This window comes from Thunnus maccoyii, chromosome 4, assembly GCF_910596095.1.
Source record: "Thunnus maccoyii chromosome 4, fThuMac1.1, whole genome shotgun sequence".
Classification (NCBI taxonomy): Eukaryota; Metazoa; Chordata; class Actinopteri; order Scombriformes; family Scombridae; genus Thunnus; species Thunnus maccoyii.
The window spans coordinates 16,191,344-16,335,522 of record NC_056536.1 but is presented as its reverse complement, the minus strand read 5'-3'; the positions used below and the strand labels follow the sequence as shown (position 1 = coordinate 16,335,522).

The window sequence follows — 144,179 nt, the reverse complement described above, 5'->3', positions numbered from 1 at the left end:
ACCTGACCAGATGGTGTGAAAAGATTTATTGTAGAGACAAGAAAACCTTTCGATTCTGCTCTTCTAACACTCACTGAAAGTTTGAGAAATTGAGTTGATGTATGCGGCTGTCAAAGTGGGGCACGGCAGAATTTTCATCTACATATGAGGGTTTTGAACAAATTTGATGTATGTCCAAACTCCTTACCCTCAGCGCTGACATTTCTGTGGAAAGTCTGAGTGGCACTAAAGCAGAAAATGGCATTTAGGGCAGTTGTGTGACAGAGGAGCAGTGGTGGGAAGCTGTGGGCATACTTGCAGGCGTTCATGCTTTCTCTGGTGGTGGGGGGAAGGAGTGCATTTGGGACCGCTAGGCTTCCTGTGTGGGGTCAATTAAATACTGCATGAGACAGAGCACTAAAAGCCTGTCCCGTGAGGAGTGAAGTGCTTTGTGTGTTTATGTGTGTGTGTGCATGCATATGTGTGTGTTTGCGCATCAGTGTGCATTGCCTTGATTAAATTTGATGAACCAGCAATGTTGAGAGGGCCAAAGATTCCAGTTCCAGCCTCCCTGCGAGTTCCTGTTGAGAAATCCTGCCTTATGTTTTTTTAACTTATTATTTGTGCAAGAAAAATAACGTCAGAATGCTCTCTAATTTTTGTATAGCACATCTGTATGTTAGGCAGGTCTTATCTAGGACACCTCTCTATTCTGTGTTTTAAACATCTAAAATGTATTCATCTGCTCAACAATCTGTACACACAAATTACTTTTATTTTGATTAACCAAGCTGATGTAGTCACCGAAAAGGTTTAAGAATCAAACTTGAAAGAAACCGCACTGTTTTAGATGTAAAGCTGGAATGTGCGGATATGTAGGGCACCATTACATATTGATAAGTCCGACATTCCCTCAGTTAGCTCAGCCCACTAGTCAAGACGCACCAATTAGGCCTCAAACTCAAACCTAGAGCCTAAATCAGGTCAGCTACTAACAAACACGTCGGATTTAATGAAGGATGCCGCACTGTGCCATTCTGTGCTGCACTGTAGGTACACAGCTTTATGTGGGTTAGCTCCAGCCTCTTCGCACTTTGAAGCAGTTTGGTGAAGTCAGGTTGAGGGATCCCTGGAGGGATGAAAGCCTAAGTATGCACAGCGTAGCCGGCAAGGCCAAGTCGACAGCGTGGATGAAAGATAGAGATTCCTGGCTGGGCTCACTGAACCCTGCTCCTCTTCCTCCACTGCCAGCTTCACTGTCGAACCATCCTCTATGATTCACATCATTACATTGTCCTCATTGCATCAGTAGCATTTCTCTTCACGGTTGGTTAATACAAGATGTCTCCTATTCTTGAACCTCCATTCAGACTGGCATTACTGTGAGGGCTTGGCGTCTTTGGTGAGAAAGCAGTTGTGTAGTGTGCGTTGAAATGACTTGGAAGTGCTTATTTATAGGCAGCAGGGTCTGCCAAGGGCTCATTACAGGCAGGGGGAAAGTATCCTGAGGTAACATTAGAGCAGGAGGAGGGTGGAGCTGCTCAGGACAGGATGGAGTATCAATCTGGGTGGCTCTCCTATTGATCCACTCTGCTCTACTCTGGTTACACTGTCAGGAGACCTTCTCTCTGGCTCTGAATGATCCACCTCTGCCTGTAATGCTGCCTTAGCTCCCACTGCACACAGATAGTAAAGGTGCCTCCTCACTGGTCAAAAGGTTGGTGTGCTGTAAAGGTTCTGTGCTTAAATCTCTAGATTTGTTGGGGAAAATCTGGAACTGAAGTGCCCTTTTCACAAACCACTTGATTCCAAGTTGGTGCAGAGATTCTGAGTTTCTTACAGCACAAAATAAATACTGGATAAATAAAGGTATATCACACCTTACTACATTTTTGGTCTAACTATAACGTGTCTGAAGCAGCAAGTATTGAAAACTGTCAAGTGTTGAAAATTGACATTGAATGTCAGATTCATAGTCTTCTTCAGCCGTTCATTAATCAGATATTTACTCATTTCAAACACAATTTTGCCAATTTTAGCCTGTATTTTATGTAGCCAAAATTCTTGTGCGACTTCTTGTGTTTAGAGAATATTTATCATTTGAGAACTACGACGTCTTTTGTTAAATGAGAAAAACATGCTTATAGTCCTCAAAGCAAGGTACTGAGAAAGTCAGGTATCATTTGCCGAGCTCTAGTCATGCTGTGATGAAAATTGGCATGTGATCCAAATATAGGATGGTTGTGAAACTATACCAAGTTTTAAATTACTTTGTACAACCTGTTTCCACATTTCTTATTGTCCATATTCACCTTTGACAGTTAAGTTCTTGTCTTTGTGTAAGCATAAACTTTGAAGAAAAGTGCTAAAAAAACCTGTAATATACCTGCATCAAATTACCAAGAGGATTGAACAACACTGGATGTAATATTATACTTTTGTAATGAAGGGGGGAAAAAAAAGAAAAGCACCGTCGCTGCAGAATACAGAACACACGATGTAGACTGAAAAGAGACAAGCCTCAGTGGTTGTCTGTTCTTGTTCTCCATATAGGCACTTAGTTCACATTCAGATGGGCTATCTGGCATCAGTGAATATAGCTGAGCCAGTCTCAAATCTGCTTTGCTTTTTCTTGAGGGAATTCATCAAAACTCAGTGAACTTTGACAATCCTCTGCTATCCTCTCCCCACTGCTAACTCTCAGTCTGAGATGGGAGAGGAGAGGAGAGGAGAGGAGAGGAGAGAAGAGGAGAGGAGAGGAGAGGAGAGGAGAGGAGGGGATAGGAGGGGAGGGGAGAGCTATATTTAGACCGACTGAACAGCAAAAAATAACAAAAAAGAAAAGATTCTGCTGTTAATCTCTGGTCCTATTGTTCTAATGTTCTGCCTCCCCTCCCCCTCTTTCTTTTTTGTCTCCTTTTTTTCTCACTCTTTCACCTTTTCCCTTTGTCTTTACTATTTTGTCTCTCTCACTTCAATTCAAGTTCAAAACTAACACTTGTAAAGCAGACAGAACACATAATCCACTTCTCATGATTTTTATTATTTTTCATAATTTCTTGTTCTGTTAATCTAATTTGCTGTACAGGTTTACACTTATCTTTTCATTTCTCCTGTTTTTCATTCCTTCTCCATCTCTGCATTCCTCTCCCACTGTTTTAAAGGCTGATCCTCAATGGCTGCTTACTGCACAGCACTAATGATGAAAATAGTCACTCTATCTTCTGTTCCAGAGGCATCTGAGGGAGCTAGTTGCTCTAACTACAATAATATGTATGTGTGTGTGTGTGTGTGTGTGTGTGTGTGTGTGTGTGTGTGTGTGTGTGTGTGTGTGCTTGCTTCCCTTTAATTTTAAAAAAGCCTTGCAGAAATATAGATAGCCCTTAGACATTTTTTGCTAAAAGCTCTGGTGGACTGCACTTAATTCTTAAGCAGCCAAACTTGAATGAGGGTAAGAGAGTGCATGCTGCCAGCATAATGGACGCCAAAGTAGGGTCCTCGGTGCCTGGGGCGACCTGGAGAGCAGGCATGCAGCCCTGGCTTGCCAGGAACAACGAGGCTGTCTCTTACAATAGAGACCTTTCCACTGGCTTATTAAGACATCTGATGGACTCTAGATGGCTGCTTGCTGACTCACCGCTGCATTTCTGTTCTGTAGGCTCATGCATCACCTTCCTGTCAGGAGGATGGTGCAGGGCAGGCGGGCACAGCCCTGCCCTCCTCTTTTCCTCTCCTCTCCCTCTTTCCATCTCTTCATTCATGTTTTTTCCTCTCTTTCTGTATTCCTGTCCTTTGCTTCTCCTCACACCCTTTGTGTTAGTTTTGGCCATTTTACAGTTGAAGCAGTCACCTGTTCAGCAAAGAGAGCTTCTACTGCACATCGCTAATTAGCAGAGGAATGACGATTACACACTCAGTTGTCTCCCAGCTTTTCCTTACTTGGTTATTGTTATTATCACTTAGCATGGCTTACATAACCGCTCAGTCGTTGTTCTGTCTTATTTATAGAAGTTCTGTCTGTACCCAGTGAAAAATGATGCTCCGCAGTGTGAGGGTAAACATAACCTGCTTGTGGAACTGGTTTTACATCACTTTTTTAGGATCTTTTAAAGACAGAATTGATAGAAGAGAAACGTATGGAGAAACTTGCAGGGGGTTGTGATGCTGGAGAGGGATACATGAGATTTTGAGGCATGTGGGTGGTTGGGTGGGGGGACACTACTCAGGGGAGGAGAGGAGAGGAGTAGAAGCTGGTTTATAGGTGAAGAAACCCGATGTACCAGTATGCAGGCGTGTACACACCAGTGCTGCAGTCAGGGCATCAATTTTGTATAGGAAATGGCTGTTGAGGCAGCGCAGCAACGTCAGCTGTGAAGCACTTAGACTGAGCGCGCCTCCCTCTCTCTCTCTACCCCCCCCCCCCCCCCCCCCTCGTAACCACGGGCTGAGGGGAGGAGGGTTCCGCCTTTTCTGTGCAATGGGGGGGAAGAGAGCGCTGGTAGCAGAATCATGTCTGCCTCCGACTCGAGCGCTACAGGACTCATCTGTAACAAGGTACGCTGTTGATGTTCCCCTTTTTGTGTAATCACTCTGCATGCAAGCCTCAGCCTCCTCATCATGGGTCCCCTGTCTGTCTGCTGTGAGACATCTCTTCTGTTTTTCTCTTCTTCCCCTTCCCTCTCAGTCTTGTCTCAGCAGAAGTCTATTCTGGTTCACTCACTTTGCCAGCATCTCCCCACTTCTTCTCTCTTCCCCCCCCCTCCCTCCTTCTTCCTCATCCTCTTTGGACATACTGTACACATGCAGATTGTCTGTCTATCTCAGGTCTGTATACTTTGCAGCTCTGCTTTGAACTTGTACATCACCGGGAGCCCCATCTGTTGAATGTCATGGGTTTTGTTATTTAGTTCAACAGCCATATCCCCTGTCGTCTTTGAGTCATTTCTACCTTTAAGTATTCTAGTTGAGCTCAGTTTTGTTTATTAGTTGATTTGTGATGTCATTTAGGGTGCACAACAGCTATTTAGAGTCCAAATTCCAAAAATGAATAGACTATCTGAAAGTAAAGCTCATTTTTATTTCTCATTTTCTATGGAATGCATATTTTATATATCTAAATACATAAAACAACAAACAAACAACAGGTTCACTGCAGGCATTGAGGAAAGTATCATGTACAGTTGGTTCTTCAATGAAGGCATGTTGTTTGCAATGTGCCTGCTTCCCTCTGCTGGTGAGAATCTACAACTGCTGCATTGTCATTATCTCATGTTTCAACCTCTAATAGGACTTCCAGTATGTGAGGGGTTTCTCGTTATCTTCCCCGTCTCTTGTTTCTTCGCTTTTACGAAGACAACTGCATTGTGAGAGTGTGCGATTGTTTTACTGTTGTTTTAAAAAGTCAACACAGTCAGAAAACACAGTGAGCTGCGAATTCTTCCAGATACATTAAAGCTGTTCCAACACTGACACGTGCATGCCTGTGATTAGATTAGATTTCACTATTGATCCCAGTGTTGTGTGGTGAGCAGCAGGGTTTTTAAGAGTTAAAGCTCTTCAATGAGGCAGAATGAGTTTGTCTGAATCTATGCCGAGTGCACCATGGATAAATATACTTGTTTACTTTTAATGATATGGCTGACCATGTTCCAATGTTTTCTCTACAGTTTTTAATAACTATGGATTCTGGAGGCTTGTGAGTGCTGCCACACAATATATCAGATGACTTTATAGCACTTTCATATTGTTTTTGATGCTTGAAGTGGTAAAGATTTTGAAACGGTAGCGCCCCTTTATAGCTTGCAATATGCATAATATTTTTGATGTTGCTGATGAGGAGTTTCAGTAAACATTCAGTAAACATTTTGGCTTATTTCAAATCTTTTCTGTTTCTTAATTTGGTTAAACAGCAAGGTGGATTTATACATTTGGCTTCTTCATTCATGCACATGGAGAGAAATACAGAACAGGCATGACTCTGAAATTTCTCTGTCTGGGAATGGTTTTGAATAACACAGCACCATGGGATTTGTCAGTTACCAATGAGGTAATGTTATTCAAATCTGCACTATCATATGTGAATATCAGGCCCTCATCATACAGCTGAAAGTCACTGAGGAAGAAGATAGAGAATGAGAGATAGAGGGAGACACCAAGAGCACATCCGTTTACTAGAGGTTATTTAAAACTTCCCACACAATTGAAAGAATATTTTTACAAATTAGAACCCCAAAACATTGAGACTTTGGAGTCCATTAAATCTTTGCAGTCAAAAAACCCCACTGATCTGCAACTTTGCTGTCACACCTTGTATTAAAAGCTTAAAAGACAGCAAATCTTTAAAAAAAATTAAACATCTGGATTGTAATGCCAGTAGTTTGGCTATGGGGAGCACCACACTGCAAGTGGTGACAGAACATACTGCATATATCAAGTGATTACATGGATTGAATTTGTTGTTATCATCTTACAGTACAATACATTTGTCTGTCAATGCCTCTTCTCAGCAGTGCAGGCCAATAAATGTGGGAGAATATATGATTCTCTGCAAACCGAGTATCATAGTTTTACATTACTTAAAAGCCCCAAACAAAATAGCAGAGAAGATCTGAATATTTAGCACTCTTTAAGCTCCCTGGGAATCCATGCAGTTTTAAGCAGAGTGTTGTGATGATTTGGACTTTTGGACAGTGATGTAGAAAAAGAGACTGGTGGTCCTGTGCTTCATGTTTTCTCTTATTTGTATTTTCTTTTTTATTTACAAAGGAATTTTTGCTATAATCTTTCTTTATCAAGTCAAAACCATATAAAATTGCAAGAATATAAAAGTACAATCGGTATCGGTGCAGACAATGTACTGATATTTTAAGCAGACTATACTTGAGAACATCAGGCGGGGCTATGTACTCTATGTGCTTTAATTAGGTTTTGTTTCTTCTGCTGGTAGACTCTTCAGACTCAGCTGCACCTCTGGCAGGCTTTGATATTCAAATGATATCCACAAACTCTGTGCTGGATTCAGCTAAAACTGTTTTTTGGTGGGGGGATGGAGCTGGTGAAGAGGAGGGAAGAGAAGAGGGAGGAGTAGACGGGTGGAGGAAAAAAGGTAAAAGAAGGATGACGTTATGGAGCTATTTTTGGCTTATGTCTTATGTGGGTGCTCCTGTCTGGTATACCAGGAGTCTTTCAGTCCTGTATCCAGCTGGGACTGCAGCCACCAGAGGAGCTGCTGATGGAGTGAGAGGACAAATATAGGATCTGGTGGGGTGAGCCTTGTGAGAGTTTAATCAGTTTGGAAGTTTATGTGTCTGTCTGTGTGCTCCAATGGGTTTATATTATGTCTATTGCTGTATTTCATGGAAAAAAAGTACATTTTTTGGTTTGTTTTAATGTTCAGTTGACATGTAACTGACTCATATTAAATGTTACAATTTTGAATTTTAAGCTGTGATTTGTATCTGAATTAAAAATTGAAAATTTGTTCCGTCTGTCAAGTTTAATTTCATTGTCATGGCCACTGACTGAAAGGAAGTTTGATTATGTCTGCGATCAACTGCTGGACTCGTTCTTAAACGCCTGTCTGTTGCCTGTGGTGTGCTAGATACGTGTTTTACATCGCATATGACAATTTTGAAACACTTTTTGAAAGTGTGTGTCTGATATAAATTATAGCATCTAGTATCACGGATGCTCAAACATATAATCAAAATCCATTTGTCTAGTACACATCTCTGCAGCGCAACCTTGAGTCAATCAAATAAATCAAAATCTAGAATCGCATTAGTTTTTATTTTCAGTATTCTTGGAAGAGTTGTGTCTTTGTTTTTTTTCCTGGTAAAAAAAACTCTTTTTTCAACATCTTGTGTGCCTGGCTGAGTGGATTAAACAGACAACAAGGCTGTGCTGGTTGTTGGTGTTGTTGCAGTACTCACGCACATGTTCCCCTGAGAGGGCTGCTTTGGAAAGCTGCAGGAACTTACCGGTAGTGGATCACACGGCTTCAGGAGAGGACAGGCAAGTTCAGAGACAGGTTGAATAAGGAGAAAGATATGGGAGACACAGAGGGAGATGTAGGTGATATTTTTTGGAGCTGCATCAAAGCTATTTGCTATAGATCAGCGCTTGTACTGTGAACTCACTTAATGACTCATTCTGAGTGAAGAGCAACAGCTGCCTCGAAGTGTTAGGTACTGTGTCGTGGTGGATTTATCTCCTCTCTGTCTGGGCTGTAACGGTTGCTCCTCTCCTCTCCTCTCCTCTCCTCTCCTCTCCTCTCCTCTCCTCTCCTCTCCTCCATTCCTTTTCTTTAGGGTTCAGCCGATTCCTACACTAGTCGACCCTCGGATTCCGACCTGTCCCTGGAGGAGGACCAGGAGGCGTCTCGGCGTGAAGCCGAGCGCCAGGCTCAGCTGCAGCTAGAGAGAGCCAAGGTGAGAGCCCGAGTGTCATAGGTCGATGCATGTCCTTAAGTTCGCCTTCAATTACTGTGGAGCAGTGTGTAAAACATCATGAATCATGTTAATACCTAAAGGTTGTTTTCCAGTAAACTTATTTTATGTTTTAGATTCGTTAAGGTCTATAGAACCAAAATTCATCCTTAGAAATTTTGGTGATTTTAATGTTATATTGCCACATGTCTCATTTACATTTCTTACTTTCTTTGTCTTTCAACAGTCTAAACCAGTAGCATTTGCAGTGAAAACTAATGTGAGTTACTGCGGGGCCCTTGATGAAGACTGTCCAGTCCAAGGTGCCGCTATCAACTTTGAAACCAAAGACTTTCTGCACATAAAAGAGGTGAGAAGCATTACTGTGAGATCATTACTACTGTCTCTGCCACTTGCACATGAAAGGTTTTTATTATTAAATTTGATGTCAACATATTTTGTGGCTCAGAGACATCAAGACATAAAAGGTGTGCTTCTCTGTAATGCAGAAATACAACAATGACTGGTGGATTGGTCGGCTGGTGAAAGAAGGGGCAGACATCACGTTCATCCCGAGCCCAGTCAAACTAGACGCCATGAGGATAAAACAAGAGCAGAAAGCAGCAGCAAGGTCAGAGGTCACACAACTCTTACAGATTGGTGTTTATAAGTGTTAGCACGCCTCTACTTGTCGCTGTATCTCTGTCTTAATGTCTCTCTCTGTTCCCGTAATTTACCAGTTTCCTGTCTAGCGCACTCTTTGAAAACTTTTTTTTTTTCCTTGACACAACTAGTTCTTGCTTATGTGTTGCTCTGTTTTGGAAGTCCTTCTCTCTAAATTGCCTCCTGAGGGGATTCAACGCATAATGAAGTTTTGCATTATGTTGCTCTGCAGGAAAGGAGGGAACGCTTCATCCGGAGGCAGGTGGTCCACCCCACCATCTGCAGGTAAGTGAGGCTGGAGGAGTCCTGCTGCTGTGTCTGTCTGCTGGGACCACATGCTCTCACAGGGTCACAAACAGGGACTATTCCTGGGCAACAGTGTTCCCATCAGAAGTAATGTCTGCCGGGAAATATTTTATCAACATACTTCACCTTTTACATCAGACTAAGCTTAATGATTTTGTGAGCCCTCCTATATTTACACACAAATGAAAAGCTACAATCCTGAAGGGCTGCAGTATAAATGCACTTTTCTTCAGCATATTTTCTTTGTTAATACACACTTATGGAGCCTCAAAGTTAAGCATTTTCTACTGAAGCAATTATGTATTACAACAGCCTTCTTGTTAGCTTTTCTCCTCCTTGATTAATGTTCGCTCTGTTTATTCTGAAAGCCAAACAGAAGCAGAAACAGGTATGTTCACAATTGTACCTCTTCCTCTGTGTATCACTTTCCTGTTTTACAATTTATTTAAGGACACTCTCAAGTATACATCCTCACATGTACGTTGGTAATGACATGCAATAACGTTCCTTTAAGTGTGTTAGCTAAATACACTTCAATATGCTGTACATTTTCTGCTTCCGAACCTGTCTGTGCTTGTGGCCCATGCAGACTGAACATGTACCTCCATATGATGTGGTTCCTTCTATGCGGCCAGTGGTGCTGGTGGGCCCCTCTCTGAAAGGCTATGAGGTGAGACGACCATCGGTATTTTAAGTCTCACCATTGGTTTGGAGTAATGATCTGGATGTGGTCAGATATGGAGCTTGTGCTGAAATATTCAAACCAAAGAATTGTGATATAAAATGAACCTACTGTAGGACAGTTTTGATTATGATAATTAAGTGTCTAAAGCCACAAAAGTTTTTGTTTGTAGAAAATGAAACGGTGAAAATTTGTGCCAATTTGTGTATTTCTTTCATCTCAGTTGGAGTATCAGCGTGTATTGCTATGTGTATAGTGCCTATAGCGTCTGAGATATGAGTATTTGCTTACTGTTAATCACAGAATTTATCATGATTTTAGACATTTTATACACTTAGAAATAATTAATCAAAAATAACTGTTAATTGCAGCCTGTTAATTGTGACATATTTGAGTGTTTGAGCTCAGTCTCGTGTGCTCTTTTCTTCTCTGAATTCCTGTTGCTTGTTCCAGCTTAATCTTGACTCTATTTTCTGGTCCAGTATGGACTTGCCTGGTTTGATCTAAAGGGAATCACTCTCGTCTCCATTATCCCATTAACACTGATACTAAACACCACATTCACATCCTGATGAAATTATAGAGCAAAACAACCGGAATCTTAAATCCGTTCTGAGTGACATAATGCTTTATATACACAGCCCTTAAATATATCCCCCCTTCTAAACTATACTTCTGTAACCTGTATCCCTACATATAGTATAAGATGAACTTATATTACAGTTAAACTTGATTAATCTGAAAATGTGTCAGTTGTGATTGACTCTGCGGATGAATATGCTGAAATATAAGGCATGTAATTGAACAGAATGTCTCTGTGCTTCAACATTTTCTCTCTGCTTCGCTCCCTCCACTGTGACTGCAAAGGCTGTGCGCCAAGCCGTTTGTTTTGTGTGTGTGTGTGTGTGTGTGTGAAATATTTATGCATCGCTCTGGTGATGTGCTTTGGGGATGCTCCAGTGGTGAAACGCCAGCCTGCCTCCTTCTCTCTCTTTCCCTCTGTTCTTCTTCTTCTCTCTGCTTTGTCTCTCTTGTACATATTTTCTGTTGCTCCGCCATTGTTCTTCAAAATTTGCCTCCTTGTTTTCCTCTCTTTTCCTCTCGCTGTTTCTCCATCTCTCTCTCTCTCTCTCTCTCTCTCTCTCTCTGTTAGACTGTGGAGCAGCAACACCGCTGTTCCCTTCACCCCCCGTTCCACACGCCATCTATTTTTCAGGACTGTTTGAAAATAGACTGCTTCACTGCATTCTCACAGTGCACATGCAGACATATATAAGCAAACACACACTATTTCTATCCATGTCATCCTTCATGATGCTCATATCTCTCTGCGCTGCACTATCTTCCTTCGTGATGGACTGTTTTAAACATGAAGGATACAGTATACAGTCTTTTTGGTCCTTTTTTATCATGTTAAATGTGAACATATGTAACTGTTTTATGCTGCAAATCTCACAATCATTAGCTCTGTTTGACACTCAAAAATCAAAAGTGAGATATTTCATAACACTAGTCACTCCTAACGTCTCTCCACTCTTTCTTCCCCTCATCTGTCTCCTAGGTAACAGACATGATGCAGAAAGCCTTGTTTGACTTCCTAAAGCACAGATTTGATGGCAGGTGGGTACGGCTGTCTGGGCTGCTCTCTGCAGCTGCAGCTCAGTGTACAGTAACACTGTGACCGAGCTGCAGAGCTCTTGGTGGGATTCTGCCTATCACGTTTCATGGTCGATAGGACACATGATGATGACGATTTATTTTTAGCTGCGAGAGAGTGCAAGTTCGTCTCATCCTTTGAAATGGAACAGTTGTGGATGTGATGTGATAAGACGCTTCTTCTGTAGGATCTCTATTACACGGGTGACTGCTGATCTGTCACTGGCGAAGCGCTCGGTGCTGAACAAGAAGCCCATAATGAACGCACGCCCCTGTCTAGGTGAGTGATGAGAAAGTTGTCTTTGATCTGTCTCTTTTGCTAAATAAATATTAATACCTGCTAAGAATAGATGACGCATCTTTTTAAAACAAAAAAAGTCAAGTCAAGAACTAAACTTAACCTGATTGAAGTGTCTCGTACAACTCGTTCTTCTTTCTTTTGTGTGTTCACAGCTGAGGTCCAGAGTGAGATAGAAAGGATCTTTGAGCTGGCCAAGTCTCTTCAGCTGGTCGTCCTGGATGCAGACACTATCAATCACCCAGCACAGCTCCTCAAAACCTCTCTGGCTCCCATCATCGTCTACGTCAAAGTCTCCTCGCCTAAAGTAGAGCACAACCCACTTAAACTTCACAAAGACATTAATTCAAGACCCATATAGTTGTTGATTATTAAAAGAACTATTTTGATAATTGATTACTCTTCCTGCAAAAATAATCTTGTTCCAGCTTCTCCAATGTGAAGATTTGCTGCTTTTCTCTGTTTTATATCAGCGTCAACTGAATATCTTTGGGTTTTGGCCTTCTGGTCAGACAAAACAAGAACTACTCTCAGAACTCTTTATAGACTTATGATTAAACCATTAATAGAACAAAAATAATCTGCAGATTAATCAATAGTGCAAATAATTGTTGTTGCGCTCATGATTATAATGATTGATTGATGACTCATAATAATTTAGTTTTGCACTTTGAACCTCTTTACAAGCTTTAATCATCATAAAATCTTCTTCACATTACATTATGTTAGGATTTCAAATGATTTGCCACAATGCTCTCACTTTATATGACTAAATAAAAGAGGAAAATGATGAATGAAATTAAACTGGAACCTGTAACTGCTTTGTTTCATCTCACAGGTTCTTCAGAGGTTGATCAAATCTCGAGGGAAGTCACAGAGCAAACACCTCAACGTCCAGATGATGGCGGGGGACAAGCTAGCTCAGTGTCCTCCTGTATGTCACTCCGCCTTGATAATGCTCAGCTGTTATCTTTGTTGCTATCCCTTTTAAACTGAGTACAAACTTTTCGTAGACATTGAGTGGTGTAACTTTCTTTTCTCTCATCCCTTGGTATTATCTTTGACTCATTAGGAGATGTTTGATGTCATCCTGGATGAGAACCAGCTGGAAGATGCATGTGAACACCTTGCAGAGTACCTTGACATTTACTGGCGCGCCACTCACCTCCCCTGTTCTGCCCCTGTCAACCCCCTACTGGACCAAAGCGTGATCACCCCACCCTCAGCTAACTCCAGCCAACAGGTAAGAAAAACACACAACTGATGCTTGATTTATTAACATTTTGCCTGCATTATCAATAACATCTTATCTGCCTCCTGTGTCTGTCCACTAGTTTTCTGAAACTCAAGAGTTGATAGAATGATCACTACCACAGACATAGGTGAGAAGGAATTAGTTTCTCTTTCTATTTCTAACTTTGACACACTGCAGTTTCTTTTGCCTCTGGTTTTGCCTCTTGAAATGTGTCTCCTGCTCTCCTGCAGGAGCAGCCTGTGCTGTCGGCTGGGGTCAGACTCAGAGGTCATAGAGCACAGGGATCAGGGCGCCACCAGGGGGCAGCAGCAGCCGCCCTCACCTCTCCACAGCCAGCCACCACCAGTACCAGTGCTGATCTATAGTGAGAGGAAGAGGAGGTTGGTGAGCTGGAGGACGAGGAGCAACAAAAACAAGGAGAGGAGCAGGAGGAGGAGGAAGATATGACCAGCACCACAACAGACAGAGGAGCCTCCACCTCACTGCTGCCCCCTCGGAAAGAGCTCCCTGCTCCCACCGCCACGCGACAACTCAGGGCCGCTTTCTACAGCTGCACGCCTACTGGTAACAAAAACCAGTATAACAGTGCAGCCACTGCACGCCACCTTCCCTCACCCTGCTTCCCCCCCCGACCTTGTTCCCAACTCGGTGCTCTCACACTGAAAGTCACGTCCCCCACCTGGCAAAGCTGAGCCAGCCCATGTGTGTTCAGACACCCAGAGGTGGACGTCCTAGACACAGATAGGCTGATTCAGCTCTCATCATAGACAAATGATTCACACCTGTGAAATCAGGTAATATGATAGCGTACAGTACTGTAGCAAAGCTGTCAGTATAACACAAAACATGAATATGAGAAGCTTCCCAGGGTTTCCTTTCTCTGCCCCTCTCCAAAGAGTTCAGAGAGTGACAGAAAACCAATTCTGTATGTCTTCCATCTCTGTAGCTCTCTGTGAGCTGTGATTCCAATTTAACCAAATGTTTTCTGAAAGGCACAATAGTTTCTAACAGAGTCAACGTGGTGTCACCGGAGTTGGGACACACATGGAAAATGAAAACTTTTCTCTTCCTTTATCACGTGCTTTCTTTCCTTGTTTATGCAGTAGCCTTTTTTTAAATTATTCTTTCCATTTATTTTTTTTACAGTAACTATCTATATTAATATCTATAATTCATATCTCAGCTCTCAGTAAAGCTGATCACATATCTGTCTGCAACAGTAATGCAAAACCCATGCATGACAAGCACAGAGTTGCACATCTACAGTCTATATGCATCTTTGTCACAGCTGTGAATGTATAAATGCTGGTGTGTTGGCTTTGGGAGACGGTGGCAAATCTCATAACTAAAATGAAAATGCAATTCAATAGTAACCAGAGAAAACAATGTGCTTCTTGAAATCACTGATAGTTTCCCAAGACAAGCAGGTATAAATTATACATAAAACAAATCACCAAGTCACATTTAGACTAAAATATGATTATAATGAATCATATTTCATCAATTCCACTACAGTAATCATGTACAGTATGTCAATTGCTGAACTGTAGGGTTGAATTTTATATCCCAAAGAAATTAATTAAAATTCTTCTCTCTGACACAATGTGATCCACTCAGAAATATAACTTGTAGCATAACAACATAAAAACAAAAATATACAACATCTGGTGATATGAGTAAGGTTACTCCAAAAAGGGACAAAATTAAGGCATTTTTTCTGTCTCAAGCTTTCAGATTTGGTACATCTGGTATTTATTAGTTATTGTTTCCTGACACCAAACTGTAAGACTTCAGCAAGGCCTCCGTCCTTTTCTGGAGTAACCAGATGTTGTACATTATGTTTTTTAAACAATAATTGCTATCAGCACCAAACACATCACTGTATAATTTCCAAAGATAATAGATGTACAGATTAATAATGCAACTAAATGTTGCTTCAACATGTGTGCTTTATAGGATTCTTGGTGATATTAGCACTTAACTAAAATAAACACATCACTGTAACCCAGATAGTCGGGAACATAACTGCATTTTATTTATTTTTTTTACTATATCATATTTACATTTTAAACATTATTACTACTCAGTGTTGTAGTGGTAACTGGAGAAGTGGGTAGACTAAAGACTCCCAGTTTCAGTTTTGAGTTTAAGAACGCTGCACACTGTCTGTACACTCAATTTTAGCTCCTAAAAAATTATTTGACTCAAAAAGGCAACATTTCAACCCTACGGGGTGTTCATCAGGGTGACTTTAGGTATCAACTGAGCTTCAGGAGTTTGTTGCTCTGTGAAAAAGAAGTAGCCATTTGTATAAACCCTCTACTACACACTGTGCTAATCCTAATAAGCCCGATATATTGTTTTGTTATGTTTTGGCATAAACAGTTAACAGCTAAAAAATCAGTACATGTAGGCTTGTAAGTACATGGAGGGCGACCTCTGGTGGTATATTTATGTTACTGATGGTCTTGTATCCACTGCTTATTTATCTGATCAATGCAAACAAACTGCCAGATATACATTAAATATACATCCACATGATTTTAGAAAATGCACAACTTTCAGTCATAAGATTTGTTAAATATCTTGGCTGCAAATATCAAAAGCTTCCATCCAAACTTTCCACAGCCACCAATCATCTCTCTTATTTTTATTTAATAATCAATTTGCCTCCATTTCACATTGTAGGCCCACAATGCAATGAATGCATCTCAGATTCTCACTTTAATGCTTTTATCATGAAACTATACAATTCAGCTAACATACAGTACCACATTTGTAAATAATCTAATGTACGTGCATGACATATTGTATTCCTGTTTCATCAGAAGGGCTTTTTAGGACCATCCTCACATGAGCCGTTCACTCTTCAGAGTAAATGACCTACATAACCAATCACATATATGCATTATCAAGGCTTAATTGTACATACTGTATATTCAATATGCAGATATTATTGCACAGAAATGACAAATGCTGACAGAAAGTAGAAGGGTTTTAGTCACAGCACATAATTCTACAGCACCAGTCAGAAATTTGGACACACTTTCTCATTCACTTGAATGGGAAAGTGTGTCCAAACTTTTGACTGGTGCTGTGTATTCAACGCCTCAGAAAGCATGTGTTTATATGTATTTTCCTCTCTTTTTAGAATGATGCACTGCAGTTATTTAGGACCACCGTAAAGATTGCTTCCACTGACACCCACATTCATTTCTGAAGGACCAGGTTTGAGATGTATAACTTCTACTTAATGAAACACAGAGAACAATTTACCTTCTTTCGATTAAAAAATAAATAAAAAAAAATCAGCTCCTCCTATTTGCTTAATTTTTATTGCAGGAAATTTATACAAAAATTCTTTGGACACCCAAAGCACAATTTTTTATAATTATCATTTCTGATTGCGTTTCACTTGCCTAAATTCTGTATGCAATACAAAGTCTAGCATTGACGAGACACTAGCTGAGACTATCAAGATACCTCCTCAGTTATGATGGGGTATAGTTGCACTACTATCATTTATATGTCTGCTTTACGATGCAATAAATGCACTAAACGTTTTGCTGTACCCACCTCCAATACTGAACAAGCTGTCTGGTCTAATGATGATGTCAACATGTCCCGTGGTTTCTGAGAAGTCGACAAGATGAACGATGTCCAACAGTGTCTGATGATGACGTGTACAGGGTGCATCTTTGTCAATAGCACATTTGAAAAAGGGGGTGAATAAAACAAGATTTAAGTAATATTTGTGTGTCTGGTGATTTTATTTTTACCTCAAAGATTCATAATATCACCAACAGAGGGCAGAATAGCATCAGGTTATACTGATGCTGTAGAATAATCAGTCCCATGTAAAACAGAGTAGATTATGGCTTTTATCTTGCTTCAAAATTCATATTTTAAGGATCAGTTCACCCAAATTCCTTAAGAAAACACATTTTCTCACTTATCTCTTGTAATATAAATCCATGGGCCAGTTCTGGTTTTATCTGGACTGTTTTTGAGATATATGGCTCTTAGATTTCTGCCTCCACAGACGTCTCTGTTCTCAATGGAAGAAATAGTCCCCGTAAAAACTGTGCAGTGAGGTATGCCAAGTGACTGGGACACTATTTCTAGAAAAAAAAACACATTCCTGTTGAATTTTGTATTTAAATGTAAGTTTTCAGTTCGGGTAATACCACAAAAAACACTCATTACTTTGGTTGGAAGCAGAAATTTTACACAAATCTCCAGACCTGGGAAAATTAAATCCAAAACTACAGATGAATGAAAAGTTATATTTTTGTAATTTGGGTTAAATTACCCTTTAATTGTGTCCTGGTAGTATCTGGCTAAAGGTACAGTATGTACTTTTGTGTACTTTTGGTCTGAGGAAGTATTTCTTGGTTTGGGTTTGGCCCCTCAGTTCCAATTTAAGGAAATATCAAAGGATAGGCTCACAATTTTTTCAAGTCTGCCTTAAAACAATAGACAGGTGCCCACATGAACACTGACACATGTTTTTCTTCCTGTAATCATTAAAAGATCCCCTCCAAAAGTGCTTACAATGTAAGTGATGAGGGACAAAATCAACAGCCCTTCTTTTGAATAACAATGTACTAAATAAACTAAAGTTTAGCTAATAATTTTAGGATGGACTTGAAAAATTGTGAACCTGTCCTTTAATGCATCAGCATACAATCATATTTCAGACAACAGTGTGCTTTCAACTTCATGGCAACAGTCTGTTGAAGGCTCTTTCCTGTTGCAACAGTGCCCTTGTGCATAAAGTGGGGTCCATAAAGAAAATTGTTCTCCCAGTTTCAAGTAGAAGAACTTAATTGGAAGAGGTGCATTGACTGTGAACCAGGCCTTATTGCCCAACATCATTTCCTGACCTCACTAATGTTCTCTTGGCTGAGTGAGAGCAAATCCCCGCAGCCGGGATCCAAAATCTTGTGAGAAGCTTTCCCAGAAGAGTGGAGGCTGTTATAGCAGCATAATTAAGCCCATTGAATTGGAATCAGATATTCAACAATCACATAGAGGTGAAGGTTTGGGTGCCTTCACAACTATATTTTAAACAGACTTCCCTTCAACCAAGTTTTGTATGATAAGGAAGGTTGAGAGGTGTCATATCCCAATACATGTGAAACACACAAAGACTCCTTCATCAGTCCGTATATGCTGTTGTTGATTAATTACATTCAAATCCTATGTAACTGCACCCATATGACACACATTCAGATTCAGACTGTGCTCTATTTCTTATCTGGACATGATCATTATGCACCATCTGCCGTGTTTCAAAATCACTTCCCTCTTTGGTTACTGTACGTCGAACACGTTCCTCCCAGACACACTCGTGAAAAAGTGCAAACTGCTGCCTCATGTGTAAGTCTAGCCTATCACGTGTGTGTGAAATTGGTGCTAGAAATCCCGGGTTACAACACCATCTGCTGATGAGTTTGTGGCAGTAAAAATGAGGATGTCTCCAAGTTAACATTTTCAAACGTCTGAGAATCTTGTGAGAAAGCCAGTGACTCAGCTTTTGTCTATTTTCCTGAGATGCTGTGTGTAGACTGCTGCCACTCTCTTTCATTGTGTTGATGTTAATTACCAACGTCTAATATATCAAGGTGTGATATCCTGGCAGTATCCTCCCCAGCCTCCTCCTCCCCCCTCCTTCTCATCCTCTAGTATCAGCCATATTGGAAGGTGTCACTTTTATGTCTGATGATTATTCACAGCCACCTGTCTCTCTCCCTCTGTCCCGTAAGAGTAACAGTATATACAGTAAGCATCTATATGTATGCACTGCAGTTAGTTTAGAAGGGTTAGAGAGAGTTCAGTTTGCAACTTTTCATCCAAGCTTTAATTTAGAGTACATTTAAAAACAACCAATGTTGACTGAGAATTACAGTCAACTAAAAACACAGACATGATTATGAGAATCAATGGGAAAATTAATAAAAGTGTAGGATAAAATTAATAAAATTTGGATAAAATCCAGAAAACATCACAAGATTGCACAGAGAAGAAGTAAATAACAGATAAAAAAACAAAAAAAAAGACAATTAAAAGGCCAAAGATAGGACTTAAGATGAGTTTTAAAAATATCTGGAGGGGGAATATTATGTATAATTTTCTTGCTTTTCATTTGATTCAGAGATTTCATATATTATTTGAATGTATTTTAAAATACCCTAAATCTGAGGGAAATCTCAAAACTATTGTTTTATTTACAACATTTTTAAAATGATAAAATTACCTTGCAACCACTTTTTTTCCACCACTGATTAAGATGTGTTATTTTATAACAAGACTGGTGTAAAATCACAGCTTGCTCTAATCACAGAGAAGCTTTCTACTAATAAAGACTCAAAGCACACTTGGTCTGATGTTGTTTTTGTTGTTGACGGTAATGAAATGCAAAGAACAATACAAAAGACATTTTCTCCACAGTGTGCAGACACAATAACCTCCACAATCAGAGCTGTGTATGATGACAACAAGACATAGTGGGCTGTAAAACGCAGACAGGTCCCAGCATGAGGGGTGAATGCTACGGGCTGTTTGTGAACAAAAGCAAATTGCTTTGACCCGCTGGGGCAAAAACTGCAAGGGCTCTGATTGGCAACAGTAAGTAAATTAGCCAGTAGACTGCCAGACACAGGGGAGGATGGTTAATTGACTTTTATCTTTTAATTCTCCTCCTCCTAACAATGAGATGCTGTTTCCATACAGTAATAACCTTCAGGGTGTGAAAGTCAGTGTGTGTCTCCAGGGATTTGACCAGCGCAAGTGAGAGGAAAGACCTCTGACTTGACCCTGTAGCCGGCCGATAGCTGGTCACCTATCAGGGGGCCTCACACCAACCCGCCACATGTCAACATGGTGGTATTACACTTGAACACCACACTGACACAGATCAGACTGCCCTTTGATCAGAAAACATTCACTCAAACACTCTTTAAATCTTATCTGTCTGTGGATGTGGGTGGCTTTGATTAACTGTAACCAGTAAGAAATGTTGGATTTAAGTGGAATAAATAACCTTCTATGAGAAATCAGACAAGTTTCAGTGCTAATTTGTCTCATTCCGGTGATATATTACCCTCCACATACTTTGTTTAACCATCTAAATCTGAGACAAGGAGTTCATGAGCAGTTGTAGAAGATGGTGGATCATTTTCAAACAGAGGAAGCTGAGTTGTTTGGATAAAATTGACTTAACTCTGTAGTGCAGATTAAAGTAAACTCATTAGTCCACCTTGGATTGGTCTATCAGTCCCATTGTCTTCAGCCAGTGGTATGCCATTGATCCAGGGAGTCAAGTCAATCTAATCAATTAATTTGCAGCAGGCCAAGTGACAAGACCCACAGGTGACAAAACAGAAGTCTGCGGTCTAACTGCTCTGTTTCATGAACCCTGAATTAATTTTATGTTAAGACAGTTTGACATTTAATTCTTGGAGAAGGAGCTGGAATTATTTGTCCATGATATTGGGGTTTGGTTTATCTTACAAGAAAACATAAATAAATATATATATCTATTAAACTTGCAGCCATCTGAACAAAATATGTGTTCAAATCCTGTTTTTTTTTAACGCAGCACAACGTTGTATCATCGTGTACAAAATAAGTTGTTTTTGCTCTCTGAGAGCATCAGTGAGTGCAGTAAAGGGATGTTAGAGAGCCTGTGGAATGGTGAGCTCCTATTGGCTGCTGCGCGCCTGTATAAAGAGCCGCAGTGGCAAATTCAATCAGATCAACTGCGGGCATCCTCCGAAAGCGAAACACCGGGACGCTCGACCATACAGGGACATTTTCTGGGTTGTTCTGCTGCTTGTTTTTTCTTCTTTTTTTTTCTTTTTGACATTTTTCTGCTAAAGCGCTGGAGTTTTACTAACACCATGAAGGAAAGGAGAAATACACAGCCGCTGGTGGTGAGATGTAAACTGGTTCTTGTGGGAGACGTTCAATGCGGAAAAACGGCGATGTTGCAAGTCCTGGCGAAGGACTGTTATCCAGAGGTATGCTTTAATGTGGCTCATGTGTTTGAAAAATGAAATCAACATCTATGCACATAATGCAGTTTTGTATTTTGTTGATAATAAGTGATAAGTTCTCATTAAATGAGTGTGGAAGAAAAAAAAATCGGTGCGTCTGTTGCAGACAGTTTTCATGCGCATTTTCATAAAATTTCGTCCTCTTGGTTTATATTGTATGCATTTACGGTATTTTTTTTTTAAAAAATTGCATCTCTTTTTCATAGGATGATCATTATAAATGTGTTACCGTTTCATTTTAAGTGCTTACTGGCCTGCACTGAATATTTCCTGCAGCTGCAGTGATTCAAGTGATTGATTGATCCGAATTTCCCTCAAATTTAACATATTTTTAATTTGCTTATTATTTGATTGAGTCTTCAGTGCAGGTTTTTGTATTGCACTAATTATCTAGATAAATCCCATTACCTGTAGCTGACTGACTGACACCTCCCCACTAATGGCACCATGTTGCTAATTGCTCCCCAGACCTACGTGCCCACGGTGTTTGAAAACTACACAGCCTGTCTGGAGCTGGAGGAGCAGCGAGTGGAGCTCAGTCTGTGGGACACTTCAGGTAACTGATCACCTTTCCTCTGTCTGGCCTATTATGGCTTTCCATTCTGCCTGCAGCAATGAAGGAGATTGGGATATTAGGCAATGTGCTGTGAATGTAAAGAGCATCTGCTGAAAGGAGAGCTGCGCCTTTGAATTTGTTCTCCAGATTTTCCTTTTTTTGGGAGCATTTTCATGACCCTGTTCTTATTGGAATAAAGGAGATATCATTGGAAGTGGTGTTTAATGACATAAAGCCTTATGGTCTCTTTGTGTGCACTTGTTGAACTGCAGAGTCTCTTTTGAATCATTAAATGGCTGCTGACTAGATTTCCTCTTATATCACCTGATGCATCTTTGCATGTGTCGGGGACTGACAGATCTACAAGTGCATCCAGCCCAGCATTCCTGTGCCTAATATGTTTCACTGGCAGAGAGACAGTGATTATTCCGCTTCACTTGCTGTTTTTGCTGACTTTGTGCTACATATGTTAATTTACACTAAGCGTGAAAAACAGGGTCAATGTGTCAGAGTGGATCTCCCCGGGGATCTGCTGTTTAGTGTGTTGACCTGGATACTGTGAGCACGAGTCTGCGGCACCTGTTTGATTCCCCTTCATGCTCGCTGCACAATGGTTTCTCTATGTGGCCCACATCCCCGTCCATCCACACTCGTGCTCGGATGTAGCTTCACACCACTAGGTCACCATGGCTGAGAAACCTGCATGTCTGTACAACAAATCCTTTACATAACAGACCCACTTGTATGAGAGGATGCAGTATTTACTCTGCTCTCATATTTTTTTTCACCCCCTTTTATCCAAAAGCGGTAATAGGAAAGTAGTGACTGTAATTCCCTCCCCAGACCAAATCCTGCTTTTTAATCCCAGACTGTGGACCTTTGGTCTGGCCAGCAGGAGTGGGCCTGGTGCCGGGGGATGATGGCAGCACAGAGAGACATCCTGTTGGGCAGGAAGGTTTTCTGGAGCAGACAGACATGAGGCAGCTCAGAAACTCTGGTGACCTGCATTCTCCTCCATATGCTGCCCCGGGTCACCCACTCGAACAGCATGATGTAGGGGATTAAGACTCTGAATAGGACCACTGGGCCACCCCTTCTGACCGACCCAATGAGCTTGAGATGCTTTCTTTCTTTCTTCCTTCCTTTCTTCTTTTTTTTTTTGTGCTTTCACTTTAACAACATGCAGCTTTACTGTTTGGCTTCCATTCCCATTTTCACTTTCTTCCTGCTCATATTTTGTTGTTTTTAACTCTCTCTTTCTCTCTATTGACCCCTTTCTTTGTCGCTCCCTTGTTAACAGTGCACCCTTTAGTTTCTGGCTAATTTGCATCTGTTACCCCTTAACAAACACATAGAATAATACACTACAAAATATAATACAGTATAAAATATGCCTATAGGATTTATTTTAATACTTTTCAGTATCTTTTTCCTCTGAGAGGAGAGCTTATATCACCCCATCCTCCCCCTCATTTCTCATATAGATGACTCAGGCTCCTGAGCTATTTGTTGGTCGCACAATACAGTTTCCTCTTCTTACTGTAATTTGCTCTAATTGCGTGGAGTTGTGCCGCTGCAGCTCCACCGCACCGGCAGGGTCTCCTCATTATCCCGACTCCCCTTCATTGATCCAACTGACCTCATCACCGGCTCCACATGGCAGGCAGCTCCTTCTCCCAGCCCTGCCATGGATTTACAGACCAAAATCAATCCACCAGCTTTAATCAGCCTGCATGGCCCAATCGGACATGCAAGGGAAGGGAGACAGAGGGGAAGGCGAACATCGTCCAGTGGCTGTAACTCATGAATAGTGAATAATGAATCTCGTTATTGTGTTAGTGAGTAATTTATTTCAGGTTGAACAGTCTTGCTGATAAAGCCTTTGAATTTGAGACGATACCGTGTACATTATCGTTTATTGTATGATATATAAGTGAGATTGATTTGGAATGAACCCCGAAATCCATTTAAGCTGATGAAACAATCTGTATAATTGTAAAAGAGAGGGATAGTTAATAGACAATAACCCTGTTAATGGCCATATATCAGTCATTTCTATTGGCCACTCAGCTTTTAGTCATTTTAGTCCTCTTTACGGCCCCGGTGATTATTTTCATTTTGATTATTCATTCAGTTATTTTTATGATGATAACACTTTACGCCTATTTAGCATGTCTAAGCAGTATATAAACATTTAACAAATGGTTTATAACACACTATAACGTAGTTATAAGCAGATATCAGGGCATCTTAAATGGTTATTCATGTAGAGTATTTATCAACAATTATAACTTTCCTGTGAAGACATATTTTATATTATTGCAACTGTGTTTTACTATATTATCATTATTATCTGTTTATATAACAGCATCCAATTTTGAACCACTGTTTTGATAATAGAATAAATGTTTTAGTCATTTTTTAAGGAAAAGATTTTATAGGCTAAATGATGAATCAGTTTATCGAGAACATAATCAGCAGATTAATGGATCATGAAAATAATCGTTAGTTGCAGCCCTTATCCAGTTATGAATGTATGGAGTTACAGTTGTTGACAAATACATTGATAAATATACATATCTGTTTACAACTGCATTATAGTGTGTTATAAAGCATTTATTACATTTTTGTGTACTGCTTATAAATGCTAAAAAAGTGTGACCTAAAATAAAGTGTTTAAGTTTTCACTTTACAATGAAACAGAGAAAAGCAGCTGGAACCAGGAAACGTTTGGCATTTTTATTTGATAAATGACTATAAAAGAAAATGGTATTGACTAATTTTCTCTTGATTAAATAATCACTTAATCGACTAATTGTTTCAACACTAGTCTAGGATAAGGCATTAAAATGCATTCATTAATTTAAAGTACTAGTCTTGATTAATTTAATCCAGCAGGCCCAGTGATCTACAAGCCTTCAACATGTATTGTAGATTTTTACCTTTGACTCTGACTCTCTGCACATAAAAAGTTTAAAATTTTTAAACCATCTGCTGTTTGACTCAACTTTAAAATCCAGAGTGCAATCAGCTTTGACAGTGTTAAGTTACAAAGTAAAGCTTGTCAACAGTTCAGTTGTGGTGATGCTCAGGAACAAAGAACCGTCCTCTCTCTCCCTGCAGGGGGCTTCAGCAGTGATTCTGACTGGCTTTGGCATGTGAAACCAGGGAACAACTGTCTGAAGCAATGTAGTGTGTTTTGTGGCCGGGGCTGTGAAGTCCGTAGTTATCAGCTGCAGCAGCAGCAGCAGCACCACCACCACCACAGCTCCCAGCCAGCTGAGTGTGGGTGGAGGGGCAGGGCTGCTCTCATCCCCAAATCTGTGAGTCATCCCATCACTGGATCATTAATCTGTCTGACCCCTGCATTCTCACTGTCGGAGAGGAGTGTGCTAATGATGGAGACTAGCTATGTCACTCAGTTGATTTAATACACATGCACAAAAATACACTCACTCATACACACACACACACAGAAGAAGAATCTCCCCTCCCCCACCTGCTCCAACACAAGGCCCTCCGTCTCGGCCTGTGAAGCCTACTTCCACTCTGGCCCAATTTCCACCTCGACACTTAGCTCTGGGCACCGCACCATCAAGACGGATGGAGTTTAGCTCAGCCGCAGGAATTTGGTTATGCTCTTTTCTTTTCCTTCCATTCCCCAGTTAGTCAGGCTCACTCTCCATGTTTCATGCCTCAGAAACTCTCCATCTGTTGTAGAGGCTTGCTGTTGAGAACAAGGAAGAAAGGAAACATTTGGGCCATGCTTAACTGCGCTGCATGTGCATTGATCTGTCTATCCAAGCCATTCTCTGGGTTGTTGCAATGGAGAGAAGGAGGGAAGAGAGGGGAAAGTGACAGAGACCGGTACTCTGTGATATCAGACTGCAGGGGGTGAAGGATTAATGGCATAGGAGGGCTCTTTGTGATCTGCCTCAGTAGGATACACTCCTGCTTTCCCTCCTCTCTTCCTCTTGGCTTTTTCTTGCTACAATAGAAACAGCTATTTCTTCCAGGATTAAAAACTGGGTCCTGGAGTGTCAGTAGAGCGCTGCAAAGGCTGCTACTGTACCCAAACAGCATGCTGTGGAGCTTCAAATCCTAATATTTACTCATTTCATTTTTTAAATTTATTTCCTGAAAAGATGGGATACAAAGGCCTTCTGAATCATGCATCCTTTGTCCAAAATGAAAGATAAAATCAATTTCTGTGGAGGGTTTGAGTAACAAAAGAAACATCCAAGATGTCCCCCTGCATCTCCCATCCCTCTTGGCAGGGTAACTAATTTGTCAGCTTTAATTGCAAAGGCTCTTGGGCCCCCTGTGCAGCTTTCCATTGATTGCTGTATTTAGATCAGTGGCCATTTAATGCAGAATCACACCCAGGTTCCCAGCTGTGTGATAACCCTTTGCAGGAGATTGAGGAGATTTATAGAGCGCCCTGCCTCTGACTCTCCTATGAGATACCTCAGAGTCGCAAACACACACAAGACTCATCATCCCAGTGGTGCTAATTGTTTTGATTTCAATGTGTGTCAATTTTCACGGTGAGCGAAGTTGTCTCGCAGATGAGCGTGGCTTTTCTACCCTAGTCCTAGGTGTAAAATGGTGTTAAGGCAATAATGTAATTTGCATTCTTAAGACGGCGGTGTCTGTCCTCTTTGTAAAAATACAGTCACAGTAAATCATTTAATCAGGATGTTTCCGTTAATTTTACTAATTAAGAGCAGAACAGTCATTTTTCTATCCAAAGGCGCGGAAACAGAGTTATCATATAACATACAGTGTGTCCCTTTGTTCCTGTGCAGCGATGTTTACTTTCTTCAGGACACTGAGCCCTGAGGAATTTCATCACAGCTTGTCATTATTCTCCTCACAGCGCCCGGCATCTGGCAAATTCAGTTTTACCCTTTGATAATGTGGAAAATCATTAAGTATTCATGAAACTGATCTATATGCACACATCCATGTTGTGTGTGCTTTTTCATATGTTTTCTTCTCATGCATTGTTTTCTACACTGTAAATCAATTAGGGCGGTTGTGTAATATCTAATGAGTGATTACACAGACTGCTTTTGTTATCTGTAGCTATAAGGGGAAGACTGAATCCCTTTTGGGATTCACATGGAGCCTAAAGTAAACATTTTAATCCCATTGAGCTGCTCCTCTTCTGTTTTCATCTTATTGTAGATTGGGTTTACCGCTGGCTACTGCCAAATTTAAATAGTGAGTGTATGTGTGTCATTAGGTGTGGTGTTGGCATGTGTTTGTGTGTGTGTGTGTGTGTTTTTTTGTGTGATGGGTGTGTGTCTGTGGTCCCCAACTCTGCTGCAGAACAGAGGAATGTCCCCGACAGTGGGTGGGTGGGCAGTTTGTGGTGTAAAATGATTGATTGGCAGTTAAGGCGAGCCTTTATGGAGAGGTGGGAGGAATGCCTGATGTCGATGGTGGATTCCAAGGCTGTTGCTGTGGTAACAGAGGGACTGGAGGTATTGCGCGCCGAGCAGAGGATTTTTGGGGGGGTGGGTGGCTTACTTAAGGATTCTGAGCATGAGTGGGAGCGTCTGCCTGCCCCGAGCCCTACCGTTCCACTTGCGTAATCTACTGCAAGAGAAGATCAATGAGGATTTAGAGCTCGATTGTCATCTTCTCTCCCTCTGAAATGCCAGCAGAGGATATAGGAGCAGGGAAAGGAGCAGTTTCAGGGACAGCAAAGTGAGGCTCAACAGGAGAAGTGATACCGATTTCATATAATCCCCACAGCTGTATTCTCCCGCTCTGCCTCTGCCGCTCTGCTGCTCTATCACCCTTTTTGCTCTGACCAAATGCCTGTTGTTACAGCAATCGATTCCTGAAACAATCTTCACTTCAAATAAATTCATCTTTGGCTCAAATCACAAACTCTCAGCCCGTGGAATTAGATGCCACACAGGACACAATTACTTCAGTGGTTCTTGTAGCTTTAATTTTATTGTTGACCACATTTGCAACAGGTTATTTTAACAGAGCGTGTAAGCTACTGAGTCCTTTTAGAGAGCAGCTCATGTGCTTTCACAGTTTGTTGCAGTTTTCAACACAAAAATGATTTAAAAGGAAAACCACAAAAACAAAATATGGTAGTGAGCTATGACTATCGACAGAAAACATAAAATAAAAGCAGACAAATACACATAACACACATAATTGTAAAGGACACTTACATTTCAAAAAGTTTCACCAAACCCACCTTGAACTTCCTGGAGATTGCACAACTCAACACCTTCTTTTACCTTCAAAAAGAGTTAAAGTTAATGTAAAACCTGTGCCATTTCTCTAGTAACGAAGTACAATAGCACAGTGTGGCTTGATGTATGCTAACATTACCTTGCAATTGAGAAACACAGTGGTCAACGGCTGGTGGCAAAATTCCAGGATATGAATTCCAGTAGTGTCAAAATAAACCATCCTGTTAAAATATTATCAGATGACGTCGTTTAAGTATTTGTGCAGGAATATTTTACGAGATATGTTTGTGTTTACCTACCTCTTTACACAACTGAGTCACAGCATCATCCACTCAAAATCAGCAATAGCAAGTGAGACTGTAACAGCCCACTTACAATCTGCCTCACATTTTACTTAGACTTAAACAATGTCACACTCAAAAGAAAACAACAAAGAACACATGGATTAACATCTGAATCAACAACTCTGAGAGCTATACATAGACTGTATAAAAATAATTGACAAAGCCACCGTCATGTCACCCACTGGTTTGCGGACTCCAGTTTCAAAGCCTCAAGTTTGGCATTTTGACCATCGCCATCTTGTGTTTTTGGAGCCAGAAATGATGAGAAGTAGCATATTTGGACGAGAGTGTGGAGCTGGGGAGAAGCTCCAACTACAGCACCTCACACACCGCCGTGGTAGCAACTTGTCAGTCACAAGATAGCCACGCCCTAAAGCATACGCTGCTTTATCGCCTATTTTACTCTAAATGGGACCATATTTTACAAAATGAACATCATGCTATGTTGAAGAAGACTGAGATCATAAACTCATTAGGAAAATGTTTACTGAGGTAAAAATCAAATGAGAAGTAGAGTCATTTTCTCATAGACTCCTATACAATTGGACTTCTTTTTGGAGCCAGTGGAGTCGCCCCCTGCTGGCCATTAGAAAGAATGCTGGTTTAAGGCACTTCCGCATTGGCTTCACTTTTCTTGTCTTGTCTTTTATCCACGTTAATGATTCTCTTGTTTCTGTCCTCCAAGGTTCTCCATACTATGATAATGTGAGGCCCCTGTGCTACAGTGATTCAGATGCGGTCTTGCTGTGTTTTGACATCAGCCGCCCAGACACTGTGGACAGCAGTCTGAAGAAGGTAATGGCTTCAGTACTTAACTTTACAGTCATAATTCTCTTTTCTAACCCATTGTCACACACCTAATACCAGTAATTTCTTCAAGTGTAGCTTGTTGTTGTGAAAGCATACTGCAGGACAGTGCCTGCAGTTATTATTTACTGTCTTTTTTTGTCAACAGTGGAAAACTGAGATCCTGGACTTCTGTCCAAGCACACGCATCCTGCTCATTGGCTGTAAGACCGACCTGCGCACAGATGTCTGCACGCTGATGGAGCTGTCCAATCAGAAACAGACTCCAATCACCTATGAACAGGTGAGAGAACACTTTGTAGTTTTTCCAGGAATATAGTCAATGAAGGATTTAAAAAAGGAACAAAAACATGTATGAAAAACACATTTTATATCCAACGAGAATCCTGCAATGTGATTACAGTGGTAAACTATAAATATCAGTCATTTGCTCATCCCCATTTGATCTTTTTCATGATGACAATGGGGTCAAGAACATAATTAGTCACCTGTTACAATGGCATTTCCTCCCTAACCTCACAACAACTCACACAAATAGAATACAATGACATTTTATTAAAGGATGTCATGAACGGCACCATTCATCACTTCATTTATTCCAGGGTTCTGCGATGGCCAAGCAGCTGGGTGCAGAGGCTTACCTGGAGTGCTCAGCGTTCACTTCGGAGAAAAGCATCCACAGCGTGTTCCGCACTGCAGCGATGGCCTGCATCAACAAGTTGCAGCCTCTGCCGAAGCCCAGCCCCACCCGCCGTCTCTCTAAAAGACTTCTCCACCTGCCCAGCAAGTCGGATTTGCTCTCCACCACCTTCAAGAAGGAGAAGACCAAGAGCTGCTCGGTCATGTGAGTGGAGACCTCTTGGGTTACAGTCTTCACATGCGACCCCCAGCCCCTGCCTCTTTGGTCTCGGGGAAGGGGGGGTGGGCACGATGGTTTTATCAGGGCTTCCTGCTGAATCCTTCCCTCACCCCCCCAGAAACCAAACATCCCTCAGAAGAGGTGGACACCTCGCTGTCCACTTGCTCCTGAACCTTTTAGCGCACATCCATCTTTTTCCACTACTGTTTATCTTGCTTTCCAACAAACAATATCAGTCAAGGTTTGATCATCGAGCTATCATTTTTTCACCTGTAAACAGTATGCAACTACAATGGTGTTACATCTGTCTGATTTTACTATCTCTAGGCACATGTTGATTTTGTCCAAATTGGAAATGTGCAACGTGTGACGTTTAATCTTGTGATGTAAATGCCTCTCAGACAAACTCAATGGATATTTTTCTAAGTACAAAAATAAATCCAGCATGAAACCGTCAGGAATTAGCAAAATCCTGTACATCCCTCTTAGTAAGGTGTGTGAGGTGTGAAATAGCTTGTCGTTGGTGTCCCCATTTAGGCCTGTGAAAGCACAGAGATGTAGAGTAAGCAGTGGGACAAACCGCAGTAAGAGCTATTACATAGAGAGGTGTTCTCATTGTCTCAGTGGTGATGAGAGCAGGGATATGAGCTGTTGTGCAGACAGCAGTCTAGACTGTATCAACCTGCATGGATTGTTGATGCATGGTTGTGTAGCTCTGGACAGCCCTGCTCCACAGGCTTTCAGTGGACTAAGTGCAGGAGGCAGAAGAGGCTCTGTGTGTGCAAAATGACCGTGAAAATGAGGACACACACACATAAAAAAATAAATAAATAAAGGGAAGTTTAGTTGGGCTTCCGCTGTCGCTGCTGTCACAGTCTGTTTTAATGTACTATTTCGGTGATGGGGCAGACACATTTTAATAGATGAGAAAAGATGCTTTTATTGTGACCAGGAGCATAAACAATAACGCAGAGCCGCTGAGTATTATTTATGAGACTGTGGCTGGTTATTGATGCCAGTCATAGTGTTATGAGGCATATTTAAAAGCATAGGATAACGTCTACCTAAGGCAGGCCGACTTCTAATGGGGAACTCTGGTTTGAAGTTTCAAATATTCCTTGGAAAAGATTTGTAGCATTGCAATGTTGACAGTTTTTCAACAATTCTCAAATGGTATTATGCAGTTTTGAAAAATGCCTTTCATATCATGTTCCCAGTCGTCATGGAGATTTTTTGACTACTGTAATATGCCTGTGGATTTCTCTCATTTGCATCAATCCAATGTAGCACTACCGACCTGACTCTACTCTTCCAAGATTTTGTGTTGCACACTCTTGTTAATCTATCGACCTCCAATAAGCAGCACTTAACTGTAGGTTACAATGACTACGGAGCAAAAATTTGACCGTTTTTCTGAGCTTAAATCTTTGGCTTCATGGTTATGTGTGTGTGCAGCATCGATCTCTGTGCTTCTAACCATAAAGCAATAATGATTTAAGTGCTTGTGATGCAAGGTAACCTGTGTGGCAATAAAGACGCAGCTTTGTGATTACTGTTGTGCTGTAGCGCTCCATGGACATCCAAGTTATGGACTGAAACCATCTCTGCTGTACAAAGAGGCTGCTGATCTGTGTTTGCCCCTCCTCCACCGGTATATAAAATAACCAATGATGATGTCGAGCTATGAAATAGATCAGAAAATGCGAATAAGAGGGAAGGATGCTCTTTGAGCTGAACTTTGCTGTCAATTTCACATAATCTTAATAAAAAGTATTGAGGCAGTAGACTTGAATAATAAATTGCTTGAGTGAGCCGTGTATACTTTTAACATTGGGAATCTGCTTGGAAACCTTCAAAAGTCTAACAATCATCTTGTAAAAAGGGCTAGTGTGTGGAAAAAAGGGAAATAATGTGGGACTAAGGAGAACAAGTAATCAAAATGCACAGGCTGGCCCTGTCCAAAGAAAGATATTTTTCCATTGTTTTTCTTTTTTGGTTGATGTGTATTAAGTTTTTGTCTAGTTTTTTGGTATTTAATAGCATGATGTGAGTCCCAGTGTCGTTTTGGAAATATCTCTCTGAGATGGTTAATGTGGACTGCCCCTGGTAGTCGGAGGAACTTAAAGTGTTGATTTGCACAAAGGCTTCCAGTTCATGGTCACACACCAAATTCCTCAGTATTGCCTAGCAACAATTCAGCGTAGGAAACAGAGACTGGCTCTTGGGTTGGTTGTGCGGACAGAGAGGGTTGGCTCACGAGCAGACATCCCCACATCCATTATTACAGCGTCAGTTACGCATTTATTGCCAGGCTTGTTCAGAAAAATACTTTGTGATATTGTTTTTTTTTTTCGGGTTAGGGAGCTAATGCCAGGCCTTCTGAAGATGGGATAGATGGGCGGCTCACGGACCATGTCAGTTAATATGCAGCCTTTGTGTTGTAGTCAGTGTGTGGTACAATGGTGCAGTCAATCTCCTAAGCATGTCCTATTAAAGTTGTATGATTGTACATACCGTCTCTTGTTTTATAATTATTGTTAGGCATCTTGAAGGATGCCACATGAAAATATTGTTGATGTGAATATTTATTTAGTAGCTATTTTTGCCTTTTTTTGTACATTTACATTTGTTTAAAATCTATTTTGGGAATTGATTTTTTTTTTTTCTCTTTTTGTTTTTTGTTTTTTGCTGTGTTAAATAAAGCTTGCCCTGTCTGGCACCCTTGAATTGTTGTTCTCTTGTCATTTAAAACATATTACGCACTAAATATAAATATATAAACTAAATTAGAAACCATTCATCCATTCTGCGTGAGGATATTCTTTAATATATACTGTACCTGGTTTTACAGTGTTGTCACAAATTATCTCAAGAATTCAAATATTTGCTCAAGAATCCAAATAACATAGCTGCTGGTGCGATTAATTATGTATTTGCATATAAAGGTACATACTGTATATTAAGATATATAATAGATCTAATTACACCAACTTTATGCATCATTATGATATACTCATCATTACGAGTTCATCAAACAATCACATAAGGTTGTTGAAAAGCTTTACACATTTTTAAAAAAAAAACTTATGAAAATGTGGCTCATATATTTCATACCCTTCTATCATGTGCTGATCACAGTCTTGTGAAAGTGTTATAATGGAAGTGAACAGATTTCTCCAGTAGTGTATCACTTCAATCATCTCTGTAGTAAGTGAGCTGCTTATCTTTGCCGCTCTGTCAGTGCTAATAATTTCTTTAACAGGCTCCATGTCACTGCATGCATGCAGAGCATGTCTCATTAAGGATAGAGCTAATTTAAACCAGGATGGGTGTGGGATTACTGTCATTTTCTATTACCTCAACCCTGAGATCATAGTCAGTGATGATCAGGAAGTATGACAGACAGACTAATGACAGACTGGGGAAAGAAAACCGTGTCAGACTCAAATGTGTAAATGACAATAATTAACAGCATAGTAAGAATGATATAAAGGGTTCTAATTTTAGATAGATAGATAGATAGATAGATAGATAGATAGATAGATAGATAGATAGATAGATATATAGATAGATAGATAGATAGATAGATAGATAGATAGATAGATAGATAGATAGACAGATAGATACATAGATAGACAGAGAGAGAGAGAGATAAAGCTAGCTAGCTAGCTAACACTTGGCACACATTCATCCTTACAGGTTGTTGGAAATCTTTACGGTTTCACTGTCTCCTCTGAAGATGCTTCTCTCATCTGTCTTCAAACGCACCACATCTGGTCCCTGCCAGCTGCAGAAGAGTCTGAAACTGGCCTGGTGCCACAGCATGTGCCAAAGGTGCCGGCAGACCAACCAGCCCATGTGCCCTCACATTGCCTCCTTTTTCAATGCTACAGACTCTAACTAGTGCCAATCAGCTCTACGCAGTGAGTGGCATCTGCAAGGTAGTGTTGACTTGTAAGATTGCTGCAAGCTGCAGGCAACCGTGATGTTTTTCTGCCTTTATTTAAGTGAACTGGTTGCAAAGGAAGCAGCCATGTTTGTTGTGTGCTGTATAGGTGCACATGTTAACTTGTACAAGGACATGTTGCTCCTGTTACTAGTCAAATGTACAAACATGTCAGCTCTATCCCAAAGACTGAACAATGAGAAAACAAGACTAAAAGGTTTTGATGTCAGAGTCTGGACTTCATCAGTGGTGAATTCAAAACTTAAAAGACATGGCTGGTGTCTGCCTTACACTGCTCTCTGAAGAATGAAAATGTGATACGGCATAGAGGAATAAGATATATTAGGCTTTGAATACACACACAATACTTGTAAGTAGGATGAGTTCATCGTTTGTTTGGCCCTGCACATGTGATTTCTTGACAATAAGAAAAATATAGAACATTGCCTGCCTTATCCTTTAGTGTACATATACATCTTGACCAAAAAAGATTTATGTCATGGTGATATAAATAAGCTGGGATCAGACAGGGGACCAATATTCCAGCAAATTTAGGATCAGGATATAGGGCATTGTTAGGAACTGTTACAGGTTAAATAAATCACCTAAAATGTGTTTTCCACCTTCCTTACAACACTCTTCTCATTAAAATAGACTGAAAAACTGGTGTTGGATGTTGAACCTGACCTGTCCTCAGATCAGAACTTATACAACAAACCTCTTCCTGCTTTTTGCTACAAATACTCTGCTGCCAAAAAACAAGATGATTCATGGGACATCACCGGGGTGAATGCTGGAACACCTGAGGTAGAGACTGACATTGTGCACATGCAGGCACACACACTGGGTGTGAGGACATGTAAATGGGCCACATACGCTGCTAGTCGTAGTAAATTAGGCCAACATCTGGACAGGCACAGAGAGTTCAATTGCCCACTCAGCTGTGGCTTGTACCTCGAGGGCTCGGTTGAGGAGAAGTGGCATCATGGCACAGTCCAGTGAGCTTTTAGGATCGACCCTGCCATTTTGGTAAGTCTTTGCCATACACAGCCACCTTAGAAAAGTTCTTTGTCTCCAGCACAAACAGCGGGTCACTTTGACCAAGGATTACTGTGTTGCCATGGACAAAAGCTGGAGAGGGAGGGCATTTACCCACACAAAGCCAATTTAATGGGCTGTAAAGCTCAGTGGATTAATTCTGATTCACACACATTTTCAACTAATCAGAATATCAATTCACATCACAAAATTAAATTCATATGAGTGGTAACATCATTATCTTGGTGCTGACATTTAAATCAATTAATTAGAATCTAGATTGATGTTGGAGGATGCACCAGTATTTTCCTATCACTTGTAGTTATAGTGACTATATTCTAGTTCAAAGATATGTGCAACCAGGAAAAGAAAAAAAAGATTTAGACCTGACAGCTTAGTACAATGAGTCAGTGTTCAGGACTGGACAGTGTTTCTTCGGGTCTGGATGGTGGAGTACAAAGGGTGATCTGAGGGGAGTTATGCAGCACTGAGTGGACAGCCCTCAGTGCTGTTGTGTAATATTAACATCATGTTCTGGGTCCACAGATAACTCTCTGCAAGGACACAACAGAATAACAGCACATTGCAGAAGTAAGCTGTCACTTTATGTTTCCTGTGTGTGTGCGAGCAAATTCAAATCTGCCATATTGTCAACTTAGAAAAAAAAAAAAAACTGTGCTCATGAAGCGAAAATTGTGTGTATCCATCTACACGCATCTGTTCAGATATGTGCTAATCTTTGATTACTGATGAGGTGTGATGAGGTGTCGAGTCCTGCGGTGTGCTCTCTCTCTCTCTCTCTCTCTCTCTTTCTCTCTCTCTCTCTCACACAGACACCAGATTCTCTGCCTCTGCCGCAGTGCAGGGCAGGGCCAGAATATCCAAACCCATCAATTTCCAATTCAGCCAGTATTGCTCACAAAAAGAGGTAGTATATCAGCATTTAACGGGATGTGATCACAACATTTCTACATTGTGTTGTTTATCCTTTTTATCCTTACAAGCTCTTTACAAGCCGCTGCAAAGGCTGGCGGTAAAATCAAGATTTTTTATTTTCAGATGCAGTCTCAAAGGTTTTAGAGTTGAGTGTCTAGAGATTCATGACAAACTCAAAATATTCTTTATACACATTATTTACCTTTTGATGACTTTCAATAAAATCCTCTACAAACATCCTCTGAATCATCTTTTTAGTAACTGTCCATCTAAACAGATCTTCCCTCCGTGTCTTTGTGCTCACTGAGGACTAAACATTACGTTGCAGCCCCCACCTCTCTGCATGACCTCTGACCTTAAACTCCCTCCTGTGGCTAAACCTACGGCTCCCCTAGAGCTCTCTCTTGACCTTGTGTTTCCCTGGCAGCACCACCAATGAGCTCAGTCAAATGTGAGCAATTGTTTAATGTTCCCAGCGGCCACAGTGGTGAAGCACAAGTTGTTCCTTTGAAACTGAACTGTTTTTTTTTTTTGTTTTTTGTTTTTAAAGGAACCAAGAAATCACTGTGTTGTTTTGAGGACACATCCTTATGTTTTATCAGCCAGAAACATGTCTGTGGCACAAAGTCATGCAAAATGAGGAGATGTGGGCCGGATGAGTAAACATCGGTTTATTATAATCCTTATATGCTATGTGTGTGTGTTAGCATCGTCTCTGATGTGTGTTTACCTGATCTTATTTGCTGGAAGAGAAAATTTTCTCAATCTTCACCAAATGAAATGACAAGTATTTGATGGTGGAAAATACTACTGTTATTGTTATTATTTATATGGTACTGCCAAGGGGCAGCAGATGACAATTAGCTGTTAGATGTTGATGCAAATTAGCTGTTAGTTAACTCTAGTTAATTACATCAAATGGCAATGTACGTGTTTAAAGTATAATTCTAGTTTATGGTTTCTTAATAACATTGTAATCACCAAGTCACAAGCTGTCAGACGATCATACAGATTCAAACTCTTTTGGAAGAAAGTTTTATGAACTGGATTTATCCTTTAACATTATAGATGGTCCTTTAGAAATAGATAAAATACATTTATGTATTTATGTATATTTATGTGTGTGTTTGTGTTGGGGACTCTATTTGCATGTTTCAAAGCACTAATCCAAACCTCACATCCAAAATATTAATGCCATAGGCAAACACACAAACAACATGCACATGCTCTGTGTCTTTTTCTTTGTGATCACTGGGCAACCGTACACAAAGGCCGAGGCGTGCTCTGCTGTGCACAATGTGACACTGTCTGAGCTCAAGAGGGTGAGGAGGAGCACTGGGCTGTACCCTAAAGACACAAACACACACACACACACACACACACACACACACACACACACACACACACACACACACACACACACAGAGTGGATTTGGCAATGGGCCACATCCTGCGTGTGTCTGCACAAGCCAAAATAACATGTCGAGATCCAGTACAGCGCCCATAAGCACCGTCCCCTCAGCTGCACCAGTGGAAAAATAAGCAGGGCGAGATGCTTTGTCCTTCATGCTCCCTGTGCTGATTAAAATGCTAGATTAGGTCAGCTGCAGCAGACTGAGTGCACAGCAGTGATAATTACTCCATAATTACACCATATTGTGTCCCTGCCGTGTTTCACCACCACCATGTTACTTTTTACATAGTGGTCATGTGTATAAGCACTAATTGCACACATCAAAGCAGTGAATCCATATCCGGCACCCTAAATTGATAGTGAGTCCGCTCTGTAACTCAAGATGAAAACATCAGCAGCCATTAAAAGGACCAGTGCATTCCTCTAAAGAGAGCATGTCTCCATCAGGGATAAGCATGCATGTATGTGCGTGCATGTGTACAACTGTTATCCTTAAGGTCCCTGCAGCTATGAGAGAAGTATTAGCAGTGGGGGGAAGGATGGGAGACAGACAAAAGGGAGGCCGAGGCTACTGCAGGCAGCACTCTGCTCATTTTTATCTCCGCCACTCCTCTTTAGGGAACCATGGCTACAGGCAGGAGCATGTGCCTTTAGTGGTTTGAGGGAGTGTGAGGTGTGTGTTCAGCTTAGTCCAGGATGCACGCAGGACCAGAGGGCCCTCCCGCTGAGCAATAACTCTCCTGCTCTTGCCTGGGGGGGTTGGGCGGAAAGAAATGAGGAGATGGGGAGTGAGCAAAGGCCGTGGGGGAGGGTGTGAGAGGAGATGGTGGGATATCTTCACTAGCTCAATACATTTTAGTATAAACTTCATCCCTATTTTACTTCAAAATGACATAGACATGAGAGAGAGGAATGCTATATGTTTCCTTTGCTTCAAAAGAGACGGACACTGGAGTGTTAAAAACAGAGAGAGAAAAACTGAAGCCAGGCAATGACATTGATCCTTAGTGACAAGGGAGCTGTAAAAGCACTGAGAATACACACACTAGAGGGATGTTCTTGCATGTACATACTCAAAGGGGGAACTGAAGCATAGAGCCAATGCAGATTACATAAGCACTGCATTGGGAAGGGGTCTTTGCTGCCTGGCAGCATCCACAGGAAACTAAAACAAGCCAAGTTACAGTGCAGATCAAACAGACAACTTATGAGGACACATAAGAGAAGCTAATATGGTCACTATTTCTTATGAGGCAAGCAAACTAACAAGACTCTGTTATCAATGTAATGATTAAATTGATTAAATTCACATATGACGTGCTGATCTACAACAATGCCATTGCAGGGATTTGTTGTCATGACAACAACAGGTAGCACATCTGTGATAAAAGCATGTTTTCATAGTCTTTTTTTTTTTTTTTTACATGAATAGAAGAGGAAGATGCATACAATGCATAGATTTTTGAAGGAAGCAGTGAAGCTACACAGATGACTGCAGTGTGCATCTTCTAGACTTACAGTATAACAAAGGTGTCAAGAGTCGGGTGTAGATTTACAGTATGAGTCTCAGTACTGACTTACAGCAGTATGTTACCCCTGCACTGAATACTGAAGCAACAGTATGATACATGTGAGACAGTCACTGAACTCGGTAAACATGAGTCCTGCGTGCCAGAGTCTGGGTGAGTATGGCCTAAAGTCTTCTGTCAACCTGAGCCATCCATGGCTGTGCCAGTTCCACTGTGTTCAAGGAGCAGGAACACAATTAGTCGACAATCTTGCTCACTGTTAGACTGGAGTTTAGAAGGTCATGACATTTCTGTCTGTAGACCTGTCATACTTGTGCCAACTAAAAATTTATGCAAATGACAAATTCAAGATTGTGTTACTCAACCACAGAAATGAGCAAATTCACAGGTCAGAGTTCACATTTGTCAAAACAGCAGACTACAAGACACAATAAATGCCAAGCAGCTTGGTTCAGCATGGAAAAAAGATCAAATCACACACAAAATGCTTCAACATGTTTGGCTTATAGGGTGTTAGTATAATTGCCATCACTCATCAGTTTGGGTCCATGAATACATCACATCCTGTAGCAAGATGAAAATTTACTGGACTATTGATGCCTCGGTTGCTAAAGAGGAGGTTTGTGGGATTATTGTTGTTTGATATTCCTGTCTAACAGGGAAGAATATCTTATTACCTCCTCTACTTCCTCACGTTGTTTTCACCTATATTTTCCTCCATTCTCTCTCCTCATTACACAATAACACAAGCCCCGATGCCCATCATAAATAACGAAAGGTTCTCTGCGTGAGTATACATTTAAAAGGTAGGAAAGAAAGTACTTTGAGATAAAAGAGAAGTTTTTAATCAATGCACGGTCTAGATCCTGGAATACAGTCTGTTACTATGCAACACAGCAGCTCCAGAGATATTCCCGTGGAGGATTTTCATCCGCCCTCTGTCTGTGTGCTCCCTCCCAAAGCTGTTTCTTCTTTTTCTTCTTCTTCTTCTCTTTGACTCACATATTCCTGGGTTTTTGATTCACAGCTGCTTGGGGTGGCGTCTTTGGTGAGTAAATATGCATTTTCTTCCAGTAGCTATCCTTTCTTCCTCGACTCTGACTGTAGAAGGCAGGAATACTACACCATGGCAATATGTTAATGTCTTCTCCATCTCTCCATTAATTATATAATTACTGAGATGGCTTTTGATGTTCAAAAGAGCTTTTAAGTGGAGACAAAATATTAATACTTGTGTGTAACTAATATTTTATATCATATTATAATACTCACATTTGTTTGGTGATATTTGGTTTGAATAAAAAAATATTTTAAATCTTGGAAATCATGAAATTAAGTAAGCAATCTGAGGCTTAAACTGGGTTTTAGACATGACTGTCTGCCAGGAAATTAATTCAATTTTAAATATGAAAATGATTTTCCACAAAGTGAAGCTCTACTACCCTCGAGATTTCGTTATTCTATTGGGGTCATGAAAGATTACTTAAATTTTGTTAATGTACCGGCCTGTAAGTATAACCTGATTTTTAACTTTACCCTGTATCTTATTCAGGCTAAAATCGGGATACCAGTTGGCCCGTGACTATGAAAGTGTACCTTATGACTCACACTGATTTATATATCATACGAGGACACACACTGGCGGGAATGGTTACACACACAACATTCTCAACTCTTGCTATAATTATCTGACATGATTAATCTTTCTGTTTACTCTTATGATTCAACATCTAAAACTGCTGAGTGAGCTGTTTGTTGCCATAAGCTGCAGCTGTTCCATTTGCTAATTGTACGAACTCCTGCTGGGCCCCCCGGAAGTGTGACGTCTCTACATCAACAAACCACAGGTGATGAAGGTGCCCACTTCATAACCACAGAGGACTTTTCTGCTCTCACACAGTTAACCTTAAGATCCAGCGGTTAGAGACTGGTATTATTTGTCGTGATAGTTCTGGCTGATCTTCTTTGGATCTGTATCAGGACTCTGCCTGGGTGCTTGCTGTGGATTATAGTAGAAGAAACAGTTACATCACATAATGGTAAATAAACTCTTTGTGTGGCCCACAGTCTCTGCCAGCACTGATGTAAGTGCACTCAGCTGCAGCAGAGAATACTTCTTCTTTCACTATCAGCTTATTACAGTTTAAGACAGCAACATGAAATCTACAGTTAAGGGAGCATAAAGTTTTTCTTCAGCTGGTCGGTATTTATATCTACACTGTGTATTCCATTTGTGAAACCTAAAAGGTTGTGTACAGGATTGTGCTTAATCCCAATTTTTATAATCAAGATGCTTTCTATGTGACAGCTCTGTGGAAAACAACAGGTTAATACTAATTAAGGGTCCAAGCACCAAAGGTGTAGTTTAGTCTGGATATGAAATGTTGTAAAAGGTTTTGTACAAATTATTATTATTATTATTATTATTATTATTATTATTATTATTATTATTATTATTATTATTATTATTGTTATCATGCACTGAAAATGTCTGGATCTCAGAAACCATAAGACATACAGAGCCCAAACTTAGCATATAAATCACATCATCTGCCCACATGATGGCGCTATAATTAATATTTTCACATTTTTACATGTAACTTCCAAACCACATGACCTACAAGCAAAATTTCTTTTCCTGTCCATTCTGTGGATGATTTTGCATCATTTGGGAATAGGAACCTACCCTCTCAGATCACGTGATTTTCTGCCATTTTGAATTATGTCCGAGCCATTTAAAAACTTTCGCAGCTTTCAAATTTGATTCAATTTTTACTAAATTTCACACATCAAAAGTCAATCAAGCCACACAAAAGGTATTCATTTTTGTTTTGATACTCTGTTCTGTTTTGAAATTATACATTTTTAAACCTATGTCTTTAAGGTCAATTTTACATAAATGTTCATAAATCAAAATCGACTCAAGCTATTGCAACCAAATTTAGTGCATGTGTTCGGATGCTAGCTCCGAGCTTTGCTGCACAGTCTTGGTATATTCTGTCACTAGGGGGCACCAAAACCTTAAATCTTTAAATATCATAAATGAAGACGTGATCCATGGCCTTGTCCTTGTCGGCAGGTCAAATAGTTTTTGACTGATCAAAGAATGTGGGGTTTATAAGCAAGTCCCAATTGTAGCAGTACAGCGCTCAAAACTTCAAAAAATCACCAGAAGGTTGTACTTCATTCTTTTTGCAACGCATCTTGCAAAATGTGAAGAAACTTTGCTTCACTGCAACTAATGCTTAATTATGAACTCACTCACTCTATTTTTTTTTCAGAATCTGCATAATCAATTAACTTTCAAATCCTCAAAAGTATTTCAACAGATTGTTTAGTCTGGATATGAAATGTTGTAAGAAGTTTTGAAATACATTTAAATGTACAATGGTTAAATTTTACACATCAAGTTACTCATTCTCATTGACTTCAATGCAGTACTTTTCTGTTTGTATGCAGAACTCAGCTAATGTTAAGTATCCATTGCGGTCAGTGACAGTTGTCCTCCTGTTTCTCTCCATCTGTTGTGAACTCTTGTGGTTTAAAAGTTGTACAATACATGTATGTCAAATTATGTGCTTGAGCTCCACTTTTTGCTGCTTGCAGCTATATTTACTTTAATCATTCTACTATGGTGTGTGAATAAATGGGACTGAAATTCAAACAGAGGAGATCCATCAGATATTTATCTCATGTGTTAGTTAGTTATTGTGTCATGGACACATAAGTGTCCAGCCCACATGGACTTACAGGACACAAAACACAGTTTCATTGGTGAAACATTTGTAAAACATAGACAAGAACAAAACTTCTTACATTACGTTGCAAACAAAAAACTTTAACTTCTGTACCTGCTCTATAAATAAAGTCAGCCTAACGAAAGGTTCCCTTCCTGAAACGCAGCTCAAGTTTTTTATAATCATTCATCTAGAAAAAAAAAAGTGTAGCCCTTAAATCATCATATAATGACAAATAAAACATAAGATGGACTTTGTCTTCAGTCTTACATAACAAACAGATTATTTTCTCTTAAGGGAGAGCAGTAAACCTGCCTGTTTCTAATGGTAATGTATCTGAACATAACTCTGCACACAGAGACATTTGACTTTTGGATAAATTCTGATTCACATAAGTCTCCACAATGTAGTTGTTTTTAATCAGACAATATATTCGTAATTTAGGTTTATAACCAAACATCAACAGACCTTTCTTTGTACATCAGGAATAGTTTGCAGTGGGAATCATGAAGATTACACTGTAATCTGTGTAATTTCTATCCCTAATTTAAGCTTTATAGCAAAACTGTACTTTCCATGCACTTGAACTTGTGTTATGTCAAATTGATCTATATGAATATAGAGATAAAAGGGCTCATTGCTATTCAAGCAGTCCCATGTAGAATACGCAACGCTGCATTTAAATTCAATGAAATTCACTGTCACCAAACTGCAAGATTCTTTTAATACCTGTGGAAACATGATGCACCAGTGTCTTAACCAAGACAAATTTCAGCCGGCCTCAGTCAGCTATAAAAATAAAAAGAAACTATTTTTCCACTTCCACTCCACTACTCCTGTTGCAGTTGCTCAGAAGAACGACAGGCCTTGGTTGAGATTCTCGTTTGTAAAATGATAGAAAGGTCATGCTAGTTGCCATGACAGCCAGGGCTAATTGCTCTTACATGAGGCAGTCTGAGAGTAGATGGCCAAGGCTGAGGATGCAGACAGGAAGGACAACAAAGGAGTTTGGCATTCCTCTGTGGACCCAGATAATATTTCCTAGACTGTATTTTCAGGGTTTTTCTGTCCAGCTTTAGTTGAATATTCTTATGTTGCTGCACAGCCATTTACTGCAGTTTCAAGGCTCTTTATTATGTGTGATATAAAGAAAAACAAGCATATACGCATGATGGCAAAGCTGTTTGATTAAAGTTTGGAAAGGTAATCACTGGACATTGTTTTAATCTCTCTCACAGGGGGCAGATAATGGAACTGCTATCTTCATATCACGAAGAAACTCGGCTGTTGCTAATGAAGAACAGCTTGAAGCAGAGCCTTCAATCTGTGACGCTGACAACCCAGCCAAAGACCCCAATAGTTGCCAGCTCTGCTGTTGTGTCCTGTCGCTGAAGTAAGTCAGTAAATCTGTCAGCATTACTAAGAAAAGCAGAGGGTCTGTTCTGCTAAATCAGGCGGACAAAAAGCCATGTAGCCCCGGCAATGAATCAGAGAACAGAATGTGAGAAACTGCCTCGACAAACACACGCACATGCTCGTGTATTCGCTTGTGTGTATCTGCACATACTGTATGCACAGATGCAGTCAAGGGCACACAGACAAAAGCCACAGAAGCACAAGCACCCACACACCCACCTTCACTTTGCTGTTCTTAAGCAAACAGCCTTAGGCACAGTGAATGAGCATGTCAGCGTTGTGGGCTGACATTCTGTCACACAAAGAGTGTGTATGGAGACAGATGCCTCCTCAGCCTCCTCCTGTCCATAAACCTAACACACAAATACAGCCTGAAATGCCCTCGTTTGTCCTTAATGACTTGGATACAGATATTTTTAATTCCAGGAAAGCCAGAGAATCTTTATCCCTGTCAACTTTGGCATTAAAAGAGGAAACTGGGTGAAGATATAAAAAAACATGCCTTCAAAGGTATGCAAAAGTAGGCTATGTCTGGAGGAGTTCATTTCAGTGAAAGGAGAAGAAGAGTAGCGTGCTCTGCACCCAGATAGACAGGTATATCTGTGATTGGGTGGTTTCGGCAGCAGAGGATGAGAAGATGAGGAGGCAGGCAGGCAGGCAGGCAGGCAATGTGCCAGGGTTCTCCCTACAGCCAGAGACACTCTAATTAAGGAGCACAGTGGGGAGAGGGGGCGAGAACAACAGCTCTGCATTGTCACATAATGATTTTCTTATCATCTCTAGTACAGGAAACACTGCACATCTCTCGCGTATCTGTGCGTCTCTCAGGAGCCCCTCCTGAGCGGCCGTCTAGTCACACCCAGAGACATGAAACCAACAAAGTCTTGGTGCTATTTTCAGCGCCTGACGGGAGAATATTCAAGTCCTCCTGTCACAACAGCGTACAACCACATTTGATGGAAATAAATGAAAGCAGCAACAGATTAGAGTTAATCCATACGCCGAGTTTATTTTCACTCTGCCATCAATCCATTTCATAGGGAGCTTGTCATTGGCCACTTACAGTGATGCATGTTTAATCCACCCACAATATTGCTTTGCATAATCATTAATACATATTTTATCTGGTTTCTGTAAATCTTTGCCCCTGTCCCCAGATGTCCAGATGGACACTGACAGGAAAGGGAAATACCTGCAGCGCAGGGCAAAGAGTCATTCAATATTAATATAAAATCTGGCTCCAAAGCTTTACTTTATAAGTGAGAGTGCAAACACAGTACAGTAACAGCTACAAGCCATTTTATTGCAGTGCATTAAAGAAAATGATTTGTATTTAAACAATAATGCCTGAGGAAATGCAGTCAGAAGGGAGAATGTCCTCTTAGTCTTTCACATGGGATATTTCATGTTCCGAGGTTGGTTATATCCACTGAACTGTAAGTGAATTTTTAATTAGGAGACATGCTGATTGAATTTCAACAGCACTTCTCTGTATATTATGTACTTTTGGTGCTCCATTTTTCTTCCTCTCTCTCAAAATTTCTTCCACTATTTAGCAAGACAATTTCTCAGTTCTGTTAAAATGGCAAATACAGTGCATAGTAATAAAATGACAAAAAAACCTATGCAAATATATAATGATACATTCATGAAGATACACCGTGTGATGCTGTATGTGCTTTTAATTTACACAAAACCACAGAAATGAAAGGATTGTCAGATAAAACCCTATACAGGAAACAGAGTTAATAGGAAACTGATGAAGGGACAAGAGAGAAACAGGGATGATTATGAGTGATGGATGAACTGGACTGATGAATTATGGGAGAAAACACGAAACGGGGGAGGTGGGGGGGGGGGATGCATTTGACCAGATGGGTCCTGGTCTGCTTTGTGAGAGAGCAGCAGATGCCCTGAGATCCTAGGCCACAGAAATGCCCCTAGCCGCTCAACACAGAAGCGCTAAAGAGGCCGAGGCCTCATAGCTCCGCCTTATCACATGTGCACTCTTTCTGATAGAAATATAGGTTGAAGGTACTTCCTCATCCCATAACTCAGAGATCAGATGGATATCATTCATGTTCAGTCGTAACTTAGTAAATGGGTGCTGACCAGGGTTGAAGAAACCCATGAAAAGCAAAATCAGAGCATATGTGTCCTGCTTTGCTATGTGAATAAAGATCAGAGACAAAACAACTAATTAATAGATCCTCTCTGTTTATTTGTGCCAGTAATGGTTAGGACACTTGTTACACGAGTGCAGATATGCTGCATAACCTGCAAATGACCTCAATTAAAAAAGATGACTGGTTTGTTTGTCTTTATTAATCTCTAAATTGAATCTGTGTCTGTGTATTTAACTACCACAACTCATCTTACACAGTATTTTCATCGCCTTTAGAAATCCAGACATGATCACTTGATTGTGGTCAAACACAAAGTGATTTCCTTCCTCACTGTTGTATATACAGTGTGGCTGCTGTCGTTGCTAAAACTGCCCCGAGCACCATAGAAACACATGACTCATCATCTATAGCAGATGCTTTGCTCCTCTCACTGACTTTGGGCTATGAGGTTTGGGAGGTGCTGTGGGACTGTGGGTTTGTGATGATGATACAGCTGCATACCAAGCAGACGCCATCACATGTTTGTCTTTGAGGAGAGCATCACCCTCTAGTGGACCAGAGAGGCAAAAGGCAGGACTTAAGAGCTGGATTCAGAGCACTCCCGACTCTCCTGAAACTTCTTCTAATACAGTATGATGACTGATTTTACATGAAGGCACAAAATAAATGCATGTGGCATTTGTTGTATAATTACAAAGGATGACACCGGACATATTTTATATTTTTGTTATTGGTGACAAATCCATGAAAAGACCAAAACTAACAACTATATTAGTTGGTCTCAATACTTTCTAGCTTCCCCAGCCTGTCTGTGGCTCTCATTCTCAAATCCATTCATCCCTACTGACAACATACATCTTTAAAAATGTGTCACAAATATATCTTTTCATTTTTAAAAAGGCTAAATTAATTCCTAAAACAGTTCAGCGCTTTAGTTTGTAGCAAACATTACTAAAAAGCAGTGAATAGTGCAATGACTATTTTCAGCAGCAGGTTTGGTGCATTAGAGAGCACTGCAGGCAGCAGGATGGTGTGTGTGGTAGAAGAGGAAAAAATAAACTACAGTGCTCATGTTCATGGTAGCCCACTGATGTGTTTTTATTAGTTTTTGGACAACAGTGGAGCTCTGACGCACAAAGGAATAAGCTACTGTATAACATACATTGGCTACACAGACGAAGCTTGTTAGCAGGATCTGTTAATTGTTGGTTTTGGTCTACTCGCAGGATTTGCTGGTTATAAGAGAAATATATAGAATATCACCAGACTTACCTTCTAATGATACAATATGCCAGAGACAATGTCTCTCATTTCTCTGCGAAACTTAAAATATCCATTTAAAGTAACTCACTCCATAACAGTTGAACTTGAAATACATAACGGTAGAAATGTGCTACAGCTAAAGCTACCATTGCTAAACTGCAGTTATGGACAGTTGTCACATATGGTCACATCATCAGGATATGTCACTACAGTATATACAGGACACAGCTAGCAGGCCCTCTCTGTCAGATGCTGTTTTATTCTGCTCTGCTCGCCTCACCCCTCTGGTTTAGTTTGTCTTTTTCGACTGTAAATCAGAACAGCTGAAGACTGCTTTTAGCGTCTGTTAGCATCCGCCTGCTTTAAGGCACCAGACCTGTGATCCAGTGATACAAAGGCAAGACATATATTACTGAAATGTATTCTGACGATCAATACAGTAATCCTACTGCACTGTAACCCTCGGTTTGTTGGATTACACACAGACTATGTTTCAAGTATTTTTTTGCATAGTCAGTTGAAAAATCTTTGGGAAAAGCCACTAACCTCCACGTCATGCCATGTACATGCTTTTATCTATTCTCGGCTTGATTATTACAGCAGACTTTATTTAAGCCAGGCCTCCCTCCACTGTCTCCACCTGGTACAAAACACTGCTGCTCCACTTATTACTGGAACAGAGAGGCATGATCATATTACCCCCTGCTTGCCTCCCTACATTGACTCCCTGCTAAATTTTGCATTTTAAGGCCTTAAACGGACTTGCACCTACATGCATCTCTGATTTATTGACCTTTTTGCGCCCTCTTGGCTTCTTTTCAATCTCTTATTAAAACTTTTCTCTTTGTAAAAGCTTTTGGAGATGTTTGATATATGCTTTTATTTATATGATCCTATTCATTTTATTGTCTCTACTTTCTTTCTATCTGCCTTGTCTGGTTTTACTTTCTTTTGATACTTTATAACATTGTTCAGAAAAGTGCTCTATAAATAAAATTTGCTATTATTATTTATGTCTGTAAGATAATAATTCCATGTACATACGTCTTAAAGTGTCACTGATGAAGATCCCTGCTTGAGGACTGCAACAAGTGCAGACATGAAATAAGGACCTGTGTTTCAACACACAGTATTAACTCTATTTGAAGGATGTCCCCTGAAAGTGGGACTCCGCCCATCAGTCATCCTCTGTCACTCCTTTAAGACGAAGCTCCTCTTGGACCCTGAACAAGTATTCTGGATCTGGATACCCAAAACTGGAATGGAGAGAGATAAGTAAGCAGAAAATGTAGCGAAGCTTTTCTCTGGAACAAGAAAAAAAACTTTCTTTTTAGTTTATTGGTCCTTTAAATGTATCAAATTAAATTAGCATTGAAAAGGCTCTGCTACAACATTTATAGAATTTCCTCAAAATTTTTGTTCAATAGCATCAAAAAGATATTCATGCAGCCATAATCATAATCCATTTTAGTGTTTTCCTTTAGATATTAACCTCAATGTTTTGTATTTTAGAGCATGTAGTCCCTAAATGATGTATCTGTTTATACCCGCTATTAGTCCCCTTGAATGAACAAGGGTAGATATTTATTAAGACTATACCTGATAGCAGGCTGAGTGATGTTAACCTGATTAGAGCCGCAACAATTAGTTGATTAATTGATTAGCAAAGCAAGAAAAAATGCCAAACATTTGCTGGTTGCAGCTTCTCAAATGTAGTAATGATGGTAAACTGAACTTCTTTAGATTTTTGACTATTGATCAGACAAAACAAGACAGTAAAAAGACATCAACATGGGCTCTAAAAAAATATTATTATCATTTGACAGACAAAACAATTAATCAAGAAAATAATCAGATTCATCTTTAATGAAAATAATCGTTAGTTGCAGCCCTAAACCTGATAATCAGACTGAACTTCCATATTGCTTCACTATTTGAACTCAGAGATCTGGAGCTGGACTAATGTGATAAAAGATGTAGCAGCTCACATAAAACAAAGTGACTTGATCACAACAACAGTGATGCTGTACTGTGCATACCATTGTGGACCACCTCCCATGCTGGTCTTGTGGTGAATGTCGTTCCATGTGATGACATTGTTGAGGCCTGTGGTAGCAGATCGTCCGACGGTGAAGGTGAGCCTCCTGTCGAAGGCTTTCCTCAGCAGCTTCAGGACTTTCTCTCCCTCCTTGCAGGCTGGCAGGTAGGCAGTACGAGAGGTGCTGCTGTACTTCACGCCGGGGTTTGGGTGCTCAGGCTATAAAATGGTAAACAGCAGGTTATCGAATGCTTAACTCAAGGTACACGTTTTGAAATATATATCTGGCGTTACAGACTGGGAGGGAAAGCTCATTCTTTATCTCCCTGTAAGGAACCAAACAAGGAAGATGTTTCAACTTCTACTGCCACTTGGTCATCATGGTAGCTCATGTCAATTGATAGCGTCCATTTTGATAATCTATTAATAATTTCAGTAAGTTTTCAGTCAAACATTCGCTGGGTCCAGCTTCTCCAGTGTAAAGATGTCCTGCTTCTTTCCGTTCTTTAATCATTGTTAATATCAGTATCTTTGGGATTTGGACAATTAATAGAAGGAAACAAAACATGAAGACGTCACATTAGGCTCTGAGTTTTTTCACAATGGCACGACGATTAGCCAATTAACAGATATTAACTGATAATAACAATAATAATAATAGCATAAATCTATGATGAAAATAGTCTTTAGTTGCAGCCCTCTGACACATTAATTCAAAGACTATCTGAATTTTTATAGCCTAATTTTTGATGTAAATAATAAAACTGAACATCAACCATTACACCAAATATTATTTTTTCCAAAGCATATTGCCGTCACTGAAGGGGGATGTATATCGCTCTAAAATTAGGTGAGTTGTGGGCAAATAATCATGAAATCGTTGAATCAAGCACATCTTGTCCTCCTCTTCCTCAGCCCATACACTGTTTCTATGGCAACAGAGGGACGCACCTCCCTCCACAGGATCCCCATCATGCCACCCATAGGCTGTATATAAATATGGACGACGTGTCTCCACTTCCTACTGCTACGCAAAAGTGAAGCCAAAATATCTCGTTTCACAGAGGTATCGGATGCTGGCAGATGGATTTTAGTGAATTAAATCTGCGGATGATTTATTTATTTTGGTAAATGTTTATGTTATATGTTATAATGTTTATATTACACTCCTTCAATTTCTGTCTGATAAAATTTTGCAACAAAGAAACAAATGTCCTTTAGCCTCTATGATGAAAATTCGGTACATTTTTAATAATATCCGACTTGTCTTCGATATTTTAGATTACCCAGAATTATTTGGTGACAAGTCATTGATCTTGTTTTCAGACTTTAACAAAGCTTTTGATACTGTTGAACACTCCTTTATTTTTGAGGCTTTACAATATTTTGGGTTTGAAGAGAACTTCAGGAATATAATAAGTGCACTCTATACTAACATTAACAGATATGTATCTTTAACACACAGCACTTCTCCTCATTTTGATGTCAAACATGGGATTAGACTAGGGTGCCCTATTTTCCTGTTTTTGTTTTTAAATTGCTGCTGAACTTCTTAATTTGTTTATTGCCAATTGCAGTGTAGAGGGTATTAAGACAGGTGACAATGTTTTGAGCTTTAGTCAGCTAGTTGATGATACCTGTTTGTTCATTCAAAACAAGCTTCAAGTACCCATTATTATATATGTCTTAAAGATGTTTTCACTTGCATCTGGCTGCACTAATAATAAGGACAAGTGTGAAATAATGACTGTAAACCCTTCTGATATCCTTTCAGTAGATGATATAAAGGTAAAAAAAAAGTTGTCAAGTATTTGGGAATCACTATAACTAAATCTCCAGATGAAAGAATCTCTCAAAACTTTTTTTTACCAAAAGTTGAAAAGTCAAAATCCATTTTTAACTGTTGTTACAAAGAGACCTTTCTGTTTTGGGTCGTGTTTTACTTTCTAAGGCAGAAGGTCTATCCAGCTTTATCTTTACATGTTGATCAGAAATCGTGTGCAGCTATTGACTCACTCTTATTCAAATTCATTTGGAAATATAGGACAGATGTAAGGAGGAAAACTCTTTTTAGACAACATTCAGAGGAAGGTTTTAATTTTTAGATTTTCAAACTATTGATAGTATATTTAAGATTAATTGGCTAAAATATTGTTTAGCTCATAATCATTTTTTCCCAACTTTGTGTTTGATCAGTCTGGCAGATTAAGGTTCTTGCTTTCCTGTAATTTTATTTCAGGTTAATGACCTGTTAAACTTGCCAACTTCCATAAACAAGCCATTGACACATGGAAGGTTGCTTTCAAGCACAACTTCTCCCCACACACGTGTATCTTATGGAACAATCAGCATGTTGTATACACAAATAAGACCATATCTTTTAAGGACTGGTATGACCAAGATATTGTGTTTATTTTTGAACTTCCAAATGATACAGGGGACCTGCAGTAGCTAACTATGAATAATTCATCCAACAGAAAGGATTAGACACTCCAGAGTACTTAAAAGTATATCCACTAACTGGTGTCTCTCATTAAAGCATTGTTATTATATGAATCTTTCTCAGAGGTGATTCCTAGACTGTGGAAAGGTTCTCGAGGAACATTCTTGTAATAATGCTCATTTCAGAAGTGTTCTTACTTCTATTCAAAGTCAGTGTCCCAACTCCTTTCATCATTGGAAAGTGATGTTTCCTAACATTAGCAGGAATTATTGGTCTGAATTTAATAGATTTTTTTGTCCCCAAAGTTAAAGAAATTCATATTAAAACTTTACACAGATGCTATCCATGCAATTCTTTCACAATTTTGGACCCGATGTTTCCCCCTTATATTCTTTCTGCAAAAAGGATGTTGAGTCCTTTTCTCATTTATTTTATGTCAGCACTCAGTACTCAACAATGAAGTTGATAACTTGATAAAACTGCTGTGTCTTCTGGGAAAACATCATATTCACAAGACCAGATTTCTTCAGTTTCTTCCTGACAAAAACTTGTTTTATGTTGAACTTCAGACTTTTTATGATCAAAAATCAAAGAAAGATTTAAAGACATCTCATCTCTTGAAAAACATTGCCAGATGATTTAAGTTGGTTTGTAATATTGCTTATTCACTTTTTAAAGTTGCATTTATTTATTTTTCTCTTTATCTCTGTATTATGCATCTTTTTACATTGTGCAATTTTATTTCTGCTTGTGTTTTTGTGATTAGTTTATTTTAAATTATCTCCAATATTTCCTGTACTGTCATTTGTATCGTATTTTTACATTACTGTGTTAATAAAGTTATGAAAACAAAACAAAACAAAAATCTCCTCTCCGTGAGTTGCCATCTTATTTGTGTGACGTAATTTGGAGCCAGAGTCTGCGCAGTAGAGTCGGACACGCCCCCTCAGGCGTTCCACCGCCTGACGGAGGTTTGAGAGTGGCTCTCACAGTTGTCAATCATGACGTCACAGACCCTTTTATATAGTCAAATACCTAATTAAAAACAAACCTATCAGAAAAGTGAGTACTTGGACAAACATCCGTGTGATAAGAAATACCTAAAATGACAGAAACCATTTTGGGAACAATTACTTGACGTGTAGTTTGATTTTTTTTTAGTTTGGTTCATGTCCCATCTGCTAACATGGAGGGGGCGGGACTTATGACCTATACTGCAGCCAGCCACAAGGGGGCGACCGAGATGTTTTGGCTTCACTTTTGGGGAGCTGTCATGACTTCCGCCAATGATGCTGTCATATACCTATGTTTTCCAACCACATGTTTTACAAGATAGGCTGATTTACGACACCGGACTGGAGCTAAGGCTGACTCCCTTTAGGTGCACAATAGCTGGCTGACTAATAAACGAATTTGTGGCCATCTTATCATACTTAATCCAGTTCCATGATGGATCTAAAGACAACCAACACTGCCCTCTGGTGGACATGAACGGCTGTAACATACAGAGAGTCGAGTAAATGGATTTTATGTGGGTTAAATCTTCCGTCTCACCCCTTGTATCCCCGCTGGGAAATGGTAGTGAATGGTGATGGAGCCGCAGTGCTCAAAGCCCGGCAGGCTCTGCCAGCTGCGCGTCTCCGTCATCGTGCCCTGCGGCTGGGTCCCTGTGTACACTCCGTGGTAGGTGTTGCATATCGGACAAGCGGGCTTCAACTTGAAAACCGAGTCGATACACTCAGCGCAAAAAGAGTGAAGGCATTTTAACGTTTTCTTCTCCTGAATTGTGTCCAAGCAGACGACGCAGTTGTCCGTACCATTGCGGACCACAGAGTGTTTGTTTTCCATCATTTTCCGGGTATGTTACGCCTTCTCGTGTACGGAAGCAAATAGGTTTGCCTCCAGATACACGTGACGTCAAATAAGTATATTACCGACTCATTTCGACTGGGCGATACACATCCATGTGCAAGGAGGTGGTGCAAACACTTTCCACTGATTGGTTTGATTAAAATTTATCCTAGAAATATTCCATAAAGACTCTCTGTGATTCATTTTAAAGCCAAATTTCATGAACTAAATGTAAACATGCAGGGTTGTCCCACCATTAAACCCTAAAACACACAAACCCACACTGACAATTCTTTTGATACACAGATAAACATGAGACAACTAAGTTACTATTTACTGATGCGGCTGAGGTTCAATATGTCTGTAAGAATGGAAGCATTTATTCATAACTCAACCTTTTACATTGTGAGTGAGTATACCTGTAATTTATATGGCCCAAAATTACTGATTGATCCCTAAATAATCTGAATGTGCAACTAAAGGCTACTATATAAAACAGGTTACCATTATTAGAGCATCAGCATTTGGTTTGATAGTTTTTGATAATTAGCTAATAAAGTATTGCCTGAAGCTGTGACCAAAAGGGAAAAAATCAGTTTGTGGAGGAGAAACATTTACCATTTTCTACCTTTGTAAAACTACTCAAGTGAAAGTACTTAAGTAGGGTTCTGAAGACAAGTTAGTTGTCATACTGTTTGAAAGGGCGAATATATAATTCTTTCATTCAGCCTTTATAAACTGTTAACCCTAACTCGTGCTCGTCTTCAATAAGGCACACCCCAAAACTGTGAGTCTTATCTGAGGTAGCATGGGATACCTTTATTCTAGGTATCCCGATAACCTTTTGAAGTGACTAATTAATAGTATATTATAGAGAGGCAGACAGGAAATGTGGGGAGTGTGAGAGAGGATGATATGCAACACACGTCCACAGCTGGTACCAGAGAAGCTGTGGTTTTCATTTTACATATCTTAGCTTGAATGAAACTATGACAGCGAAACCTAACATTTCTTTACAATGACACACTTTGTACACTGGAAAGTGGAGCTATTAATACTACTCTCAAAATGTTTCAAAAGCTTAGTCACATATAGCCCACATTTTTAAACATTTGAAGAAGTTAATTATTATCACTGTTCACTCTATAGTCATGATGTCCACTAGATGGCACAAAGTGTATTAGCAGAGTTCAATTTCTTGCAAGAATCTTAAACTACAAGGAAGTAAATCAGGTCAAATTTTTAGGAGCACCTCAACTCATTCTAACTTTCTAAATGGACACAAGTTTAATTGTCATTTGCTTATGACATACCTAGTTTATTTGGGGGCCGACATTGAATATCCAACACAAACCCAAACATAACTTTTTATTCAAGTATTAAAATGTAAAGCACATTATTCTGAATATCAACAAAGTACCAATCAACACAATTAGAAAAGCAAAACTCCATCTTTTCCTCAACAATCAACTTGTAATATGTGTAATCTCTCCGTTCTCCTGGATCCTTCTCGGTCGTGTAATGCATAGAAATGTTTGCACAGTAGCTTGAGTAAACTGACAATCCTGTGTCCCAAAAATATTTCAGTTGGTCCCTTAAACTAAAATACAAAGGGGGATGAAAACATAATTAAAGGGTACTTGATGTATGGATCTGACCAGTCAAATTAATGACAAATTTACCACTAGCCAAGCAGGTTACTGCACTTAGCAAAGCACTTTCACACATACAGCTTTATCAATTCAAAGGGTTTTTTTTCAGCATTTGGACTGCATGAATGTTTATGAAGGAGAAGCTAATTTAATACACATTAGTATACATATTTTCATGAACTGTGTAATATTTGTACTTAAAGCCTGATAGTATAGCTATGAACATAATGCTATTTACCTATCAAATGACACCGAAATATGCCCGAACTGCTTACCATTCATTAGTATCATCATGCTTGGTTTTTTTTTTTTTTTTTTTTTTATCAAAAGTGAATATCAGAAAGGCACAACAAAATGAGATCCATACCCCACCCACCCCAAATCACATCAATTGATCCCACATTTTCTTTAGTAATTTTTTTCACTGTGTATCATAGATTATCTATTTAGATAAACAAATTTACAACAGTTACCTCATTTTAAATGAGAAGATTAGCAGGCAAATCTCCCAGTTTGACAGGGACAGAGGCATAGATATTAAAGAGCTTTTGTGCCTTTGATTTGGTTTGAGTGGTCTATATGCCCTTTATATTTGACATCGTCATAAATCTGGTAATTAGATGAGCACATTACTAACAACTGAGGTAATGGGCTCAACACCTGGGAGACATCTTGAAATAACAGGAGTGACCGATAGCAAAAAAAAAAAAAACCCAGGAGGAGGTCCTAATGTGTATAATAAAAAGTGCTGCAATGAGACATCGTTTAACATTCTCCCTAATTTAAGTAAAAATGAAGATCACACACAAATGAAGAGTTCCAAACAATTGACATCAAAACTTGTGGCCACCGAGCTAACAGCTGATGGCTGCAGGAACCTGTTTGCCCCGAGCACTTTTCCAACACAGAGGAAGAAAAAAAGCATTACTCGTACTTCACTGAAAAACGGACTCCATCACCAAAGTGCCTGTGAGTGCTTTAGATTGCAATAACTTCAGAAAATGAATTCTTTCTATTGAAGCAATGCTAGTCTGCCATATAATCCAAGTACTATCCTTATGACAGTTAATTAGTAACAATCAAATAAGAGACTTGCTCAGCAAACATTTCCGGGGAGATAAAACCAACAATGTGTGCTTGTAAGAAATAAAGTGATCCCCAGAGTAGAAATCAACATTAATATAACATAAACTGTCTTTAGAACATTAAACTTAGATTTTCTAAATAATATATAAGTACCGGTAATTCCAACACGCCACAATGCTCTTGAATAAGTGCATCAGATATCGGTCCTATTGCCAACAGTGACAGGTAGAGGATTGTGTAATACAAGAATGCACTGCACTCAAAGTATTTTCTTCCACATGTAGAACTAGGTTAAGCTGAACTTTGGAGGAAAAATGAACAAACAGAGGAACAACCGGTGGAGTGATGTGGGCTCTGCTGCAGCATTAGACGCCTGTCTGCTGAGGGCCTTGTCTTCTGCCATCCTTTAGGGGACGGGAAGTCTCAGAGACCAACCTGGAGCTGAGTCATGTCCACCACAAGGACACTCGGAAAGTCCTGGAAGAGTCTGTCATTTTCATTCTGTCAGTCCGCCGTGATGCCTTTCTCTCTGAGCTCCTCCGTCACTCGCACCAGGTAAGTGGGGTCTGGGTAGCCAAAACTGTCAGGAGAAATAAAAAAGCCATCACTGCATCTGTATGAGCTCAGGCAGCAATAGTGCCATCTAGCCAAGGACATCAGCTGAAAGCATTTCCTTGTCAGAAACTCGAATTACATCTGTCAGTCCTCACTGAGCCCTGTCCTCAGACGACCACACCTCTTAGGGAAGTTTTTGAGACCATTACCAGATCCAATCTTTGTGACATTCACTTGAAGCCAAAAGCCCATACATACCAGCGGGGCCCGCCCCATATTGAGGTCTTGTGGTGAATGTCATTCCAGGTGATGACATTTTGCATGCCCGTAGTCATGGAGGTACCGACGGTGAAGATAAGGCGCTGTTCAAAGGCCCGGCGCAGCAGGCCCAGCACACGGTTCCCCTCAGGGCTGTCAGGGAGGTAGGCCACGCGGTCTGTTCCCGGGTACCGAACACCTGGGTTTGGGTGTTCTGGCTGTTGGCATCAAAGGAGTTAAAACAGGATCAGTTACATAAATAGCTTTAAAACCTAAAAAATTGTGTCTGTTTATTGAGGTATGTAACACTTTAATACTACAATCACTGCTGTTGTTAGATCAAGAACATGTACGGTACTTCTGGCAGACAATGAGCATTCTTCTGGCATAAAGCTGTCTCTTTCCTGGGAAACTCCACTGATTTTACACATAAAGGTCAGTTAACTTGTCAGGGAAAGTATGACTCAGCCTGTAAAAACTGTTTGCCTTCTGTGAAGGGAGATTTCCCAGGTTTCAGAAGCAAAAATCCCACTGATGTCAGGAAAGTTTATCTAAATTTAGGCTTGGAGAATACACTTTTATAAATAGAAAGCTGCAGTACAAACTGGGAGCATGAATTTTAAAAAGTCACTGGCATTTAACAGGCTCTGCCTAACGATGAGATACTATTGATTTTGTTAAAAGGAATGTTTGATCCACATTTGACCCATAAAAAAGGGACAAAAAGTCATGGAGGGTGAAATTATTAAAGCACTGGTGAGCCCCTTTAAAAGGTAAAAGTTCCACTAAAGCAGCTTTGGGACAACACTTTGCTTCCACTCCTTAATCTTTACCTTACAAATGTGAGCTAGAGTCACCAAATAAGTGAGGAATTTGTTGTAGTGATGAAAAACTGACCACAATTGAACATACAAGCCTGTTTCACTGCTGTGTTACAAATATTACTGATACAAACATGCCTTAACCAGCATATGAAAACAACTATTTTAGATGCTGTTTAGTGTTCCTTCCTGCATTAAAAGACCTGCCAATTAATTTGAGAATCACAGCAGGTTTATATCCTAGATTGTGATTCTTTTGTTTACATTTGGACTGAAGAATCTACTTTTAGTTGTATGTATTACCTTCTAAAACTGGATATTTGCAGTTCGATGTAAGACAAAGGTAGGTAAAGATTATTAAAAAGTGTATTTGACAACGCTTAATGATCCGTATTGTTTATTAAAAGCTGAGAGTTGAGTTCATTACACCCACAGATGATTATCAAAATTGCAAGTTATTCCAGTAACACTGTGTGACTCGTGCTCTCGGTCTACTCACCGCCTGTAGGCCAGGAGGGAAGCTGTAGATGATGCAGATACATCCATAGCCTTCATGCCCAGGAAGCTCCAGATCAGGATCTCTCTCTACGATCATATTACCATTGGCAGGCTGGTTCCCAATCAACTGGCCGTAAACCAACCGACACACAGGACACGCTTTCTTCACCTTAAAGGCTTGATCCAGGCAAGAGCGACAAAATGAGTGGCCGCACCTCTCAAGGGTAGTCTTCTCCACTATGTCCCCCATGCAGATTGAACAAGTATTATTGTCCTCTGCCTCGCTGTGGGAAGCCATGCTGGATTCCATGTCCTTTCTCTGGGCTGCCTCGTGGAGCACGGCGCAGGCCTCCTCATCAGCAGGCTTCCTGAACCTCTGCTGCTGTCTCTGGGAGCGCCGCGGCTGGGGAGGTGGCGGCTGAAGCAGGTTCCCTTCTCCGTTCGGCTCCAGGACTCCGACACAGGGCAGCAGAGCCCTCTTCCTCTTGGGTCCCCCCTCCTGTTTGCTCATTTCTTTGCGGGCACAACGGCATAAGTCAATGAAGGCTTTTCGTGTCTCGCTGGAGATGGGTCCATCCATCACGCCAGCTCCAGCATTCCTGGAGCCTTCCACCGGCTGCAGCCTCACGGCGCAGCACCCTCCCCTCTCTCCTCGCCTAATGATACCAGCACTCATCCCCTGCTTGTGCTGGAAGTCAATGAGCCAGGGCCTCCCAGCTGCAGCCAGGTAATCCCACACCGCCTGTGAAACCAGCACCTCATCACTGCCCTGGCCAGCACGCACACTCATCTCATCAGAGGAAACTGCACAGAAAAGCACAGAAAAGTCATCAGCACCTTACAGAGTGTCAACAAAAACATCAAAACAAACACTATTTGCACTTGTTGTAGAAGTTGTCCCCTTATCTGCACTTGCACTTATCGTGATTTCCAAATGCATTTGAGGAATGATGCTATCTTCTGCTTTAACACCCGCCTGCTGGCTGTGGTTGCTTTATTTCTATACTTCATAGTCAGTCTAACACATCTATTTCAGTTGTTGTTTCTTTTTGCATCTGTGAATGACAAAGTAAATCTATTATCTCTACATGGACTACTTGTAGTGGCTGCAGCATGTCAAAGAGAAATCTACAACGGGCTGCGGACGTCTCAGCTGTTCACAGACTGTAAACAAAGGAAACTAAAGCCCGTCATACGCGGAGGGCACGAAAGCTCACTGACAGCCACATGCAAACACAAGAGTGACACTTGTTTCGGTTGATATGTTACCTTGTGATCCCATAAATCCCTTCAATTGCGAATAAAGCTTCCTGTTGAACAGAAAAAGAGAGGAAGAACAACTGAAGCGTTATCACAGCTACTCGGCGATAAACCATTCTCCGCAGCAGTAGCAGCAATAGCAGCAGCAGCAGCAACGAGGAAATTCAGCGATTTCGCAACAATAGCTTAGATATATCTACCGTCAACATTTAGCTAAGTGTTTGGGTTTTTTTCCCTCTTCTCCTTATTACTTCAGTACCTCACCCTTTGCCGTAGCTCGTCGCTGCCAGTCAGGGAGGTTTCTGGCTGGATTAAAGAGCACAGCGCTCCATCGGAGGAGGCCTTTATTTCTGGCGTGCTGGTGCACTTTATCCGCGGATAATTCGTCTTTTGTAGTCAAGACATGGTATCCAAAACGTTATCTGGGCTCATATCACTTCAGGTTTTCGACAGCCCTTCCCCAGCCCATTGCAAACGCCATCCAAAAACCCTGCACTTCGTCCCCCCCCCCTAACCCCCCTTAGTCTCGCCTGTGTTTGTCTTCCTAGTACGTCCTTGGGCTAGGCGTTAACAGAGTAAAAATAGCACTTGTAGTCACTCTTCTTATCTGGCTCCGGCCACGCTCGCTATGTGACAGCTTTCTAAGGCAGATAATGTGCTTTTTCTGCTCATTTTGAGTCCGTGTCTCCGCTTTCAGGCCATGTCCTCCTCCTTGTTGGCTCCACGGGGACCAAACATCTCCATCAATAAGGGGGACAGACCACTGGGAGCTACGAGAAAATGTGACCAGGAAGTTCGTCACTGAGCTGACATGATTGGCCGACAAATGGTGGTTTGTGCTTCTTGCTGTGAATCATACTTATGTCGTGCAGAGCAGCTTTAATGATTAAAAAAAAAAAAAAAAATGCAACCCACACACAGTGAGCTCAGCCTACACGACACTGAGGGAATACCCACTCATTCAATTATGATGCAAATTAAGCTGTCTGTCAGGATGCTCTCACTTATTGACAGAAATAATATATCTGTTGATACATTTTGACAGAATACATTGTTTGGGTATAATTACAGCTTTTTATGTGATTTCTTAAATTCAGTACCACAGTATTAAAAAATGTTGGCAGGATAGAGCTGAAATTATATAATCATAATAAATATTATATATTAGTATAACTATGTCCTATTTATCTCTAGTATACCTCCCTCATATCTGTATCTCTCACTCTAGCTATCTAGTGTTATTGTACATTGCTCTATTAAGTCTGCAACAAACAATTATTTTCATTATCAATTAATCTGCCGATTATTTTCTCAACTAATCAATTAATCATTTTGTCCATAAAATGTCATAAGATAGAGAACAGTGCCCGTCATAATCAAAAAGGTCGAGGTGACGTCTTCAAATGTCTCGTTTTGTCACATCAACAATAGAGCTATATCGATTAGTCAATTTAATCGATTAGTTGATCGTCAGAAAATGAATCGGGAACTATTTGATAATCAAATAATCGTTTCAGTTTAGTTTTTTAAAGCAAAAATGGCAAATATTCAACAGTTGCGGCTTCTCAAATGTAAGTTTGAAGCTTTTCTTTGTTGTATGTAATAGAAAACTGAATATCTTGATCAGACAGCACATTTGAAGACATCATCTTGAGCTTTAAGAAATTATAACAGGTATTATCATCTACTTCTCTATTATTCTCTATTTTTATAGACAAAACGATTCATCGAGAAAAATAATTGGCAAATTAATAGATAATGAAAATAATTTAAGAAATAATTAGTTGCAGTCCAAAATCCAAAGATATTCAGCTCACTATCATGTATGACACAGAAAAGTTTCAAATTCTCACATTTGAGAAGCTGCAACCACTGACTATTTGATATTTTTGCGTAAAAAATGACTAAATTATTCGATTATCAAAATTGTTGCCAATTAATTTTCTGTTGATCTACCAATCAATTAATCCACTGATCGTTGCACCTCTATACTCGTACTTAACTAAAGTTGGGTGATTGACCAACAATCAGAAAACCTCATTAGCTCTCTGTTTATTAATGAAACTGAAGCAGGATATGAGCCCCTACATCCATTACAGCAATAGTTCTCCTCCTGCTGCTTTTCAGTTAATGCAGGATCATAAACCTCAAACATGAGATAGCTGCTGACTCAAAGACACCTCCATATGACAGGAGACAGTTTTTCTATCTAAAACTAATGCAAGAATTTCTGGAAATTGATCAACATTCAAAATATCTTCAGATAACTGACGTGATGATAGTGTCTTAACACCTTCAACACCTGTGATGTACTGATAATAAAGAATTTCTTAGATTTCATCCAAACCTCTTAAACCTGATTCATAACAACCTCTGTAATCTTATTAAACCTGCAGAAATCTGTGATTCTTGTTTCAAGTTTTGATAGACAAAAGTGAAAAGGGTTGATGAGTCTTTCCTTTTCCTGTTAAAAAAAAACATTGCTGTCAGAAGAGTGTCAGAGAAGTTGAGAATCCTTCTCTCGTCTGCAGCTAGAGCAAAAAATGCACCAGAGAGGCTTTCAGTGAAACCATGCTGATACAGTAATCTGTTTCCCTGTCTATTCTGGTTTTTGGTTAGATTTAGGATTTGCTGATGTGACAGTTGGACCTGGCTGTCAGGTCCAACTATAGACTTTGGATCACCCTGCTCGAGGATCTTAGGCCGGCAACATCATGCAATATATTCCACATCACTTCCCAAAAAACATTTCATACTGTGATTATACTGTTTATTTCAATTTAGTACAATTTGATATTTATTTAGCTATTCTGATTTCAGCTACTTCCTTCTTTATTTAAACTTCCTCATTTAATATCTGGTGATCTTACTCATCGAGGTGTAACTTTATATATGACGACTGTGAAAGCAGCTGATTAAAACCATGTATCATTTATGTTGTGTAAGTCAATCAAATGTTTTTTTATCTAAATGCACATCATAGTTAAACAAGGTAGGATCCAGTCTCAGTTTGTTGACAGTGCACACATATTAGTGCACACGACGGTTTGCAATTCATTGTTATCAGAGTTAATTTGGGGTTATTATATCTTTCACCTTTCTGACAGCGCTACACATTCAACACTTCTAATCAACTCTTTCATTGTTGCCGTACAGAAAAACATATTTTACTTTGTGCTGTTGCATGGATGTTAAAAAACGATATCTTCAAACACAGACAACTACGTCCCTAAGAGGAGATGAAAGCATCCGGATATCAACAAGCACTGACCCAGCCATCGTAACTATGGACCTCCAGCACATCACCTACTCAGCTTCTGCATCAGTGGATGAACTAGTGGAGCTCTACAATACAGTGTACTATTATAATATGACACTTCTTGGAGTCAGCCCATGGGAACTGAATTAGTGACTGACTCTGTGGGCTCACTGATTTTTTTCTTTTGCGTTAATGACTTTTACATGAACGTAAGACATCCAGCTGTGATTTAGAAAATGTAGTCATATCTCAGTAAAGCTCCTGTGGCTACATGCAGTTGTCGTGTGATTCAACATATATGGTGCAGCTCCAGGATTCTGTGTCATGCTGACATCATCATGGTCTGATCTTAATGCTATTTAAAGGAACGATTTCATAAATTAAACCTGAGCTTTGGAAACACGAATGAAAAGTTTTAGGAATCACCCTAATCAACTCTGTCAGCATCCACAGCTGAAGCTACACAAAATGTATCCATATTACAACCATGGCTTCAGCAGTTTGCTCGAAAAACTCTACATTTATAAATGGCATCATTACAATCAGGCCAGTAGGCAAAATTCTGTCAGCTGGACCACACTGAAGAAGGAAATTAGGTTTTAATATCACAATAATGCATCCAAATTACATATCTGCCAGAGAGTCTAGTAGTAAAAAAAAAAAAAGCAGCACAGCGAGCTATTGTTAATTCTCTTTGGCAAATCACTTTGCAGCGGCAGAAAAGCTTCTGGAGGTAATTCAGATTACACTAATGTCTTTTTCCCCTTTAATTATGACTAATTCATGAGCCTACTTCATTATAAATGTACTGTCTTTTGTGGCTGTAAGGAGGAATCTTTCGACGACAATTGCATACTGCACATCTATCTGAAGAAATGTAGCATTATAATTTTGCAGATAACAAGTTCAAATGTTGGCGATAGATTAAGTTTAAAGACTGATGCTGCTAGTTCTGGTTTTATTTAAAGATACCCATAGCTGAAACTTCATATCCCCACCTCCTAAAAAATGGCTAAAATTAGGACTGAGCTGTATGCTCTAACTAAAGCCCTTTTTGTGGCCAACAAAACTCCAGTCTGTCATCTAACTCCAGCCCCTCATTTCCAAAGTGTCTTCCCCTCCCTTTCACTATCCCCTGTCAGGTCTGCCACTATTTTGGCCCCCCTTCTGGTCTTAGAAAGGCAAATGTCAGGCACAAGATGGTCAAAGTTGGAAAGGCAGATTATTTGTCAAAAGCAACCTCTACACATCTACTCAACCCTACACTGCACCAACACTTCCAGATATTTTCATCCCTTCATCTCTGACATCACCAGTTGTCTCCCACACATTCAGAAGCTGCCTGCCATTGTTATTCTATCCAAACTATCATCTGTGTCATCTGTGGCTCAATTCACAGTGAACAGCACTCATCTGATGATGCTTCACTCTCTTTTTCCCTGCCTCGGCTATTATTCCACTACCTCTATGGGAAGCTGCCAAGCCTTACACTGGTGATACTGCTTCATAGCCTCGCATCCTTTCTATTCACTTGTCCAATCCAACTGATTGAAGCTGCTCCCAAAGTGACATCAGCTAGAGCCTACCCCTGTGACTTTAAATCATCTGTCAGTTTCCATGTCATTTTCTGCTGCTTGAGTGCTTTGCCTGATAAAGAAAAGCACTACAAGTCAAACAACATGGCAGCAGGTGCATCTGGCAGCCTCCATTCCTATAGGGTCCTAAACTGATGAAGCTAAACTTCACTTTGATATTGTGGCTGATGGCAATGCTAAAGAGTAATCTGTTAATATGCTGGCTGAGAAGCAGAACTGTGAAGGGAGATGCATTGGCTTCCAACACTGCATCTGTGCTCATCTCTATTGAGAAAATAACCATAAGCCAGAGTCCTGCATCTTTTTCAACATCTCCAAATGCAGAAATACCCTCAGTCTTCTGCTGCACCCATGATACTATCAAAATACATTTTCTTTTTTCTCTTTTCTTTTTTTTGATTGTTAACCTCCTGACACTCAGTCCATAAAAGGGACTATGGAACAAGTGGAACTTATTTATGTTCTTATTCTTATTTATGCTGTAAAAACTGTCTCACAAGGGAGTCATCTATTCATGCTCCCTTTATAGTCCTTTTTTCCTCACTGGTCCTTCTCTAGACTCTGAGATATTGATGAAGGCAATAGGTTAAAAAGAACTATACACCAACAATAAATGGAGCATTCGTCATTACCCACTTGTAAAGCTTATATACTCAACACTGACAGGAAAATATCAGCTTCATATTTTGAAGATGAGGAGACACTGACTAAAAAATCGACCATTGCTCCAAAACTGGAATCTGCAGCTTTGAAGGATCCTGCACATGCACAAACTGCTCCTGCTTCACCTGCAAGAAAGGCTGCTGCTACCTGTGTGGCTGTAACAAATGCACCTCTGACTGCACGTGCAAAAGACACTTATTACGCATTAATATGCTGCCTTGTTGGAGCTTATTTTCTAGTGTGTCATAAAGATGTTGATTCAACTCTGCTATTTTTTTTATTCCAAGTTTGCACACTTGTGACACAGAGTACTGGAAAGTATACCTTTTTTACACCATTAGCCTACATTAATTGACAGCTAGTCCTACTTTACAACTTAAGGTTTTACTTACAAAACATGTGATGCATTCTATAGATTAAACTACTCAAAAGTAGCCAAATAGTTAAAAAACTAGCTCCACCTCGACCAAATAGAATAAAATGTTATAATACAATTATAACCCAATAATGTAATGTAACTAGGGGCATTTTTCTGTATTGAATAATTTACTTTTGATCATTTAAGTACATTTTTGCTAACACTTACTTTTACTTAGCTTAAGTAATGTTTTTACATATTTTTATTGCAACTTTTACTGAAGGTGGAGGACTGATATTGTCAACAGGTAGTCACTTTCTTCATCATCAGGCGTATCAAACGTTAATTAAGGAGGTCTTAAATGAGGTCCTCATTTGAGAGAGGAGGGGAAGATGGCGACCGCAGGGTTGGCAGATGAAAATGGAGAGTGAACAAGGGAAATGGAAGTTGAGAATTTTGAATTTAGAAGCGAGAGATCCTCAGAGAAGGGAAAGAAAAAGAAAGTTGATTCATCGAGTCATAGTGAGAGTGAACATGAAAAAGAAACCTACGTGGTTTGAATGAAGATTCAGGGTTTGAAAGAAGGTGCTGGATGTAGAGCTTTGTCAGAAAAGCACACTGTGGCAAGATGGATTAAGGATGAAGTGGGTGAAGTTAAACTGATCGACATAAAACGATTGATAGTCTTTGAACATATGTCAAAGACACAGATGGAAAAAGCCTTGAAAATCTTAGTGTTGGGTGCTGGGATGGATATGTACCCAGTGGCATGTTTTCCACTTAGCAAGAAAGCTCCAATAAAAGGTAACGTTGATGGAGTCTCATGCAGAGTGGATACAAGGAGATCTAAAGAGTGTTAAGGGGTGACAGAAAGCTATAGAATGAAGAGGTCTGACAAAGTAGTTAATGAAAAGTATGAAACTAAATCTATTATGCTTCACTTTTATTTGGAGTATTTGTCTGATAGAGTGTTCTTGGACCATGTGTCCTAACTAGTAAGGTTGTATGTGCCCAAACCTTTGCACTGTAAGAATTGCTGGAAGTTTGGTCATAGTTTGCTTGTATGTAGGAGTGAGATAGCCACGTGTGATAAATGTGGGGAGAATGATTGTGAAGTAGACTGTGACAAAGATCCAGTGTCTTCTTTGCAAAGGGAAGAAATAATCAGGGTCAGATCTAAGAAGAGACATAAGCATGAGGAAGTAGGTAAGGAATGTTATGATGCGAGACAAGAATCTAAGCATGCTGAGTTTTGCTTTTGTAAGGATCATGTGAAGTTTTTTGGCCTTTTTGGCAATTAACTGCACTGTTGGAGTAAAAAGAAATCATTATATATAGATATTATTTCAGTGGAGATTTAAGTTTAAATCCAGTAGATGGCGGTAATGCAACATTTTGGATGCCAACTGCCGCTAAAAAACAATAATACTAATAATAAGAACGTTAATTAATTACCTCCTTCCTCCATAGCTCTTGTATGATTCACATTAGGCTCGTGGTGGAGCTCTCGCGCTGCCTTGGAACAGGCGGGTGAGGTGACACGGTGCGTCACGAGAGGAAAGCACGCGATGTTTGGAGAGACATCAGGGGCATCTGTTGCAAACGTTAACTGTTTATGTCTCAGTGATCTTTTTTTGCCAGGCACACTACAGCTAACGTAGGCAACATTAAACTATTATCTGTGTCTCGAGCCGACGTGGGATTAGATTGCTAAAACTGTGAAGATGTAAGTTTTGAGTTTATTACGTAGTCGTTGACAGTGTCGGTGGAGTGGTGTATTGCGGTTCAGCCAGCTAACATTAGCTTAGCACACGAGTTAGCCGCAGCGGTGCGTTCATATTTACATGCATGACAAGACTAAAAGGCACAGCACATCGTTAAATCCACCGGCAGACAACTTTCCTTAAGTCTTATATAATTTGGCACCAGCATGTCCTTTAAACTGATAAACTCTTTGCTAGTCTTGTTTACGCGCCTTGCATCAGCTCAGCTTTCGTTAGCTAGCAGGCTAATGTCAACCCAATAAGGCAAGGGTAATGTTAGCACTGAAAAAGCATGGTGTCATGATTAGCTTAGATTTCACTTTAGCTAACGTAGGCTAACGCCAACTTACACACTTGTCAGCGATACTTGTAGCACAAGCTGCTTTTATCCCATTTGAGTATTTTTTTTTACCCTCACTGTGTTTTACATTCAAATGACTATACAGCTTCCTAGCATTACCTGACTCAGTCTCACAATGTGATCATATAATTGTTTCCTAGTGAAATGTGTTCAATCTGCAGTGTAACGTTAGCAGGTGCACCGGTTTGATTAAAGGGTTTATTCTCACGCTTAGCTAAGACAACAGTTATTGCTTTGGGGTGAAGAGGTGATGAATATTTCAGAGGTTTTCATTCTAATCTGGAATGAATGAGTGAAGCTTTCCTCAACATGATTCAAACGTGACCTCGTGTGCTGTATCCTCGTTGGCCACTAGTGGCTGTGAAAATGATAGGCCCAACTAATGCCAACAAGTAGGGCAGTGTTAGTTCTTGAATAACTACCAGAATGAAGCATGGATGATGTTGGATTATCCTAATGTCACATATTCCCTCTTCTCTCTTTGTCATTAGGCAGCCTGCAGCAGCTAAGTGGTATGACAGACGGGACTCCGTTTTTATAGAGTTCTGCGTGGAGGACAGTAAAGATGTGCACGTAAATTTTGACAAGTCCAAATTTGATTTCAGGTAAGTTGTATTCATTGCACATTAAATGGTAATTTTACAATTTTTAGATGAGCCTGATGATGCTTTTTGGAAACAGGGTCCAGATCCTGTGATATAGTGTGTGAACAGAATGTTGAAAACACAAAACTTTTTGGTTTACATTTAACGTTTATGGTTGCAGATGGAATAATATGACCTCTTTTCACCTTACAGCTGTATCAGTGGAGCAGATAATATCAAAAACCAGAATACAGTGGAACTTTTTGGGGAAATTGACCCTAAAGTAAGTTTTTCACTTGCGGACATAGTTTCAGTTCCACCATCTGTTAAATTAATTTGAAGCCTTCATCAAACCCTCTTTGTTTCATGCAGGAATCCAAACACAGACGCACAGACAGGTCTGTGTTGTGTTGTTTACGAAAAGCAGAGGCTGGGAAATCATGGCCAAGACTCACCAAAGACAAGACAAAGGTAACTCATTCATTTAAAAATAATGTGTCAATCTGCAGAACATTGCAGTTCTGGTACTGGCTTGTTGTACTTGCCAACCAGACATTTCTCTTTTATTTCCATGAATCTGAACATACATCTTGGTCAGCTGTTTTCTTATTTATTTAAACCACATGTTAATAAAACTCTCATCTGACAGTATGATTTAAAAACATGAAACTTCTTAGTTCTAGGAATGGTGATGATTAGTACGCCACCTAACTAAACAGCTAAGTAAATATGAACATTGTAAAAACAGCTGGAATAAACTGATTGCATGTTAAATATTGCCTTACTTAACAGCTTGAATCTATCTTCCCTTAGTGCAACTGGCTGAGTGTGGATTTCAATAACTGGAAAGACTGGGAAGATGACTCAGATGAGGACTTGTCAAGTTTTGACAAATTCTCAGAGGTAAGAAGATTAAGAATGCACAGTTCCTGAAGCGAGGGTATGTCCAGATGAAGTGCCGCCATGTTGATTGTTGTCTCTTGTTAATGCGTCCAGATGATGAACAGCATGGGAGGGGATGATCTACCTGATTTAGATGGTGCAGAAGATGAGGTATGTTTTTTTTAATACACAGAGTACTTTTTTATGTGGTTCATATCTTTATTACAGAGATGGGTTTTTTTCTGTTTGGAGAAATTGTAATCAAGTGAAATTTATTAGGTAAAGCATATATGAAGGATTTTAAATGTTTTTTGTTTTGCTTTGCAGCATGATTCTGCAGACAGCGATGATGAAAGTAAGTACTTTTCTAAAAGAGCTGTCATGTAATTTGTGACCGGTAGTCACTAGTTCTGACGAGGTGATGTTACAGAAGACAGGCATAATGCTAGGCGGTGCCAAGTGAATACAAATATGGTCTATTTTAGGGTCTGTTGTGTAAGCTATAAAGATGATATTGTCCTATGTATATTATTGATTATTATATTATGTTAGAAAGGGCTTGATTGTTGTTACAGTCCTTGAAGGAGAATTGATTTTATTCTATCATAAATGGCTATGATAAAACATTAAGTAAGAGATAGTTAACTGTTGTCTTAACACAAATGGGTATTTTCAGTACTAGTTGGTCGTAGCTGCACTCTGTCCAGCCTGTGGTACCTAACATTGTAGCAGTATCAGTTATAATTTTTTTCATTTCTGATTATCAAATAGCTTTGAATGTTTTATTGTGAACAATTTGGTTAATTGTTCTTTTTTCCCCTTCTCTCTCTCTTCCAGAAATGCCCGACCTTGAGTAGATGAATATGGATGCCACCTCAGTAGTAAACAAAGCGAGTTATAAGTCTGTTGAAGAGAGAGATCGGACATGAGTTGGCAGCCACGTTGGAGAGGAAACCTCATCTCTCGAAACAGTTTCCAAAGCGAAACCCCTCAAGGGAGTGACTGTTGGATACAGACATGCACAGAGATCCATAGCGACATACAGTGCTGTGCTTTGCTGTTCTGTTCTGCATGGACAATTCTGTTCAAAATGAAATGTTATTGTTCATTGACTTAAATGACTGTGGGATGTGCTGATGTCTTACACCTTCTCTTTTTTTTTTGCAATGTCAGGTTATGTATAGAACATTGTGATTTCTAACGAAGAAAAACAACTAAAAATGCCTATTTTCCAAAAATGATTTTTTTTAATGACAGGTTTTTCCCTTTTAATGTTTGTATTGTAAATTGCACTTATTTTGTTGTGTTAATTTAAAAAGTTCCGCTTGAAATGGGTTTTCCAATGTATGCCAACATCTGCAAATATTTAACAATAATTTCATTCTTTTTAAAACATATTTCAGCATTTAAAATAAACAGATATGCTTGTGCAACTTACAGCTTGTGTTGAGATTATGGTAGTAGAGTGATACAGTCTTTGCACATAGTCAAACCTTTGCTCTATGCCAGTGTACAAAACATTGCACATTGTAGCAGGTACAAAAAATACTTAATTTTCTTCCATATGCATCCTGAGGTGAGGGCAGAAATCCAATGTACCCAGCCAAGAGTTTCCCAAATAGTAAAAACACAGCACAGGTTATACATGTTTGTTCATCAGAAACACTAGAACTATGCTTTGGAGGCTTGTGTGTTTCACTCAACATGTGTTGAGCACTTTTGTGTTTGTCCTATGCTGTGGGAGTTTGGGTATACATTTCTAATAAACTTGTTTCAGGCTGTTGAATATGAGAATTTAGTATTGAAGCATCACTTTTTCAAGTTCCAAAGGAGTTTAACTCATCAACAAAGGTTAACTATAAAATAAACTGAGAATGAGATGATTATTCTCTATTAGTGTGGGAATGTGGTCTCAGTGGCAATATTTAAAAGATAGTTTAACATTTTTCAAGTCTGTCATAAAACAACACCGACATGCTCGTGTACTGTACACTGAGAGGATTATCGGTTGTCCATTTGTAATAATTCTAAATTGAGAGTTGTGGGACAAAACTAACAAAAATGTTTTCTAAAGTTTAGCTGAAGCTAATATGGGACTTCTGCCATCTTGAGTTGCACAACTTAATGTTTTTAGAGTAATAGTCCCAATGTGTTTCCCCACACAGTGTTTCCCTGCTGAGCTGCGGTGGAGTGACAGTTTCATTTTTATATGAAGCTCTTCCACAACACTTCAAATTGTGCTATATAAATACATTTTGACTGATTTCGAAAAAGGAAAATACCCACTTGATTTGACTTACTTTGCTGAAGCATCATATCTTTGGTTGAATTTTAGAACGATTGTGGAACTTGGAATCACTTAGGAAGGAATCTCTTATGGACAGGACGAACAATCTTTCAATTTACTGATGGGTGAATGTGAATACCAACTTCCGTGAAAATGTGAAATGTCACTTTGTAACCACTGTGTAGTGCTGATGCTTCACAGCACTGCTCTCTCACTTCTCTCTAACATTACACAGCGTATTCCAGGGGTTTCCCATCTCCTCTGTTCTTTTATACTGAGTGCAAAAAGGAAAATGGAAGTCTGAAATTCCATTACGCTGTAAATTTCCAGTGTAAATTACTTGTGATGTTGCTGGATATTATTTTTGTCAAACATGCAATATATGTATCCCACAAATAGAAGTATTTAGCAAAGATGACGTCTCCTGATTCTGTGATGCTCATCTAATCTGGTATTAAATTGTAATTATCAGTCAGTAAAGGCTATAGATTATTAATGGGCATAAAAACTTAAATACCGCTATCATGCACACGTTATGAATCGCATGTGATACTGAAAATGGATCATTTGAAGCCAGTGGAACTTCCTTAGTAATTTTTAGCAGCAGCTATGAAGCCTAACAGTAAGTGCTGTACATTTAAGTCGTTACTCTCCTGTGTTCTGCAATAAATGTTTTTACCCGTGTGTGGTGCGTGCAGGCCGTGCAGAGCTTCTACTCCGGTGTGAGATGTTTAGGAGCTGCATGGTGTTATGTATGTGTCAGCAGTCTGCAGACAGGCAACAGGAAAATACAATGCAAGCACCTTTTAAACACCCTCCCGTGTAAAACTAAACTGTGGGCTTAAACCCACAAAAGGTGGCTTACCACTGATGGAGAGAGTCATTAGAAGGACATAATACTCATCACAATAGAGATGCGCAAACTAGCTAAACTAATAAACAGCAACAGCATCAACACTGTCTTTTGTGAGAAAAAGTTTGATTTTCTCCAGCAGCAACGGCCATTGTTCACCATATGAAAGTGGAAGATTGTGTTCACCATGTTTTTTTCTAAACTTCAGGCTGCTGTGAAATTAATGTGGGAAATTATTTTGAATATTTGTAAAACAACAACAACAACAACCTTCAAAATGACCAACATTCTTTGTCCCCTGGTTATTTTTATATATTCTGCTAATATCGTTCCCACACAACTCTCCGGAGTATCTAAAGCACAGATGCAATAAACCAAAAGGCCACTGTGGACCATGGAAAAGTGAATCCACAGATTCAACAGTGACCATTAGACAAACATCATAGAAACCAACAGAAACTGTTATTGCCAGCGTTTTGTTTCCATGCATGAAAGGAGAAAAGCAGTGAGATCAGCATAATCCTTTCAGGGGCCTGCGGCCGTCCCTCTGCCTGCCCTGGTCAGCATGATGCTCCAGTGCAGAAGCTCAATGCCAGGCCTGCTCTCCCCTCTTCCTCTCTGACCGTGGATTTTCCACCGCTTTATCCGACCTGAGCCTCCAACCCTGTCCAGCACACACAATGTAAAACTCTGCCTAATCAGTTCTGCTGCCACAAAACTAATTTGTACCAATCCGGAGCACAAGTGGAGAAATTGAGAAATTGCTCGTGCTTTTGTTATCAAAGCCCCAGCTGAATGTGAACTGTTGATTGTACATTACACAGGAGACAATGGAAAGTAAATCGTGGGAAATGAGAGGAAGGTGGACATTATGATGATATTAACGTTGTGCTTGTAAATATACCAAAATTATTGGAAACCAAGCAAAAATTTCACTGCTCTTCACTCTGCCCACCATTTGCCTGCTGCTTTTTTTTTTATTTTTTCACATTTGAAGGTCAATGCAATTTCCCAACAGTCAGTGATGTTCTACCACTTTACTGGTATTAGTGCTTCAATTAGGCAGTTGGTGGTACTTAGATGGTAGATCTCCACCTCCTCCAGTAATACGAGAGGTCTAGCTGAACCCATGAAAAGATGAAAAGAGAAGAGTGTGCTACACCAAACACATTTTTGTTTACTTCTCTGCTTGCCCTGACCTCATAAGTTAAACCACAAGCAATAGTTTCAAAAGCAGTCTTTAAACTGAATAAATGAAGTATAAACTGACTAAATCAAGTATATTTACATTTGCAACCCTTTGGTCTAGTTTCAGAGAGATTTCTATAATAAGCAGATGCAGGGGTCAGGGCAGGAGGAGGGTTAAATGATTTTGTTTTGAGTTGTAGTATTGTGTACTAGCCCCTCCCCTGGGCTCAGCGAAGCAGCTTTGGCCCCTGGGGTGTTATAAAAAGGCCTCCGAGCTCCCCCTGCTCTGGTAAAGAGGCTGAATGTCTGCAGGACATGCTTAACGTTTGTCTATCCATGTTCTTCTACTAACAACCAGCAGGGTTGGCACATAGATGCACAGAGACTGGCGTATTGCTCCACTCAGGAGCTCTCTATGACAGAAATCAGAAGGCAGAGCAGCAGGTTATTCACAGTTACATGTTGAGCAGTTTAGGTGTTGTTGCATTTAGCTTTAGAGAGGCAGTTTCTGTTTGAGGGCAGGTTTTTGTCCTTTGCTCTGTTGTTTTTTTGTTTACCAAACAACAGGGTCTCAAACATAGTTATTACTGTGGAGAAGCAGCATCTCCTTTTAGTTGATTAGTTAGTTTTCTGTTGACTTTTCATCCCTCCATTGCTTAGAGGTTGCTTTTTGACCTTTTTGCCACCATGTGGGAGTTCCGGTCCATGTCCTTCTGGCGGGCGGTGTTCGCCGAGTTCTACGGCACCATGTTCTTTGTATTCTTTGGGTTGGGGGCAGCCCTCCGCTGGACCACTGCGCCCCATACTGTTCTGCATGTTGCCTTTTGCTTTGGGCTGGCGGCTGCCACCCTCATCCAGTCCATTGGCCATATCAGTGGAGGACACATCAACCCGGCTGTTACCTTTGCCTACCTGATTGGCTCCCAGATGTCCCTGTTCCGTGCTTTCTTCTACATCGTGGCCCAGTGTCTTGGAGCACTGGCTGGTGCTGCCGTGCTCTACGGGGTCACACCCGGCAACATGAGGGGAAACCTGGCACTCAACACAGTAAGATTACCTGCCAGACACTGGAACTAGTAGCAGCTTTAATAGCCCATATCCATGTCCTGTGGAGACTATTTTATATGAATATAATTCATAATATGACTCTGGCATTTATGTCAGCACAAAGTCTGACAAAGCTTATATCTACATTAAAGTACAATAATTTAACCCTTTTTCTTTCAGCTGCAGCCTGGTATCAGCCTGGGTATGGCCACCACCATGGAGGTCTTCCTCACCCTGCAGCTTGTCGTCTGCATCTTTGCAGTGACAGATGAGAGGCGCAATGGACGCCTGGGATCCGCTGCCTTGGCTATTGGTTTCTCCGTGCTCATGGGACATCTTCTTGGGGTAAGAACCAACCAGGAGGATCTAGAAATTTGAAATGTCTCACTAGCATTTCCATTCAAGGATCCTTATATCAGTTCAACAGTTTTTACCCAGAGCTCTCCCTGTCTTTGACTTAGATGTACTACACTGGAGCAGGAATGAACCCTGCCAGGTCCTTCGCCCCCGCTGTCCTGGTCAGGAATTTCGTCAACCACTGGGTAAGATGATCACATCTGTAAATCTATGTACGAACACTACAAATGCTTCAGATCTATTGTAAACCATAACAATATGAACTCATCAACACATTCTGCTCTCTCAATCTTTTGTTTATGACAGGTGTACTGGGTGGGACCCATGATTGGTGGTGCCATGGGTGCTCTGCTGTATGACTTCATGCTCTTCCCCCGCATGCGCGGCCTCTCCGAGAGGCTCGCCACACTGAAGGGCACCCGGCCCCCAGAGGCTGAGGGCCAGCAGGAGACCAGGGGAGAGCCCATCGAGCTCAAGACACAGGCCCTATAAGCCTGGAGTAGAAGATTGGCTTTCTGACCCCCATCCCTCACCCCTCACGCCTCACTCTGCACCCTCAGTTCCCGGTCCATCCTCAGCCCCACTCAGCGTTTCTGCACACATACCTCTTTCCCGCCTCCACACACGCTAACACAGATCCCGAACACATCCTTGTTCTGCATCCAGAACTAGACCTGCTGAATCACAGTGAAGGGGTACCCACAGCCCTGACCATCTCGCCTAATTTCCCCTCTACCCAGCCTTCCTCCTCCTCCTCCTTCTCCTTCTCCTCCTCCTTTTCCTCCTCCTCCTCCTCCCCCTCCTCCTTCTCCTTCTCCCTCCTCCTCCTCCTCCTCCTCCTCCTCCCCCTCCCCCTTGGACTGCAGGACAAAGATGGAGGGTTAGAAGAAGACTTGCCACTGAAGGAAGCACCCTGTGCCTTGTGGTGTGGGGAGTCAGTCCCTCCTGGCTGACCTGGTGGCTATAACTGCTCAGGACAGGGGCCCCTCTCTATCTTTCTTTTCTTTTTTTTTCTCTCTTTCTGTTTTTCTCCCTATTTTGTAGTCTGCTAGGAGTGAAGCTACAGTAGAGCAGTGGACTTCTGCATGCTTTTCCATTTTGATCCAGTGTGATCTCGCCCTTCGTTTTGTTTTGTTTCATGAACTTTGGGTATATTACATGTACGTATTATACTTTAACAGTATTTATTTGGCTCACATTCTTTTTTTTTTTTAAGTTACGTGTGCATGTGTGTGAGAGAGAGAGAGACAGAGTGAGTGTGCATGCATGTCTGTGTGCATGTGTATGCTTGTGTGCTTGTTTTCATTGATCATTTTTATTTTTAACTTTTCATTGCCGCAAACCTTTGTCTGTATCATGATTTTTTTTTATCATGCAAGCTTATTTTAGGGAAAGATGCTGCCCTCACTGATACTGCAAAAGTTAAAGTTCAATTCACAAATTCAACAGATTTCATGTTAAATCCCCCTTTTTTTATCAGATGAACATAATTTATGCCTTTTCAGTTGAGTCTTAAAGCCAAATTCATTCACTTTAGAGTTTTTGTCTCATCTAGTGAGGCATATTTATATTAAAATAAACACAAAACACTGAACTATCTGTTTTTTTCTGAGCTCAATCTTCAATGAAGTTAGTTACAAACACTTGAAATGGTAACATCGCCTCCAAATTTGTTGCCCATTACTTAATAAATGGGAAATCTGCAAGTTTGTACCACATTTAGATAACTTATACAGTATTTGTGTTGGGTTACATTTTAAATGAATTTCTGACATGATTTTGTCCTCAAAGCTTTGCTTTTAGAGCAGCGCTTATCACAGATTCATGTACAGGTGTGTGATAGTTGGTTTGCTTTTACTTCTGCGTGTCTGCCATGGAAAAACAAAGAGAGCAAACCTGACACGCTGTCAAGAGGAACAAGCGTTTCCTAGATGAATTGTGTTGTTTGACACAACTGAAGAGTCTTTGTTACATCAACTCAAGGTTAAAAATGAAAGAGTGCATGAGGTGTGGTGGCTTCTTGCTGGTGTTTGCAAACACCTGGTGCCTTCTCTTTTCTACGCTGAGCTGGGTGGCTCTTTAGGAGTGAAATAGTTTCATTGGATAAGCCCCTCTCTGATATTTGGGAGAAGAGAGAAGGTCACCGTGAGGCGACTGAAATCTTTAGTGTGTTTGTACAGGGTGGTAAACGTACACCTTTATTTTTCATACAGTCTACATAAGAGAGAATGAACTTTGAAGTTGAAGCTCTACATTGGCCTGGTGTCCCCTCTCTCTTCCATCCCTCCTTCATTCACCCTACCTCCTCCCTTTGTTTACGTGGCAGCCATCTTGTTCTGCTCTAATGAGGGGACATCTAAAGCTGCTGGGATGGAGAGGGGGACGGGGCGCTGAGATAAGTTAGCATTTTGACATTTGCCAGAGCATTTATTGAACCAGACATGTAAGCTGATTCTCTCTTTCTGCTTCCTCTGCATAACCTTTTTCAGTGTGATTTCCCTGGCAGTGGTTGAGTAGAAATTTAAATTTTAGTGATATGTTGAAATTAGAATTTGTGTTCTAAAGGAAAAGCTTTGTGATGTACAGTGTAAAGTTTTCTTTTTTAAAAACATTTCATGATTGTTGAAACTGGATGGATAGGAAATATAATATGCTAGTTATGCAATGTCTCCTCTCTGGCTGATGGATTATGGAAGTGATGCCAATTATGTTATTCACCAATATGCTTTCATTCAATGGACAGCCTTTATGGTACAGGGCATACCTTCCCAATCAAATGCCATTGATTTATTATTTTTATATGTCAAAAAAATCCTAAAATTCTTATGTTTCCAATCTTTTTTTCTTGTCTGTTTTCTTTTAGACTGATTGTAGAAAATTATTGAATTTAAATAGATGGTTCCAAACAGAACAGACCTAAATTTAGACATAACAAAGAGGCAGCTCTGAGACAACAATTACCATACAGGCATATTCTTGTCTGAAAACTAAACCCAGTCACCATTTACATAAACATTTGCCAATCAGATGAGATCATTTCTGTGACACCACAGGGGCGGCAAAAGCTGCAATTCATTTTTTTTTTCCATTTCATTCACTTGTTGCATATATATTCCAGTGTTTTAAAAGATGCCACAGAGAAAAAGGGAGACAACCAAATACTTGTAAATAAATTCGCAAAAAAACTATTTTTGATATTTTGAGAAAAACTGAGATTTTATTTGTCACCACAGATGAAAGATTATATTGATTGTAGCTTTGGGGTGATTTATCCAAAAGTTGATTCACAAGATACAAAAGGTTTTTAATCTAACATACCAGGTACATCTAACACACCTTTATACTATTACTGTATACACACAACATTGATAATGTGATGGTAGGTAGTGCAAAGCTTTTAAGGTTTGTGGGGAAGATTGCTTGATATACATTCAGACCAGTGAATAAAAGCTGCTAAAATCATTTAGAGCTCCCACGAAGCAAAGACACATGCATCCCCAGCAGCATTATATAGTTTTACTGTTAACTGCAGCACTAATTACTTCTTTACTTTAGATTTTCATTTTATGTTGTACTATATCCCTTATATATATATATCCCTATTTTAATCTTTAAAAAACACACAAGCCCAACAACAAAGAACAAGAACCTGACACATGAATGTGAATGTGTTAAAAAAAAAAAGACTCCAAACAGCATGACATTCATTTTGCTACATTAATTAAAAATTAATGTAACAATTAAGGTTTGGGAAAATATTTTTGATCATTTATGTTCACCATTTCTATCACAGTTTTATCACTCAAATACTGAAAAAAACAACAAATAGCAATTTTTTTTGCATCAGGGCATCTAGACTCAAATACAGAATCAAAACCATGTAACATTTATGCTCAAAAAATAGGATTGGATGCATACAATATACATTTAACAGAAAACACCCATTGGAGTCTTTAATTGGACAGATACAATATCAGCATTTCCTCCCACCGTCATCATCACTATTAATATCATCTGCTGTATTATATGTGATGTGGTATAGTTTCACAGTCAACAGTTATGGAGAAGCTTCTTGTTCCTTTCTTGTTCCTAATCCTCACTATACCACAGAGCAGGTTAGGGTTACAAACACTGATTGGCCAATGACTAAATTATGAAGTATTTATCATGCACACTGTGCATTTCTGTGATAATGAGTGTACAACATACTATAACTGAGGCTTAGCCATGCTTTTTAATCACAAGGAAGAGTTATATACAACAGGGAAATACTCTTCAAATATTCTTGCCTCATCGTGACTAAAAAACATGCAACAAGCACAGAGAACAACATGCAATATGTTCCATAATCTCGAATATAATCTCTGCTAGCTGACTGACCACTGAGTGGCGATGTCATATTATCATTATGCTTTCATGAGCGTCTGCTGTCACACATGTTAAATTCTGTTAAGCTGTTGGATAAGCACTGTAATCTGTACAGCAATTTGCTTTTTTTTCCAAAATGCAGGGAGTGTAGTACAAACAGATGAACAAAGAAATTGACATCAACAAACCTACCACCAGGTGAGAGTGAAGAAAAGGTTTTAAAAAAGGTGCACAGCAAGTTGCAGATGACAGTACTTTTCGTTCTGGTTTTACTTGCAATGATTTCCTGCTTCCACGTAGCACCAGCTCATCGTGTTGAGTCCAAGAGAAATCACATTAGTCTCTGACAACTTTTTACTTACAAGTAGATGAGGCTGTAGATGGATGATGATGTAAGTGTAGGGAGAAAGTCTGCACAAACTGTAGCAATCTTTTCATATGAAGGTAAGACAGGCGAGTTTGTCTCCGGTATCTGTTCGATGTCTTCTTTACACTCTAAGAACAGCACTGATGGGAAATCCTCCTATTGCCCCAGATTCTTCAGAAGAGTGTCTAAAACTAGGTCCATATTGTCAGTTGTGCCCCTAGAAAACAGACATACAAATTTTAGGAACCAAATAATCGCCTCTAAACCCTGAGTAACACTATGTGTGGGAACCAAACAACATAGCAATGGATTTCATGCACAGGCATGAAGATATAAACTTACATGTCATGCGGGAAGACAACAGGAGAGTTTGGGTTGAAATCCACAGAAGGAGATGCTGAAGTTTCCATTTGGTCTTGAGTGATGGACTCTTGAGGGCTGAATGGTTGCTGGAACTGATGCCTGAGAGAAACAGTAGGAACAGGAGCGCCATCAACAAGCACTGTAGATTCATTAATGACCAGCAACAGTGCAAGATGCAGGCTTCTTACTAGGGGTGTGCCCGAATACAAATACGTTACTCAGCAAAGCACAAATAATGTTTGTTTTTTTGTTTTTTGAATATCTGTTTCATACAAATACTTTAAAAATTATCTGTTTTTGGGAAGAAAAAAAATCCCATGTGATATACCAGTGCGCAGGTCGGTTACATCGCTATCTCAGTCTCTATCCTCTGCTTTGCTGTTATATGTATCAGCAGGTCTCCACGAGGGGAGTCACATCCACCTGCCACATGACACACATGTCCTAATTTGGACATCACTCCAGGAGTTGGGGGTGTTTGCCAGAGATAAAGCTGAGCTACTGACACAAGTGAAGTGCTCCCTAGGGACTCTCCATAACCTGCTGTTCACCTTCTCCTTTCCACAAAGTTAGGTTGTAAAAAATAGGCAATAAATGAAAAAGTACAAAGCAAGAATCGCCTTTGAAGTTCTTCTCTACACGTTACATGCTGTGCTGTCTCTATGTTATGGGTGTATAAATAGGTAGAGGTCTGTCTGCAATGAGGCAATAAGAAAAGATTTAGCTCAGTAGTCAGTGCAGTTGTCTATAATCTGGGAAACTCCAGTTCGAGATCTGGTGTGGGGACCTCCTTCATAAAATAATTTATTCCTGAACATTTATTGTAACACTTTAATTTTCTAAAATTAAAAGTATAATAAAAACAAAAACAGGATTTTTAAGCCTCTTTCCACTTTTATTCGAATACAAATACAAATAATTTGTCACATCCTGCCTGGACTTTGTTTGTTTTTTGGAGTCTTTGTGTTTTTGTTCTTTTGGTTCTCTCTGTTTTCCCTTGTGTGTTCCTCCTGTGTTCATGTGCTCCTCCTCTCATCTGCCCTGCTCCTAGTGTCTTCCCCAGTCTATCAGCTCCCAGTCTGCCCTTGTGTTGTGTCACCTGTTCCTTGTCTGATTAGTTCCTGTTTTATTTTGAAATGTTTTTTCCTTGTGTTTTGTTACCTTTACTTCCTGTGTTTTCCTGCCTCTGTTGATAACCTCATGTGTTCCACCTACGTCTTGTTTCATTCACCTGTGTTCAGTTTGAAATCAGACTCTGTGTATTTAAGTCTTGTTCTCAGTTCAGTTTTTGTCAAGTCGTCTGCGTTTATGGTCCATGTTCCTTGTTCCTGTGTCTCAGTGTCTCCTGTTCCTTTTGAATAATTCAATAAATAATTTCTGCATCTGACCCTGCCTACCTGCCGCCATCTGCGTTTGGGTCCACCTGCTCCACTCTTCATGACATAATTTTGCTGCCTCAACAAATACAAATACAAATACAAATACTGGGCTCTCTGCACATCCCTACTTCTTACAGCCACTGGATCAAAGTGGGACTGCAGCTAGCAATTCTTTTCATTATCAATTAATCACAATATAACCAAAGTTCAAGTCAATAAAGCGAAAATGGAAATAGCACATGTTCATACTACCAACTATTGGAACACCTTTACAAAACGAACACTGACATATCGAATTGATTTGACTAATTTTGACAGCTGAAGCTTCATATTAGCTTCAGATAAACTTTTAAATACATTTTTGCACAGAAGGAGGCTTGTGAAGTTTGGATCTCTATCATATCATATCTCCAGTATGAATAGGAGGAATGATTATGGCAAGAAAAAAACATTTCAATGTTCATTTAGGCACCTGACCATTGTTTTAAGACATACTTGAAAAATTGTGAACCCTTCCTTAAAATGGACTTAACTCGAAGTGCATTGCATCACATGGTTTATTTGCTGTTGTGACTTTTGGTTTGGTGAGAACTGAGAAGTGATAGAAGACGATCTTATATGATAGTATGATGATGTTGCAAAAATATGAGGTAAGTACACATTACAACATGACCAAAGTCCAAGACAATTCAGTGAAAATGGTGATAACACACCACCAATGATCAAAACATAGCCTTTACCAAAGAAAGAATGAGATATTTAAATGAAAGAGTCTTAACCTCTTAAACACACCTTTGCAGGTCCATCATTAATAACAGTGTGCCTTCTGTTGTGCAGAGAAGCACTGTTCAAACCAGAACACTGTTTTTAATTCAGGTGTAGATTCCAACATTTTCTAGACACAAGTATTTCATACTGAATTACAGAGAAATGTGAATAAAATGCTGCCAAAATAATCCTGACTAGCTGTATGTCATTTGATGTAATAGGTGCATATAAATCAACTTGGATTATGCAAAAAAGTACAATCCAAAACAGGTCAGCAATGGCACACCATCAAAACAAATGCCTGTAGAGCTTCACAGATATTCAAATAAAATATATTCCTGTGGGCATCTGGAGGTCACAATAAATCAGCAGATATTAACACTGTGTAAATGTTGCTGGTGATTGAGGGCTGGTCGCTAGTTTGTAAAGGACAGCACCAGGAAGTGAGTATGTATTATGAGAATAAAGTGAAAGAGAGAGATGTGTAGAACAGAGACTTACATGGGGTAGGGAACAGCATTGTGAGGGCTTTCACCATGAGGTGCCATATTGGGAACAGGGAGTGCAGCTGATCCAGGGTCCCTGCAAACACAGACGCACACACGACATGTTACAAATGTTTTCTATTAAGATTAAATTGACTTAATTGACTTGAACATGACTTGATGTGCATCACATTACATGGTTTGTTTACTGTTGTGCTATTAAGCACAAATCTGAGTTGCTGAGACTTAGTAGAGGCTGATGTTATACGATAATGTTGCATGTAAAATATGAGCTACACAATATGATACATGACCAAAGTCAAAGTCAGTTAAGTGAAAATGGAAGTGACACACATGTATCACCAACTATTGTAATGTAACATTTACAAAATGAACACTGAAATATTTAAATAGAGACTGAATCTCTTAAACACACCTTTGCAGGTCCATCATTGCAAACTGTGTTCCTACTGTTGTGCGGAGAAGAACTGTTTGAGCCAGAACTTTGTTTTTAATTCAGGTGAAGATTCCAACATTTTTTAGACACCAAGTATTCATACTGAATTACAGAGAAATGTGAATAAAGTAGTGCCAAAATGATCCTGAATAGGTATATGTCATTTGATGTAATGGGTGAAAAAAGTCAACTTGGATTTAAAAACAGTCCAAAAAAGGTCAGCAGTGTATGTTCCAATCGGGTGCTCAAAAAAAACAAATCAGTTGAAAAGTAGAAAAGCTGGCACACCATCAAAGCAACAACGCCTGTAGAGCTTCACATTTGGCTCTACAGGTGTTGTTTGCTTTGATGGTGTGCCACCTTTTTCCAATTTTCAACTGATTTGGATTTAAATATTTCAGTCAATACAAGTGGTACATAGCTTTAGTGAGACACTGGAACAACCATACAAAATACATGGTTCTGTAAAACAACAGAAAAACTTCTTATTTAACTTGTAGGCTTTTATTTCAGTAGACTCTAGAGGTAGGACCTTGGCATTTCTACTTTTCTACATAAAAGGATTTAAGTGCCTCTTATATTTTGTGCCTACATTTATTGCCTCATATTTTTCAAAAATGTTATGAATGATCTCCAGGATGCCCACAGACATCCTGGAGATCGATCCCACAGGCCCACATGCATCCTGGATTTCACAATAAATCAGCAGATGTTAACACTGTGTAAATGTTGCTGGTGATTGAGGGCTGGTCACTAGCTGGAAAAGGACAGCACCAGGAAGTGAGTATGTGGTATGAGAATAAAGTGAAAGAGAGCAATGTGTAGAACAGAGACTTACATGGGGTAGGGAACAGCATTGTGAGGGCTTTCAGCATGAGGTGCCATATTGGGAACAGGGAGTGCAGCTGGTCCAGAGTCCCTGCAAACACAGACGCACACATGACATGTTACAAATGTTTTCTATTAATGTTAAATTGACTTAATTGACTTGAATATGACTTGATGTGTATTGCATTACGTGGTTTATTTATTGTTGTGCTATTAAGCACAAATTTGAGTTGTTGAGACTTAGTAGAGGCTGATGTTATATGATAATGTTGCATGTAAAATATGAGCTACACAATATGATACATGACCAAAGTCAATGTCAGTTAAGTGAAAATGGAAGTGACACACATGTATCACCAACTATTGTAATGTAACATTTACAAAATGAACACTGAAATATTTAAATAGAGACTGAATCTCTTAAACACACCTTTGCAGGTCCATCATTGCAAACTGTGTTCCTACTGTTGTGCGGAGAAGAACTGTTTGAGCCAGAACTTTGTTTTTAATTCAGGTGAAGATTCCAACATTTTTTAGACACCAAGTATTTCATACTGAATTACAGAGAAATGTGAATAAAAGTAGTGCTAAAATAATCCTGACTAGCTGTACGTCATTTGATGTAATAGGTGCAAATAAATCAACTTGGATTATGCAAAAAAGTACAATCCAAAACAGGTCAGCAATGGCACACCATCAAAACAAATGCCTGTAGAGCTTCACAGATATTCAAATAAAATATATTCCTGTGGGCATCTGGAGGTCACAATAAATCAGCAGATGTTAACACTGTAAATGTTGCTGGTGATTGAGGGCTGGTCGCTAGTTTGTAAAGGACAACACTAGGAAGTGAGTATGTGGTATGAGAATAAAGTGAAAGAGAGCATGTGTAGAACAGAGACTTACATGGGGTAGGGAACAGCATTGTGAGGGCTTTCAGCATGAGGTGGTATATTGGAACCAGGGACTGCAGCTGAGCCAGAGTCCCTGCAAACACAGACGCACACACGGCATGTTACAAATGCTTTCCATTTAAAACTGACTTAACCTGAAGCGCATCTCATGAAATGGTTTATTTGTGATAAATAGTTCCTTACATTCCCACTTTAGTATGGAGCGATACAGGGATGTAGCCCCCACTGGGTGGATGTTGAGGCTCTGTGTCAAACAACAGCACAAATATAAGAAGAACTGTGTTAGTCGTCTGTTGTCAGTTGAACTTAAGAATAAAAAGCTGACTCTGTGCATGTAAACCATTACCTGTGTAATACTTGTGGAAAGCCTTATGTTTAGGATATTCAGGATACAGAAACGTTATGTGGTTTATGTCTTGGATGCGGTCACCAAGGCTACGGATCTCAAGATCTCTCTTAGTAAAGGGCTGGATGTTCTGGATTTTTTGTCCCCCATCTATAAAAAAAAAAGTTTGTACATGTGCGAGAGAGAGAGAGAGAGAGAGAGAAGTAAGAGAGTGGGAATAACTATGTGTTGCTTAATATTAATTTATTTAACCACCCACTGTTCTGCTTGTGGGTTACTAACACAATGTGGAACTTTCACCGACTGCTAATAATATGAAAAGTTATGTGAAATGTAATAAATCCGTGAAAATTGATGTCAAACAATACAAAATAGTGAATTTGTTTTCATTTAGGATTTACATTACATGACAAAATGTGGGAGTGTGTCAAATGGTTAAATAACAATTATCAAAACAAAGTTACAAACTGCTTCACATAAAAATAACATTAATAAAAGATATACTGTGTGATTGTCCTCTTCACCATGTCAGCACCAGATTTACTGGGTGTACCTTTGCAGCATAGTCCAAATGAGAAACAGGAGAATTTTAAGTAAAAAATTAAACTAAACACACTCAGACTCAAATACTTACTCTCAGTAGCGGACACATAAGCAATTGTGATGCCTCCGATCTCAGAGTCACTAAAGCGAAGCAAGAATGTCCCGTTGGGCCTGTCTTTGAGAATCAGGTGTAGATGCTGCTTCCCAATGAAACCGAATATCAGCCTAGTGGAGCAAAACATTGCAGACAATTGTCATTATTAACAAGTTGTAGTAGGTTGCTAATATTCACTATTGAAAGAGCAGAAGAGTCTCCACACCCGTCACTCCAGTAGGTCTTCAGGTGCTTCTTGGTCAGGTCCATTACTCCCTCAAACCACTGCCAGAAAGTGAACGGTCGACCTGGGAGAACCTCCTGTAAGATTAAATAAGCAGTGTGAGATCTGTGTGTGTATGTCGGTGTATGTGTGAGGATATGCATATGTGTGTACCTTATTAAACTGAGCCCAGGAAACCATCATGTTGCTGAAGTCGTCAGCAAAGTCAGGCTTATCAAAGATTTTCTGGGCCAAGAAGTGCTGGTTGTATTGATCCAGGTTGTGCTGCGTCTGAACCTCGGAGGTGAATTTACTGTTGAGAGTGCTGCACATCAGCTTCCACGGCACACGCTCCGGCACCACGAATGGCACTCTGTCCTGATGACAAGAACAAAGAGGCTGACATGGCGAGAACACTGATATGCAGTTATAATGGTGTTGGTGGGAGAGAAAAAGAAACTTAAACTGAGAAAAAGAAGAAAAATACAGATACATAATCATCAAAAGGTTTATTGTATAGATTGTTAAAAGTTCACTTGTTTCATCATTCAATTCATTTCTTCTACTTCCAGTCAACACTTACAGTTTGGACAAATGGACTTGGTTTGATTGACAGAGCAAAAAGAGCAACAAACAACAAACCCGTCTGTGCCCACAGCACCTTAGTGCACATTACTCTAAGCCAATCGCTCATTTCCAAGTCAATATAGTTCACTAGTGGAGCTGCATACAATAATTCGTCTGATGAAATATTTCATCTGGTACTGAATAGGTTTTCTGCAACCTTGGATTTCCAGCAGAGGATAATATTTTATTGGCATTTGGGATGTAAACGTGACTGCCATCTTGCACACAGCCCATTCACATTGTGATTATCCTCCTGTAATATTGCCTTTATGGAAACCTTAGTAGGTCTTCTCCACAGCAGGTATTTTGCTCATCAAGTGTCCCAGTAGGCCATGACAGTGTGACAGTGAGCCAGCATGCACAATACCAGTCAGATATTTTTGGACAGCCAATTACAACTGCATTATCTGACTGCAATATTTGGGATCTCAGGCAAAGAGTAGCTACATTACTAGCTAGGTAGGCTAGCTTTATTGAACTGGAAAAGCCCACAACCCGCTACTCACACTCTGTAGTTGAGGGAAGTGATGTAGTAGCACCTTAAAGGGGACATATCATGCACATTTCCAGGTCTATATTTTTATTCTGGAATATGTTTGCATGATTTACAGATAAAAAAAACTAAAAAATAACAACTCTTAAAGCCTCACTCCTGATGAACCCACTCTGATCTGATTGGTCAGCTTCTGGAGGCTGCCCCTTGGCCAATTTCTGGCGGCTCTGGAGGCTACAAAAACAAACTGTAGTATTCAGATTTCACTTCTTTTTCTAATTTTTTTTACACAAAAGGTCAACTTCACAAATACATCCATATATGTTCGAGCCAAAAGGTCGAGTCCAAGATGCACAAGTGTACAACCCAAACAACAAATGGATTAACCTTAGCAACAAAGACTACAGAACAGACAGCCATTTGTGGGCATGCAGAAACAATCTGATGTCATCACAAGGAGGAAGTAAAAATAACATTGTAGGCGAAGAGTTCAGAGCAGCCTAGGCTTTTGGCTTGACTTTCATGAGCATTTTTACATACATTCACCTCATGTTTTGGAACTTTGACTGTGTTTAACTTAGACATCTGACATCATAATAGTATATAAATGACAGAAAATCACAAAAATCATATGTCTCCTTTAAATTAGAGAGGCTCATGTATGTGCTTCATGGCTCTCCTAAAAAAAATCAAGAAAATATGACATATTTTTCAGAAGTATGCCATCCCTGTGCTCTTTACTTTGAAATAGATCTTTATCGTTATCTTTAAACACATCACAGTGTAATGCTTACAGTATGTTAATCTCTGAAGCAACTATGCCCACTTTGTTTTTTTGATAGGCTTTCAGTCGATATTGGTATGTTTAGGGGAATATCTAAATGTATTCATCTCAGTTCACTAGAAAGCATATTCCCCACAACAGTTGAAGGTGCTTTGTGACCACAGCCCACACAGAGTGGATAGATTCCACTTAATAGCTGTGTTTACTGTGGTTTTTCACGGAAAATGAAACAGGAAAAGCAAAGTGAAAGAATAATTTGACACTTACTGGTTCTGAAAAAGCACAATCCCATATGATGGTGGCCAGAGCATTGTTGTCTTGGCTGCCGTGGACAATGACGACTACCGGCAGTGAGATCATCTGCAATGACATAATTCAAATTTTGACATTACATCTGTTCTCACCAATTTGAAGGCCTAATGAAAATAATAAAAATAAAATTTTAAAATCTCCCTCCACTCAAAAATGTGTTTTGCTTATTGTTCCTTCACTGTTTGAGCTTCACTGTCAATAATGATGTATGTGTAGAGTTTGATACTAGAAAGCTGTTTTCATGTTCATCTGCTGAAATGAAAAGTTTCTCCGTGCTCACTGAAAATCAGATTTTAAGAGGCGGGCCTACAAGCATGATTTGTGACATCACAACTAGTTTGGAAACTAATAGTGGTCCAGTATGCAACTTAAACAAATATGATGCTGAAATTTGAAGTCTGTAGTTCATAAACACTGAGAACGAACTTTTCACTGACGTACGACACATCATGCAGTCCAGCAGTTAAACTTTTGAAATAAAAGATATTCGCATATTCATAGATTATGGATTTTTAATAAGATAGAAGAAGAGTATTCTTAAAATGTGTCTGGAGGGGATCTTTATTGTTTTACAGTTAAAAATCAAATCTATATGACCACATAGTTTTCAGCCCTACTGTAAAGCCACTTTCACACATGCACTGCAACCCTGTAATCTTCCAGAACACAAATATCCAAATCAGCCCGACCGGACATTAAATGGACTTTTACCCTGCCAGCTCCCTAGTACACAGTGCGTGTAATGTCCGATTGAGTCCAGCAGCTCATTCTCTGGTGAATTCACAGCAAGCAAGTGGACATGTTGACAGAGTGATTACTTTTTGCATCATGTCCTGCCTCCTGCACGCTCTACCATGCACTGACCCTCACCTAAACAAAGGGGAGTATTTCCACTAGGTGAGAATGAGTCACACGAACAATTTCCTGCCGTGTGCTAAAATGTCAAGACCTGATTGTGTGGACATTATAATACAGCAGAAGTACATGCTCACAAATAATGTGATACAGAAAACAAAACATCCTAATCCAATGACAGGTTAATGCTAAAATCATTAGATTTCATTAGCCGACAGGATGTAATGAACTCTACAGACAGAACAATGGAAAGGCCAAACCTGTATCCTGTAGGGAGTGTCACAGCCTGTGATGCTAATCTCCGTTGAGAACAGGAGGGCAAATTTCTCTTCTGTCACAGACTCTGATCCCTTTCTGTCTGCTCTCTTGATTTTCTTGATGGACTGTGAAAAAGAAAGTAAGAATTTGTTAAAAACACTAAAACGATAATCAAATCTACATTAGGCTAGGGAAATCAAGACTAGCACATACCATATTCCTGAAGGTGGCACATGTGCTCTTGCTGGCTGTGTTGTGTTCTAGGATGGCTGTATTGTTGATCAGTTCCCCGACGTTATCACTGCAATTAACATAACAGAGAGTTTCCATGTCATGTGTTTTTCATTCATATACCTTCGCAAACTGTATCCTTGATGGAATCCAATTTAAAGTCTTAATCTTTATTGTTTTTGTTTGATTTTATTCATTTATTTGTCACACACCATAAGACCCAGCCAATTAGGGCTTACAAGGCTGTAAACAACAATAACCTCAACGGCCATACTTGATGTAGTTTCACAAATCCACAAATACGTTGCAAAAGATCCACTTTAAATAACAGAAATGTATTTAAAGATACACGTTTTTTCTATAAATCTTGCCAAACAACCTCCTCTGTAAAAATCCACTTCAACATTTGATCTTTGGACAACCAAAACAAACCAGGATACTTTATATTTAAATAGCATATCCTTAGGCTACTGTACATTGATCAATATACTAAAAAATAATTATAGATGAGGATAATTTGCTAGTTAATAAGCTTGCTTTGACTGAAGAGTACTTACCAACTTTAATGACCAAAACAAATGTATATCTTAAAGCTTTTTTGTTATTCCTCTGACCACTGGGTTGGAATAAATTGTGAGTAAATAGTTTTGGGGAACAAATATCAGCAAATTAAGGTCCAGTTTCAAATTTAACCCTCCTCCTTTCTGACAGTGTGCAGTCTGTGTTTCCTACAAAGCTCCTGTGTTTATAACTCACCTGGGTACACTGCCCAGGCTCCTGGCCTGCAGCTCAGTGATGATTTGCGCCTTCAGCAGCACAGGCTTCCCGGGAGCCACTTTCTCCCCCAGCAGATATCTCACAGTAGTGGAGAACTTTGACTGAGTCTTAATGACCTGAGGGGGCTGCTTGTCCACTACAAGAGAGCTGAAGTAGACATCATTGATATGAGAGAGGAAAAATGCTTTAAAGGATGTATGAGAGTAAGTCTTTTATGTTGCTTTTTGTGACTAAAGGAGAGGGGGGAAGTCTACTTTCATTCACAGTTTTTCAACTTAAAAAGAAATATTAATCATAATAAACAATGTGACTCTGAACAACCTTTGAATCAGAACTTGCAAAAGTTGCCCAAGCCTTTCCTGGAGCTCTGGGATTGGTTCCCCTATCAGCATCAGCTCCTGTCTCAGCTTCCCGTTCACCCCGAGCAGCTGCTCACACCTATAAAATATATGAAGACAATCAGAAACATGAGAAAACACAATGAAGTCAATAAAGAATTTTTTTTTTACCAAAGATTGTGAATGAATTATTCCTAACCTACCAACCTACGTAACCCTAACCCATTAAAACTGGAGAACGTTGGCTGGAAGTCTAAGTCAGTCTGTTATGATGTAGTACGAAATTATTAGTCAATTAATTAACTTGTCGATTTTGATTTGATCACTCATCATTTCAGCATCTGATATTTGACTATTTGCTTCTTTTCTCTATTCTGTATCATCATAAATTGAGCAGATTTAGGTTTTGGTTCATACAGCAATTTATAGATGTCACTCTGGGCAAATTGTATAATTTTCTGACATTTAATCGATTAAACAATTTAGCGATTAATTGAAAACAAATCAACGGATTAATCAATAAAGAAAATAATCATTAGTTGCAACCCTTTTACGATGTAATCAATCTTAAAATGTGAACTTCAAAGCATCCAGCAGCTAATGATTGGGAAATAATTGTGTATTATTATGGATTTACCCTTTAAAAGGAGATTCATAAAAAACAAAGCTATAGCACAGTACTCACAGATAAGCATATAAGTGTCGAAGCTTGTCTTGTTTGAGTGTAATGTAATGTTTACTTGGATAGGACAAAGGAATTCAACACATAGGGGAACGGGCTGAATGTAGTGCTCCTCACCAGGTCTGCAGGAGATTGAGGTTGTCGTCAAAGGGATGTCCAATGGTGGCTTTGTGCTGCTCCCACCTCCACACCTTCAGCCTGTTGATGAGTCGGGTCTGACACTGGTCCAGACAGTCCACACACTCCTTCAGCAACTGGAATCGCTTCTACAACAATCAACATCCAAACACATTACACTCACACAAGGGAAAACACATGGATGTACATGCGAATATTACATACATGTAGTTCATGACACAGAGAGCCTCACGTAACCTTCATGGAATTACAAGTTGTTTCAACAATACGACGCATGATTTATCTATCAATTATTTTTCCAAATGAACGAGGACTTTTATAAATGTATAAAATGCACCCGTTCATCATGGGTTCATCTTCCAATTGTTTATTTTGCCTGGACAACATTTAAAAAGCACATTTTATATTCATATTAGAATGATATCAGATTAAATGAAGATAGATTGCTATTAGAGAAAAGCTGCTTATACTGAAGTAAGCAGAACCTACAATAATTAAATGAAATACCATTTTGCAATGGCTCTATTCTATTCGAGTTTCCCAGTAAGTCATGACGTGTGACAGTAAGTCATAATACCAAGAAACTGAGGCAGCTCAATGGAATTAAACCATTGTTACTTTAATTTTTCATACCTGAGTTTTTCCTACTGTGACATGGAAGAATGTCTTTTATGACCTATTGACTCATTAACAGACCACTGATTGCAGGGTTACATGATGAGTAGCAAAGGGACCTACTTAACAAACACGTATCTGAGTGTGATAATTAACATCAGATGTCTAAATCTCTGGCCTTAGACAAGCTGCCTACTTGGCAAAAAACTGCTGTTTTTTGTCTACAGTGTTTTGATCATGTTCATCTTTAATTAATGATAGCAGTGCTTGTACTGGCAGTATAAGCGTGCTCACCGTGGCCATGGCTTTCACTTTGTACTCAAGCTGCTGGATGTGGTTCTGGAGTTTCTGGATTTCTGCAGTGGTGGGATCCAGTCCGTTCTGCTGGATTGTCCCTGTGCAAACAACAAATGACATCACGTGTTCAGTCCATCCTGCACCTCAGAATATAAAACACTGAGGAAGCCATTACCACCATAATTACTGTTTTTGCCACTCTGTCAGCTGCTGTATTTACTTAAAAATATAAAATCTGCTCTGTCTGCTGCAGGTGGATAAACAAACAACCACAGACAAATTAAATTATAGAAGGCACTATATTGTAGTTGTAAGACGATATAAGTATTTATGTATTTGTCCACATCTATAACTCCTCCTGTGGGCAGCCATAAATGGAGGCTGGTGTAAAAACAGTTGTAGTTATAATTGTTGACAAATACTGTTCATTAATAAACACTTAAAAATGTTCTTATTTCTGCTTTTAACTACATTATAGTGTGTTATAAACCTTTTATTAAATGTTTATATACCGCTTATAATAACAGTCTGAAATGCAAAGACAAATTTTCTCTGTTAATCTATATATATATAGATATATCTTTTCTTCCATTTTTTCAAATTGAAGGACACTGTTTGTACATATATAGCATGTGGGAGGAGCAGGGGATTTCCGAAAAGTCACGCTTACATTTTGGAAGAATCAGCGGCTTTTGGCTATTGAGGAAACTAGATCGAGGTTCACACTATGCAAACCAGACATGATGCCTTTGTTATCACATCTGTTTTCACCCCAACACTAATGATTCACAGATCTGTTGACTGATCTAAACAACTTGATACTCTCTACACAACTGTCTCTCTCACATTTAAACCTGAGTGTGACTATACTTCCTGCAACTGGTATAAAAAGAAATTGAAATAAGTCAGAAAATATATAAACTAAAATAAAGATTAGAAAACAAAACTAAAAATGAAATAAAACCATCAATTACTATAGAAGGTTATATTTATTTTTATGAAGAGGAAGTACAATACTTCAAAATTCAGTCTCTGTGGTAAGTACTTGAGCCCCACTTGTGTCACTAGAGTGAACTGACACTACAGTAGGTATAGGAACATGAAACAAGGCAAACTTGAAGAAATTCTGTGTGTGTGTGTGTGTGGTTCTCACCTATAGACTCGTAGTTCTGTCTCTCCCAGTTGAGCTCCTCTTGCAACTGGTGCATCGTTTGCCGGACCTCCTGGACCTCCAGCACCTTGAAAACCAGGTTGTCCACATCCTGCATGTTGGAGAACGAGGACTCTCTGTACTGTGGGTACTGTGGAGGGCTGATTACTGTGGGGTGCTGTAGACATGGAAAAGTGCTTAGTATCAGTATTGGCATCAGAACTATTGAACACATTACTTGTTTACCACTATTCAAGTACATTAAAAGTAGAAATAATGTAGAAAACAAACTTTCTCCCTGAGAAATCAAACAGAATAAATTTACACCCTCAAGTTACACACTGATTAAAAAAGACAGAATAAGTAATTATCTATATTATTTGTTACTTCCAAAGTGAAGCGCTGACCAAAATGGCAAATGGCTTTAAAGTAGATACAGTATTTACTTAAAACTAAAGTTATTAAACTTAAATTGATAGTTTTGCAACTAACTGCAAATTGTGTAAATCTTATTGCTGACCATTTTCTGAGGCCCAGGTTTTCAGGAAGCTACTAATTTCACTGAAGAATGGAAATCAAATTTCTGAGACCTAAAACTTGCCTTATATACTGTAGGCAATTCATCACAGTAGTCAGCTGTAAAAAAAAAGCTATCCAGTTCATATAGCTTGTAGTATTATTATTATTATTAAAGCACTAGTGTCCAGTTTTGCTCCTTTGCCTAATCATCATTCACTGCAACATTATCAGACAGCTTATCAGGGTGAGGCCTGTATTTAAACTAAACTGTATTTGTTCAAAAAAGATCTTACAGCTCTGAGCAGGGTCCTCTCCTTCCTGAGCATGTCCCTGACCATCACTCCAAACTGAAGAGGCTGCTGCTGAAAACTGGTCTGTAAAACAAGCACATGTCTTATTAGTTCATCAAATCTACACATAATAGTGTAATCCATAATAGCACAGTGTTGTTACTAGTAGGCCTATACAGTGGTTTATTCATATGATTTCATAGACAATACATCTCTAATGGCAAATTGCCTGCCTTTATGTTGTAGCAGGTTGGCACAAACATATTTAAGGAAGCTGATGTGGTTATCATGAAACAGAAAGGGCGCAATTATACACTCATCATATGTAGGTACAGGGCGTCTTAAAGACAATACCAACACATACAGCAAAGCCGTCCAAAGTTCTCATGACATAACTTTTTCTTCAGTATCTTGGGGTCATGAAATGTATGTAAAGTACGTGTATGTAAGTTACAGCGCAACAGACACCTTAAATCTATCATATTGTCCTACATGTGAAAACACCATCTTCCTGTCTTTGGTTTTTTTCTGTGGTTGCAGTCAGTGGGAAACTCAAGCTTATTGCGTCTACTGGCAGCTGCTTGGCATTTTACATGACAGCGTGAAGAAGTTGCATTCAACTGCACTCAACCTCAACTGCAAAAACAGCATGTAGAGTGGCAGTCCCTTAGTGAAACCTGTCAGGGATCCAGTGAGTAACCCAAATCCGGTTCTGGGAGCTACTGAGTGATCCGATCCCCCTACCATGCTTCTGCTGATCTGCAACAGCTTCATCTTCTCCACCACATTGGCGTTCTCCTGAGCCATCGACTGCAGCATGTTGATGATCTGGTCCAACAGAGCCTTAGCCTGGCCCTCCTGCTCCACCTTTTCCAGTACAAAGTCCTCCCTGTGAGCATGCACACACACACACACACACACACACACACACACACACACACACACACACACACACACACGCACACACACATACAAGCACATGCATATACAGTATGTGCATATGAACACACACACACACACACACACACATGCAGACAGACACACACAATATGCAATGTGATCTCAAACTATGGCACGCACATACTGTACATGCAAGCATGGCTCTGTAACTGTCTATATGTACATGTATGTATATATCTATGTATACTAAGTTGTGTACGTACACATGAGTGTGTATCTTACCATCTTTGTTTCTCAATCCACTCAGCTAAAAAATGTCTGACTTCTATGGGGAAGGAATTTGAGGGGTAGAGGTCATTGACTGTCGGTCCAGGCAGGTACTGTATCAGCTGGGTCATGTGCATCCACTGGGCCATGATCGAGCAGGGCTACAGAAGTCAGAGTGAAATGACATTATGTTTAACTAATCAATGTGACCACATTTTTAAATTACAGTGGAACTAAACTGGAGATGTTGCATTAAATGATGAAGCTAGCTTTATTTTATATGTCTCTTGTTATCAACAAACACCAAAAATGCATTACTGCTCTGTCTATACTTTCCCATTTCCCTACCCTGTCTGTAGCTCTCAGCCCACAAGGACATTCATTCCTACCAAGGAAATGAATGTGGAAGTAAATCTTAAAAAAAAACAGCTCACAAATCCATAGTTTCATTTTCAACTTCTCCAGTCCAACTGTCACACCTGCCGCCAAACAGCGTTCACTCCCACAGAACTATCTTTTACATGCTAATAAAGGATGTCAGGATGGTTTTTAGGGAATGTTGTATAAAATAATGAGCAAGCCAAGTACAAAATTTCCATTTAATGGCATGGTATAGCCATAAAAAACATGTAGTCCTGGGTTTGAATACTTCATCCAACATAATCGAAGTTGGTCTGGGATTACAGAAGAGACAGTAGCAAATTAGATGCTTAAATCCACAGAAGAACTGTGGCAACATCTCCAAGATTCTTGGAGCAACTGACCTGCCAAATACTTTGAATCTTGACTGCTGCTGTTTTAAAAGCGTGCTCACACCAAATATTGATTTGATTTAGGTTTCTTCTGTTTACTGCCTAAAACTTTTGCACAGTACTCTAGCTTCAGTACAGAGCTAGAACAATCTGACATAGTGTGTATGATACAGACAGAGAAGACAGAGTGGTATAAGGTAATTATTCCAAGGGGAAATGAAAAGAAATTGGATGTCAACGAGTTAAAACAGGCTAAGCAGGTTCATAAAACAGCTGGGCATTGTGATTTTTTTAGTAAACATTTCTCAAACATGAGTAAATCGTGCATTTGTTGGGGACTAGTTTCAGCCGATGATTAATACACACTTGGTGCACTAGTGAGTATTTATGGTGCCAAGACAATGTATGTAGGTTTGACTCAAAATAAACTACAATGCCCATGTTCACTGCAATAAAGGGACATGATACTCAACAGTGTAGTTCATTGATTTGTTGATAGTAGGATTAATTAATTGTTGGTTTTGGTCTTTTCACAGGATTTGTTTACAATAAGACACATATTGCCAGCCTTTTGCTTCAGCTTAACAAGTGTATTTGTTCTAAAATGTCACAATAATTATCAGGGGAAAAGTTGTATTTCGCAAGCAGTATTTGTTGAATGTCAGTAAAGCAAAATATCTTTCCCATGAGAGACTTGACCATTTAAAATAGTAGCAAATACACAAATGGAAATGTCAAAGATCAAACAAACTTCTGGAAAACACGTACACAACTGCTGTGGAGAGACAGACATAGATGGAAACAAGCAAGCATATCCTGTGAGCTTTATCAGCTTCCCACATGTGGGGAAAACCATATAAAGTAGAAACTAAAACACCTCTGTTTTAAGACTTGTCTTTACCAGTGATAAATGTGAAGGTCAAATCATTAATCCCTCCACTTCTGAATGAGTAAAATATACCACCAGTTACTCTCACTTATGTTGACATTAACTGTATCTGAAAGCTTGTATATCTCTCTGCAGGCTGACTGTTGGAAATGGTTCCTCTTTCATTTTTAATCCAAGCTGGTGTTGACTTAATGACACTGATACATTATAAAGTCTCTTCAATTTCCCCACAAGACTTTTGAAAGAGAAGTAATTCAGTACATTAAAAAAATCCTTGTTATGAGTCATGATACAGATCTAGTATGCAGCATTGAGAAACTTTTTACAACTGTTGTGTCACACTGAAGAAATGGGATGTTGTCTAATACCTTCTAGATAGAGCCCAGCCAATTCATTGTTCAGCTGATATTATTGGCCAATACTGGCCTATAACTGATGTATTGGTATCAGCCTATATGTTGTCCGATATGCACCGATATATATATATATATATATGTATAATCGACCGTTATATCAATCATTTTTTGTGCTCCCAAATATCGGTATTGGCATCGGCCCCAAATATCCAGTATCAGTCGTGCCCTACAACAACCAGTGTGTGAGTCATCTAATTTGAAGGTTCTCACTTAGCTATCATAAATACTTTAGGGCCTTATGTTATCCGTTAATTACTTCCAGATTCTGTTTTATTTTTTCCCCAAATCTGTGTTTTGCGATTTAACCAGAAAGAGTGTCTCATTATGTGGTGGAATAACATTTCAACAATTCAGTAAGAAAATATTCCAAATTGAATCATACACTGAATGAAATGAATATGTAGCGATGACTTTGTAATGATGCAACAATCAAAGAAAATGCTTCAATACACAGTACACTGGGTGAAACAGATATGTAAACGCTATGGGCTGAAGTTATCCTTCTCATTTTTGTGAGTGATTGTACTGTGCTACATAAAAAACAATAATCATGAAATAACATTGGTAAAACATGATGTAAACAGTGATTAACTCACCCTCCCAAAGTCAGCTGTAGGGACGGGTATCGTTAGGATTTCATCTTTATCTTATCCATACCCTTATCGGTCCAGTTCTTACTCTTGCTGGTTCTTTTTCATTACTAAAAAATTGGGGTTTTTTTGAATCATTATATTAATAAAATAATATTAGGATTAGAATTGATTTATATTTTAAATATAACTAAATATTGTTTCTACGGCAGCAACAGTAAAGTTTAAAATAGCAAAGTCATTATGTAAACTCAATAATATCTCACTGGAAACAAATCTAAAATGTCAATAAAATAAATAATATTCCTGACATCCAAATACTGAGTGAAGTTTAGAAAGAATGAAGAACACAGACATCAGTCAGTGTGAGTCAGTCCTCCTGTTCTCTGTCTTCCCTCTGCTGCTGGTTGAGAGGAGGGGCTGCCATCTCAGCCGGTGCCTAAGTCTATAAGAATTTGCCACATTTTAAGATTTGTGGGAAACTAAGCTAAACTTTTTAGACTACATACAGGCAGCTTTAGTTTTAGCTTGTTCATAACAATTCGCTACGGACAAAGCAGTGGAAAATATTGCTTTTCTACATGTTTGTGCTTGTTGAACAGTTGGTTTGATAAATTCATTTAATCTCAGTTCAGATCCTTGTTTTCCCTCGAGCGAAAATTTGATTTGCAGCAGAGGGTAAAAACACAAACACAACATACAAGAGGACATAGGACATTAATCACAAAATTTATAGCAGACAAACAAAACAAAAGACATCTGCTCTTTAAAAGTATCAAACCACTGGAATGGTAGTCATAATAAAGTGCTGCTTAGCAGGTTTCGTGCAAATTAAGTGTATTTGGAGCACTTGGAACAAAGGAAAATTTAAATTATTACTTTTACCCTGGGACCCTGGTACCTGTATTAAATTACTCTCATTGGTTTTTTACTCACAAAGATTTTATTGCACTTTCAGTAACGAGCGTAGTTGTCGTCAACTCAAGTAAAACTTTGTTTCACTTCAACTGGTTCACTGTCTCCACCGCGGCCTCTCTGCTTGCTGCTCCATGTGTGTGTGTGGAGGAGCTGAACCCTACCCTCCAACACAGACAGCAGAGAACAGAAGCAGCCTGTAAATGACAGACTCTCAGCATAGTTTTCTTCTGTTCATTCAGCTAAGGCCCTGTGAAAAAACGCTTTGGCATTTTTCCTACAATGGTAGGAAAAACCCAGATTTTTATAAATTGCATCCACATTTTAGCAAATTCCATGATATTCTGCAGTTGATTCCATTTTTATTATCAAATACAAATTCTGGCCATGTTTTCCACAACGTGCAAATCATAGGGCCCTAGTAAATTACCACTGGAAACAGGAAAAACTGAACTTTGTGAAAATGAACAGGCAACTTAAAATTTGCAACAGCCTCTTGTCTCTAAATACTGTCACATTCAGTCAGACATTTGGCAATAAAAGACTCTCGCTATGTGAGCTCTCAAAGAAGTTCATTAGTAATGAGGACACTGCTGGGAGAAACTAGTCACCCCTTAAAGGAATGGTTTGAAATTTTGGTCAGTACACTTATTTGCAAGCTTTTAGAGTTAGATGAGAAGACTGATACCACTCTCATGAGGTATAATAAAATCTGTCTACTACTGTTGCACCTTTTAAGCTTAATAATTAACACTTTATATTTAGTTGTGTAATGATCAAAGTGTAAAAACAAGTTGAATTGATAAGTTTTACGGGGGTTATGTATGGTATCTCCTGACTGGGTGAAGTGACTGTTTGGAGTCTTACTGTCACTGTGAGGTTGCCAGGCAAGTCAATTCAAGTTTTATTTGTATAGCCACATACCACAAATCACTAAGGGGGCTTTACAATCGGTACAGCAAAACAATATCTTCTATCCTTCACCCTTGATTCAAATAAGGAAAAACTCCCCCCAAAAGACCCTTTAATGGGGTAATAAAGGAGGAAAGTGAGGAGGGGTGCCTCCTCCAGGATGGAGAGACAATAGATGTGTGTGCAGAAAAGAGATAGCAAAATTACAGATATACAGCATGGGAAAACAGGATGACAAAATTATAGGTGGAAAGCAACAAGCTGAGACTCCAGGAAGTCACTGTCCCCAGTCCAGAAATAGTCCAACAAATAACCCCCTTAACACACATTCATGCATATTACAGCTTAGTAAAGTCAAAGATACCAAAAGCCTGTCACAAGCATATAAGCAGAGTTCAAGTGAGATGGTTATTACAGTGCATGCTGTAATGGCCATGCTGTTCACCTGCATTAACATGATTGGATGTTATTATTCAAATAGCAGCCGAGCAGTTGATGAGATAGCAGTGATATTGATGCACAAATAAAGCAGCTGATGCTAATCAGCACAACCACAGTTCTCTGTCTGAACTAATGAAGTGTTCATTTCAATACACATAAATGAGCTGAAACTGTTCAGATTTAATCAGGGCTATATACAGTAAAAGAGAAAAACACTGAATTTCTAAAGATAATGTCAAACTGGATTTCCTGCTCTTCCACTTTGCTGCTTTGGCCAAAAAGGTAAGCAGATAGATCTAATATAACATCCTAGTGACATTTTATATATAATATTTAGAAGATATTCATTTGATTTTACACTTAAATATGTAACTCTTGACAAAGTGCTGCCCAGTGGAAGTGGAGTGTTGAGTCTGGCAGTCATGCAGAGAGGCTTCAACAACTACAGTGGGAGATAAAATACCACAGGCTGGAATGCAGAACTGTTTTACAAATAAATCTGATGCTCTTTCTGCTGTTTATCTGAAATGGCTTCAAAACCAAAATTTGCTATATGCAGGATTTAAGAAATACAGAAGTCCAAAGAATGAGCTTGCCAGGGGGGTGTGTGGACTTTGCCTGCCGGCATCCTCGCTACTAACAGATGACATTAGATGGCTGAAACAAGATCTTAAGAGCAAGGATGAGCTCATCCTGGGCTCTTTGTCCATTGCTGGTGCACAGGCCAAACATCTCTCCAGGGTGAGCTTCTTCTGCTGGACCGGTCCATCCACCAAGTGCTCTGCTGCTGTTGCGCACGGAGATGCCACTCTTCCCTCACCACCGGATGGGAGCCAATCATTTCAACCAATCCCCTGACGGATGACATCTGGCCCATCCTCAGGGCTAAACCCAAGTCCCAAGCCGCCCACATGTTTCAACAAGAAACAAAGGGAGTCCTTGAGAAACTCAATTTCCCAGAGTCCTTGGTTGTTTGCACCTAAGTGTGAAATCCACCCATGAACCCAGGCTAACAAAACCAGAGCTTCCCTCTCCACTTCCTCTTTCTCCTCAAGGTTACTGCTGGAGCAGCTAAGCTGCTCAGCTCTCTGCTCTCACATGTGGCCTGCTCACAACAGACACACGGCAGTCAGAACTCTCTTCTTTGTGGCGGAAGACGCGAGAGCCTGCCTAAGAATCAGTAACCAAGTTACCTAGCGCCAGCGGCTACTACACAAGTCTGCCAGCTGATTGTACAAGTACAGGAGCCATGAAGCAGAGTTAGCTTGCTGCTAACTTTGTTAGGACTGAACAAAGGAGCGATCTGGGCCCTCCGGCCTGCACGGTTGGATAACCAACAGCCCAGCAAAGCCTGCACCATTCAGCCTTGGAGCCACAGCTCGTCTCAGCCTGACTCATCCATGAATCAGCAGCTCAACAAAGCAGCGCCTTTATCCTACAACAACTGGCCTTAAACATAGACACACATCCACTCTCTTTGTTCTGACCTAACAGGTGTTCAACACACGGAGGCAGAACAAAAGAAGACACACTCTCTGTTCTTTTGTCCCCTCCCATGCCATGTAGTTCTGGCACCATCTTTGATTTTGCCATCTTTGTAGTTCTCCTTGTCAGCCATCTTTGTAGTTTCTATTGTCTCAGTCAGCACTTAGTTCCATCATTTTGTTTTGTCTGCTTTCCTACACACACACACACACACACACACACACACACACACACACACACACACACACCTGTATATAGGTACATTGAGCTAGATTACATATTTTATCTTCTTTTAATAAATGCTTTTGAATATACCCGCTGGTTTGTTTGATGTTGTACAAGGATGAATACTGTCAGCCTCTACTTGGCAAAGAACTCCAAAATCCTTCAACCTTAAGCTATTGATACCGTAATTTTTGGTTATAGTTATTAAGTTAATTATTAATCAGAGTTCCAAATTGATGGCTTGGTAAATTTTATGAGAAATGAATCAATCAATTGGCTATTCTTTTTCCCTGACACCAGGGTAGTATCCCGTTATTATTAATTTTTATAATAATTTCTATTGATTTTAATAATTTATAATTATGGGATGGACCATGTTCTCCAGTGAGGCTCAAGCAGTACAAGCATTCATCTTCTGATTGGGCCTCTGCTCCCGTGCCAGTTGGTGGCGCCTCTGCTGCTACAGACTATGCCTCACCTGCTGCTGCCCAGGTCCAGTCCCCTGGACAGTCAGGCATTGACGGTCAGGTGTTGACACTCAGGTGCCTCCCGAGCCGGTTGGTGGCTCCTCCGCTGCCGCGGACTGTGCTTCGCCCACTGCCGCCCAAGTGCATCCCCCCCAGGTGGTCAGGCATGCACACTCAGCACCCTACCTCCGTGCTCGTTGTTGGCACTTCTATGGTCTGGCACACAGCATTGCACGGTGGATGGACTTTCTGCTATCCAGGTGCCTGCATAAAGGACATTACACCCACTGCTCTGCAGCTGATTCAGCAACACAACTCTGCCTCTGCAGTCGTTGTTCATATAACATAAAAAATCAACAGTCCGAGACTCTCAAAGAGAAGTTCATGCACCTTGTGGACAGTCTGCTGGACACCGGGAAGCAGTGCATCATTTCCTATCTGCTGCCCCCCATTTTGAGCTGTTAATTCACGACTTTTATTAATATACACATCGGAAAAAATACTGAGATCCTGACCTCGGGGACCTGAATGGTGCATCAGCTCCCAAACAAGTATTAACATGTGACACCAGTACTAAGTGTTTATAAGAATAAAGACAATCTGATCCCTAACTTGTTCCCTCTTGCAGCTGAGTTGCTGTATCCATGTTGGGTCAGCTCTGTATTTGCAAACCTGGTTTATTTACACACTGTTGTCACAGCTTCACAGCACTGGCATAAACAAGCAGGTCTGGGCAGAGATACAAGACATATTTCTGGCATATTTAGGTGGTTGTTTGCAGTAATCAGGGGACTGTTTGGCGGCAGTTTTATTCAACAGTTTAAGCATACAGCGCTTGAGCTCCCACTCCAGCCACTGTTTGGATTTCCATGCTTGCTATGTTGTGTTTAGCCAGTACATTAAGCTACAGAGCAGTTTTCTTTTCTAGTAAGGGAAAGTGCATTGCTGCCTTTGCAGAACACTCTGCAGAATACAACACCAGTTACTCTGATCCACAAGCTTTGCCCTGGTAGCTACACAAAGGCTGCTCTGACAACCAAGGGATAAGCTAACCCACACCACTAGGATCATATAAATGAGGCTTCTATTGTAGTTAAACTCATATGTTGTGTTAGACGTGTTTAAATAATGAATTACCTCTTGTCATAACAACACGACAGTTATCAGGAGAATGTGATGACTTATAGTCTCCAGTATTGCTAAACCTGCTTCCTCTCCTTTAGTCAACAAGCTAGCACTAAGTTACCAAGTGCTGACTTTTTTCACCATGCAGGGGGTCTTGTGGGTCATTCTGACACAAGCTTTTGCAGCAATAGTGGCATGCAATGGGACAAACATTTGTAGTGGTACCTCTGAACATCCTGCACTTAAGTCTCCTCTAGCTGTGGAGCAATGAAGCTCAGTAACTCCAGGAAATTGCGATTTTGTGATTACAATAATTAACGCATTTAAAAAGTATCTGCAATATTTGTGAGAGCTTGCAATTTTGCTAAATTACTGCAACTTTTCTGCATGAAATGGCCAAATCAACAGTCCGCTCGTGATTTGGTCCAGCTGTCACATTTTGTGTTGCAGTAACTTACGTTACATTGCAGGTAATGATACTATATTTTTATGTTAATGGATTTCTTTTAATGGCATTATTGACAGATTTATTTGGTGCTAATATTGAGATGAAAGTTTATTTAATAAAGGCTTATAAAGGGTACTCAAGTTCAGTATTTTATTTTTTATATAACTTTGAGCCCATGGTTCTCATGTTCAGACAATAAATTAGCACTGAAATATGGTTGTTTCTGTGATATGCAGTGTGATTTTTATTGAGGAATTGATTACATAGGACTCTTCAAATTGCATTATTTACCTTTGCTTGCAATTCTTCCCAATTCCTGCAATTTTACCGCAAAAAAGCACATAAAACATTGCAAATTGTATCCCAATTTTTGAGAAAAGCCACTGCAAAATCAAACATTTTCATACATCGCAAAAAAACTCTGGAGGGACTGGAAGCTACACCATATAATGTGTGTGCATTTTTCATTCTTAAAAATCAGAAATACATTGTTTTTTACATTAAGACAAGACTTGGGATTTGTTCAGTATAAACTAGGGCTGCTACTAATGATTATCTTCATTATTGATTAATCTGTCAATTATTTTCTCGATTTATCGGTTTATAAAATGTCAGAAAATGGTGAAGAATGCCGATCACAGTTTCCCAAAGCCCAAGATGCAACCGAAAGATAATCAGTTTATTGTCATAGAGGACTAAAGAAACCAGAGAATATTCATATACAAGAAGCTGGAACAAGAGAATTTTGGCATGTTTTCTTAAAAATGACTCAAAACAATTAATTGACTGGCAAAATAGTTGTAAAATAGCAATAAATTTTCTGTCCATTGACTACTTGATTAATTGACTAATTGTTGCAGCTCTAGTATAAACCAGTAGGTCAGTCAAGTCTCTGGTGCACAAATCTTCCCCTCTTATTAGCTCCTCTCTGCAAATCTAGGATATAAATACAGTCCAGTACATCAGTGCAGCACAGCCTGGAAGGCTTTCTCTACTGCCAGAAACATTCCCTGTGGAAATGATTCAGACATTATTATCCTCACAAATGTTCTACTTCTCCATTGTCTGGCTTCACAAGTGCACAAAAACCAAGTAACTGCTACAGTTCAAATCAAGTGACATCATTCCCCTCCCTCTCTCCATGTTTCCTCTGTGTTTTTACTGAGCTGTCAAATATATGCACAATGTCAAGTAATATTTATAGAATTTATTGGCAGATTAGAGGAGTTTAGAGAGGATTACGTTGTGTATTAATCATCTCAATATTTATACGGGTCATTAATAAACAAGAAGTCATTAGAAAGAGAGGTTAACCAAAGTATACTGAAGGAAGACCGGAAAACTTCAGCTGTATGCAGAACATTTTGTTGGGGAAACCTGATTATTCTTGTTCAAAAGACTCATTACATAAAACCCTGCGGCTGTTGGAGACAGTGTCATCTGAAGCAAAGCCTCTTGCCTAGGGCTGGACGATATGACTGAAATCTCATATCCTGATCTATAACAATACCTATCCCGATATAGCACATTTTAATTCAATGAGTAAATAGTTGCCCCCTCCTTGGCTTTTTACTCTTCTATTGCACTTACAGTAACGTAACGACTGTAGTTGTCGTCAATTTGAGTACTTCGCCCTGTTCATTGCCTCTCCAGTGTGTGCAGCACACCAAGGGCCCACCCACAATTAACCATAGAGAGCAGAGGAGAGTAGCATGACCATAAATAACAGAAAAATGCAGCAGAGGCTCTCACACTGAGCTGAAATAAATGACTGCACAAATTTGGTAAATAACAAATAAAGACAGTCTCTACTGCTTTCATTCGTCGCTGTCTCGCTGCTTCTCTCCTCTTTCTCAGTGCAGGTGGTGCTGAGCCCTCCGTGTGTGCAGGACAGCAGAGGAGAGACAGACAGTGGTGAAGAATTGATGACAACTAAACTTGTTATGTTACTGTCAGTGCAATAAAAAACGAACGAAAAATGTTGCCGTAAAGAGTGTGATTTGCGTCACAACTAAATAAACAATAGAGTATAATATCAAACGATAGATGTTTTTCTCTCGTCACACGATATATATCATCATATCGCACAGCCCTAGTCTTGCCCATCATTAAGTCTTTTCTGGCAAGAGGTTCATTCATGTTATGTAAAAAGTACTCCAAGTAGAAACCCTATTCAACTTGGAAACTCTCTTTTGGAGGCCCGACGTTCAGAAAATGTTAACTCTGATGTCAAATATATATTTTGTATTTTAAGTAATGCAGACAGAGAGGTTATGACTGGAAAGTGGCTAAAGTCAGAAACACCTTTAATTAATGACTGGATTGACAAAAAATTGACCTTTTTCATAAAACTGCAACAGGACAAGTTTGTTCTTAATGCAAGTCTTTCTTTTTGTAGCGAACTGAATTTCATCAAGGTACAGTCTAAAGTTCTGGTTCAACTTAATAAGTTTTGCATTTTTGTTGTGTACTTTTATAAAGTACTGACAGTCAAGGCTTCCATGTTTCGTTTCAGCAAATTCACAAAGACGATTTAAAAAACAAACAAACAAAAAAAACCTCGCAACTGGCAAGTGAAACATTCAATAGAGGTTTCTCTCTCTAGAATATTAAGTTTTTGATACCAGATGTGGCACCATGTCAAGGTACGTTGACCCAAACAAATACAGTCAAGCCAAGCCTATTTTATTTAGATAGTCCAAAATCACAAATTCATCTCAGAGGGCTTTAACTGAGTGAGAGAAAGAGATAATTTTTCATATTCAACAGATTCCTAATGCAAAGAATCAAGTTGGAAGTAAGACATATATTCACCACTGCAGCTCAATATCTGGTTGAGGACACTAATGAGTGGTATCAGTTCATACCACTATATATGATGACATCTGTTTAGGTGTGGAAACTCACATGTCAGGATGTGTAGTACATGTCACTGAATGATAGGAAGTCAAATCATACTGACTGGACATTTCCATGGGCATTCTCAGAAATCAACGTGGGGGAAATGTAATGATCTGATTAGATTTACAACTGATTGTTTATTCTTAAACTTGTAAAACAAAATTTGCAATGAAAAATTTTTTAGTTAAAAACTTTTAATTATCACCATTACAATTATTTTCCAATATATCTGCACTTTCCACCAGTCAACTCCCACCGCTACCTGTCACATCTGCTGTACAAAGACTTGCAAATGTTCACTGACATTTATAAAACACAGAGCTGTGAAAAATGGCCATTATAATGTCCCAGAGCAAAAAGGGACATCTTCAAATTCAAACAGATTTTGTGTATCAATGAATAGTTTAAATCTTTTTTTGCAAAAATACAAGCAAATTCACTCAGTCCAACTTCTCAAATGTGAGGATTTGCTGACTTTTCTTTGTCTTATGTGCGTCTTATATGTTTTGGACAGATTACTCGATAATGATAATAGTTCTTAATTGCAGCCCTGATTTGATTATCAAAATAGTTGCTAATCATCGATTCATTGACTACATGTTTCAGCTCCTATCAAAAGCACACTGAGGATTGTGCTTTTGTATAATGAATGACAAAACAAAACTAGAACATTACTGAGGAAAATTCAAATGTGCTTGAGAATAAAGCCGGATTATTGCTGACTTTTGAGCAGCACTGGAGAACAAGAGACTGACAGAGACTATTCAAAACAGTTGTTGAAACACTTGCACTTTACAGTAATGAGGAGTGGTACACCATCGGTCATTACAATATAGATTTTTGAACTTGAGAAAGCAATCAATTGAAGGTCTGAATGCAGAATTCTGTAAAACTTCTTTAAGGGAACAGAGGAAAGTACTACATGCTGCCAGTTCTGCCTATTCAGGTAATTTCCATTGTGAAACACACCTCAAAAATCTTGTAATCTTGCCAAAGAACGCCGAAACAAAGCCTCCACTGTCATTTCTCCTGCAAACAATGAGCTTTAAAAACATGACAGTCTTTGAAAACATGGTTGTAAAAAGACAACTGGCCACAGTCTTAGTGTAATCTGCATCACTTCCTTACAGAAAGCTTTACTGAGCTAACATGCCAAATGCCTAAACTTCCTTCATCAGATAAACAAGAATGAACTTCCCTATATTTTGGGCGAGATCACCAAAAGTGCCCACTTGCAGTAAAAATGGGCGTACGTGCCTTGAGTCAAGTATTTGGATCTGTCCAAAATCACTAATGTGATGCTTAATAGTCTTAATAATCTGTACAACATATACACAACTATCAAAATCTATCATTAGACCATCAAGTGGGATAAGGAAAAAAAAGGGAGTAACCTCAGAAGAGCAACAGAGGAGAGATTCCTCTTCCAAGACAGATACGTAATAGACGTTATATATACAGAGTAAACAGAAATAACAATTACAAACAGAATGACAATATTACTGTAGGTAAGACGTATAAAAATACTCTGCTTGGATTAAGAAATTGTGTCTGACATGCACAAAAAATGTATAATTAACATGTTAAAATCCTTAAAAAGGCATCTATTCCTTCAACCGCGTCCAGAATAGATTAATATATAAATATATTTTATATCAGAAGTTTCACTGCTGGACGCAAGATGTCTCCGATTTCACTGTTAAGTCCATTCTCAGTGTTTGTGCACTTGAGGCTTCAAGTTTCCACATCACACATGTGTAAGGTGCATACTGAACCAAGATTGGCTCCAAACAAGTTGTGATTTCACAAATGGTTCCCGAAGCTACACCCCTTAAATTGAGACTTTCAGTGAAATGAAAGTGAAACTGGCTTTTTAGTGCCAAAACTGTACATATATCATTCTGCACAGTGAGGTTGATTAAATGAAGAAACAAGAAGAGAAACACAGTTTTGACAGGAGGGGAACTTTAACAAGTGGTAAGAACTCTGAGACCAACAATGATCAACTTTGTTCTTTCTTTGTTTTCTATTATGTCTCTCAGGTTATATTGTAGATTTTTTAAATAATTGTACTGTACAGTTCTTCATTAGATTCAATTCAGCATTCATACCGATCAAACTATTTGATTTGATTCAAAAGAGAAAGAAAGAGACTTTGGTAACACTTTTTATGACACCCATGTCTATAATGCATTATATACATACTTATAATCAGTCACAATCTTCTTATAGCACTGTATAATTATAGTTATAAGCACTCATAAATATTCACAATGCTTTATAACAATGATCATAACATATTAAAAAGCATTTTATAATGACTTATAAGGTCAAGTATCATAATATTTCAAGATTGTTGGTCACTCGATATATTTTTTGCAAGCATCATAGTGTATTATAAGTCTCATAGTTGTAATACATTATAATCATTTTATAATGCATTATAATCACTTATCAAGTTTTTTTTAACAAGTCACTTTTGTTGATCAAACATTCACATAAAATTAAAATTTACAGCTACAGGTAAAGTGGAGATTGTTTCAGTTCTTATCTATAATTTGAGTCAATTGAATCTTTAGAGTGAGTTTTTTGGAGAAACATTACATTAGTGAAATGTAAATGTTCATCATTCAGTTGTTCGTCATCAAAAAGTTGTGTCAAACCGGAGTACTCCATTCATTGTCTGTTGACCCGTTAAACATATAAATTAATTTTACAATGTTTTGTGTTTTTCTTGCATAAATTTCATGATTTTTTTTTTACTTAAAGCAAACAATGACCACTTATAGTGACTTATAACCAGCTTGTAATATATTATATCTGCCTATACATCAGGAATTTCATACTTCACTTAAAGCAATTATCAAGTATTATGATACTTGACCTTATACGCCATTATAAAATGCTTTATAATGTGTTATGATCATTGTTATGAATCATTATGAATATTTATGAGTGCTTATAATTATAATTATACAGTGCTATAAGCAGATTATATTATATATATATATATATATATTATAAGTATGTATATAATGCATCATAGACATAGGCCTCATAGAAAGTGACACTTCCCCATTTCACTTTCTCTGCTTTCTCCGTGTGGGAGGTACAACAGCGGGTGATTACAGAATGGATCTTTCTAGGAGTGCCGGATAGCTCTCAGGAAAAAAAAAACAGCTGCGGCTACTCAATATGAGCTATTATAGAAAGAACAGGAAGCACTTTGCATAGTTCAATTTGTAAAATGGATCATTTTCATGACAGATTCCACTGATCTGTCTCCCAGTAGTGTCTCTGTGGGTCAACTGTAGTCAACTGTTGTCAACAGATTTACATTTATATATAAACCATGATTCATGATTCCTCTCACTTTTACTCTTGCTGTTACTCTGCTGATTATTTTCTCAATTGATCGATTAGTCATTTGGCCTATAAAAATGACAAATGTCGATCACTGTTCTCCAAGATGCAAACTAAAATGTCTTGTCCCGACAAACAGTCCACAACCAAAGATATTCAGTTTACTGTCATAGAGGACTAAAGAAACCAGATAATCTTCACATCATATTCTACTTTAAAAAATGACTCAAAACAATTCACCTATTATCACAATAGTTGGCTATTAATTTGTTAATCGACTAATCATTGCAGCTCCAGTATAACAGCTACCTCTGCGAATGTGGAAAGGCTGCCAGAGCTTTGTAAAAAAAAAAGGCAGTGTTTCTGTTAAACTTGACCAAAGAACATGACGGCTGCTCTAACTTGCCCTCCATCACATGTGTAAACACCTTACCAGTGCATGCAGGATGGATAAGCGAGGACATGCAGAGTTAGTTACAAGTTCACTTTGGAGCTCAATGCAGCTGCACACTTTATAAATAACTCTATTCGCATATATTGACAAAGTAGGTTAAGTGCAAAAAACTGTTTCAGTGCTTGGCTGGCATATTAAAGTATATACAGTCCTAACATATATATATTTGGGAAGCTAATATGATATGATATGATATGATATGATATGATATGATATGATATGATGACCACATTTATAACAGTATTAAAATTTAATCAGCTCCATCAGAGCGTTACGCTGCAGGCTACAGGACTTCTAGAAACATCAATGTTGATACCAATGTGCTTATTGGCACAGAGCATAGAGGGAGGGACTAACTTGATAAAGAAAATATTCTTGCTACCTTGATCAATATATAACTCCCTTATACATTTCGTCAAATACAAGACAATAATTAAAAACCCAGCTTGAGCCTCTTTTCAGCTGGCGATAGTGGACATAGTCACATTGAAGTTTGTATAGCAGTAGAAGGATATAAGGCCGACACATCCTGCAAGAGCCTGTTTTTTTTTTTTTCGTTTTTTTTTTTTGCAAGCAAACATGACAGAGGCGCAAACAGCCTTATTAATAACGAATCGTTTCTACCTCAACTGACAAGGCCCCATCATCTTCAGGCTCCACTATTTAACAGAGAAATCAAATAAAACAAACATTTACACTTACCTTCAGCAAAACATTGACAAACTGTTGTGATCCGTCGCCTCTTCCTCCTCTTCTGTCTCATAAGTACACCGCCACTCCGAATATCCTACTGAACATTTCCTGCCTCCATCACTCAATTTGACGCCGAAAACTGGACGGTTACTGTCGTTTTTTAAACCGAGGATAAATGAGTTTTGAGCGCCGAGAAGAATGCGTAGGCACGAACAACTTTTAACAACGTAGAAAGTAGGTTAGTCTTACTTCCCTGTTACGCACGATGTGCCACTACACGGAGGAGCGCGCTTTATTTCCTGCCCTCACGTTCAAGTTCATACATGATCGAGATACAGTAAGTAGACTAGACAAACATCAGGGCTGGTGTTGAGCGATATGGTGATGTATATATATATTTAGAATGTGGGGATTTTCTTGCACAGCAGGAAAAGCCACACTATGTTTTGGCACATCTTGTCTGTCAGTGGTCTGTTTTGTTATTGTCGAAAAGATGACAAAGTAACGCACTTTGCAGCCTTCAGTGTCTCAGGAGAAAAAACAACGTGGCTAGGTAAAGGCTTGACCTAAATTAGAGCAGAAATACGGTAGATATCCACCGCCTTTAAAACTGAAACTACTACCGAGTCGAGAGGGCTCGGTAAACTTCCACAGAACGAGACGTAGGCGGAGTAATGTTCAGTCATTTCACCACCATGCTGTAACTTCCAGTAAGTCTTGCTAAGACACTCGATACCATATCTCTAGATGGTGGTGACTTCAAGTCAGAGATCTTCCCAACGGTATCCAGACCCTTAACATCCATTAGCAATAGCCCCACTCATGATTTTTCCTTTCCGTGATGTCTAACTTCAATTAAGACATTATTGGGTGTTTTAACTAAATATTCCAGCTGTGGTTCTTTTGTTTGGTTGTGTTTTATTCTGTCGTCTACATATGAGATCATTACAGTCCATCTCCAGCTCCAAGCCTCCCGTCAAGACTATCAATTTTGCTCCAGTAGTGAAATATAACTACATTTACTCAAGTAGTGGACTAAAGTGCAGATTTGAGGTACTTGTATTTTACTATTTTACTTTATTTCTATTTTATGCTGCTTTATTATTCGACTTCACTTCATTTCAGAGTCAAATCTACTTTTTATTCCACTGCATTTATCTGACTGCTATATGTTAGTTACTTTTCTATTTAAGTTTTTACATACAAAGAAAAAAAAACATTATGAGATTATAAAATATAAGTCAGTGCTGTATGATAATTACCCAGCAGTTAATAAAGTAGTTAAAATTCACTCCATCTTGCCCAGCTACAATCACAATAAAATACTGCTTACACATCATTGCATTAGTAATAGTAGTATAATACCATAATAAATATGAATGTAATGCTGTCAGGAGTTACTCCTCTGCATAAGTACTTTTATTGTTTCTATATTTAAGCACATTTGCTGATAATAGCCTACTTTAACTTAAGTAAAATTTTTATTTGTATTAAGTATTATGGATAAAACTGTCTAAATTCATTTCCCAGGCTAGTCAAGTCAAAATGTATTTATATGGTTTATTCTGTTTATGGGGAACAGAAAAGGGAAATTAATCTAACTTTCAGGTGATTTCCAAATGGAGCCACTAGGGCTCGTTAAAGAGTTTTAATATGTTACAGTTCAGTTACTGTCTAAAGGTTTTGTGTAGTTTTATGACTCTGTAATTGTGTGCTGTGTTTTATATAGTAGTGTGAACATTTCACTCTGTCTCATTCTCATATTGCAGTTGTTAGATGTAAAAAAAAAAAAAAAAAATCCAGCTGGATTTGATGGTCTATCCACTACATGAGCACTCAGCAATTTTTATTATAATTTTTGTTATTATTTGCACATGCCTTTTGCTAAATCCATATTTTGTTGGTATAGTTTCACAATCACCCTAATATTCCAGTTGAACAGATCCATAACAATGTAGTCGTCCAGTTCACAGTTTCTTGCATCAGCCACATGAGGGCGGTACAGACCTGCCTTAGACCTGCCAGTTCTCAATGTAGTCAGGAGTCTGTTAGAAATTAGGTGCCATCATAGCAAGATCACACATGAGCAACTGCAGACTACCCAACATGAGGTAAGTCTAACTTAGTAGAAGCATATTCATATTAATCCTTTGATCTGTTTCAAATAAATTAATATATTGCTGCCGTTCTCACAGTGACATCTCTCTTTCAGTTGTTCTTTAACACCATTCAGTTTATTCTCCTATATTCCGTCGTGTTATTTATTTATTCAGCGATCAAATTTGAGTCGTGTAGGAGGGGGCAGGCCAAGACATTTTACCAGGACATTCCACCTGTCAAATCCAATTTCCTGAGAATTTTTGATTGACCTGTCTAACACAGAAACAATGCAGCTGCAAAGATTTGAACATTCCCTTTCAGAGAACCTGAGGAGTTTCCATTGTTCCATTTTTCCCTGTTAATTAGATTTCAGATTGTATTTTTTGTCTGGCTTGAAGCTACAAACTTCATGTTTTGATTGTGATTCATTTTCCCCACAGTTTCTCTTTATGTCTTGTTACCATGTTTAAAACTCCCAAATAAACCGGACGGGCTCAGTCACAGTTACCAGTAAGATTACCGGTGTTAGTATTCAGGCCAGATATTCATGATGACAACTACACTTTGTAACTAATGTAAGATGACATAGATCCCTTTCTCTAAAAGAAAACATTCTCTTTTTCTTGCGCAATATGCAGTCTCTCATTTTCAAAAAACGTGTTTGATGGATATTCAGAACTGAACCACAGACAGAATCAAGTTTTAAGCTTTTCAGCTGTCTGTTGGTTGCAGGTTTCTGTAGCTCAGTGTTTGCATTGTTGTTGTTTGCTGCATAACCACTCTCTGTTCAGGTCTGTCATCATTTTTGGGGTCCTCTTAGGTAAAAGGCCCTTACTGCAGGGTTGCAACATCTGGAACCAATACAGCTGTGCTGGCTATCTGTGGAACCAGGGGGCTCGGAGGTTGTGGGCTGTAGTGGAGGGGGTGGGCAAGGGGTTGGGCTAGTTGCTGCTTTGGCCCTGGGGGTCCATGTGTCCCTGACTTCAAAATAGACTTGATTGCTAACAGCTGGCAGTCCTAACTCACCCAGTGTCAGAGCTCTCCTCTGATGTCAACCTTGTCAGTATCAAGGCCCGGACAATGGAAGGCCGGCAGCACGGAAAAGGTAGAGAGCAGAATTGTGTCCATGTGAAATGAGATTCAAAGAATGACCTTTTTTTTATGAAGGTTGTTACCATAAATAACTTGAAAGTTTTTGTCAAGGCACCTTTAAATGAAGCACACACTGAAGGTGTGCACGAACACCATAAAAATCAGGTATTAAAGTTGAGTGCATGCTAAAAAAACATGCTTGAATTGTGTGGACTTACAGGTGACATCGGCACAAAACAAACCAATATACTATATTGACAAAATAGTCATGAATGCATCCATCAGTAGCAACTAAAAACTTTGGTGTCTACATACATTTTGACTATATGAAATGATTATGCAATTAATTATTCCTATGTAACTTTCTCCTATATGTAGTTATGTTCCTATATAACTACTTCATAACCCCAAATATATAAAGGTAATTATATCAATAATTAACATGTATGTCTTTTAATCATGGTGAATTGTATTTTGAGTATCACTTTTCATTGGAGCTATATCGCAGCGAGCAGCATCTGAGCCGTGCCCTGCTATTCACTGCCACAGTATGAGTAAATAGGACAGCAGCTCATTAGCATCTTTTATTATCCAATTACAAACTCTGCTCGCCTAATTACCTCCAATCAGCAGGGAGAAGAAAATGATTGACTTCCTGGAGGACAGGAATCACTCAGGACAAAAAGGACAAACTGGAATTCAGTCACTTATTGGATAGAAAGAGACTCACAGGAAGTCAGACTATGGAAATATATATAGACATAAAAGACAGCAGCTATGGTCACAGTGTTTAAGAAAATAATTATCATAAATCCCCTCACAGTAACACCATCACACTGTGGAGGTGAGGCCTTTACAACTTAATTTGTGACTGTTGCAAGACTCCAGCCGACATATTATCAATATTAGACTTCTAAAACATTTCATTCCCGTTGTGTGAAATTAGTGTGCAAGTAGTGAAATATGTCTCTTTATATACTCCAATGTCACATTTCCACATGGTATGTTCTACCTTCACAAGGTTATGTTCTGTGGATTATGTTATTGAGTTTGTGACAGGAAAAGATAGGAAATAATTTTTAAACAGCTGCAGAAATGATTATCCTTCATCAGAGGATGAAGGGCAGCCGCTGCACAAGGTTGTGCTTATAACAGAGCTATGCATCATTATTAGACAATTAATTACTCTGTCATCAACACCAGCACCACTGTTCTACTGGGATTCAGTCGCAGATGTTTCGAACTCAGCTTTGACACCGCTATCCATAACTGGGGAGGAATGGATCCTGTTTCAGGCTTTGGCTAAACTTTAACTTCTTTGCGCATAGAGTTGCTCAGATTTACTTCTTCTCTCGGTTAGTTTTGAGTCTTTGAAAGATGTCAGGAAAGGCCAGAAATAGCATAGGGCAGGCCGCTGGGACGAGATGTTGTTTACAGACAGTGACAGGGATGAAGGACCTCTGTGCTCTGGTGCTGGGCCTGAAGCCTCGGGGGTGTGCTAGCGCTGCCTCTGTTGCTGTTCTGGACGATGCAACACACATAAAACCACACGAACATGCAGGCCAACAAACTTACGTGCACATAGACACACAAAACAAACACACACACGGCTTTCCTTCTTGATAATTTTTCACTCCACACAGATACGCATTCACAACAAACACAGAGCCTAAACAACTACAAAAATAGCTGCACACCCTCACCTGAATGTACCTGTTTCTTTGTTTCATATTGACTACCTGCTGACTGCACAGGTTACTGTGTTGTCAATTCAAGCTGATACTAGAACAAATCCAAAACGTCACAATGTGTGTGTTTATACGTTAAACGATTTAGCAATCAGTTTAAGTAACTGTGCTGACCTTAACATTGGGGTCAAGCCAGGCTACAGAGAGAGAAACATAAGGTAAGCACCACCATCATGTAATTTCTGCACTCTGGTCAATTGCAGTCCCTTGACTGCTGAAATCACAGAAAAACACAAAGAAATAACCGCAGTGCAATATTGACAAATTCTGTTTAATATTGTGTGATACTCTTCTCTTAAAATACAGTCTTTTCTGAGGTAGACCATTACAGTTCAAGAACATTATTATCATTTTCAAAACAGACATCAAAAAAGACATGAAATAAATACTTTCATGTACAATATGCCGCAAAAATGAGGTAGAAATGGTTACAGAAAATGTACAATAACCAAGAACAAATTTACCGCAATAACAGATCAAAACATGTAAAAAATAAAAGCTTGTTTTGTTGGACAAACTGTCGGGTGTCGTGTGTTGTCATTATTTGTAGCTCTAAGTCATTATTATTATTTAATTTCTATGATTACATGTGAATAATCACTTGCTTTATCTAGACCATACAGCTTGAGGCTTCCGTAATTTGTAAATGTGTTTTCAGTCTCTTAGACAGTGAACAGTATCCACAGCGGGGGTCACTCTGATTGATCTGGCTGTATGGCATGACTGAAGCCACCAGCTGGAGAGGGAAGGCTGCACTGTGATATAGGGTTGCTGGACATCAATCAGACCACTTCCACTCCAGAGGAATCAGTATAAGGGAAGGGGCGAAGGGGGGGAGGATACAACGCCACATGGCCACTGGGGCTCGTGGCCAGGGGGCAATCCAATCTAATGAGATTGCATTGGGGAGAGGGAAAAAGAGAAAAAGAATGATGAGGGAGGGAGGGAGGGATGGAGGGAAGGAGAGAGGGAGGGAGGAAAGGGCAGTAGGAAATATTACATCATACTGTGTATACCTCCTCAGGACCATGGCAACAGTCTAATACGCACGACCTCTGTACCTGCAGTCCAGTGACAAGGTTTTTCCAGCTTGTTAAAACAGAACTGTAAGACTGCTGGAAAAGGAAGGTTTCTCTGGATTGTCTACATGTTGGGTTCATCCACAATATGTACACATTAACTATGAATTTTTAGACTTTGGGATTTGCTAAAAGCTACACATACATTTTTTCACAAATGTGTTTTTGTTGGTGGTCTTTTTTGATGGAATATTGTGCTCAGATGTTCACTATGAGTGCATGTGTATGATTGTGTGCGTTATATTTACATTTTCAAGTGATATTTTGCAGCCGTAAAACAATAAACAGCAGACATGCATATGCAGGATATGTAAACGCTAAATAACATGGAGATTTGCAAGCAGTTTGTCCAACAAAAAAAGGAATATTTTCTGTATTCTACATAGCATTTCATCATTCCACCATAAACTACAATAAAAATAAAGGGTAAAAGAACATAAAAGAAAACTTATTTATATATTCATATATAATAATACATGGATTTATGGCATCAAATATCCTTTGAAATACCTGAATTACATTCAATGTTACTCTTTGTAGCATATTCAAGTTTCTCTCCCGAGGTAAAAGCCCAGCTGCAGTGGGTATTAAAAGACTGTCAGGTTTCTCCTCGCTCCTTTATCTTGCTCCGCACCACTCTCTACTAAGACCCTAAGATTACATACATTCTTTATTTTATATTTCTGAGGTAAAGAAATTCTTCCTGAGCATTTCAAACAAGACTACATACTAAGAAAACAAAAGGAGTAAGTGAAATAGAAAACAGACACGCTGTGGGAGAAGCTGTGTGCAGGTGGTGTTGTTTTGTAGGATTCTCAGGAAAACTGCAGTGGATGAGGAATGTGAGATCAAAAACAAATGCATGTGGAAGTCAAGGACAACAATCCAAAAATAATAAAGTAAATTGTCAGTGAATTGTACCATTTTAAGTATGAATATAGTACCAATGGTGAGTTCAGTGAAGATACATGTGAAGTATTTCTACAACCAAACATGTTGAGTGTAACTGCAAGGTTTCACTTGAACAACTGATCTTCAGGAAAGGGCAGCCGCATGTTCGGAATTCATAAAAGTCATTTGATTTTCTTTTTTTTTTCAGAATAGTAAGGACTAATTGTTTTGATTTGGTGAGCAGCTATCAAGACAGATTCATCTTTTGTGATTTTGAGGACCAGTCCGATTTGAGAAATATAACAGTGCAGCTCATTATGCATTTGGTTTGACATGTTTTTGGTCAAGAAACTGTGGTTTGCTGTAATGTTGCAGATCCCAAGCCCTTCATACTAAATGATTAGCAGAAATCCAATGACTAAATCAACATTAGGATAACATGGAAGTGGACTGGCAATAAATAGAATCCTGAGAGTAGCAGTCAAAAGGGGGGATTTTCCAAACCCTGATTATCCATAATCTTGGACCACGTCACCTAGCAACAAATAATTGATTTTGTCCTGGACCAAGGCTAATCAGGATCTCTGAGAGTATCCAAATAGCTATCTATGATTTTCCCATTGGCCAAATGACTAATACACTACCCCACTCAACAAGGCCTATTCATGTTTCCTTTCTTTGGGAAAAATAAAATATTGATATTCATAGCAAAACAAAAACAGCACACCATGGCATGCTTATGCCAGTAAAACTACTTTTTCAGCTCTCCTGTACCTTTGAGTTTGTCTGGCTCTTTTGGCTGCATAATTCGTAATTACAAAACAACAACAAAACATTCCCAAGGCTTGCCATGTCAAAGCAAAGACGGGGTCACAGGGCAGTCCGAGTACAGTGACTGGCTGCTTTCTCAGTGGCTATACATCTTGCTCCACTCTATACAAGTGTCCAGTTCTTTTGTGGTGGTGTGTGGGCGCACCTTGCAGAAGGCATTCTCAAAGTCTGTGAAGGCTGGGGATTTGGAGGATGTGGGCAGGCCATGCATGGCCCCAGTGGGGGAGGATGCTGAGGACAGCGCCTGCTGGCTGAGCTGCAGCAGCTCCCACACGGAGAAGCCCTCGGTGCGCTGCAGCACAGCGCTCAGCTCCCTCTCGCTCAGGCTGCAGCCCTGGGGCGACAGCGCCTGCAGCAGCACCTGCCTACGCATTCCCACATCTGGCAGGCCAACGTGATAACGCTTGGCAAAGCTCCGATGGACTGCATCTTGCAGCAGATCTGGCCTGCCAGTGGCGCATACAAGAATCACCAGACCCGTGGTACCCACCTGGGCTTTCTCCAGGGTGGTGAGCAGTGTCTGTCTCAGCCCCTCCTCTTCCATGGCCTCCACCTGGCTGAGCAACACCACTGAAGGCTGCCGTGCCCCTGCAACCTGCAACAGAGACCCCAGAATGTGCTCTGCCTCAGCCTTCCCTTTAGACGCCAGCATGGCTCCACTCAACCGGTAGAAGGAAGCCCCCAGCTGTGAAGCCAAAGAACGAGTCAGCGTCATTTTACCCCCTCCCCGGGGGCCAAACAGCAGGACGGTTCTTGGTGGCCGCATCACTGGACTGGGCCTCAACACGGGCCACAGCAAGTCCTCCTCCAGGGCAGCCTTGACATGGGTGAGCCCAGCCAGCTCACCCCAGCTTAGAGCTGGGCTGCAGTCCAATAACTCCCCATTGACAAGGTCCAACACTCGGGGGTCTGGGCTCTTAAGAGTCTCAACAGTCGGACCACACAATGGAGGGCGTTTGTGGGCCTGGGAGCAGTGCTGCTGTTGCTGTTGGGTGAAGCCCTGTTCCCCCACTCCGTTCTCCCCTGTCATGCCCGCTGGAGGGCTGTACTCCCCTGCTGCCCCATACTGAGGAGACACCAGGGGCTGGGAGGAGGGCTTACTGGACTTGAAGGTTTGAGGGTCTGTGCTCCCTGAACTGCTGAAGCCATTTCCCCGGCACTCTGTTTTGTCATTCACACTGTAGGGCGAGTTTCCCCCAGCCTTCAAGGGGTCATAACTATATTTCCTGTAACGAGAGCTGTCCCCACCCTCATCATCCTCTACACTCATCTCAAATGCTTTTCTTTTTAGTGTCCCTCCAGACTCAGATGTCCCAAGGTTGGTGCTCTGGTAACTATAGCTGCCTCCTACTACTGTGGGTCTTGATGGAACAGGAGTAGGAGCTGGCAGACCCGAGGGCAGGTACGTTGCAGAAGGGTGGCTGTAGCTGGGAGCAAGGCTGGTCTGGGGAGGGTATGTGCTGGGGGGGTAGTTGTAGACAGGTGTGGTAGGGCTATAGCTGGGCACCAGAGTGGGAGTGGATTGGAGGGTGTGGAGGGAGGCAGGGGGAAGTGCTGCACTGGGTTGGGGACAGTACCCTGAGGAAAGATAGGTGCCATTGTAGCTAGAGGGGTACTCGCTGGAACCACTGCAGGAGCTGCTGCCACTATAGCCAGAGTCTGAGAGGTTACTGTTTACCACTGATACACTGCTAACCCCAGGAGGGCCTGCAGATGTGGCTACAGCCTTGGAACCTGAAAGGCTGTCATGGCCTCCAGGGGGCACTAGGGAATAGGAGGCATCAGTGCTGTGCGTCAGTGGCCAGGGCTCCAGCTCAGTCTTCTGGCCATTGAGGCCTCCAAAGGCCCCTGGCTCTGGGTAGGTGCCTACAGTAGGTGGCCGGTCATATGGTGAGTCCAGCACACCAGAGTACTTCTCAGCATAGCGCTTCAACAGGTTAGAGGCTGTGAGGGCAGAGATGTCGTCATTGGCCCAAGCGTAGTTGTGGGAGCCGCGGCTACGGCCAGAATAGAATTCCGACTTGTGGGCCGGAGAGGAGGTGGTGGAGGAGACGTCCAGGTGTTGCTCAGGCCACTGGCTGAGGGGCTGGGCATGCTCTGGGTTCCAGTGCATCTTTAACAGACCTGACAAAAGAAAGGGGAGGCTGTGATTACAATTATGTCAGAAAATAGCATATTGATGGTGTACAACTGACAACATTTGAAAGAACTTGAGCTTCCTGGTCATAATATGAATCAATGTGGGTCCTTATAGAGTCTTAATCAATTGCTTCCTTTCCTAACTTCCTGCAACTGGAATTATTTTTCTCTCTTTCTTCTCTGCCCTTTGCTTTGACTGATAGGTGAAATAAATCTCAAAATCAAATTTTTTGCATTTACATAAATGCAACCATCATCTAAGGTTCAAAGGTTGCCAATATATAAAAAAATCACATATCTTATGCTTTACTAAAGCATAATGGCTCATATTACAATAAATAAGCTTTTTTGAACTTTATACACCCTCTGCAAGGCATGAGACTATGATGAATTAATTACCATTAAATAGGCTAAAAAAGAAAGAAAAGGACTTATTTTTTTAGATATTAGTACAATATTTTTGTTTATTTGTTAAGTGCTTAAAGTGAGATGTTAAGATCATTTCCACCATGCTATGAGAATATAAGGAGAAGAAAACACAGTTCTTTAACAACTGATAAAGGACAATCAGCAACATTTGAAATTGCTGTTTACAATATGTCATGACCAGGAATCTGTATGATAAGGTTGTACAAAAGATCAACACTGCTTTGAACCAAAATAATAGTCTACATCCAGTTTTGATATAGATTAGTAAACAAGACAGACAAAGTTTAGACACTCTTCCATGACTGTTTTCCTCACTATCATGTGCACAGTAACACATGGTCTGAGCCCCTCCTCTATACGCATTGAGTGACAAGAAATGGCCTTTCTTATGTTTGGAAAGGACTCTTTTTCAGTGTTACCATCATGCATGGTAGCAGAAGGAGCTCGAGTTTCCCAGAGCGGCATAAGAAGGTAAAGAGGAGGTGGAGGGAGGAAGAGAAAGCTGCAGAAAGAAAGAGGGTGAAAGCAGATCTGTAGGCTGTATGTGTTGTTTTGCAGTTTCCCAGCTTGTGTTGGAGGAGTGATAAGATCCCACTACTATTCCCTGTACTGCTAGCATCTGCAGGTCTCCCAGAGGAGCTATTGTTATCTCCCCGTGCATGTTGCTCTGAATGCCTGCTCTCTCCGCCCTCCACCCCCACCTACCACCCACCAATCCACCCACCCACCGTACACCAGAGCTCCAAAGGCCCAGTGGCCGGCTGGACAGAGGGAGGGAGGGATGGAGGGTGAGGGGAAGGAGGGTGTTTGTGTGTGTGTGCGCGGACAGTGGTGTGGAGAGAGTGAGAAAGAAAGAAAGACAGAGGGGGGTTGGGTTTGGAATTGCAGCATAGTGTGCTATTCATCAGCACAGTCTCCCATGGAACATTGGGAAAGTGGAATGTCTGTTCCTCTGGCTGACTTCAGCACTGGCTGAGGTCTGATTGATCATGGCTGCTTTGCACTGAGCACATCGTCGAGCTAACAGAAGAGAGGGCAGCCAGAAAAATAAGATATTTTGGTCCACGAATCCTGTTTTCCCTCCATGTCCACTCATGCAGTGGTCTTACTTTCCAGTAAAATATTAAATTGGCTTTGCATCTAAAATGCGTGGAATCCTTTGCCCAAATGTATAATGCATCTGGTACTTTTCAGTGTTTGCATACTATTCTGTCTAATCTATCAAGCGCATTATTACTTTTATATACATATATATACATATATATATATATATATACATATATATACATATATATATATATATATATATATATATATATATATATATATATGAGAGAGTGAGAGAAAGAGAGAGAGTCATAGGTGAAGAGGCAGACAGGAAACAAGGGGAGAGAGATGGGTATGAGATGCAACAAGGGTCCCTGGCAGGAACTGAACCAGGGACGTTGCTGTTATGTGGCATGTGGAGTAACAATTTGGGTACTGGAGCGCTCCAATATACTGTATATTTATAGTGTGTGTATATGTTGGATACTCCAGTATCTAAATACTATCTATATATGCGTAATTACTAATTATATTACAATGTTATAGTTAAAGAATAGTGTATTTCATGAGGACTAGCACTACCTCTTGCTGAGGCATTAGCCTCACATTCCATACATAGCTTGGCATTATTGAACTGTCACAATTTACCCTGAGGTGAGGACTGCTCCAGCCAGAAACAGGGAGGTAAAAAGGAATATGGCAAAAGCCGTCATTACTGGCCTTGCTGCCTTCCCTGCAGTGGACGCCTGATGATTCATTATTCATGGCTGTCTGTGTGTGTGGAGCCAGGCTTCTTATTGCCATTTAAATCAAATCTCAATATCCACAGCTTGCGATTCTGCTCCTGCTCTCCCACTCTCTAGCTCACTCCTAAACTTTGGCCTCTTTCTTTACCCTCTGTCCAAACCTCCCCATGTGTGTGTTTTCAGATTACGTCTGTTATTTATTCAGTCAGATGAGACCAGCAGACCAGATGGCTGTTGGATTATCATGTCCTTCATATTCAAATCCACTGCCTTAAGTTCCCAATGGCCAAACCAGTTCAAGTACTTCCCTAAGCTTCAGCCAACCCACACAGCCACACACCCACCGCAGCAAGATGTGCAAGAACATTCTCACACTCTGTTCACTTGTATTTTCACAAACATGCTGAAGACATTGGCTTGTCCACACCCAGATGACCACATATTTTTGTGGTCCAACTTGCAGGTCTTTGTCCAGGCTGCAGAAACCATATATGTCCTGCAGGCCCTTCCCATCTGCAGCCCAACCAGTTTTTGAGCAGCCCCAATAATGGGGCCTGTGTGTGACAGAGATGGATGAGAGCCCAGGGGAGCTCATAAAACCTGCAGTGGGGAGGGAGGGATGGAAGGAGGGAGGGATGGAGGGAGGGGAAATAGTGGACAGCAGGCGCTTCGTCCTCTCTAAGCGGACTGGAGCGGACATTAGAGGACTCAGTGAGGCGGGCTAACTGCTGTCCACTCCATCATCAGAGCAGCACCAATACAGAATGGACTCTCACACAACCCCCCGACCAACTTAATGGCCAGCTGCCCATACCTGAAGAACCAATTCACTATTAAATCTGAGAGTACAGTAATTACTTTCTACAAGTCTTTTAAAAAAGTGCATTATACTCTATAATTCTTCCTGGATGTACACAGTAAGTTAGATGAGTGATAGGCCACCACTCACCCCTGATGAACACAGCAGGGTTGCAGTGCAGTTTAGCCCTTTCCATGTAATTAGATCTTGCCTTCTGCTGGATTGTGGTTTTTAGAGCAGCAGTGCTCCACATTAAACTGAGCAAACTCTAATCTACACTTCTGCTTAAATCAGCCATCGTGTAGATTAATTCACTAGAGGGCCAGCAAGAAAGCTAAGATTAGAAGTAGGAAATCAGGACAATGTGGACATACTGTCAGTAGCAGTGCAATCATTAGATTAACGTCAATGTATGCTCCAGTGGGATGCTATTGTAAATGATCCTATACATCATACATATATATCATGATACATTGTTCGGCTCTATAATGCATTTGTGTGACTTCTCCCTTTTCTGCCACACCCCCGTCAACTCTATTTTTTTTCATAAGAGAGGGGGATTGTGGATAAAAACCCACATTCATTAAAAATAGGAATCCTTATTCAATTATTTTGGAAATTTTTGTTGCTGTTGTCAATAAGAGTAAAGCAGCTCTGTGATGCAGTGACAAGGGGGTTATTTTTTTTATCATTTATCAGTAGCACTGTTGAATTTGTGATGTTGAACGTAACAGAAATAAGTTGTGATATGTTGTGACCAAATTAAGTATAGATAAATGTGACTAGGCTGCTTTTCTGTTGACCGATGGCCTTACTTGGCTGCAAGGAGATTGATAAGAACCTTGTATATATAAACATTAAATTTCCCACTGTGTGTGTGTTTTCTCGGTCCCAGGAGAGACAGATGTTCTTCTGCTGACCGCCTTACTGTCTGTGCGGCCATTGTGGTGGACGGCCATCTAGCAGACGTGCGCTCCTCGGACAATCCAGTTGGCCCTGAGACAAAGCCTGAAGGATCCTATTGTCAGGGGCCTGTCTAATTATGGAAATCTTATTAATCTATTCAGCAGCAGTCCACTGACAGCTTTTGTGTCAGCCTGGGATTTATTGAGGGACCTGTGTGAGCTGCATCCTATTGTAGGAGTGCGTGATGAAGACAGTGGTACGGCTCTCTTCAGCTGAAACCAGCTTTACTTTGAGGAGGCCCTAAAATTAAAATTAGACCACTTATGGCTCAGGGGGAATGTGTTTATTCATTTGTGATTTCAGCTCTCTAATACTAAGATTTGCCATCTGTGAAGTCACTGAATGTTCTGTTGACTCTATGAAATCAAAGTAGCTTTCAGCCCATAAAGGCTGGTAGTACTCTAGACAGTGTTGTGGTTTCTATAAAGGAGGTATCAGTGGGTGAGGTGAAACGTTATCTTGGCAGGAAGCCCAGAGACGGAGGGCTCCAGTGCTGTTTCACAGCTCCCCTGGGGTTCCTTTCCCCTGCTCCCTTCCCGATACTTTTGTTTTTCCTGCCCTGAGGAACAAAACAGACACGGATGCAACAAGCCTTCTGGGACAGTGTGCTATTAAACTGTGCCGATTGTGAAGAGGCCGCTTGTAAACAAGAGCGCTGTGGATCAATCCAATCAGGGCTCTATTCAGGGTCGAGGTTTATCCCCACCCACCAACTAAAGAAAACTACCAACATCTCCACTCCATCGTACACCTCCGTACAGAGGCACAGACTAAAGAGAGCAATGTGTTTCTAAAAATGTACACAGAGCTATAAATCCTTTGATGCTTTGTTTCTGGTTTCTAACAAAACGTTAAGACTTATCATGTTGCAGACCTGCAGGTTGCTTAGCTGGTCAAATTAACATTTACAAAATATACAGCATGAAGAAACAAAGGCAAGAATTTACTTAAAAAGTTGTCCTGAAAGTCATGATATTGATATTTTCTGTGGAGACATTGTGGTCTTTTCTCTGCTCTAAATGAATCTGTTGACTCCACAGTAAAAAGGTAATTATATCTATTCAACTTTCAAATTTCAAATTTACCAAAACCTGCCTCAGAAGAATCCTACAAATTAACTGGCCAGATATTATCAGCAACCAGGAACTGAGGCAGCGAACAAGACAGCAGCCTGCAGAGGAAGAAATCCTAGAGATGGATTGGTCACACTCTTCGCAAGCCTGCATCCAGCACCACAAGACATGCCCTCTTTTGGAATCCACAATGGAAAAGGAAAAGAGGCAGACCAAGAAACACCTGGCTCCGTGACCTGGAGGCAGACATGAAGAGAACTGGCCATACATGGGGACAGCTGGAGAAATTGGCCCAGGACTGGGATGCCTGGAGAGCCTTTGTTGGCGGTCTATGCCCAAAGTGTGGTCACAGGCTTGAAGTATGTAAGAAATCTAGTCAACATTTTGGAACAGTATGTTGAAAAAAAATTAACATCATCAGGTTCACTTAATACCAAAGATGAAATTCTTCACTTACTTTTAAACAAAAGTTGCAAAGAGGGCAGCGTCAAATGCTTTCGAGAATGCTGCTCTGGCTGTTGTGGCAGTATGTCAGGATTTCAATTTAGACAACATCTCAGAAACAGCCACTTAAAAGAAAAAAGCTTGAAATGAATACAGCCGAGTTACAATACAAAGCACACAGCCATACGGAAGGGGAATGACAGGCAGGAAGTAGAGAGAAGGACAGAGTGTGACAGACACTATATTTGTGCTGATAAATCACAAACCTGATGCACTGACCACTGCATCAGTTGTTATGTATTCAGTAAGCGCAAGCTGATCAATGAGCTATTGGATAAAACTCCTGCTTGCTGAACATAAATATGTAGAACAGATTATCTCTTTCTTCAGGAATCTTTAAACACAAACATATCAAATAAACTGTTTCAAACGATGGAGCGCTGGGTTTGGTGTGCTAAGTCAGAAGCCTCTGAACTCAGAATCTGTTATTTATCAGAGTTTGTTATCTTGATTTGTCGTTGAGTCTTGAAGCCCCTTAAGTCCTCTCTTCTCAAGTTCACTGTGATTTATGACACTAATATCAAGCAGGACATTCTCACTAGGCTGGCCGCTGCGTACTACCTGGTCTGTCGTAAAAACACCAATCTGAGAGGCCGGCCACATTTCACAGCATGGCAGGTGGAGACAGTGGAAAATTGTCTCTGGACGTTCTCTCACTTTGGTATGAAATACACATTTTATCAGCTCTTGCACAGTTTGTCCTACAGACTGAAAAATGATGATGAATTTCTCACAGATATTGTGGATTATGTATGTTGTACTATACTCGTGTTACACAGACAATATCACCACACAGATGCTGAATAGCCTCTGTTATCGTGTGTGGGGTATTGCCAAAAAGCTGTCAAAGGAAGTGTGAGGTCAGACCCTTTTCAAACCGCCTTAAGACTGGGATAATGCGGACACCGGACAACAGGGATCATAATTTATCAGCCATGCATAATTGGGCATTGCCAAGGAAAATTATTATAAATCTATGCGTTAGTCACAGGGCTGCTATCAATCAAAAGAAACACAATCCCACACTTCCACTCTGCCTCTCGCTCCCTCTGGCTCATCTGCTCCCTCTTTCATGGCCCTAAAAAGATGTAATAACAGAAGAGTGCGGGAGCTCTGGCGGGGAGTTTTCACACCTGCTGCCCAGAGCACGAGCAGACGCAGTTCTTTTCAAACACGCCTCACCAGTCCAATCCCAGGAGGAAGAAGCACATCTCCTGCAGTGGCATTGAGGGATGTCCTCTGTGTGTGTCTCTCTCTATCTCTGTACCTTCCTCTTGCTGTGGATAAAGCTATCTGTACTCCATGTATCAGAATGACAGTTTGACTTACTCTATTTTTTGTTTCATCCCCCTTTGGGAATGTTACAGGCCAGCTGTCAGAATGGTTTTTGTCTGTGTGTGCAGCTAATACGGTTTTATTAGAAGAGAGGGGCAATATGACAACTGTGTACTGTGGATTTTGCAGATATACAGAAAACAAAATGTCTGCAATAAAAAACAGTGAGGCTAAATGACAATTATTTTTTGAAACAGTTCACTTAAACAGAATAAAACAAGCTTCTATGAGGTAAATCTCCAATTCATTAGCAGCGAACAAATAATCAGTGTCATTAAAAGTTGTTGTTTTGCAGAGTGGATGCAGTAGCCAAAGTACGTGATGACATTTGTTAAACATTGATTAATTGACAAACGTGTTTAGAATTGCTAATGATAGTGCAGCAAGAAAATTCCCATCTGAGAGCGTGCTCATTTTACAGCCCTTTTCTCAGCACTCTCCAAAACTAGAAAGCCTCTGGAATAATTGCTGGATGCGTCACTTCATGCTCGTAATTTTAGAAACAACTCCCCCATCCCCCGTGCCTGCTAACGCACGTCCACAAATGGCAGAAGCAACCCCCCCCCCCCCCCAACACCCCCTTCAAGAAAAACAGGGTCCCTATTTTCTGTGACTGCAGGCTGGCTTTAGGTCATTGTGTCCACTAATATATCAAAGAACAGCTGTCCTAAGGCTCGGTGATGACCAATCACCCTTTCCATCTGTCTCACTCGCCCAATCTCTGCTCTATCTCCCCCTCTTCAGCTCTATCTTTTTCTTGCAATCTCCTTCTTTCCCTGTTTCTCTGCTTCTCCACCTCCCTTATTCCCTCCATTCCCACTGAGCATGTTGCGTTCCCTCTTTTCTGTCCAAATCCCCTGGCCCCTCTGTGCTCCCAGCTTATACTCTCAGCACATGGACAGCTCTGGGATTTGTTGTTTTCTGTTAGTATACATACAAACAGAGAAATATCTTCAACACTCCCCTCTGTGGCAGTGCTTTTTATGATCACTGAACAAACAAACACCTCACGGCATGCCGATTAAAGTATGTTATTTCTCAAGTGTAGTCATTTACTAATTAGCTGTGCTGCTGTGAAAGACGCTGCGCCTCATTGTCGAGCTCTGAATTCTGCTGCCTCAGGAATCCAGTGAAGTGTTGCCATCCAAATGAGCCTCACCACCCTGCTTCTTAATTGGGCCCTTAACGGGAGCGGAGGCCTCCTTAATGAGCTGATGAACCCTCAGAGAGACAGAGGACAGGGCCAGTGGATTCACAGGGCCCTGGGTCCCTAACCTCCCTGTTTTTGTGGGCAGAGATGCATGCAAACATACACACACACACACAGACTGGGGGCTAATTAGAGCCCATTCACACCCTGCACTAATGATCCCGGCTCTTATTCACACACACTTTAGCAGGCTGTGTGTTTATTCAAGGGCCTCCCAGGCTCCTCCGCTGCACCACTCATACCACTCTGCCCACAATAGGGGTAGACACCGGTGCGGCCCTCCAACCTGCTCCTTCAGGGGCTGGGATGAGATCTACTCCTTCTTTCTTCTATACAAACTGCTCCATGACTTAGCAGAGTCCTTCACAAAGACACTCGCGCAAAACATAAAAACAGAGCGCAACAGAAAGAAAGGCGAGGGAGAGGGGTCAGTCAGAGGAGAGCTATAAAAACTGCCAGATCTGGACTGCTGTGCATGTGTGTGTGTGTGTGTGTGTGTGTGTGTGTGTGTGTGTGTGTGTGTGTGTGTGTGTGTGTGTGTGTGTGTGTGTGTGCTGTTTTAAAAGAAAAGGTATCGCTACACCAGCGGGGGCCCCAGCAACAAGAGTTAGGGCACTCCTGGGTTGGCGGCCTGGGACTGATTTAAGAGTGTGTTTGAAGTGCAGATTACAGATTCTTTGCACCAAATCCCTCCAGGAGTATCCATGGCCCCTGGAATCTCTCTCAGGTTTCTCCTCAGGTCCGGCCGAGGCTGCTCGCCCCAGCTTGAAGTCCTCTGGACTGGCCGGAGACAAGGACCAAGACCGGACACGCCAAGGAAGAATGAGTCACACACACTGGCTGAATGTGGGATCTAAATCATTGAGACCGGATATGTGAGAGTAGTCATGATAACAAAGACTGAAGCCTGTCATTGGGTGTACCTGTCCTAAGCGTGTATCACCCTGTGTGCATTTATACACTGGGGCTTGTCTATGTGCAAGGGCAGAAATGCCTACAGCAGGAGTCAGAAGTAGCGTTGGGAAGCGGGAATGCTCTACATTCCCACAAAGGGAATTCCAACATGGAGGTGAGAGTCTTCGCATGTCCTGCACATATGCAGAGTCCCTCACAGTCAGATTTGTGCTCGGCAGAATCATGACTACGGTCTTTAACTAAAAGACAGTGAGCTGCAGTGTCACCAGCGAGCACAGGGGTGTGTTTGTGTGTCACTGGTCTGAGAGTAAACAGCGTGACTACCTAACACTGCTGTGTGCGCTCATACGATCCATCTGTCTACATACACGCACACACACTAGCAGGCTGTTCTGAAATGATTTCAATCCTGCAGAAGTGCGGCAGAACAGAGCCACTCTGTACATGAAAAAACATCAAACTATTGGACAGAGCAGATGAAAAACAGCATTGTATGTCCTGATCAGCAAATCACACACAAAGGCTAGTACGTAGTGTACTGGAGGGTTCCCAAGAAAAGACCAGCAGTGTGAGTGTTCTGAAGGCATGCTAACTATTCCACCAACAGTTTGTGACATTCTTGGACTTGCTGTCCACTTCAGCAGAGCGTTCAGTCAGTATGGACTAGCAGGGTGCAGGGAACTGATGGAACAACCAGTTAAACAAGACTGGATGGGAAGCAGCACAAGCATGCAAATTACTGATCTATCAGTGCTATTCGAGCAGCTCAGCCTAATTGGATACATAAACGTCCTCTAATGGGAAAAAACACAACATTTTCTGTGAGAACTGGCATTGAATCAAGCAAGAGCCACTTCTGAGAGGACATGTTTCATAACAACATAAGGTCAACTACTTATTGGGCTGGCAGCAATACTAAATTCCATTCATCTGATGAGTAGTCAAATAATAACATTGGCTATTTCGGGGATGAAATTTACAAAAAGCAAACAAAGTGTCATGGTTACTGTCAAACATCCCTACATGATGCTTTAATCAAGCCGTTTTGTCCAGTTTGAATTCACACACCCACACATTTGTCTTACACTGACTCTACAATCCATTTTTTGCATGCTAACAAAACAAATCAGAAGTTTTTACCATCCATTACGAAGTAATACTTTTTAAATGAACCATTCTGTGTGGTTTCTCCCTCTTTTCTTGTAACTGTCATGCCGATAATGCTCCTTTGAGGCGAGTTAAAGAGCTGGGAAAAAGGGGCTCTTGAGGCCGAGGGCATGGAGGCAGCCCCATGCTGGCCAGCAAACAATGCTGTTTTGGAGAGCCCGAGCACTGGACTCAAATGAAACCTGGTGGGAGGGTACGAAGGGGGGGAGGCCAAAACTGGACACGTCAGTTATTAGGTCAGCATTGAAGGGAGAAAAGATAGAGAAGGGGGGAAAAGGAGGGAGTGCAGGAGGCAGCGTGTGTGGTGCTAAGTCCTGAACTGTATTGGTAAAATGACACTGGCAGAGGCGAGGGCTTTCTGCTGCTTAAACCATCAGCCCTCCAACCTCCCTCTGTCCCTCTTCTTTCCCCCATCTGCGTCTTCCGCCTAGTGATGAAACATTCAAACAGGGCCAGTGCCCGGAGTTTAGCATTTCCACAGTGTACGTCAAGGAAAAATCCAGCTTTCTGCGCTGAGGCTTGCACATTTTCACAGTTACCTGTGTTTTTTTTTCCTTCGGTTTGCAAACTACAGAACACAGAGTCCGCTCCTGCTTATTTTTGGAGTGGGGGCTCATTGATTCAGGCAAAGTCCAACTAAAGTCAAGTGAGGCTGTTTGGTGTAACATGCAGCAGGGTAGAGAGAAAGAAAGGTGCAAAGTACTCACTATAGGGGACAATAGGACTCAGCATTCTGTGGAGCTGGTCTCAGTAAAGAGGAATGCTGTTTTGTGAATGCCAGCTAAGGTTAGCGTCCGTCCGGCTGTAGTCCATCACTGGCATGAGCTCGCACTGACAACAGAACAGCCCTGAGAGAGAGTGAGAGAGAGAAAGAGAGAGAGAGAGAGAGAGAGAGAGAGAAGAGGGGGGGTTAGGCAGTTACAGGCTGCTGCACAATTAAATGTCTGGACAAACACTCACATGTCAACTAACCCTTTCACACAAGCTCACACGGCAACACACACCGAAACACTCACACCAACACACAGACCAGAATTCAGCCAGTATGATAGAATTACTGACCAACCTGAGAGGCCTATCAGTGTATCAAAAACAGAGTACTCACATACACACGCACACACGGTCTGCCAAATTGACGCACACAAGGGTATTCATTATAGGCAGGCATTAAGCTGATTGTGAAGCTGCGTCCAGCCTCTAAAGAGGGCTTTCTAAATCTGCCTCACAAAAAGACTCATGCATACCATTGCTCTGTGCACTGGGGCAATAAAGACTGCATTCTTAGGAGACCAAACACTTTTAAGCAAAATGCAGAAGAAAAAATGCTTCCTGCAACGACAAAGTTACACTTTTCAGTCTATCAATATTTTTAATAGACCTCTGTTAGAGGTGCAGTGAAAACTGAAATCATACTACAAAATGCAGAAAACAAATTCACTCAAATAACTATTGTTTGTTTTCAAAAATAATGCATAATAAAATGTATTCTGTCTCTGTTCTGGTTTGGGTTATACATGTCATATTTTAATCACGCACAGCTTAAAGACAGTTTAATCTTCCAGTTTCTATTGTTTTATTCTGATATGAGGCACTTCCCTGAGCAAACCCATGAGATTAAAACATGTTTTTTCATAGCAGCCGTTATGTTATTTCTTCATTCTGTGGACACCAAAGTACAATTTTTATCACCAATGGTGCTAAATTGCTTTAAAATACACAGAGCAAACAGGAAAGACAGATTATTGAAATTGTAAAGTAAATGGTCCTGTAAATATACAATCCACCTAGAAAAGGTAACGCTACTGTATCTACTGCAGGATAAAATCACAATCCAAAACATCATTCAATCTCAAATGTATAAAACAACTTTAGACACCAATATTTAACTTTAGTTTAGTTTATTTTGGTCATTTTCAATTTAGACAACTCAAATACACATGTACATAAATAATAATAAGTTGTTGCTGTTGAAGCAGTGACAAACCAAAGCAAGTTTATACTGACTGAAGAGGTGCTGAAGCCTTAATTTACTGCAGCTACTCTTTTTACATGAATTATTGTGTACCGAGCCCTTTAGATTTATACACTGAAAAAGAAAGAAAGAAGAAAAAAGAAAGAAGGAAAATAAGAGAAAGACTAATTTTATATATGTATATTATATCTACCCAAAACACACTAGTGGCCATATCTCAGTTTTATATTTGTAAATCATCTTATTTTTTTAATCTATGAAATATATTACACATTTTTATTTCCTTTTCAAAACCATTCGACAAATGAACTCTTTGACTGATATACATCTTTAGTTTGCATAATGTTTGTTTTTGTAAACGTGGAAATTCCTCTTAGTTCAGACTGACTTGCTCTGATTTGAAACAACTTCTGGATACAATCTGGAAGCATCTATTTTTTTACTTTATACATTAACTATGCAGTTTTAAAGTCCACCGAATCTCTAAATCTGAGAGCATGTCAGTTTATAAATTATATGTTGGTTGGTTCATGATAATCAGCTCTGTTTACGATTCTTATAGCTCTCTTCTGTAGCATAAAAATTGGATTTGTACTTGTTTTGTATATTTTTTCCAAAGCCTCCACACAGTAGGTAATGTATGGAACTATAAAAGAACAATACATGTGATGAATTTAGGTTGAGAATGTCTTTTGTTTTGTGATGGACTTATATTGTGATGGACTTCAACATTTTTGTCTTTACATGATTTACATGTAGATTCCAGTATAGTTTGTGGTCTATAACAATTCCCCAAAATGTATTTTCATAAACACTTTCTATTTAAACATTATATATCATGATATGTACTTGATTATTGATTTTTCAATATCCAAATATTATAAATTTTGTTTTATTTAAATCTAATGACGATGTGTTGATATCAAACCATCGTTTAAAGTTTTCAATTCTGTCTCCACTGAATCCAGAAGCTGCTCAAAATCTTATCAGAATAAAATAAATTTCTATCATCTGCAAACAAAACAAACTTTAGCAATTTGTACATGTTGCAAATATCATTAATTTACAATATAAACAGCTTTGGACCCAACACTGGACCTTGTTGAAACCCAGCATACTGATGTTTATTATCATGATAGTAACTAAGCCATGAGTATGCTACCCCTCTAGTACCATATCTTTCAAACAACCCCTACAGTATATTCCTTATTTTCTTTTGCTGTGGATATTTCTTTCTTCATTTCCATCATTGACATTGCAGTGGATCGATTAGATCTAAACCCATATTGATGGTCACTCGATAAGTTGTGTTTTTCTATGAAATGATCAAGTCTTTGAACAATAAGTTTTTCTAAAATTTTCAAGAACTGAGGAAGGAGAGAAACTGGTCTATAGTTTGAAAAAAGCGCCTGTCTCCATTTTTGCAGATAGGAGTGACCTTTGCTATTTTTCATTTTGTTGGGAAATATGCCTGTTTGAAGTGACTGGTTACATATATGGGTCAGTCGTTTCGTTATATACTGTCATGTCAATATCAGTACAATCAGTGGATTTTTTATTCTTAAAATTGTTTACAGTGTCCATTAGTTCCTTCTTTTTAATTCCCTTCAGAAACATGCTGTTGGAATTTATATCAATAATATCATCATCTACAATCTCCTTCATTACTGGGTCCACAATATCATTTGCTAAACTATAGCCAACATTCACAGAGTAATCATTAATCATTGTATATCTCTTTTGTTTTGGTTATGATTGGTTGATTATTTTTAATAAAAGTAATTTGGATCATCTGCTTTTCCTGTACCCTTTTTAATTATGCTGATAAACACCTCCCATGTACCTTGTGTATTACTTCTATGCTGTTCCAGTAGTTTGTTGTAATAATCGTTCTTACTGAGTCTCATTATACTTATCAATTTATTTCTATATTTTTATATTTATTTTCTGCTTCCAACTTCATGTAAGATTGTGACATTTATTGCTTTTGTACATTACTACAGAAACTCTGTCTTTATGACTAGATATAAAGAACAACAAGGCATGCAGTTATCAATATACATTCACTCATGTACCATTCATATGGAGGAGAGATTACGCAGTGACCACACGGCTGCCCCTGAACACCAACAGGCTTCACGTACAACACCGCCTCCTATTACAACCCCCTCAGCTCTAACCTACAGTCTATGGCTTTAACTGACAGTCAACTTTTAACACTCAGCTCAGAATAACTAACTTGCAGCAAACCACAGCTTCTACTTAAAACAAACATAGCTTTGTCCTTGCACAGTTCAGGGAGAGGCTGAAAGGAGAAGGCAGAGTTAGGAGGAAGGTTTGCTCAGGAAAATGTCTCATGGTCAGTGGCCAAAGAGGAGAGCTGCTACAACACGCTCAGCTCTGGTCTTCTTTCAACTTCAGCCAGCCAGCAGAGCCAAGTCAAACAGCAGGGAGAGCAGCAGGCTATGACAGCAGATCAACACAGAGATGCAGAGAAGACAGACAGCCTTACCTATTCATGCCTGCATGTCCTCCATCAGATCTGAAAGCACTAGGATAATCCCTGGAGCAGACCAGACCCGTGTGTGCACTGCTATGCTTTTTTTCCACATATGGGACACAACTCCACACACTCTCTCTCCCTCCCTCTCTTGCTCTCTCTCTCTCTCTCTCTCTCTCTCTCTCTCTCTCTCTCTCTCTCTCTCTCTCCCTCACTCTCTTTCTCTCTCTCTCTCTCTCTCTCTCTCTCTCTCTGGCCAGTGACAACAGAGTGAGCACTGAGCTCCCCTCCCCCATGGATCTCCCATCCCCCTCTCCCTCCCCTCCTTCTCTCTCTTTATGCTAAAAGTATTTAAGTAGGGAGCAGGGGCAGCAGGGAGGGTGGGGGACTGACCAATCGTGCTCTGAAGGAGAGTGAGGGTGATCGCACTGAAACTTGGACACAGAGGACAGTGGGGAGAGAGAGAGAGAGAGAGAGACAGAGAGAGAGAGAGAGAGAGAGAGAGAGAGAGAGAGAGTTTTTGGTTGGAGGGAAATGGCCAGAGTAAGTTTGGTTTGCCCCGGGAGGATTAAGAAAGAGTTGAAGGAACAGTGGTCAGATTGTGGTGAAAAAACACTGAGGAACAATCTCTTATTTCTTCTCTGACTGACTAAAACAAATGATGGCCACTGTTGGGCACATTACTTGGAAAATGGAATCAATTTGGTACTTATTACTGATTACGAAGTAATTACATTGCTTAATTAATTACGTAACAGCAGAAAAAAATGTTACATTAATTGTTACATAATTTGATCGTTACACAGCTCTGTCAAAGGTGCCTTCCAACAGCTTCAAAGCCATCACACCCACACGATGCATCTTCTGTATTTAACACATAAAGAAACAGAAAACTAGACATTGTGGTTTAACAAACAGCCAGCCTAGGGTGAAAATTGATCGTTTTGGTGACAGATTAGGGGAAAAAACGCTGAGGTCTAAAGTAACAAGAAAACATAATTTACCTCAGCCAAGAAACTTGTCTTTCATTAGTCATAACAAACCACATTAAATTGAAGGGGACCTATTATGCTCATTTCCAGCTCTATGTTTTTACTGTGACTTCACTAGATTAGCTTTGCATGATTCACAGTTCAAAAAAATCTTTATTTATCTTATACTGGCCCTTTATGCAGACCTCAGTTCAACCTCTGTCTCTAACAGGCAGTCTTAGCTCCTGTCTCTTTAAGGCCCCCCTCCCATCGAGCCCACTCTGTTCTGATTGGCCAGCTGTCCAGAAGCCTACCGAGGGACAGATGTATCAGTTGTTTTAAGTTACCACCAATGAAAACCCAACATTTCCTGCTTTACTGCTTCATATTAAAAGCCAATAAATGACTAAATAACGGGAGACTTTTATTGTAAAGAATTTACAGGAAATGAAACGTACTAAATTAGCAGAGCTTCGTTAGCGGTGCTAAAAACCAGGTGACACAACAACATATGGAGATATTTGGAGCTCTTTGTTGAGCGGATCAGTTAGAAATAATGCAGGGAGGAATAGTACAAGCAGAAACAGCCACAGAGATGATGATGTTTGATGAAGAGCCGCAGATGACCAGCACACTTCCAACAGGTAAACTACTTATTTTACTTTGCCCCGCTGTGTAAGGGAAAAACACTCACAGTATGCCAGCTCGATAAGTCATGGCTGAGCGTGACTACCCCCAAAACAATGGAAAAATGCTATATTGTTAGCGGAGCGGAGCAGTGAACTTGCACGCTGTGCGTGGGGCAGATGACCATATAAAGAAATTCGTCACAAGCCAACATCAGCTCAGGCTGAAAGTAGAAAAAAAACGTTGGAAACCAAGCGTTCAGAGAAGTCTGAAGCCTAAGCTTTTTGCTCACAGGGATTACTTTTACATACGTTTACCTCATTTGATATTTTGGCCACGTAAATATGAATATCTGACATTGTAACATCATATATATAACTGAAAATAAGGAAAAGCACAGTAGGTCACCTTTAAAAATGAGACGTCCTTCTTGCCCCTGACTGGAGTGCTGTTCAGCAGCAGTGTGCTCAGTGCTGCCAAGAAGTACCTTGAAGATACTGGCTCCAAAAAATCCCAGGCTCCAACTGAATTCAATTAGTCAATTATTTTTTCAATGAGTTATTATGGTCTCAATTGCTAAATGCAGGCCCTGTAATAAGTGTACTAGTGGACATTTTCGAAAATATTGCTTAATAACATTTGATCTGTTAATAAGATTTGAAAACTTCGATGTCTGCCGTGTGGGCGTTGATTGACAGCTGTGATTGACAGTTCACTCATCTGCTGCTCTCCCCGGCTCCTAGACTTCATTGATTTGGACTATTGTTGCATTGTTTCAGTAAGTTTAATGTTACTTGATACCTGCCCCGTTAACACAATTTAGCTAAAGTAACTAACATTGAACAGGGTGTTCCCAGAAAGTTACTGTTAGCTTCGGTCCAAGGTAGCAGGCCATGTTTCCAGGGCGTAAAAGGCAACACTCCACACTCCTTATCTAGAAAGTCCTGGCTCCAAACCGAAAAGAGCTGCAGTTCTGGACTTCAAACTGGCTCCAATGCAACCCAATGGGTGACGTCACACCCAGCATTTATATATAGTCTATGGTCAGAACATCTGTGCCATCTTTTATATTTTAGTATTTTATAGTTTTTTTCGTAGTGATGTTGTTGTTGTGTTTTTTGTTATTTTGCACCTGCCAGAAGGTCATTTTTTTTCCCAACAAAAAAAGATTGCCTGCCATCCGATGGGTATTTTCAACATTCTTCCCATTAAATGTAATGACTGAAATTTTGGGTTCCTGGAGATAATAGTCAGACCTTGTCCTCACAGCGAAGCCACAACGATCACAAACCTTCCCAACTCATTGGCTAGCTAGCCGTTTAAGACTAAACATCTAAAACAACTTTGGTATTACTGTAAGGAATTTTTATTCCTCCTATATTGGGAGGAGCTAGACACATCCTTTCACCACCAGACCCCTGCACCAGCTAATACATCATGAGCAGTCTGTCCACTGAACGCACATAGATTAAATTGATATCAACATCCAATCCAAGCAAACAAGCTGGCCACCAAAATGCATTGAAGAAATGGAGCACTGGTATTTAACTGTTATGTAATTAATTTAAATTTGTAATCCTTTACCCTTTGTATTACTGAAAAAAATAATCACATTACTGTAATGCTGTTTATGACAATGATAAATATCACACAAATACAACAGGAAGGTTTCTATGTCTTGTAAAACATGTTTTACCTTTTCAGCTGATAAGATTTCTGGCAGTCACAATAATACTTTTCAAAGAGAACAAAGGTAAAAATGATTTAAAAAAACAGGTAATAGCTCTAGTCGATCTGTCTCATGATCAGATGCTGTTCCAGTTTCATTTACTTGCTCTTCACACGCAGCTGTCAGGCTGTTTTTAGCGCCACACTGAGGGCCACATGGTCCAGTCATCTCCTCCAGTTACACGGAGCCGGTACTCCAGTTGAGCTACAGGATGCCGCCCACACACACGCATAGTCCAACGCAAATATCCATATACAAGTGAGCAAATAGAGCGGGTGAACCAGCTGAAAATAGAGAGGGACATTGTGATCATATGTTTGGTGTCCAGAGCATCCAATGCACTTCATCATGTGACAGTATTATGGAAAGTGTTTGCTCTCAGAGTAGCCCAAAGGCATGCTGACAAGAAATTAATCATCCTGTAGTTCATGATGTTGTCCAATGATACAGCTTTGTTATATCATTGGACAACATTATCAATACAATTGTACTCATTAAGTTAACTGCTGAGTTCTGGGAACACAGGGGCACAAAATACAAAGTCGGATTACCACATACAATTTAAGCAAACCTTCAGGTTAGCCAAACTTATGTGAAATACCCAAACTGTATGTTGTAAAGATTCTTCACAATTTACCAACTTTCTGGTTCTACTTTGACCTACCCTACTGGGCATAGTGATGCACATACACACTTTCCCTGTGCAAAGAGGAATTATTAGCAACATTTTTGATGAGCTAAATTTCAGTTTTGCCTCGAAATAAAGCAGTTTAGATAAACTATTAAACTATTGGCTTGTTTTCAACCTATCTGATCACAATTTCTTGCCCTGTTTGTTGTATCAACGTCAGCTTGTTCCTGGGTTTCGGTTACTTAATTGTTAACATAGCAGAGAGAAAATAAAGTTGTAATAAACCGGAAGTGCCCTTTAAACACATGGTTTCTGAAAACTCTCTTTTGTAAGACATGTGGGTTGAGCTATTTTAGGAGATGCCCCAGTGGTCAGTGACATGGCTCAAATTGGAATGTAGGGCAATAAACCCATTGGAGGAAACGCTGCAACTCATTAGAGTGGTTACAAAACTTAACACACCCAGTGAGTCCCAGTTCACAACCACAATTAGACTCCTTAATGTTTTCCCTAATATGGGATCCTCAATAGATTTGCTAATGGTGCCTCTGTGGGGGGTTAGGTGAGGGTACGGTTGAGTAGGGATGTTGAAAGCAGACAACTCTGGTGCTCTCTCTATCACTCTATTGCCTTATTAGTGCTGAGGCAGCAGTGTGTGGACACAGGCAGCATGCTGAGCCCAGCACTACTGAAGCACAAAGACTTCAGGGCCCCAGGACACGAGATGAGCCAAAAACTGAGGAAAATGAGACTGAAAGAGTGAGTTTGAATGAGAAGGAGACAAAGCAGGTATGACTGCACAGACTAGCTCCAGTTTCACATGAGTGAGTTTGACAGGTGTCAGTCTAGAAGATCCTGCCCCCCTTCTCTGACATGCATTAAGATATTTCTGCACACTTGTGATGGCTCAGGCTCCCCAAATGCTCAGAGGACATCCAGTCTAGTGGACACTGGGGGACATGGTTTACTGTCAGGACCGGAAAGTTGCATAGGTGCATGATAGTATGAGGTTAATGGAGAGATATGAGAGGCAGACAAAAGAGCCATGGCAGCCTGAAAGTGACTCCTGAATGAGGGTACAGGTCAACACGCTAGTGTTTGACCTCATACTCCAGGGCATGTCAACTCAACACCTCCATTCAGCAGGTTGTTCGCCCAAACGATGAACTGTGTTAGCAGGTCAGCTGGTTTCATCAAGCCAAACTGCTGATTCAGGCCTGTATTTAATTTGATTAAATGAAAATCTGCATGCAGCGCAGCCCCAAAAGATGATTCGCTAAGCAAAGTATCATGCTTAATGGCTGTATGGCCATAATCCTTCATCTGAGACTGTGATTCAGTGTCGTAGTTGTATTATGAAAGTACAGTAGGACATCTATACATCTAAACATCATCTAAAGATTGGCAAGGATGAAGTTACTTCTAACTGCACAATCATGATCATCCAACACAACATGCTGGGTCATGTGTTTAAGGACAATGATGGAGTACCTAAGCTGTCACATGCACGCAAGGTGGTTGGGTGAAGTGGATTATAAATATAAAAGTTTAAATCTTATCTAACATGTTTAATTAATTCATGAAGAGACTGATGGGGCCAATAAACATGTTCTTTTCTGTTACAGTTTGAAAACATATCCGCCAATCAGATGTTGTTTAACAGCAATTAAAAAAATGAACAGTTTTCATCTACAACTGAAGCTAAATACAGTCAGACTTTTGACTATTTTCATCAAGTCTGGTCCACAGTGTTCTTAAACGTGTTCAAACATTTCCTACTTTGACAGGAAAAGGTCTTTTAATTGACAAGCAGCAAAAAAAAGATTACCCATAGACTGTCATAGTCACTGCAAATGAAAATAAAAACTTTCAAAATCTTCCAAAAGGTTTGTAGACTGCCAGAAAGATTATCAAAATGGAATGTAATTATTTTCCCCGCTACAGATACATACAAACCAATGCACCTGTGTAATCTGAAAGTTTGTAGGCACTGTAGTTGACATTATAGATAGCCAAAGTTAGAACCTTGTGAATCTGGAGGCTCTGAACAGCTAAATGGACTGCGTGGACCAGACCTCAGGTATCAGACTCCAAGGTCTGACCTCAGGACACTAATTGCTTCCAGGACTGTGTAGACTGGCCTGGACCAACGCACTACTTAAGGGAAACTAAACATCCAAACTCAAACATGAAGGCCTGCAGGCAGAGAAAAGTGTGAGACAAATTTTGCACATTTTGTTTTTCAAAACACACACTACATGTAATTTCCTGTTTGCCCCCTCCTGTGACAGCATTTCAAAGCTCAATGAAGCATTTTAGTGTTAGAGGACACAGTGAGATATTGGAAAAACAATCCACTGACCCTTCTGAAAGTTGAGTGTGCACACTTTACCTATTCTGAGGAATGTGTGTAAGAATTGTGTGTGCTTTTATGTATACAATCCACAAATGTGTGTGTGCGTGCGTGTGTGGTGGGTGTGTGCGTGTTGGTGGCGATAATCAGTTCCAGGCCCCCAAGGTTGACCAGTATCATTTCATTAGAGCAGAAGAACGAGTGCTGGGGCTTTGGCTGAGATTAGGGCAGAGGGAGAAACTCTACCCCAGGCCCAGTTGCCCTGAAGAGGGCTGGCTGGGCAGTGGAGGAAGGGGCAGTGTGTGTTTGTGTGTGTGTAATAAAGAGACGGACGGGGACGGGGTGGGGGGCGTTCAGCAGGATTATTAGTGGGAGGTTCAGCTGTTTATTATTCCAATTCTATCTCTAACAGCTGAAAATTGGAGAATTAGGCGGCAGCCCTGAGCAACCTGGGGATCAATGCAGGCGGGTTAAATCCCGTGGCATGGCTCCACAACACACTGACAGCGCTCACAGATACTGACGCAGCACACACACACACACACACACACACACATCACAGAGGTCATTCACAAAACTTAACAGACACATCAGATTTACCGCTCTGAAGTGATAAGACACTCACAGACTTCACAGGTCGATGAATAGCTTCACACTTCAGAGGTTGGTGAGCGTTTGATAAACATAAGGCCGTGTTAGTTGGCTGCTAATAGCTTGAGGTTTTATTGAAATTCTATTGATTTTCCTCTTTAAAGAGAGAGCTATGTGCCTGTGGAGCCTCAAAAACATAATCAAAACTCTTGATTTTGTATTTGTTATATTTACAGAGAAACTCTTTTCACCTTGCCTTTGTGCTGTTAATCATGACTTGTGACCAGAGAGGAACTTCTGAGAAAGCTGGCTGAACAATGTCTTCATGTCAACATGTTTGAACACAGTCTATCCACAGATTTTCTGTTACATACACTGTTGGCATCAGCTTGTAGTGTTGGAAGGTCTGTGGTCACGTCCATGCATGTTGTTAATCTGGACAGGGACATGTGACACTGGGAACTGGGAAACCTGAATTTTCCACGCCATGTAGGCATGCAGACTGGGGGTATGGAAACAGGTCTTTGGACATATGGAGGTCAAGGAGTTGAATTTAGAATTTAAATGGACTCCTAGCTGTTTCAAATTACAATATGCACAGGCATTTTCTGTTGTTTTGGTGTCTGATTTCTGTGCTGTGGCAGTAGGGAGGCCAACAGGTAGACAAGCCAGGGGAGATAAAGGAGAGAAGGTGCTGACAAGACTAAATCCTGATCCAGTCTAGCATTAACTCCAGATGTGGAGATCTTCCTTTTTACACCAGCTCTGTGGATCAGTTACAATGTTTGCTGGCATTTGGACTATAGCTCTT

At 40.1% G+C, this 144,179-nt stretch overlaps 8 protein-coding genes across 12 annotated transcripts in view; 4 read left to right on the top strand and 4 right to left on the bottom strand.

Annotated features, from left to right (window-relative positions):
- The window catches only part of cacnb3b (calcium channel, voltage-dependent, beta 3b), a 23,366-nt gene extending 6,368 nt beyond the window's left edge, over positions 1 to 16,998 (top strand). The window contains exons 3-15 of the mRNA XM_042409910.1: positions 8,289 to 8,408; positions 8,653 to 8,775; positions 8,915 to 9,036; positions 9,301 to 9,353; positions 9,743 to 9,762; positions 9,964 to 10,044; positions 11,618 to 11,676; positions 11,901 to 11,992; positions 12,166 to 12,317; positions 12,849 to 12,944; positions 13,083 to 13,253; positions 13,345 to 13,392; positions 13,496 to 16,998. Of these exons, the coding sequence (XP_042265844.1) occupies positions 8,289 to 8,408; positions 8,653 to 8,775; positions 8,915 to 9,036; positions 9,301 to 9,353; positions 9,743 to 9,762; positions 9,964 to 10,044; positions 11,618 to 11,676; positions 11,901 to 11,992; positions 12,166 to 12,317; positions 12,849 to 12,944; positions 13,083 to 13,253; positions 13,345 to 13,374 (1,119 nt within the window). The 3' untranslated portion in view covers positions 13,375 to 13,392; positions 13,496 to 16,998. The remainder of the gene's footprint in view (positions 1 to 8,288; positions 8,409 to 8,652; positions 8,776 to 8,914; positions 9,037 to 9,300; positions 9,354 to 9,742; positions 9,763 to 9,963; positions 10,045 to 11,617; positions 11,677 to 11,900; positions 11,993 to 12,165; positions 12,318 to 12,848; positions 12,945 to 13,082; positions 13,254 to 13,344; positions 13,393 to 13,495) is intronic.
- Positions 16,999 to 21,044: 4,046 nt separating this feature from the next.
- Positions 21,045 to 32,827, top strand: rnd1b (Rho family GTPase 1b). The gene is made up of 5 exons (XM_042409303.1): positions 21,045 to 21,289; positions 21,794 to 21,881; positions 29,135 to 29,244; positions 29,405 to 29,539; positions 29,859 to 32,827. The coding sequence occupies exons 1-5, from the start codon at positions 21,170 to 21,172 to the stop codon at positions 30,102 to 30,104; spliced, it is 699 nt and encodes a 232-aa protein (XP_042265237.1). The 5' UTR covers positions 21,045 to 21,169; the 3' UTR covers positions 30,105 to 32,827.
- A 14,503-nt stretch (positions 32,828 to 47,330) lies between these two features.
- On the bottom strand, positions 47,331 to 53,947 carry LOC121895004 (probable E3 ubiquitin-protein ligase DTX3). The gene is made up of 3 exons (XM_042407769.1): positions 53,556 to 53,947; positions 49,560 to 49,777; positions 47,331 to 48,776 (listed from the first exon to the last, which is right to left on the bottom strand). Exons 1-3 carry the CDS (start codon positions 53,850 to 53,852, stop codon positions 48,698 to 48,700), a joined length of 594 nt encoding a protein of 197 aa, XP_042263703.1. The 5' UTR covers positions 53,853 to 53,947; the 3' UTR covers positions 47,331 to 48,697.
- A 1,259-nt stretch (positions 53,948 to 55,206) lies between these two features.
- dtx3 (deltex E3 ubiquitin ligase 3) lies at positions 55,207 to 67,393 on the bottom strand. Of its 5 annotated transcripts, none has more exons than XM_042409070.1 (5): positions 60,242 to 60,506; positions 59,992 to 60,032; positions 58,724 to 59,526; positions 57,404 to 57,621; positions 55,207 to 57,170 (listed from the first exon to the last, which is right to left on the bottom strand). In XM_042409070.1, exons 2-5 carry the CDS (start codon positions 60,002 to 60,004, stop codon positions 57,095 to 57,097), a joined length of 1,110 nt encoding a protein of 369 aa, XP_042265004.1. In that variant the 5' UTR covers positions 60,005 to 60,032; positions 60,242 to 60,506; the 3' UTR covers positions 55,207 to 57,094. The 5 variants fall into 5 exon arrangements, with proteins under 5 accessions (XP_042265004.1, XP_042265003.1, XP_042265005.1 ...); XM_042409069.1 differs by having other exon boundaries at positions 60,247 to 60,506; XM_042409071.1 differs by lacking the exons at positions 59,992 to 60,032; positions 60,242 to 60,506 and adding an exon at positions 67,313 to 67,393.
- A 52-nt stretch (positions 67,394 to 67,445) lies between these two features.
- On the top strand, positions 67,446 to 70,884 carry ptges3a (prostaglandin E synthase 3a (cytosolic)). Its single transcript, XM_042409074.1, has 8 exons — positions 67,446 to 67,583; positions 68,473 to 68,586; positions 68,779 to 68,848; positions 68,938 to 69,036; positions 69,379 to 69,468; positions 69,562 to 69,618; positions 69,775 to 69,802; positions 70,285 to 70,884. Coding segments are annotated over exons 1-8 (480 nt in total). The 5' UTR covers positions 67,446 to 67,581; the 3' UTR covers positions 70,305 to 70,884.
- Positions 70,885 to 74,462: 3,578 nt separating this feature from the next.
- On the top strand, positions 74,463 to 75,902 carry mipa (major intrinsic protein of lens fiber a). Its single transcript, XM_042409415.1, has 4 exons — positions 74,463 to 74,822; positions 75,003 to 75,167; positions 75,284 to 75,364; positions 75,486 to 75,902. Exons 1-4 carry the CDS (start codon positions 74,463 to 74,465, stop codon positions 75,669 to 75,671), a joined length of 792 nt encoding a protein of 263 aa, XP_042265349.1. The 3' UTR covers positions 75,672 to 75,902.
- A 2,471-nt stretch (positions 75,903 to 78,373) lies between these two features.
- stat6 (signal transducer and activator of transcription 6, interleukin-4 induced) lies at positions 78,374 to 112,625 on the bottom strand. The gene is made up of 22 exons (XM_042409390.1): positions 111,933 to 112,625; positions 95,863 to 96,008; positions 95,425 to 95,569; positions 94,684 to 94,764; positions 93,875 to 94,049; positions 92,719 to 92,819; positions 91,789 to 91,937; positions 90,973 to 91,089; positions 90,631 to 90,798; positions 89,857 to 89,944; positions 89,646 to 89,768; positions 88,486 to 88,578; positions 86,489 to 86,692; positions 86,318 to 86,412; positions 86,089 to 86,222; positions 85,455 to 85,604; positions 85,292 to 85,352; positions 85,101 to 85,181; positions 84,205 to 84,285; positions 82,926 to 83,006; positions 80,257 to 80,376; positions 78,374 to 80,131 (listed from the first exon to the last, which is right to left on the bottom strand). The coding sequence occupies exons 2-22, from the start codon at positions 95,994 to 95,996 to the stop codon at positions 80,071 to 80,073; spliced, it is 2,442 nt and encodes an 813-aa protein (XP_042265324.1). The 5' UTR covers positions 95,997 to 96,008; positions 111,933 to 112,625; the 3' UTR covers positions 78,374 to 80,070.
- Positions 112,626 to 118,447: 5,822 nt separating this feature from the next.
- Positions 118,448 to 136,558, bottom strand: fignl2 (fidgetin like 2). The gene is made up of 3 exons (XM_042409391.1): positions 136,479 to 136,558; positions 132,702 to 132,842; positions 118,448 to 121,788 (listed from the first exon to the last, which is right to left on the bottom strand). The coding sequence occupies exons 2-3, from the start codon at positions 132,724 to 132,726 to the stop codon at positions 119,741 to 119,743; spliced, it is 2,073 nt and encodes a 690-aa protein (XP_042265325.1). The 5' UTR covers positions 132,727 to 132,842; positions 136,479 to 136,558; the 3' UTR covers positions 118,448 to 119,740.
- Between the last annotated feature and the right edge of the window lie 7,621 nt (positions 136,559 to 144,179).

Excerpts from the sequence above, each read along its gene's own strand:
- mipa (XM_042409415.1), top strand. The coding sequence starts at position 74,463 with ATGTGGGAGTTCCGGTCCATGTCCTTCTGGCGGGCGGTGTTCGCCGAG. Across the intron at positions 75,168-75,283 it reads TCATGGGACATCTTCTTGGG|ATGTACTACACTGGAGCAGG; the intron begins GTAAGAACCAAC and ends TCTTTGACTTAG. Across the intron at positions 75,365-75,485 it reads GGAATTTCGTCAACCACTGG|GTGTACTGGGTGGGACCCAT; the intron begins GTAAGATGATCA and ends TGTTTATGACAG.
- dtx3 (XM_042409071.1), bottom strand. Across the intron at positions 57,622-58,723 it reads TCCCTCCTGGCCTACAGGCG|CCAGAACACCCAAACCCAGG; the intron begins GTGAGTAGACCG and ends TGATGCCAACAG. Across the intron at positions 57,171-57,403 it reads ATATGGGGCGGGCCCCGCTG|TTTTGGCTACCCAGACCCCA; the intron begins GTATGTATGGGC and ends TTCTCCTGACAG.
- stat6 (XM_042409390.1), bottom strand. The coding sequence starts at position 95,996 with ATGGCCCAGTGGATGCACATGACCCAGCTGATACAGTACCTGCCTGGA. Across the intron at positions 88,579-89,645 it reads ACACTCCCTACAGGATACAG|ATGATCTCACTGCCGGTAGT; the intron begins GTTTGGCCTTTC and ends ATGTCATTGCAG. Across the intron at positions 85,182-85,291 it reads CTCCATACTAAAGTGGGAAT|GGACTCTGGCTCAGCTGCAG; the intron begins GTAAGGAACTAT and ends CTGTGTTTGCAG.
- rnd1b (XM_042409303.1), top strand. The coding sequence starts at position 21,170 with ATGAAGGAAAGGAGAAATACACAGCCGCTGGTGGTGAGATGTAAACTG. Across the intron at positions 21,290-21,793 it reads CGAAGGACTGTTATCCAGAG|ACCTACGTGCCCACGGTGTT; the intron begins GTATGCTTTAAT and ends ATTGCTCCCCAG. Across the intron at positions 29,540-29,858 it reads CTCCAATCACCTATGAACAG|GGTTCTGCGATGGCCAAGCA; the intron begins GTGAGAGAACAC and ends CATTTATTCCAG.
- LOC121895004 (XM_042407769.1), bottom strand. The coding sequence starts at position 53,852 with ATGATGGAAAACAAACACTCTGTGGTCCGCAATGGTACGGACAACTGC. Across the intron at positions 49,778-53,555 it reads TCCCAGCGGGGATACAAGGG|CCTGAGCACCCAAACCCCGG; the intron begins GTGAGACGGAAG and ends ACCATTTTATAG. Across the intron at positions 48,777-49,559 it reads ATGGGAGGTGGTCCACAATG|TTTTGGGTATCCAGATCCAG; the intron begins GTATGCACAGTA and ends TCTCCATTCCAG.
- fignl2 (XM_042409391.1), bottom strand. The coding sequence starts at position 132,726 with ATGCTGAGTCCTATTGTCCCCTATA. Across the intron at positions 121,789-132,701 it reads GAGTCCTATTGTCCCCTATA|GTCTGTTAAAGATGCACTGG; the intron begins GTGAGTACTTTG and ends TTCTTTTGTCAG.
- ptges3a (XM_042409074.1), top strand. Across the intron at positions 68,849-68,937 it reads TTGGGGAAATTGACCCTAAA|GAATCCAAACACAGACGCAC; the intron begins GTAAGTTTTTCA and ends TGTTTCATGCAG. Across the intron at positions 69,619-69,774 it reads TAGATGGTGCAGAAGATGAG|CATGATTCTGCAGACAGCGA; the intron begins GTATGTTTTTTT and ends TTTGCTTTGCAG.